The 144,179-nt window shown below is 41.8% G+C and overlaps 2 protein-coding genes across 6 annotated transcripts; one reads left to right on the forward strand and one right to left on the reverse strand.

The window, feature by feature from the left end:
- Positions 1-15,422: 15,422 nt before the first annotated feature.
- On the reverse strand, positions 15,423-56,612 carry gltpa (glycolipid transfer protein a). Its single transcript, XM_059987901.1, has 5 exons — positions 56,426-56,612; positions 29,620-29,678; positions 26,763-26,896; positions 21,547-21,697; positions 15,423-19,738 (listed from the first exon to the last, which is right to left on the reverse strand). Exons 1-5 carry the CDS (start codon positions 56,526-56,528, stop codon positions 19,556-19,558), a joined length of 630 nt encoding a protein of 209 aa, XP_059843884.1. The 5' UTR covers positions 56,529-56,612; the 3' UTR covers positions 15,423-19,555.
- Positions 56,613-63,900: 7,288 nt separating this feature from the next.
- Positions 63,901-103,145, forward strand: tchp (trichoplein, keratin filament binding). 5 transcript variants are annotated; one of them, XM_059987904.1, is made up of 13 exons: positions 63,901-64,034; positions 65,337-65,536; positions 66,819-67,029; positions 68,764-68,820; positions 70,969-71,037; positions 72,790-72,963; positions 89,318-89,430; positions 93,701-93,767; positions 95,266-95,438; positions 96,640-96,721; positions 98,172-98,357; positions 99,872-100,015; positions 100,374-103,145. In XM_059987904.1, exons 2-13 carry the CDS (start codon positions 65,346-65,348, stop codon positions 100,404-100,406), a joined length of 1,500 nt encoding a protein of 499 aa, XP_059843887.1. In that variant the 5' UTR covers positions 63,901-64,034; positions 65,337-65,345; the 3' UTR covers positions 100,407-103,145. The 5 variants fall into 5 exon arrangements, with proteins under 5 accessions (XP_059843887.1, XP_059843890.1, XP_059843888.1 ...); XM_059987907.1 differs by having other exon boundaries at positions 63,910-64,034; positions 65,372-65,536; XM_059987905.1 differs by having other exon boundaries at positions 63,919-64,180.
- Positions 103,146-144,179: the final 41,034 nt, after the last annotated feature.

The following is a 144,179-nucleotide window of genomic DNA, read 5'->3' on the forward strand; positions in this document are numbered from 1 at the left end:
TCCAGGAATGAAAGGGTTACTGTGTGAGGAACATCTGGCAGCTCTTGGGCTGTATTCCCTGAAGTTCAGGAGAATGAGGGAGTATCTCATAGAAACATTCCAAATGTTAAAAGGCCTGAACAGATTAGATATGGCGAAGTTATTTCCCATGGTAGGGGAGTCTAGGACATGAGGGCATGACTTCAGGATTGAAGGACATCCATTTAGAACATAGATGCAGAGAAATTACTTTAGTCAGAAGGTGGTAAATCTGTGGAATTTGTTGCTGTGGAGGCCAAGTCATTGGGTGCATTTTCGGTAGTGATAAATGGGTTCTTGATTAGACAGGGCATCAAAAGGTTTGAGGAGAAGGCAGGGGAATGGGGATGACTGGAAGAATTGGATCAGACCATGGTTGAATGGTGCAGCAGATTCGATGGGCTGAATGGCCTACTTCTGCTATTGTATCCTATGGTCTTACATTTCATCCCAAAGGACACCACCGCAACAGTGTAGCAATGATACTCCAGTGCAGATTTTATCCACAGATTTGTAGAATACAAGTTTAATCTATAACCTCTGACTCACAGAACGGCTGCTTTGGGATCAAATTGTTGTACATTAATTGAACCACAAGTGTAGAGTTCATAATGGGCTGGATTCTGGTTTCAGAATCAGAATCAGATGTATCATCACATATAAATGACAGAAAATCTGTTGATTTGCAGCGACAATCAACGTATAGCCAGAACAATAACATAATTTATTATGGTAAACCAGAAAAAGCAAAAAGAAGGAATAATGGGGGTGTTTTTTCCCTCCAAGAAAACTACAACCTTGTCGTGGTTTGGAGGCTAGCGTGACTCAATGCCCCGGAGAGCTATGCTGGCTAGAGTCAGGAATTTATGCTGTGGCTCTTGGTAAACTGGTCAAGGAGTAGAGGCCAGACTAAGAGTGGTCCACCAATCCTCCAGGTTCGGGCGTTCAGCTCAGGGCAAACAACCTTGACTGGTCAAACAGAACTGTTACAGAAACAGCAATAAAGAATCCTCTACATCGGTATTCTTGAGTCTCCACCCAGGACCTGCCTGACTGACAGAAGTGAAAACCGAGCCACTGACACGTTGAAGGAAGCCCTGAAGATCACCAGAGATGGAGGTCCTTCATCGCTGCCCCAAACACCAGCAGCGTAACGTCATGGGTTTATGGACCATTCACCTCAATCCTGTCCACAAATCATAATTTTATCTCCAAAGGATAATTCACGGTTCCGGCCAGCTGTATGATATAAGTGAAATTTGATAAATATCTGACAGATTACTTGCCATTCACCATCATTATGTGCTACGTTGTATGAAGTGGGCTATCATGGTCTTAACTAATGTTTCTACAGAATTGGTTTGCCACTGCCCTCTTCTGGGCAGTGTCTTTGCAAGACAGGTGACCCCGGACATTATCAATACTCTTCAGAGATTGTCTGCCTGATGTCAGTGGTTGCATAACCAGAACTTGTGATATGCACCAGCCGCTCATACAACCATCCACCAGCTGCTCCCATGGCTTCACATGACCCTGATCCAGGTGGGGTGGGTGCTAAGCAGGTGCTGCACCCTGCCCAAGGGGTGACCCAAGGAAGGAGGGCCTTCCTCCTTTGATAGACACGTATCTCCACCACATCACCCATTCTCGCACTTTAGCTTTGAAATTGCAGTTAAAATTACTTAGTCCATTCACTGAAAGAGACAAGAGACTGTAGGTGCTGGAATCTGGAGCTAAAAACAGACTAACTGTTGGAGAAACTCAGGGAGTCATGCAGTACTTGAGGAGGGAAGAACATAGCATCAGAATATAAGACATAAGGGCAGGAGGAGGCCATCTGGCCCATCGAGCCTGTTCCGCCATTCAATAAGATCATGGCTGATCTGACCATGGACTCATCTCCACCTACCTGCCTTTTCCCAATACCCTTAATTCCCCTACCTTGCAAAAATCTATCCGACCTTGTCTTAAATATATTTACTGAGATAGCCTCCACTGCTTCATTGGGCAGAGAATTCCACAGATACTCCAGTCTTTGGGAAAAGCAGGTTCTTCTTATTTCCATCCTAAGTTTACTCCCTCCAAATCTAGAGGCTATGTCCTCTGGTTCTAGTCTCATCTACCAGTGGAAACAATTTTCCTTCCTCTATCTTATCTATCCCTTTCATAATTTTATATGCTCGTATACAATTTCCTCTCATTCTTCAGATTTCCATTGAGTACAGTTCCAGGTTATCCAATCTCTCCTTATAGTCTAACCCCTCATCTCTGGAATCAACCTGGTGAACCTCATCTGCACCACCTCCAAAGCCAGTATATCCTTCCTCAATAAGGAGACCCGATCTGCAGACAGTACTCCAGGTGCGGCCTCACCAGTGCCCTGTACAGTCGCAGCAGAACCTCCCTGCTCTTAAATTCAATCCCTCTAGCAATGAAGGCTAACATTCCATTTGCCTTCTTGATAGCCTGCTGCACCTGCAGACCAACCTTTTGTGATTCATGCACAAGCTCTCCCAAGTCCCTCTGCACAGCAGCATGCTGCAGTCTCTTACCATTTGAATAATAATCTGCTATTCCATTTTTCCTTCCAAAGTGGATGACCTCACATTTACCAACATTGTACTCCATCTGCCAGACCCTTGCCCACTCACTTAACCTATCTATATCTCTCTGCAGACTCTCCGTATCCTCCATACAATCTGCTTTTCCATTCAATTTGTTATCATCGGCAAACTTAGATACACTACACTGAGTCCCCTCTTCCAGATCACTAATGTATATTGTGAACAGTTGCAGGCCCAGCACCAACCCCTGTAGCACACCACTCACCACTATTTGCCAACCAGAGTAACACCCATGTATTCCAACTCTCTGCTTTCTATTGGTTAACCAATCCTTTATCCCTGCTCATGTATCACCCCCAACTCTATGCATCCTCATCCTATGAATAAGTCTTTTCTGTGGCACCTTATCAAATGCCTTCTGGAAATCCACGTAAATAACGCCCATCTATTCCCCTCTATCCACTGCACTTGTTACATCCTCAAAGAACTCCAGTAAGTTTGTCAAAAAGGACCGGCCTTTGTGAATCCATGCAAAAGATCAGCCTGACGGATCCATTTCTTACCAGATGCCTCACTATTTCTTCTTTTATGATAGCTCCAAGCATTTTCCCAACTACAGATGTTAAACTAACTGACCTATAGTTACCTGCCTTTTGCCTATATCCTTTATTGAACAGTGACATAACATTGACCTTCTTCCAGTCTGCCAGAACCTGCCCAGAGTCCAGCGAATTTTGGTAAATTACCACCAAAACCTCTACTACAACCTCTGTCATTTCTTTCAGTACTCTGGGATGCATTCCATCAGGACCGGGGGACTTGTCTATCTTCAGGCCCACAGGTTTGCTCAGCACTACCTCTTTAGTGATAGCTATTGTATCGAGGTCCTTACCTCCCATCACATCCATAACATCTCTGTTTGGCATGCTAGATGTGTCCTCCACTGTGAAGACCAACACAAAATAGTCAGTCAGCCTCAGCCATTTCATCATTTCCCCTTCTCGTCCTCCAAGGGACCTACATTCACTTTATATAATTATAAAAACTTTTACTATCAATTGTTATATTTTGTGTTAGTTTATTTTAGTCTTCCTTTTCTTCATTGCTCTTTGTTGCCTTTTCCCAATCTTCCAGTTTCCCACTACTCTTGGCGACTTTGTACAAGAGATTTTAGTTTCATGGCTTACTTTATTTCTTTGGTTATCAATGGCTGACTCCCCCACCCTTACTGTCCTTGCTTTTAACTGGAATATACTTTTGTTGAGCACTGTGAAAAATCTCTTTGAAAGTCTTTCACTGTTCCTCAACCGTCTCACCAGACTGCCTGTTATCGCAGTCTACCCTATCCAAATCCTCCCACATTGATTTGTAGTCTCCATTGTTTAGGCATAATACACTAGTTTTAGATTGAACTATTACACCTTCCATTTGTATGAGAAACTCAGTCATACTGTGATCACTCTTTCCAAGAGGATCCCTAACTGCAAGGTCACTAATTTTAGCCGTCTCATTGCACAAGACCAGATCTCAGATAGTAAGTTCCCTTGTTCGTTCAGTAACATGCTGTTCAAGAAAGCCATTATTGATGCATTCTATGAAGTCCTCCTCAAGACCTCCTTGACCAACTTGATTCACCCAATCTACATGCAAGCTAATGCCCCCCATGTTCCATTCTTACTTGCCTCAGATATTTCTCTGTTTATTGCCTGTGCCACTGTAATATTATTATTAGGTGGCTGATAGACAACTCCCACCAGTGATTTTTCCCCCTTACTATTCCTAATCTTTACCCAGATCGATTCCACATTCTGCTCCACAGATCTTATATCATCTCTCACTATTGTCCTGATCTCATCTTTAATTAAGAGTGCTACTCCACCTCCCTTACCTTCCTCGCTATCCTTCTGTGTTATCCAATATCCTTGGATATTTAATTCCCAATCCTCTCCACCCTGCAATCATGTTTCTATAATGGCCACTAAATCATACCCCTTTATACTGATTTGTGCCACAAGTTCACTGACATTGTTTTGAGTACTACGGGCATTCATATAAAGTGCCCTTACACTCATTGTACTTTTAAAATCTAGTAATCTTTGTCTCTTTTGCACTTGACTTCTCTGCATTCCACCCTTACTTTTCTCTATTTTAACTTCTGCTTTTTCTTTAACCACACTTTTCTCTTTTACTTTGTCCATACTTCTCCATCCAATCTGTTGAAGCCCCCCCCCCCCACTATTTAGTTTAAAGCCCAATCCACAGCCCTACTGATGTGATTTGTCAGTGGACAATTGAAGCAGGTTTCCTCACATCCAAAAGACGTGTGAGTCAGGAGGTTAAGAGGCCACTGTAAGTCAATTTATTTATTGAGATACAATGCGAAACAGGCCCTTCTGGCCCTTCACCCACACCCACCCAGCAATCCCCCGAATTTACCCCCAGCCAAATCACGGGACAACTTACAACACCCAATTTACCTACCAACTCTGGACTGTGGGAGGAAACTGGAGCACCCAGAGGAAACTCACACGGTCACGGGGAGAACGTACGAAGAGTGGCAGGAATTGAACCCAGGTTGCTGGTACTGTACAGTGTTGTGCTAACCATGACATTACCATTTCGATCCATATGGACTGTACTCATTCTCATTCTTCTTGTGTGAAGGTGAGTAGCTGAATTTGGTGTAAAATGATGGAGAGAATAAAAAGGAAATTGAATTAGTGCTGGATAGTCAATGGGTATTTACTCGGCCCGGTTTTTAGAATCTACATCAATTCAAAATGTAGTCAAGCGTCTCATAAAAAATGGACACTGCACTTAAACATGAAAACAATGAGTCTTATTTATTATCACTGTCTTACATGATGTGAAATTTGGTTTTTTTTTTGCAGCTGCAGTGCAGTACAAAGACATTAAATTATATTGTTTGTTTATTATGCATCGTGTCATATGACGTGGGTGATCATAGTCTTTCCATGGCCATCATTGTTCTTGGCAAATTTTTCTACAGAAGCCATTTGCCATTGCCTTCTTCTGGACAGTGTCTTTACAAGATGGGTGACCCTGCCCATTATCAATATTCTTCAGAGATTGTCGGGTGTCAGTGGTCGCATAACCAGGACTTGTGATATGCGCCAGCTGCTCCTACGACCATCCACCACCTACTCCCATGGCTTCACATGACCCTGATTCTGGGGTGGAGGGGGTGGGGGATGTTAAGCAGGTTCTACACCCTGCCCAAGGGGTGACCTGCAGGCTAGTGGAGAAAAAGAGCACCTTACACCTCCTTTGGTAGAGATTAACTGTATCTCCCTACTGCTCAAAAGAATTACTACAACTTCTAAAATATATGAATAGAACAAAAAAGGATCTTTGAAGTAGAGTTCGTGTACCATTCAGGAATCTGATAGCAGAGGGGGAGCTGTTCCTGAATTGCTGAATGTGGAGCTCCTTATCTCCTCTCAATGTTAGGAATATCCTGGATGGTGAGACTCCTTAAAGGCAGATGCTGCATTCTTGAGGCAGCACCTTCTGAAGATGCCTGCCCGTGATGGAGCTGGCCATGTCTGCAACACCCCCATAGTAGGGTTCCCAACCTTGTTTTATGTCTGGACCCCTGAAATTAACCGAGGGGTTTGTGTCCCCAAGGTAGGAACTCCTGCTCTGAAGCCTCTTGCAATCTTGTGCATTGAAGCCTCCATATCAGGCCATCACATTTATAGAAATTTGCAAGGGTTTTTGGTGACATACGAAATCTCCTCCAACTTCTAACAAAGTAGAGGCACTGGCGTGCACTCTTCACGATTGCATCAATGTGTTGGGTTGCGAACAGATCCTCCGAGATGCCGAAACCTAGGAATTTAGAGCTGCTGACGTTTTCCACCACCTCCCCTCACTGAGGACTGGTGTATGTTCTCCTGACTTCCTCTTTCTTAAATCCCCCATCATTGCCTTAGAACACACACAAAATGCTGGAGGAATTCAGCAGGCCAGGCAGCATCTATGGAAATAGTGCAGTTGACATTTCAGCCAAGACCATTCAGCAGGACTGGAGAAAAAAGCTGAGGAGTAGATTTGAAAGGTGGGGGGAGGGGAGCAGCTCTGATCAACCTCTCCTCCCCCCACCTTTAAATCTACACCTCAGCCTTTTCTCTCCTGTCCTGCCAAAAGGTCTCGGTCCAAAATGTCGACCGTACTCTTTTCCGACAGATGCTGCCTGGACTGCTGAGTTCCTCCAGTATTTTGTGTGTGTTACTTGGATTTCCAACATCTGCAGACTTTCGAGTGTTTCTGATCATTTCCTTGGTGTGGCTGATGTTGAGTGAGAGGCTATCACATCAGAACTCAATGAGCCGATCTATCTTACCTCCTCGTTACAATCTGAGTTGTGTGGAGAGAGTAAAGGAGTGGGCTAAACACACATCCCTGATTGTTGGTTGTGAGTGAGGAATCTGTTCTGACTATATCACAGCTCCTTGTGATACAAAAGGGAATTGAAAATAAACATTTGCAGCAGTCTGACTTTGGCAATGCAACTCCTTCTCCAGCATTTGCCTGGAATATTAATCCAAAAATAAAATAATCTCAGACACTAGAAATATGAAAACAAAACAGGAAGTGCTGGAAATAGTCAGGTCAGGGTTAACACTTAGGGTTAATGATGTGAAAATCAGCACCTCTTTCTCTCCACCTCCCTTAAGATAACCATTTAAAGCCTTTCTCTGACTCTCTGACCATCATCACGCAGCCTGGCGTCAGTTTTGTTTGTTAATGGTCTTGACCTTAACTGCCAGTATCAATCGGCTGAATTACTAACTTGAATATAGTTGAAATAAACCAGAATATACATTAGTCTATAATTATTTCATGTTTTCAAAAGAGGGTTACAGAAAATAGCACGGTTTAGCACAGAGGATAAGTAGAGGTACTGAAAACAGGAAATTAAATGAGCTGTGAGTGAGAAATTCCACGTGCCAATCCTGTTCCTGCCAATTAAGTGGCTGAAATGAAGAGTTTAAATATTTACTCAATAAATGAACACGCTGATGAAATTTTAAGTGACTGATACAGTTGATCCATTATGGTGCACGTTAAGCTGCTTTGCTGAGGTTTTAGACCAATAGCGTGCATTGTGCAATTCATATAGAGGTTTCTCAGAATGAGAGCAAGTGTTCCCTTTGGAGCCTGTAGTGTTTTAAGCCATAAGACATGGGAGCAGAATTAGGCCACTTGGCCCATTGAGTCTGCTCTGCCATTTCATCGTGTCTGATCCATTTCCCCCTCAGCCCCCATCTCCTGCCTTCTCCCCATATCCCTTCATGCCCTGACTAATCAAGAATATACCCAACAACTTGGACACTTCAGCCACCTGTGGCAACTGATTGCACAGATTCACCACTCTCTCTGGCTAAAGAAACTCCTCATCTGTTCTGAGTGCACATCCCTCTTTTCTGAGGCTCTGTCCTCTGGTCTTAGACATCCCACCATAGGAAACATCCTCTCTACTTTCATTCTATCGAGGTTTTGGCTAGGATATCCAACACACTTGCCCTTTCTTTAACAGCAGAAAACTGGCCACTAAACCAGCACTGTGTAGAATGTTGTAGCACCTGTTACGTACCCCGTAACTGGGTCACTTACCAGCAAAGATAGAGAGGTCCGTTGAAGTCTGATGGTACTATTTTTAACAGTATTTATTGATAAAAATACACCAAAATAATATCAATGTAACATACAGATAATATACGTCCTCAATACTAAATCTAGAAGCGCGGGTATAATAATAATCAATAAGAAATAGCTCTATCATTGTCTAGGGCATAATGTATTGTCCGATGGAAATATAGAAGTCACTTTAGTTCATTCAAGCTGCAGCTTTTTGGTTGGAGAGAAAGACGGGTTAAAACTTGCCCATTCCTTTTATGATGTCAATCCTTCGGGAGTCGTTGGGAGTTGGTTTTCCCCGTTGTTAGCTAAAAACCGTTCTTCCGTGGTAAAGGCCACCGATTCCGGGGCAAATGGAAATAGACGCATGTGGCCTTCCCACCGGTTTTTTCTATTATGGGATCACTAGCGTTTCTTCCGGTGCGTCTGAGGGGCTGTTCCCACAGACCCTCTTTTATCCTGACTCACAGGGTCTCAGATGTCAATCAGGTTGAGATGATGCAATCCCTCCACCAACCCCCCCCCCCCCCCCCCAGTTCATTGCCTGGGGGCTTCGATGCATTGTACAGGATTCAATACACAATTCCGTCTCCAAGAGACAATAGCTGTTATCAATGGTTCCGCCTTTCGGAGGCCAGGACACATTCCAAGCTCTTTGTGGATTCTGCATGTCTTTCTCTCATTTCCTGGGTCTCCTGGACTGACTCAATAGTGATCTTGCAATTCTCACAAAGGAGGGGGCTACCCCGTACCCTTCAGCCCCTCAGAGCTGTGCACATTCGTAACACACCAAAATATCAAATGGGTGCAGCTAGATATGGCAGTGAATACCCCTAGTGAGCTTCAAATCTTTCAACAGGACATGGGACCTGGGTAGTGAAATAATTGAATATAAAACAGAATTGTAGGTACCAGAAGTGTTTCTCCTCTTCCAGATGCTATTTGACCTGCTGAGTACTTCCAGCATTTCTATTTTTATTCCTATACAAAGTTCAAAGTGAATTTTATTATCAAAGTACATATATGTCACCCTATACAATTCTGAGGTTCGTTTTCTTGTGGGCATACTCAGCAAATCTATAGGATAACAGAATTGATTAAAAACCAGCCAACTAGGGTGTTTAACCAGAGTGTAATAGACACCAAACTATTCAAATACAAAAAGAAGAAATAATAATAATAATAAATAAGCAATGAATATCAAGAACATGAGATGAAGAGTCTTTGGAAGTTGAGTCCATTGGTTGTGGGAACATTTCACTGATGGACAAGTGAGGTTGAAACTATTTTTTTGTAATTGCACTTGTGTGCTGGGCCCAGCACAGGTCCTCTGAAATATTAACACCTAGGAATTTAAAGTTGCTGACCCTCTACACGTCTGACCTTCCAATGCAGATTGGCTCATCTCCTGAAGCCTATAATCAAGCTCCTTGGTCAAAACAGGTCAATCAATTAAAAAATAAAGGTTAGCTTTATTGTTACATGCACATTGAAACATATTGTTTGCATTAAAGACTACCATAGTCCCAGGGTATGCTGGGAGCAGCCAACAAATGTCCCCATGCTTCTGGCGCTAGCATGTTATGCCCACAACCTATTAACCCGAATCTGTAGGCCTTTGGAAAGTCGTAGGAAATTGAAGCACCAGGAAGAAAAGCTGCACAGTCATGGAGGGAACATACAAACTCCTTTCAGACAGCAGTGGGAATTTAACCCCCATCATGATCATTTGCACTGCAAACCGTTACACTAACCACTACACTACAGTGCCAGTCATTCTACACAAGAATTAAATATTGGTAGCCCAAATTAAAATTCATGAACTTAAATGACACCAAATCATAAATGAAGAAATCAGGTCCCAATCCAGAACAGTAGAAGGTACAGGAGCCTCAGGACTCACATCACCAGGTTTAGGAACAGTTACTAGCCCTCAACCATCAGGCTCCTGAACAAAGGGGATAATTTCACTTGCTTCATTAAAATGTTCCCACAACCAATGGACTCACTTTCAAGGACTCTTTGTCTCGTGTTCTCGATATTTATTGTTTATTTAATTAATTATTATTTCTTCTTTTTGCATTTGCATAATTTATTGCCTTCTGCATTCTGGTTGAATGTCCTAGTTTGATGGTGTTTCATTGATTCTGTTATAGTTAATATTCCAAAGATTTAAGTACATCCACTAGAAAATTAATCTCAGGGTTGTATATGGTGACACGTATACTTCAATAATAAGATTTACTTTGAACTTTAGAAGGTTTCACATTAACTGTTAAAGATGACAAGCATGGCCTTATAGCAAAGCATCCCTCAGTTACCTGCAAATCAGATTTTCTCTACCCGAGGACTGTAGATGCTGGGTCACTGGAGATACAATATTTAAAGAGGATGTAGGCAAAATGTTGAATTGTCTGGCAGAGTGTTTATTCAAGTTATTTGTTTAATGATGAGCCGATTAAGTCTGGATCACATTTTATAATGGGGCACATTTTAGGAGCCAGGTAGACTACTGTGTCTATTGTGTTCTCTCCCCTCCCACTTGCAGTATGATAGTTATATTGCCATTCCTTAAATGAGGTGGTGAAGGGGAGGGGGAGGAATAAGGGTTTGATTCTTGGGTTGGAAAAGTCACTATTTAATTGGTTATAAATTTGGAACATTTATTAAATGATTTCAAGACAGAATCTAGCCTTAATATTGACATGTGCTCAATAATGTAGCACGGTGGATAGCAGGATAGTTACATCTCCACCAAAGGAGGTGTAGGGTGCTTCTTCCCTCCACTAGCCTGCAGGTCACCCTTGGGCAAGGTGTAGTACCTGCTTAGCCTCCCTCTGCCCTCCCCCCCACCGCTCCCCAACTGATCAGTGTCATGTGAAGCCATCTGAGCAGGAGGTGGGTGCACATCGTAAGTCCTGGTTATGTGACCACTGAGGCCAGGTAGACAACGTCTGAAGAATAATGATAATGGCTGGGGTCACCTGTCTTGTAAAGACACTGCCCAGAAGGCAGCAATGGCAAATCACTTCTGTAGAAAAACTTGCCAAGAACAAGCATGGGATCATGGGAAAGATCATGATCGTCCACATCATACAACACAGCACGTAATGAACGAACAAGTGGTTAGCACAATACTTTATTGTGGAGTCAGTTCTGCCACAGTCTGTAAGGAGTTTGCATGTTATCCCCATGACATTGTGGGTTTCCTCCTGCATTCCAAAGACACTTGGGTTTGGGTTAGCAAGTTGTGTGTATGCTATATTGGCACTAGAAGCATGGTAGCACTTATGGGCTGTCCCAGCTCATCCTCAGACTGTGTTGAATCATTGATGCAGAACAATGCATTTCACTGTGTTTCAATGCACATGTGAGAAATAAAACTAATCTCTTTAAGTGAAGTTGAGAGTAGAACTTCTCCTTCTCCCTCCCATATTGACCTCATCTAATTATCCAGTATAGCACAGATGTATAGAGAAATGTTGAGCCTCTCAGATGCTCTTTGTATCTGATCAATGTCCTCAACATCCAGTTACATTTTCATTCGCCATATCACACTGAAATTTTCAAAACCTTTGTTTTAACCTTACCTACTACATGGAATCAGTAATACGGCACAAACAGGCCATTCAGCCCAACTGGCCCATGCTGTGCACAGCATCCTCCCTGCTAGTCCCAATTACTACATACCTCCAACCCCCTATCCAAATGGATGTTAAATGTTGCATTTAAACCCAATACGACCAGATCTGTGGCAGTGCATTACAAGTGCTCACCTCCCTCCATGTGCAGTTAACTCAGTTCCCTTTTAAATCTTTCCCAATTTAATTTGTATCTGTGCCCTTTAGCTTTGGACTCCCCAAGCCAGTGGAAAGCACAATGACCATCTTATCTATTCCTCTCATGAACTTGTAAACTTCTTTGAGGCCGCCTCTCATTCTCCTACACTCCAAGAAATAAAGATCCATAGAACCAACTTTTCCCTACAACCAAGGCCTTCTGGTTCGGGCAACTTCCTCTCACTCTCACCGGATGAGGTCTTTCCTGTAGCAGAGTGTCCAAAACTACACAAGTCCAAGTGCAGTCTCAGCAGTGACATTCTGTAAATAACTGCAAATATAATATCCCACCCTAAGCTCAGTGCTTGCTGAACACCTTCACAACCAGCTACTTGAGCAGCCACTTTCAGCAAACTTTGCACTTGTACTCCCTCTCAAGTCCTCCACTTGTCAATGCCCTGCTGTTCACTGGATAGGTCCTACCCAACTTGAATGTCTCTTTGCAATTCATTACAACCTTGTTCACCATCAGCAAGAATCCCTAACTTTAGTAATGGCAAACTTGCTAATTGTTCCATGCACGTTCACATCTAAGACTTTTATATAAATGATTCATTTAACATGGGGCGCCATGGTAGCCTAGCAGTTGGTAAAATGCTACCACAGCTTGGTGTGTTGGAGTTAGGAGTTCAAGCCTGGCATCGTCTGTAAGGAGTTTGTACATTCTCCCCATGGACTGTGTGGCTTTTCTCCGGGTGCTTCGGTTTCTTCCCCCAGTCCAAAGATGTACTGTTAATAGGTTATTTGGTCATTGTAAAGTGTCCTGTGATTGAGCTGGGGTTAAATTGGGGTCGCTGGACGGTGTGGTTCGAAGGGCTGATTCCACACTCTATCTCAATAAATAAAATGATGAGCAACAGTCCCAACACTGACCTGAGGTACCCCACTATTTGCAGGCCACAAGTCCGAGAATTGACCTTCAAACATTACCCGCTGCGTAATCGAGCCAGTTCTGAATACATCTTTAAATACAATGTTTGAACCCCTCAGTTTTAATTTCAGGCTGTTCAATGAGTAACGAAAGCAAATGCATTTTTGGTATCTGGTGCCCTCTACTGCCCAAATATGGTTAGAAAAATACACCCCACCACAAAAATAAGTGGTGTTTTGATCTCTTTTGCACTGTTGGTCTGAAATCTTAATTTTGCATTTTAAAAATTACTAGTGTAAAAAATGTGCAATGGATAATATAAACAATTAGTTTGACAGCATCTTCTGGTCTTAAGTTTTAATCCGGGATAAACCTGCTTGTTGCATTCAATACACTTCCCTGCAGCAAAAGGGAAGATGATTGCGATGGTTGAAGGATTTCCCTATGGTTATGGCCTAGGCCCAACCATCACACATTTAAATGGGGTTGCTTCCTCAATAACCTTTCTTCAATCACAAGGTCAGGCCAGATGTTCACTGATGAGTGCACAGATAATTAAGCAGTCAGCTTCGAAATGCAGCCAGACCTGGACTATGGCAAGTAGCAATGTCAAGGTGGAAGGTAATGACAATATCCAAAAGAGAAAAGCCACCTGTCCTCCCTTGACATTCAATGGCACTGCCATTACTGAATACCCCACTATCAAAGTCATGGCAGTTGATGACTACTGAGAAATTGAAATAGCCATAGACACTATGTTGCTATTCACCATAAAATTATAGAGCATGCAAGCTGGCAAATGGACTTAGATGGGATTCTTGTTTAGTATGGACCAGGGGTTCCTAACATGGGGCCCACGGACCTCTGGGTTAATAGCAGGGATCCATGGCATAAAAAAGGTTTGGAACCCCTGGTCCAGACCAACGAATCTGCTTCCATGACTATGATCATTGAACCATTGATCATGGTTGAGGAAACTAATTACAAGTAGCAATTGCCTCCTCGCATGGAACATTCAAGTTACATTCCCATCCCTGGTGGAAAAGTATCTGAAACTTGGATTCCAGCTAAATACTAGACTGGAATCTGAAGGTGCTTGTGGAGGAAGCACTTTCTTCAGATCATATAGCTGGGAAACATACCAGGGTACAATAGTTCCACGTGACTTGAGGACAGGCCATATTGAATCTGTCCTAGGCAATGAACAGGGTCAGATAATACACCTCCAGATGAGTGAGCAGTGCAAGAACTCTCTAACCTTTACCATAGCTTTGAACAGAAATAGGAGAGGACAGTATGGAAAGTATTTAATAGGGGGAGGGGGATAATTATGATGCTTTTAGACAGGAACTGGAGCTCAAAAATTGGGAACAGTTGTCAGGGAAACATGGAGTTCGTTAAGGGAGCACTTGCATGGAGTTCTGGATGGGTTTGTCCCACTGAGGCAGGGGAAGAATGTGAGGATGCAGGAATAAGATGTGGACTATCTAGTCAAGAGGAAAAAAGCATATTTAAGGTTTTGGAAGCAAGGCTCATATAGGTCTCTAGAGAGTTATGAGGTTGCCAGGAAGAAACTTAAGAATGGGATTGAGAGCTAGAAGGCTATGAAAAGGTCTTGGGTGAGTAGGGTTTCTACACATAGGTGAAGAGGATAACAAGAGAAGGCAGGACTGACTAGAAATAGGAGAGGAAACATGTACCTGAAGTTGGAGCAAGTACGGGAGGTTCTTAATGAATACTTTTACTTCAGTATTCACCACTGGTGGGACTATGACAGTTCTTCGGGGTTTACTCCCAAAGCATTCCTCATGAGTAGGTACAACCACAAAGCAGCAGAGGTTTGAGATCAGAGTTTTCCTTCTTCTAGATGAGCTGCAACCACAGCTGACAAGCCCCAACTGCCTGGAATTGGCCTCCTCACCAGCCCCCCCCCCCCCCAAAAAAAAATGTAATTTCTTGACAGAATGGTTTTATTTTGAAAATCAAAACGGAAGGGTAGGTAGGGTCACAGGAAGACAAATGTGAAAGGAAGATAAAAGCACTATGGCAAGCAAGCTTTCCCACTCAAGTCCAGCATGATGTTGTCTATTGGTGACCTCTCAGGTGGCTGCAAAGGGTGTTCCAGGATCCACATATTCTTGTACAGTGTGGGCAAGAGTTAATGGTGGTTCTGTCTATGAAGTAAAACTTACTTCAGACATCCTCTTGTACTTTCCTCCAAATCACCTGAAAATTGTGGCCTCTCGTATTAGCCATTACCATCCTGGGGAAGAGTCTCTGGCTGTCAACTTGATCCGTGCCCCAACATCTTGTACATCTCCTGTTAACAACAGGCTGAGTGCTTGCACATATTGTACCCACTCCACACCGCATGTCTGCACATAACAAACTTGGACTTGAAAAGTCTACAGTGTTAAAAATTATAAAACAATTAAATCATGACACAATACACAACATTATGACAAAATAGTTTCAAAGTTTTATTATAGTTAAAATACTTGTACCAATCTGACTGGAGATAATTTTTAAAACAGAAACTTTACATTTAAAGATTCAGCTGAGGAAGTCACCTCATTAGCATTCCTTCAAAAAGATAATTACAATCCAGGTTAAAACAAAGGCAACTCAAACCGTAAACGTACAGTAAACACAGATCTGGTTCTCAAACCTGTCTGCACATAGGACAGTAATAAATAAAATGGAATGAATGAGTTGCTTGCAACATTAGCAGGACTTTCCTTCCCAGGCTGCTGGGAAAGAAGAGAGTTGCAAGCCCTGACAAGCTGGTTCTGCTGGCAAAGATCTGACAAGTGACTAATGAGAAGAGGATTAGATTAGACTGTACTTCCCTTCATTGACTGGCAGTTATTACAGACAAAACGTTAGTCCCCTTGGGCATGCTACTGAAGGTAAAAATTTGGACAAAATTAGGAAATATTAGAAACACCTGGCCAGGAATGGAGAAAGTGAAAAGTACATAATTCAACAGCTGGATCCTGATGTGGAGACTGACAACTTTGCTGTAAGCTCTCCAAAACAAGAAGGATTCTGCATTCAAGAAGACCAATTTATAAATGTCTACAAGAGAGAACAAAAATGTACTCAATCTTGTTCATAAAGGCAACTTAAATGAGTTCAAAGAAATTAATTTAAAGAAAAACTTTATAATAAAGAGGTTCCCAACCTGGGGTCCACAAATCCCTTGCTTAATGGTATTGGTCCATGGCATAAAATAGGTTGGGAACCTCTCTGCATAATGGAAGTCAAATAACGTGAGAGTCACAAGCAAAGATGTATTTCAAATACAGCAGTCATCTTATTGCTACAGTATTCTAGCTTCTCAATAGTAGTTACTTTAGTAAGACAACAGGTATAGTACATATAGTAAATGGAATCTATGGGAATTTTACAAAAAAATAGAGGAAGAAGGGTTGGTAACTTATCTGGGTGGCATGAAGAATTCCAAGTTCAAGCAGTTTATAACAATGATCCAAATCCTTCAAGTGACATGAGAGGCTCTGAAATAATTTGCTGTCTTTGTTTGTAAAAAAGAGACGTGGATCTCCAGAAAAAGAATTTTGTCTGGAACTGCTCAGTGCTGACACCAAACATCCATGCCCCAATTATCAATAGGTCTGCATTTTTCATGCACAATAATATTTCAGTATGACTGCTGCACATTTACCAGGATATAAAATAAGATCATTTACAGAACCTGGAGAATATCTGGTTTAAAGACATTCCAAATATAACATTACAATGCAGTCATTCAAAAAGCATTTCAGAAGTCCCATGAATTTTGGGAAAGCTCCCTTCAACCAAAAAATTCTATGGAGTTTTTTCTCAGATAAGACTTTGCATAGGACAAGATTGTATCGGAAGGCACATGTGGAATAAGCGGGTTGAGAGAACATCAGAGAAAAAGGTTTCTAGATTGAAAGGAAAGCTAAAGATCTTTTAAAAGATTTGAAGAAAATGTTGTACAAGTACAGCAGCTTCATCAATTTCCAAAATGAGAGAATGGAGACAAAGTCCAAATGCTCTCTTCCTTCCCAACCCGAGCTGACCCCTCAGTTAAAGGTAAGGCTCTATGGCATTAAAGAGGTTAGGAATCCCCGTTTGAGGACAAAAACACCCAGAACTTCAAGTTTTCATCATCCCAAATTGCAATGAAAGCTTAATCAAGTTTGATCCAAGAGACTATCTGTAGCATGACAAAGTTCTAAAGAATGAACCATCTAAAATAGCAACTCTCCCATCAGACGTTTTTCTACCCGTCATGCTCCAAAGAAGTATTGCCAGCCTGTCAGACCTTATAGGTGTTACTCCATAGAATCTAACATCATTTATGATCATTAGATTTCCACGGGCTGCTGAAAAGTCATGGCAGATGACAATAGTGGAGTGGCCATTCTAAAAATCCCAATGACATGACATCCCCAGCTTAATGGCATCCTGGTCAGTTTAGGCCTCTTTATTTTATGTAAGAAAAATAGTCAAAATATTGCACTTTTCAGGTTAATGGTATTAGCCAATATTTACTTACAGTGTAACTACCAACGCTGCCTCACTGTTCAACTTCATCAGTCCTCAGGACTTGTTTCCAAAATGCAGCAGGCTTGTTTAGATTTTAACTGATGAACTTAAAATAGAACTTTCTGGCTGCAATGAGCAAAGGTATGTTTGGAGAAAAAAGGATGCAGAATTTCATGAAAAGAACACCTCTCTAACTGTTAAGCACAGGAGTGGATTGATCATGCTTTGGGCTTGTGTTGCAGCCAGCGGCACGGGAACATTTACTGGTAGAGGGAAGAATTAATTCAATTAAATACCAGCAAATTCTGGAAGCAAACATCACACCGTCTGTAAGAAAGCTGAGAGGATGGGTTCTACAACAGGATAATGATCCTAAACACACCTCAAAATCCACAATGGACTAGCTCAAGAGGCACAAGCTGAAGGTTTTGCCATGGCCCTCACAGTCCCGTCCTAAATATCATCGAGAATCTATGGATGGACCTCAAAAGAGCAGTGCATGCAAGATGGCCCAAGAATCTCACAGAACTAGAAGCCTTTTGCAAGGAAAAATGGGCAAAAATCCTCCAAACAAGAATTGAAAGACTCTTAGCTGGCTACAGAAAGCGTTTACAAGCTCTGATACTTGCCAAAGGGGGTATTACTAAGTACTGACCATGCAGGGTGCCCAAACTTTTGCTTCCAGTCCTTTTCCTTTGTTATTTTGAAACTATAAAAGATGAGAATAAATAAGTACTCTTACTTAAAATATTGAAGAAATGTGTCATCTTTAACTTTATGCCTTTTGGAAATCAGGTCATCTTTTACTCGCTTAACTAGTCACAGTAACAGACATTTTGACCAGGGGTGCCCAAATTTCTGCATGCCACTGTATATTCTGTATTTTTCTGATACTGTACAGCAATGAGATCTCTTCCAATTTTGTGTTCAATCTTTTTTGTCATCTTCAAGAACCATTTAAAATTTACAATCAGCGGCAGCTTTTAGGTGAGTGTACTGATCGGAATTGTGCTTTGTGAAACTGCTTCAACATATGACAGTAAACTTAGGCAGGAACTTCTCAAAGTAGGATTAGAAAAAGACTGCAAAGAAATCCCTCAAACTCAAATTCCTACCAGATCCATTTCAACAAGGCAAAGAAATGCTTTGCATTTCAATACTTCGCAAGCTTTAAACTGCCTCTTTTTAAACAGCCCTATTCTGTCCCAAATTAGTTAACATTTGTTGGACAATTTGATAAGATTACAGCAGGATGAATCCCCATGACTCTAATGAGGAAAAGCAAGTGAGCATTACTGAGCTATGCCATCCTTTCAGCAACCTGTGTATCGTGCATGGGCTCACGTGAAAGGCCTCAGAGGCAGTCAAAATTGGGCGCTTTCAACCCAAACATCAGCATGATTACAGGCTTATTGAAATGGGATTGGGGGAGGGGTGGATGGAGGGGCGGAAAGAGAAAAATCAATGATTCACATTAATTCAGTGCAAAACTTAACCTCAAAATTGTCAGTTTATCTAGAATCAACTTTAGCATACACAGATCATTCATTATGTTTCAAAATAGATCAAGGATGTAGATTCAATTACTTTATACAGCAGAAATTATTTACCTAAAACTTTACAAAGACTGCATTATCTACTTAATGAAAAGATTAACACGCCTACACATTTACTTCAATGTTTTATAAATGATCAAAGGATGTGCTGTGGTAAAGTGTCGTAAAGGGGTAACCATTGAAAACCCCCACTTTGCTTGTATTAACTAGTAAAATAAATTTAGAAAATATACACAGCATTATTCTGTCAAATAGATCAAAAGGACAAATGGGATAAAACTGTTGTGTTGATTTAATTCACCGCTATTGTAGCACTACTGAAAAGGTGAACGTAGCAACTTGCACATGGATCAACTCCACGTGATCAGTGTCATCTCCACACTGATTACTGCAGGTTAACGATCACCACTCTGCAAACAGCAACTTAAATCACACTGATTACAGGGTATACCCTTGAGAGAAAGAGTAAAAATGGGAAAAAAAGAGTAAAGATTGTCAGTGCAAGTCTTAAACTTGGTAATCCAGCTCTGCATTCATCTTTGTGTACATCTCATAGATAGCATCAACAGTCACTGTAAAGTTGACCAAAAACTGTCTTATTTTTTCTAGGCATTCTTCTTCTTTAACCTCTCTGCCCTTTGACAGCGCTTTTAGAAAGTCTGATTTATACGGAGCAGCGTAAACTGCGACCTGGAAAACAAAGGTGAAGGTTAAGTTATTGCAGTCATGGATCACTTTACCCCATCACATACATATCACAGTACCAACCTGGATGACAGGTAGTCCTGAGAGTGCTGAGGGTTAAAGGTGAAGGAGGAGTCATCTATAGTGTTAGATTAACAGTCAAAGTTTCAAGCAGAGACCCTTTCCTTCATAAAGGGTCTAAGCCTGAAACGACAAATGCTTATTCTCCTCCACAGACCTTGCCTGACTTGAGTTCCACAAGAGTTGCTCAAGATTTCCAGCATCTGCAGAATCTTATGTTTCTAATGCTAGATTACGCTTTAAAAATACACACAGTGGTCACTTTATTAGGTTAATGCAATACCTAGTCAGCCAAACATGTGGCAGCAACAGTGCATAAAAGCATGCAAACATGATCAAGAGGTTCAGTTGGTGTTTGGACCAAATATCAGAATGGAGAAAAAATGTGATCCAAGTGACTTTGACTGTGGAATGATTGTTGGTGCCACACAGGGTGGTTTGAGTATCTCAGAAACTGCTGATTTCTTGTGATTTTCATGCACAACATTCTCAGGAGTCTAGAGAGTGGTGCAAAAACAAAAACCATACAATGACAAACATGAGAAACTCTGCAGATACTGTAAATCCAGGACAATACATACAAAATGTTGGAGGAACTCAGCAGGTCAGGCAGCATCTATGGAAATGAATAAACAGTCGATGTTTTGGGCCAAGACCCTTCTTCATTCTAAATAGGAATTCAAAAATCCGAGGTGCAAAGGAACTTGGACGTCCTCCTGCATGCTGAGTAAGTGGTGAGGAATGCAAATGCAATGTTAACATGCATTTTAAAAGGACTAGAAATCAAGATGTAATGCTGAGATTATAAGCCAGTGATCAGACTGCACTTGCAGTAATGTGAGCAGTTTGGGCTCCTTATCTAAGAAGTGTCAGCTTTGGAGAGAATCCAGGGTGGGTTACGTACGAGGAGTTCTGGGCCTGTACTCATTGGAGTTTAGAAGAATGAAGGGGAAAAAAAAACACTGAAACCTACTGAATATTGAAAGGCCGAGACAGAGTGGATGTGGAGAGGATGCTTTCTATAGTGGGTGAGTCTAGGATCAGAAATCACAACCTCAGAATAGAGGAATGTCAGTATGAACGGAGATGAGGAGGAATTTCTTTAGCTAGAGAGTGGAAAATCTGTGGAATTCATTGCCACAGCTGACTGTGGAAGCCAAGCCAATGAGTATATTTAAAGTGGAGGTTGATAGGTTCTTGGTTAGTCAGGGTGTCAAAGGTTATGGAGAGAAAGCAGGAGAATGGTTGTTCGCTGACCCTGGACAAGGTGACATCATCAGTGCACAATTGGCTGTCGTTTCTGCTGAGTGCTCACATTTATATTGTTTCAACCTGCTCTGATTGGTTGGCTGTTGCGTTGGCCACTAGCCTCAGCTGGGTCCCAGCCAACGGATGGCTGTGACCTCCTCTGGCCCGTATTCCTGGTTATCGGTCGTTGTGAGCTTTGGTTTATCAGGTGTCTGTCAGCCCCAATCCTGCAGAACCAGGGATATGGGCCAATGGAGACCAGAAGGCAAACAACCTTGCAGACAAGCTGAGCTACCAGTCTTCTCGTTTCATTTCATTTCATTTCCATTTATTTTAATTACAAAAGGACACAAAGGTAGTCAAGACTGACACTGAAATCAAACAGGAGTCATTTCCACAGGAAAATCTGCCCAAATACAACCAGGACAATGGAGCCAAACACATCAAGATCGAGGGAATGTAATATACTATAAATAAATACTCACAGAAAAAACCTTCTGTACAATCCAGCCATGGTACTTCTTTAAAGCCAGCTCATATGCCTTTGTTGCATTGACTCGAAGGAGATTTGGATGTGCATCATCACGCTCCCCATCTGCAATACTCTGCAGCATTACCTGTATGAATTTCAAACCCCTGCAAACGTAAGAACAAACCTCTCAAATACAAAGGCTGAAAATTCTAATATGGTAAATCTAGAAGTCGCTGATTCTGTCTATTTAAACATCACACCAACACCAATTAGTTTTAATCAATTCATTCTCAAAACACTGTCAGAGTTATCAGCACTAACTGCTCTTCCCAATTCAGCAGTAGCACACTACTTCAAAGTGCAAAGTAAATACAGTGCCTATAAAACGTGTTCACCCCCCCCCCTTAGAAGTTTTCATGTTTTATTGTTTTACAACATTGAATTACAGTGGATTTAATTTGGCTGTTTTTGACTCTGATCAATTGAAAAAAATTATTTTGTGCCAAAGTGACAACAGATCTCTACAAAGAAATCTAAATTAATTACAAATATAAAACACAAAATAACTGATTGCATAAGTATTCAATCCCTTCAAGCCAGAATTTAGTAGATGCAACTTTGGCAGCAATTACAGCCTTGAGTCTGTGTGGATAGGTCTCCATCAGCTGAATTTGTCTTGCTGGAAAACAAATCTTCTCCCAAGTTGCAGTTCTTTTGCAGGCTGCATCAGTTTTATCTCCCACCTTCACAAGTCTTCCAGGGCCTGCTGCAGTGAAGCATCCCCACAGCGTGATGCAGCCACCACCTTGCTACATGGTAGGGATGATGTGCAGTGTTTGGTTCATGCCAAACACAGCTTTTAGTCTGATGGCCAAAAAGCTAAATTTTTGTTTCATCAGACTACAGTACCTTCTTCCAGCTGACTTCAGAGACTCCCACATGCCTTCTGGTAAACTCTAGCCGAGATTTCATGCGCGAGTTCCCCAACAGTGGCTATCTCTTTGCCTCTCTGGTGAAGCACCCGGCCAACAGCTGTTGTATGCACAGTCTCTCCCTCTCAGCAGCTGAAGCTTGTAACTCCTCCAGAGCTGCCATAGGAAGAATAGGGAAAAAAAGTGGCAGATGGAATAGTGTTGGGAAATATATGATAACGCATTTTGGTAAAAGGAACAATAGTGCAGACTATTATCTAAATGGGGAGAAGGTTCAAATATCAGAAGTGCACTTGTGAGTCCCTCTGCAAGACTTCCAGAGGATTAATTTACAGGTTCAGTCTGCGGTAAAGAAGGCAAATGCAATGTTGGCATTTATTTCAAGGGGAATAGAATATAAAAGCAAGGAGATAATGCTGAGACTTTATAAGACACTAGTCAGGCCTTACTTACAACAGTTTTGGGCCCCATGTCTCAGAAAGGATGTGTTTTTATTGGAAAGAGGAAGTTCACGAGGATGATTCTGGAAATGAAGGGGATGGTTAGCATATGAGGAATGTCTGGCAGCTTTGGGCCTGTACACTGGAATTTAGAAGAATGCGGGGGGGTGGGGAATCTCATTGAAACCTACCAAAAGTTGAAAGGACTGGATAGGGTGGATGTGGAGAGGATGTTTCCTATGGTGGGGGTATCCAGAACTAGAGGGCACAGCCTCAAATTTGAGGGGCAACCCTTTAGCACAGAGGTAAGGAGTAATTTTTTTTAGCCTGAAAGCAGTGAATTTGTGGAATGTTCTGCCACAGACTGTGATGGAGGCCAAGTCTGTGGGTACATTTAAGGTGGAAGTTGATAGATTCCTGATTGGTCAAGGCATCAAAGGATATGGTGAGAGGGCAGGTGTATGGGATTCAGTGGGATCTGGAATGGTCTCGATGAGCTAATTCTGCTCCTATGTCTTATGGTCTCTTGTTGACCTCTCTCACTAATCCCCTTTTTGCACAGTCACTCAGTGTTTGAGGATGGCCTGCTCTAGGCAGATTTACAGCCGTGCCATATTCTTTCCATTTCTTGATGATTGACTTCACTGTACTCCAATGATATTCAGTGATTTGGAAATTTTCTTGTATCCATCTCCTGACTTGTGCTTTTCAATGACCTTTACGCAGAGCTACTTGGAGTGTTCTTTTGTCTTCATGGTGTAGTTTTTCCAGGATACATCACCAGCCCTTGGACCTTCCAGATCCAGGTGTATTTTACTCCATCAATTGAAACACCTTGACTGCACACAGGTGATCTCCATTTAACTAATTACATGACTTCTAAAACCAATTGGCTGCATCAGTGATGATTTGGTGTGTCACATTAAAGGGGTGAATACTTCTGCGATCAATTTGTAGAGATCTGTTTTCACCTTGACACAAGAGTCTTTTTCTGTTGATTAATGTCAAAAAAGCCAAATTAAATCCACCATGATTCAATGTTGTAAAACAATAAAACATGAAAACTTTCGGGGGCGGGGGCGAATGCTTTTTATAGGCATTGTATATGTCACCATATACTGCCCTGAGACTCATTCTCTTGCAGGCATTCACAGTTAAACAAAAAAATACAATAAAATCAAATACGCACAAAGACTGACAAGCAACCAATGTTCAAATATAATAATTCTGAGAACGAGCTACCCAAAATCCACAAACCCGACTGTCAGGGTAGGACCATTGTCTCTGCCTGCTCCTGCCCCACTGAACTCATGTCCTCATACTTCAACTCCATTCTATCCCCCTGGATTCAAGTCCCTTCCCACCTACATCTGTAACCAATTTCTGCCCTGCCCTCAAATTCACAGCCAATTTCTGAAACCTCTCTCGATCAGTTTCCATCTCTGGAGACAAACTGTCAACAAACTTCTTTTATAAACCTACCAATTGCTACAGCTATCTTGGCTATTCTCTTCCCACTCTGTCCCCTGTAAATATGGTATTCCTTTTCCTCAGTGCCTTCAGCTTCACTCTACCCGTTCCCAGGATGCAGCTTTTCTTTCATTCCTTCAAAGAACGGGATTTCCTTCCTCCACCATTGATACTGCCCGGACCCACCTCTCCTCCATTTTCTGGACATCTTAACAGGGATCGAGTTTCTCCTGTCCTCATCTACCACCACGAGCCTCCGCATCCAATGCATCATCCTCTGCAAAGTCTGGCATCTTTAACTAGATCCTACCACCAAACACATTGTTATCTCCCTACCACTCTCTGCTTTCCACAAGGATTACTCCCTCCATAATCCCCTTTTCCATTTGTCCTTCTCCACTAATCTCCTTCCTGGCACATGCCCCAGCAAATGACCAAAATGCTACTCCTGCCCTTTTGCCCCCTTCCTCACCTCAATTCAGGGCTACAAACAGTCCTTCCTAGTGAGGCAACACTTCACCTGCAAGTCTGTTGGGATTGTCTACTGAATTGGGTGCTCCTCATGCAGCCTCCCCTACATTCGTGAAATCAATCCAAAGTAAATCGCTTTGTCAAGCATCTCAGCCCCAACCACCAAGAGCGGAATTTCCCCGTAGCCAAATATTTTAATTCCTATCCCCATTCCCTTATGTCGATCTATTGTCTCTGCTTTTGCCACAATAAGGTCACTCAGAATAGAGGAGCAACACCTCATAGTCCAAACACAGGAAAATCTGTAGATGCAGGAAATTCAGAGCAACACACACAAAATGCTGGAGGAACTCAGCAGGCCAGGCAGCATCTATGGAAAAGAGCAAACAGTTGATGTTTCGGGCTGAGACCCTTCATCAGAATTGGAAAGAAGGATGAAAAGTAAGAGTAAGAAGGTGACTTACTCTAACTTCTCATCTTTCTTTCCAGTTGTGAAGGGTCTCTCTGCCTGAAATGCTGATTATCTATTTCATTTCATTGGATGCTGACTGACCTGCTAAGTTCCTCCAGCAGTTTGTGTGTGTTGCTCTGAATTTCCAGCAGAATCTTGTCTATAATGTGCACAGACGGAATTTGGTACCCACTGACAAAGTGAAAACCAGTTCCACTAATTCCAATTTCTGCAGTTACCATCAGGAAAACTAGATATTGCTAGAGGCAAGAGATAGCTTGTAATAAGGTATCCAGGTTAAAATGGGGCTTCTTTTAAGTGTTAAGAGATAAAACTGAAATGTTAAATTTGTGGTTGCATTTTGAATGGCTGCCCAATAGTTCAATGTCAAACAAGATTTCCATTCCCAAGGGTTGTCAATGCCTGGCAGAAGAGTGGGTGCTTTCCAGAATACACTCAGACCCCGCATAACACTAACCCCACATAGCACAGATTCCTTGCAATGCCGTTATCTAACTCTTTACTGAAATTTCTTTAAATGACAAAAATTCATTCTAATCAACACTTAAAACTTCTCAAGAATGGCCGCCTTTACAGTAAACATTCAATCAGCCAATGAGAGAGCCTTACATATGCTCTGAGCCGCTCACATCTTTAGTTCACACTCTGCCTCCCTTGCATGTGTAAATGTTCTTCCTCCCTCTGAAATTTATTCAATTTTTATTTACCCAAACAGCCTGCTACTTCCAGTGAGAGTAGTACATCTCAGACGTTTTAGAAAAACATCAGCATGGATGTGAAGCTGCAAATGACACGGCGTGGGGAAGCTGGTGAGCATCAGGATGATGTTTATGCCTCTTTGAAATTGGCGACATTGATGATCAGAATGACCCTGACTGGCGGTGAAGCAATAAAGCAAAGAGAGGTGTTCTCCACACAATTTCCTGACACAGAGAACTGCCTCATGATAGGAAACTTAAAAGGCAGTCAGTCAAATCTCGATGCCGACTTGAAGCCAAAGTTAGAGGACCCACAGCCTGGTCCTTCCTCTAAAATTTAACCAACACCCACTGCCTTCCACCGCTGCTGCTCCACTGATGTGCAGATTAGGCCCATTTGTGTGTTTGTTACTCCAGGATTTACAGTGCATACATAAAATATGATATCTCGGGTTTGATTTTTTTAAAATTAGGCACACATTTCCATTTAGGCAATGTTATAATGACCTTGCATAGCGCTGATTTACATAGCACTCCCCCTCCGAGGAGCACATCTGCAGCGATACGTTGAGTGCAGAGTGTAATGCTTTCCACAGTCAGACACCAATTAATGGCACCTCAGATGATGCTGCCAAAGTCTTTGTACTCCAAATCACCCCGGTTGAGAATTTTAAAAAAGGGGAGTATAGTACAGATTACAGTAGGAACACGAGGTTACAGTTTAGAATGTAAAAGAGAAACTATACCTTTTTAGCCACATTAGTGCCAGCGTAGCTCCAACCTTTGGCCAGCTTGAGCCATACAGCTCCTTCTCGCCTTCAAGAATCATTTGTAATGTCTTGAATTTTATGGGATTTGACTCAAACACAGTCTTAATTTTCTATTTAAAACAAAAAAATGACAAACCATAATGAATCTTCAGCAAGATCAAAGGTCAAATTCTTTAAGCAAACACTGTTGGCCAGGTGACACCATGTTGATGTAGTAAACATACACTAAGGGCCACTGTTATTACAATCCAAAACACATACTCAAATCCATACCCATTTTCATGAGTGCCTGGATGATAATTTCTAAGACAGGAGTTCCGAACCTGGGGTCCATGGACCCAATGGTTAATGGCAAGGCCCCATGGCATAAAATAGATTGGGAAGTCCAGACCCAAGAGGATATATTGGACATGCCAAACAAATGAAAAATCTACCTCCTTTTCATGTGTATGGAATCTCCTATATAACTCATAGGTACAAGTATAGTCAGTACACACAGACAAAAGTATCAGCTACCTTGCACACGGCATAGTTCACAGAGAGCAGTAAGATAGAAGAAGTTGATCAGTTTCTGATCATGGTTGATCATCAATTGTTTGCCAGAAAAGAACAAAGTTTAAAATAAATTCATGTGATGAGGCCTTGGAAAATCATACATGAAAGATCTGCTATTACTGTATCACCTTTGTTGCTATACCAAATCACCAGTCTAATAGATGACCCGCTCAATCCCTGAAATGACACATACACCTACAGCCTTTCAGAATAAGGTTTAATATCACCAACATATGTTGTGAAATTTGGTGTTTTGTGGACTGGTGGGTGTGTGCGCCTTTTGAATCAGTAGTGGAAGCAGATTTTGAGTTTGTGTATACAAGATGATCCTTGTGTTCAGAATGGTTCCTTTGCTTTTCTGATGTGCATATTGGTTCACTCCTGACGTTATACATAACTCTTTAAAAAATCATCTTTCAGATAATGAGGCTGTGTATGTGTGCCTGCATATCATCTAGGTTTTCCAGGCTACAATCGGTTTATGATATGGAACAAGGAAAGAGGAAATAATCAAATTAGTCAGCAATTTACTGAGGAAGAGAGGACTTAACAGGAGGCCAACTTGTTACAGTTTAAGGTAGCAAACTGTTTGCAGAGTAACCAGCAGGGTGGACAAAGGAGAGGCACTGGATGTCATTTACTTGGATTTTCAGAAGGCATCTGATAAGGTGCCTCTCATGAGGCTGCTTAACAAGATAAAATCCTATTGTGTTACAGGAAAGATACAGGCATGGCTGACAGGCAGGAGGCAACAAGTGGGGCCACCAGTGACGTTCATCAGGACCACTACCTTTCACGCTGCTTGCCAATGATTTAGATAGTAGAACTGATGGCTTTGTGGCAAAGTTTGCATATGATATGAAGATAGGTGGAGGGGTAGGTGATGCTGAGGAAGCAATGCGATTGCAGCAGGACTTAAACAAATTGGAAGGATGGGCAAAAAAGTGGCAAATGGAATGCAGTGTTGTGAAAGGCATGATAAGGTAAAAGGAACAATAGTGTGGACTATCATCTAAATGGGGAGAAAATTCAAACAGAGGTGCAGAGGGACTTTGGAGTCCTCGTGCAAAGACTCCCAGAAGGTTAATTTCCAGGTTGAGTCTGTGGTAAAGGCAGCAAACATAATGGTGGCATTTACTTCAAGGGGATTAGAATATAAAAACAAGGAGATAATGCTGAAGCTTTATAAGACACTAGTCAGGCTGCACTTGGAGTATTGTCAGCAGTTCTGGGGCCCATACCTCAGAAAGGATGTGTTGTCATTGGAGAGAGCCCAGAGAGATTCACAAGGATGATTCTGGGAATGAAGGGGGTAATAGACGAAGAGCGCCAGCAGATTTGGGCCTGTACTCACTGGAGTTTAGAAGAATGCATGAGGATCTTATTGGAACCTACCAAATGTTGAAAGGACTAGATAAGGTGGATGTGGAGAGGATGTTTCCTGTGGTGGGGACATCCAGAACTAGAGGATGCAGCCTCAACAATAAGGGGTGACCTTTAGAACAGAAGGAAGGAAGGAGTTTTTTGTTGTTTTTTTTTATTAGGCAAAGAGTGGTGTATCTCCGGAATGCTCTGCCACAGACTATGGTGGAGGCCAAGACCGTGGATATTCCTGATAGGTCAGGGCATCCATCAAAGGATATGGTGAGAGGGCAGGTGTATGGGGTTGAGTGTGAACTGGGATCAGCCATGATGGATTGGCAGAGTGGACTGAATGGCCTTTACCTGTACAAAACAAAATGATCTCCCTCATTTGATGACTACAACATTTCGAAGCACAAACTGAACTTTTCCTCGAAGCAAATTTCTTTCACAACTAGAATCTCTCACTCCATGGGGTTAAATGCATCCAAGATACTGTTCTAATCCTATTATTAACTTACTCCCAATAAATGCAGTTTCTTGAAAGCGCCACTCTTGACAGGCCAGACTTCAATGATAAAAGCCATCATTTCACTGACATGATGATGATGATGATATCGACTCAGGCCTGCGAGGCCAGCGTCCGGCAGTTTCATGCCTTACAAGGTGCGGAATGAAAGAATGCGTGGTGCGCCACTCCTCAAGCTTACTGACAAGTCATTTCTTACACAGGAAGTTCAGCAAATATGAAGATCACATCAGAACAGTGTGTGAACCAACAGCAATGATTACTGAATAATGACTGGTAAATTCCCATGGGTGGCAGCCATTATGTGCAACAACCTCAGCAAATATCACAATCCACCAGAAGAATAAAACAAAAGCATTACATAATCAGAAGATTGCCACAACTTACATTGATGTTGCCCATTATATCTGCTTTGATTGGTGAAAACACTGTGGCGCCAAGGCAATCTAAAAACAAATTTTAAACAGGAAACTGATTATCAAACACTAAATTCTAAATCAGGCAATTCTGCTTCTCGATCAAATCTGACAAAGATTATGAATTGCAAACCCCTGACTGCAAATGCTAGCAGTCTAAATGCTAATATTTAGAACAGAAGAGAAAATAAAGATTTGAAAATAACTACTTCTTGGTTCCTTGGACACTCTGTGTCTGCTTTTTAAGTACACCTGCACTTTTGCTTGGCAATGCAAATATCCAATCAGCCAATCATGCGGCAGCAACTCAGTGCATAGAAGCATAGATTTAGCATTATTACAGATCAGAACACTTGGGAGCACAGCTTACAAAAGCACAGGTTTACGAGAGTGAAGTTGAGGATGCAAGTTGGAAAATGCACGGTCATGCACTTTGGTAGTAGAAATAATTGTGCGGACTATTTTCTCAACGGGGAGAAAATCCAAAAATCTGCAATGCAAAAAGTGACTTGGGACTCCTTGTGCAGAACACCCTGAGGTTAACTTGCAGGCTGAGTCAGTGGTGAGGAAGGCAAATGCCATGTTAGCATTCATTTCAAGAGGTCCAGAATACAAGAGCAAGGATATGATGCTGAGGCTTTATAAGGCACTGGTGAGACCTCACCTTGAGTATTGTGAACAGATTTGTGCCCCTCATCTTAAAACAGATGTGCTGGCATTGGACAGGGTCCAGAGGAGGTTCACAAGGATGACTTCAGGAATGAAAGGGTTATCATATGAGGAACGTTTGAAGGCTCTGGGTCTGCACTCGCTAGAATTCAAAAAAGAATGAGGGGGGATCTCATAGAAACCTTTCAAATGTTGAAAGGCCTGACAGAATAGTTGTGGAAAGGACGTTTCCCATGGTGGGAGAGTCTAAGACAAGAGGGCACAGCCTCAGGATAGAGGGGTACCCTTTCAAAACATAGTTGCAGAGAAATTTCTTTAGCCAAAGGGTGGTGAATTTGTGGAATCTGTTGCCACATGCAACTGTGGAGGCCAGGTTGTTGGGTGCATTCAAGGCAGAGATTGATATTTTCTTGATTGGACGTGGCATCAAAGGTCATGGGGAGCAGGTCAGAAATGGGGGTTAAGGTGGAGGAAATAAAAAGGATCAGCCATGATTGAATAGCAGAGCAGACTTGATGGGCCAGATGGCCTAATTCTGCTCCTATGTCTTATGGTTATTGAAACAATTTATTGCAGATCAATTTTTGCAGAAATTTACCTAGTTCTTAGATCAAAATATATTGAGAGATCAAATGGTTAGTTACTAATTGCATCAATAAAAATTAAACACCAAAAATGGAATAGAAATTTCAGCACACATAGAAATCATCAATAATAGAAACTAATTATATCTAACTCAAGTTGCTATGCTTGAATTACTGGAACTGAATAATTCATTTTCTGGAGATTGTACAAAGTTTTAATGAACTGTACATGAGGCAACATTAATAAAGTGTACAGAGCTTGACTTGGATTTGGATATTCATGTCCATATAGTTTTCCAAGACCAAAATTAGGAAGCTCAAACAAAAGCAAAAAGTGCAGGAAACAGCAGCTCAAGCAGAATCTACGGATTGAAAAACTAAAATTAGCAGATTGTACAGCATTGGAATTGGTGGAAGAGGGGAAAGAAGCTATCCATAAACAGACTAAGCCACAGTTGTCATGGGGATAGGTTATAGTGGTCACCAGATCAAACAGAGAAATAGGGCAATAAGCCCTGGATAACAGACCACAGATGCTGGAACCTGGAGCAAACTAAACTTCCGAAGGAACTCAGTGGTCAAGCAGCTTCTGCGGGGGAAAGAAGTTGTCACCGGACTAACGCATCAGATCCAGATGCAGGTTCTTGACCTGACACCCCAACAATTCCTCTCCCAATGCCCAACAGACAAAGCTTGCTTTGGAAGGATAGATTAGAGAGCTCCGCTAGGGAGGCCATTTGGGTGGAATTGAGGAATGGGAAAGGTGTAGTAACACTGATAGGAGTGTATTATAGGCCACCTAATGGGGCGCGTGAGTTGGAAGAGCAAATGTGTAAGGAGATAGCAGATATTTGTAGTAAACTTAAGGTGGTGATTGTGGGAGATTTTAATTTTCCACACGTAGACTGGGAAGCTCATTCTGTAAAAGGGCTGGATGGTTTAGAGTTTGTGAAATGTGTGCAGGATAGTTTTTTGCAACAATACATAGAAGTACCGACTAGAGATGGGGCAGTGTTGGATCTCCTGTTAGGGAATGCGATAGGTCAGCTGACAGATGTATGTGTTGGGGAGCACTTCGGGTCCAGTGATCACAATAGCATTAGCTTCAATATAATTATGGAGAAGGACAGGATTGATTGGAGAACTTTGAGGGGATGCGAAGGGATTTAGAGAGAGTGGATTGGGTCAAGTTGTTTTATGGGAAGGATGTAATAGAGAAATGGAGGTCATTTAAGGGTGAAATTATGAGGGTACAGAATCTTTATGTTCCTGTTAGGGTGAAAGGAAAGGTTAAAGGTTTGAGAGCACCATGGCTTTCAAGGGATATTAGAAATTTGGTTCAGAAAAAGAGGGATGTCTACAATAGATATAGGCAGCATGGAGTAAAGGAATTGCTCGAGGAATATAAAGAATGTAAAAGGAATCTTAAGAAAGAGATTAGAAAAGCTAAAAGAAGATACGAGGTTGGTTTGGCAAATAAGGTGAAAGTAAATCCGAAAGGTTTCTACAGCTATATTAAAAGCAAGAGGATAGTGAGGGATAAAATTGGCCCCTTAGAGAATCAGAGTGGTCAGCTATGTGTGGAACCGAAGGAGATGGGAGAGATTTTGAATGATTTCTTCTCTTCAGTATTCACTGAGAAGGATATTGAATTGTCTAAGGTGTGGGAAACAAGTAAGGAAGTTATGGAACCTATGACAATTAAAGAGGTGGAGGTACTGGCGCTTTTAAGAAATTTAAAAGTGGATAAATCTCCGGGTCCTGACAGGATATTCCCCAGGACCTTGAGGGAAGTTTGTGTAGAAATAGCAGGAGCTCTGACGGAGATCTTTAATATGTCATTAGAAACGGGGATTGTGCTGGAGGATTGGCGTATTGCTCATGTGGTTCCATTGTTTAAAAAGGGTTCTAGAAGGAAGCCTAGCAATTATAGACCTGTCAATTTGACATCAGTGGTGGGTAAATTAATGGAAAGTATTCTTAGAGATAGTTATCTGGATAGACGGGATCTGATTAGAAGTAGCCAGCATGGATTTGTGCGTGGAAGGTCATGTTTGACAAACCTTATTGAATTTTTTGAAGAAGTTACGAGGAACGTTGACGAGGGTAAGGCAGTGGATGTAGTCTATATGGACTTCAGCAAAGCCTTTGACAAAGTTCCACATGGAAGGTTAGTTAAGAAGGTTCAGTTGTTAGGTATTAATGCTGGAGTAATAAAATGGATTCAACAGTGGCTAGATGGGAGATGCCAGAGAGTAGTGGTGGATAATTGTTTATCGGGATGGAGGCCAGTGACTAGCGGGGTGCCTCAGGGATCTGTTTTGGGCCCAATGTTTTTTGTAATATACATAAATGATCTGGATGATGGGGTGGTAAATTGGATTAGTAAGTATGCCGATGATACTAAGGTAGGAGGTGTTGTGGATAATGAGGTGGATTTTCAAAGCTTGCAGGGAGATTTATGCCGGTTAGAAGAATGGGCTGAACGTTGGCAGATGGAGTTTAATGCTGAGAAGTGTGAGGTTCTACATTTTGGCAGGAATAATCCAAATAGAACATACAGAGTAAATGGTAGGGCATTGAGGAATGCAGAGGAACAGAGAGATCTAGGAATAACTGTGCATTGTTCCCTGAAAGTGGAGTCTCATGTAGATAGGGTGGTGAAGAGGGCTTTTGGAACGCTGGCCTTTATAAATCAAAGCATTGAGTACAGAAGTTGGGATGTAATGCTAAAGTTGTACAAGGCATTGGTAAGGCCAAATTTGGAATATTGTGTGCAGTTCTGGTCACCGAATTATAGGAAAGATATCAATAAATTAGAGTGCAGAGACGATTTACTAGGATGTTACCTGGGTTTCAGCAATTAAGTTACAGAGAAAGGTTGAACAAGTTAGGTCTCTATTCATTGGAGCGTAGAAGGTTGAGGGGGGATTTGATCGAGGTATTTAAAATTTTGAGAGGGATAGATAGAGTTGACGTGAACAGGCTGTTTCCATTGAGAGTAGGGGAGATTCAAACTAGAGGACATGATTTGAGAGTTAGGGGGCAGAAGTTTAAGGGAAACACGAGGGGGTATTTCTTTACTCAGAGAGTGATAGCTGTGTGGAATGAGCTTCCTGTAGAAGTAGTAGAGGCCAGTTCAGTTGTGTCATTTAAGGTAAAATTGGATAGGTATATGGACAGGAAAGGAGTGGAGGGTTATGGGCTGAGTGCGGGTAGGTGGGACTAGGTGAGATTAAGGGTTCGACATGGACTAGGAGGGCCAAGATGGCCTGTTTCCGTGCTGTGATTGTTATATGGTTATATAATGTGCTGCAAGATGGGGAGGTGTTGGACAATCAGATCAGACGATGCTAAATGAATTATCTACAGCACAAACGGCCAAATAAAACAAATAGACAAATAAAACAGTTAAACCGAAAATAAAAAGTGCAGATGTTGGAAATCCAATGTTACATAAAGTTGAAAAGTTTGACACAGTCTGAAATGTTTTAATGTTCTCAGACTAGGTGCTACTATGAAGAATGATGACACTTCAGACTTCCACATCAGCATATAAAGTTAAACAAGGACACGTTTATTTTTTCCTATCCATTTAATCATTTCACGAATCTTCAATGAAACATTTCCCTGCCACAATTGGTGAGCTCTAATGCACAAGGCATTCAGACTCCAGCAGCATTTATCATCATCTGCAAACACGCAACTGCCTTGACAATCATCATTATGTACATGTCGTACGATACAGGTGATCATGGTCCTTCCATGACCATAATTGGTCTTGGCAAATTTTTCAACATAAGTGGTCTGCCATTGCCTTCTTCTGGGCAGTATCTTTACAAGGTGGCTGACCCCAGCTATTATCAATACTCTTCAGAGATTGTCTGCCTGGTGTCAGTGGTCACATAGCCAGGATTTGTGATCTGCACCAGCTGCTCATACAACCATCCACCACCTGCTCCATGGCTTCACATGACCCTGATCGGGGGTTAAGCAGGTGCTACAACTTGCCCAAGGGTGACCTGCAGGCTAGCGCAGAGAAGGAATGCTTTACAACCCCTTTGGTAGGGACACATCTCCATCTTGTCACCCAAAACCTTGACAATACATTGAAGATACAGCCTTCATCCCTCATCTACCCAACTCCACTATAGAAATTGCTCCTCAATGTCTATCCTTGCATGAACTGCAAAGTTCATCCAGATAAACAGAAAGCTGGAGATAATGACAGTTTCCAATCACCAATTCTCTAACACCATCAACACTTGCAACCAACTTCCTGGCAAGCATTTCAGACTGAACTTGCACTCTCTTCCTACTTGTATTCTAACCAATCAGATATTCATTCAAACTACAACAGTTACATCTACACAAGTTTCAATCTTGGCATCATACTCAACTCAGAAACTGACAAAGATATTTCTGTAAACACAAGGTTCAGCAGACACTGGAAAACCAGTGGGGGAAAAAATAACAAAATGTTGGAGGAACTTCCCATTACAAGATATTTGAAAAGGATTTTTATGTTAAAACCACAATTACCCACCTCCATCTCTAATACTAGCATGATTTATCTCTAAAAGGAACAGAAGGCTAAAAGGCCTCTGTAGCCTACATTGATATTCTCCTTCTCTGACTTGAATCTATTTGAAGTTCCAAAGACTCTAGAATGTACCAGGTTCTCAAACAGTTGCCCTTTCATTTTAAGAACATAACCTCTAGCCCTGGACTCTCCCTTCAGAAGTATTTATTTTGCCCAACCCTTTGAAGAACCTCAATTTCATTTTCCTAAAGCGCCACATATTCAATCTTCCCTGAAGACAATCCCTCCACAACAGAGAGCGACCTTGGGAAACCTCCCTGATTTGTTTATAGTATACCATTTTACGTGCCAACCACTTAGAAATAAAAACATACTATTCCATTAGCCATCCAACTACCTGTTGCAGTTCTACATGAAATACAGATAGCTAAAGATTAGCTTTATTTGTCACCTGTCCCTGCACCATTTGTGTTGTGTTAAACACTGTGCCGCTCCAAACAACATCCATTGCACTCCAGTTTTCTGAAATTTGTTATTAAAAATTTCTTAGCCTTAACCCCCACCCTGCGCACAACATCCTTTACGCATACTATAGCCTATCTGCCAACTTTTCATTCATTGACTCAACCAGTCAAAATTTTAACTCTGCCTTCCTCATACTGTTGCATCATTCACAGATCTGGCTATAATCTATAAATCTATCTTTGTTATAATAAGCAGCAAACAAGAAACAGCCTACCCAACACCTTTCAGATCATTGTCAGGGATTGCAGTCAGGTTTGTCTGCCCAATTATCATCAACCTATCAGCTGCAGCACCGGGGAACAACCACGGGACCATCACCACCCCTCCCGCCTCATTCCATGCCGAGACCGCATTTCAGGAAGTCTGATCACCTGGCTGTCCTCCCCCTACCTTCACGAGTTTTATCACCAACCTCCCAAAGTAATTCATCACAGTACTATTGGTTGATAGTCATTGAGGCACATTACCACATTCTTCTTAGGCACCTGTATAATTGAAGCCTGCTTGAAGCAGGTAGACATCTCGTTCTGCTGAAGTGAGAGGTTAAAGATATCAGTGAATACTCCAGCCAGTTGTTCAGCACAGGCTAGATACCCCACCCGGGCCAGATACTTTCTGTGGGTTCACCCTACTGAAGAAGGCTCTTGTGTCGGCCTCAGTCATTGGTGGCAGTGGGAGTTCATGAAGATGCTCTTATAGTTTGATGGTCAAAGCGAGCATAAAAGGCATTGAGGTCATCTGGGAGCAAAGCCTTGCTGTCTCATGCTTTGCTTGGTTTCACTTTGTAGGAGGTGAAAACATTCAAGCCAGGCCACACCTGTCGAGCATCCTTCAGCAATTCAAGTTTAGTCTAGAATTGCCACTTCGCATGCAAGATATCTTTCTAGAGATCGTATCTGAACCTCCTGTATTTTACATGGTCGCCAGAATGTCTCTTATCTGGCTCTCAACAGACTGTGGGTCTCATGGTTCATCCAGGGCTTCTGGCAGGGGAAGGCTGAATGATTTTGTGGAGACACACTCATCTACGACTGTTTTTATAAAGTCCGTGTCAACTCTGGTAGATGAGTTCAGATCCTCTGATGAGTCCTTGAACTTGAGCCAGTCCATCGACTCCGAGCAATCCTCTGAACATGTTTTTGTTGCCCTCATTTCTGGAGCCTTGCTCTTTAGCCTCAGCCTGTATACAGGTAGGAGATGGCCAGATTTCCCAAAATACAGTCCAGGCACGGAACAGTTGGCATTCCTAATCATAGTATAGCAGTAGTTGAGTGTGTTAATATGCTGATAATAAGCCTGATTGAAATCCCCAAAAAAAGATGTCAGTGTAGGCTGCTTCTTGTTTGCTGATGTACTCAGTACCTGCTTAACGTCAGCCTTTAGCGATATGTAAACTGCCGTCAGGATCACGAGAGAGAACTTGCTTGGGAAGTGGAATGGTCAGCACTTAATCATTAGGCGTTCCAGGTTAGGGGAGCAAGGTATTATCAGCCCGCTGTGTCCAAGCACCATGAGGAGCTTATAATGAATCAGAGTCCCAACTTGTGCCTTCTCCAAATCAGTAGTCCGGTCCAAGAAGCTTCCGATCTTACCAACGTATCTGGCATGTACAGAATGAGCTGTGCCCCTATAAACACAGACCTCATTTCCCTCCAATACAGCAATCTTGCCCCAAGGTCCTCAGTCTTGTTCTCCACCGTCTGTACATTTACTAACAAGGTGCTGGGTAGAGCAACTTTCACACTGCGGTGTTTTAGCCTGGCTTGGAATCGTCCCTCCTCCCTCTTTCGATGTGGCGATATACCTTTGCCCACTACATGCTTGAGAGTTAAGCCCATCCAGTCCTTCAGAAGATTGTGAAAACACTAATTCATTAAGACAGTTCAAAAGTATGTTACTTAAAAGAAAATTACAGGCTGCAGGTTGCAGTGAGAGTAGATCAGAAGTATATTTATTAAGCTGCCCACAATACGTCACTGTTTTACCAGCGCCATCTTAAATCTTTCTACAAAGACCACAGAAATTCACTACCATGCAACATTCACATCAAAGCAGTAGCTCAAGTGCACACTTTTGTAACTTCTGCTTTAACGGGCACCATGGTAGTATTTCACAATTACAGCGTAGGGTATAGAGTTCAATTCTGACACCCTATAAGGAGTTTGTACATCCAGCCTGTGAAAGCGTGGGTTTTCCCCTGAGGTTCTGGTTTCCTCCCACAGTCCAAACACATACCGGTTATTAAGTTAATTGGTCATTGTAAATTTTCCTGTGACTAGGCTGGCATTCAATAGGTGGTTACTGGACCGTGGTTATCATTTTGCTCCATGAGCCTGTTCTGTGTCACTAATTTAAATAAATAAATATCCAGGCAGCTTAAAGGGCAGAAGCTAAGGAGCAATATAACAGAGCTATCAATCAGCAATTTACAGATATTAAATTAATTTATCATTTAATAATCACAGTAGGGGGAGAATAATTCTTTGCCAGGTATTATTAGTACTATAACTTGCTTGTTGTTTTAAATTTAAGAGCTACAAAGGCATCAATTTCAAAAATCTGGCAACTGCATTCGTCCTCAGGTCAAGTAATCCCAATATAGGTCATGGCTGAAGTATGTCAAATGGCTTTAAAGCAGGGATTCCCAAACTTTTTGTGCCATGGACCACTTACCATTATCCAAGGGGTCTGCAGACCCAGGTTGGGAACTCCTTCTTTAAAGCAATTTTTAAAGAGCTGGGCATGAGATTTATAAATATTTTTTTCTTGTTGGGAAGCAAAAATAATAAAAGCTTAGGCAGGCAAAAACAAACAGCTGAAGAGGACAGTGAACACATTACTGACAGCAGCACGGTGACTAACACCACCACAATTAAAACTGCAATTTTGGATTATATAATGAGTTTTTGCAGTTATCAATAGAGATCTATTTTGCTGGGGAGAACAGAAAATTGGGAATTATTAGCATAATCACAGGCAGGAAACCACAAAAAAAAAAGAGGATGATAGAAAAAGCTAGCCTTACATTGCAGAGAAGATGAGAGGAATGGCTAAGACACGGGAAACACGTGCCAAAGCAAGCCAGGGCTGATACGAGGATGAACTGTAGATGTCTTCCAGTCGAATTGGAAATTTTAAAAATGTAAAGGGAGAATAAAACTACAAAATGCAGGGCCACAGGGCATATCTTGCAGGTCAAGCTATGCAAACAGAGGAAGAAAAATTGACAATATCTCAAATAAGTGGCATGCTGCATAAATACAAAGAAAGCAAGCTACTCAAAGTTGCAAAATAACTAGTCCCAAGACCTGCAACATAGCCAGATAGAAGACCAGTGTCATACCACATACTCTTGCTGAGCAAAAAGTCAAAACCAAATTGGTAAAAATAGAAGATGGATGGAGTATTAAAGTGGTAGGCAACAGGAATATCAACTCCCATCCCAGTTATTACATCTCAACCATCAGACACTTGAACCTAAGGGAATAACTTCACTTGCCCCATCACTGAACTGTTCCCACAACCTATGGCCTCACTTTCAAGGACTCTATCTCATGTAGTTAACATTTATTGCTTCTTTTCAGTTGTATTTGCAGTTTGTCTTTGCATATTGGTTGTTTGTTTGTCCTGTTGGGTGTGGTCTTTCATTGATTCTATTGTTTTTCTTGGATTCACAGTGCATGTCCTCAAGGAAATGAATCTCAGGGTTTTATACGTTGACATACATGTCCTTTGATAATAAATACTTTGAATCTTTTCCCTACCCACCATCCTGATACCCAAGCAGCAATTAGTTTGCATTTCTTGCAATCCCACATACAGTACTCGACTAGCTGATCATAGCAATGGAGTTTCCATGGGTATTTCACCCACCCCACACCCACAACAGCTGAGAAAGAGGAGACAAAAAAAATAGGACAGGGACTCCCAAAACTCATTACCACATCAAAACTGTTGGAGAGATTTGGTCATTGAGAACAGGATAAAGCTCTGGCACCAAATCCTCACAGATGACAAAATGCTTGACCCCCATGACTAGCATATCGAATGGCTTCCTGAATGCCAGTTCAGGATCTGGTGCCCATTGCACCAGAGCATCATTTCCTGAAGAGGTCCAAATGGATTGAAAAAAAAGTCCAGCCAAGTTTATTGTCATTTAACTATATTCAGGTATACCATCAAACCAAACGATGTTTCTCTGGATCAGGGTTTAAAGCACAGTAGCACACGTAACATGTACAAACACACAATAACCAAGAAAAATAATTAAATCTACAAATGAATTACACATAGATAAACAAAGTGCATAAATTAGATATTGTAAGGTACAGCACAGATTAACCAGTGACAGTTCAAATGTGATGTGGCAGTGAGTTCAGAAGCCTAATGGCCTGGGGAAAGAAACTGTTTCCTTTCCTAACCATTCTTGTCTTGTCTTTATGCATCAAAGACTCCTCTCTAATGGTAGAAAGTCAAAGATTATGCTGGATGAATGGGTAATCAACCACCCAGTTGCTGATAAAAAGACTCATTTCCCACATGCAAGATGTTCAAACATGGGGCTAACCTGAAAAATCGCAATAAAGAGCATCCTTCCAATACAGGCAGTCCCCGGGTTACATACAAGTTCCATTCCTGAGTCAGTCTTTGAGTCGGATTTGTACGTAAGTCGGAACAAGTACATCAGGTATTATTTAGCGTCAGTAAGTCAACATTTGTTTTAGTATATAGTATATATTTTATCTTCCTATGCATATAAAACACTTAAGAAACGTATGTATTCCAATAATTAAACCACTGCATTGTTTAGTAATAATTGCAGCTTTCATCGGGGCAGGGCCTTTCACATGCTCCATTATTCTCACTTTATCCGTTTTCCTTTAAAATTGTTCCGATCGTTGACCAACTGTAGCCTAACTCTTTTCCAATGACCGATGGCGTTTCACCTCTTTCCAAATGCTTTATTGTTTCCACTTTATTTTCAATCGCGATCGCTTCCCATCAATGGAACAGAAGCACTGCGGGCGGTGGGACTCAAGGTCCGCTGGGTCCTAAGGACCACCGCACTGAATTCCCCAGGTCCTAAAGCACTGAGACAGGTTAAATGGGACAAGTGGGGGCTGTGCTGGGTTTGGGTATTTGATCCTCCACAATATTCCGCATGGGAATTTAAACTGGAGGTGGCAGTGTTTTTTTTTAAAAACGAGGTCGAGTTGTGAGCTCGAAATCAACCTGGCATGGATGGTACAGGCGTCACTGGATTGACATCAACCCAGCATGGGAGCCGTCTGTCACTAAATCGAACTCGGGAACCTCCTTTGGATCTCACTGTGCCACCAGCCGACCGGAACGGGGGAGGGCGGGGTCAGGGTGAATCTTACTAAGAAAAATTTAAGCCAAATACAAAGTTAAACACCCAACAATGTCAACGGCAACAACTTAAAATGGCGGACGGCATTCTTCTTCCTCGGTTCGTAAATACGAGTTCTCCACAAGTCGAACGTTTGTAACTTGGGGGTTACCTGTACGTAACTCGGGGGTTACCTGTACAACACAAAATAGTCCGGGCGCAGCCCTGCGACCCCCCACAAATAACAGAGCACATAACCTCTCTCCTTTTGCACTCAATTTTCCTAATACAGTAAAACTGACAATGTGCTCTTCTGACCATTTGGAAATCGCAATAAATCAAAAACTGCTGCAAGTACACAAATCACTCAGCATCTTTGGAGAGAAAGGGGAAATTTTTTTTTTAACAATGCTAAGTTACAATTAGGAAAAGTTAGAGAACAAGCATGTTTTAAGTTGGAGGGGGAGTTCAGTAGAGTGAATGTAATCTTTTATCTTTTATCTCCACAAATGGCAATATTCCTGTCTTAGAAATTGTGAAGGAAAAGGTGGAAATAGAAGTGGATGAGAACAGAAAAAACAGTATATATGTTTGGACGCTGCATTCGCAAGCAATCTGGAAAAAAAAAGCAAAGATAAAGATTAGATTTAACATTGAAATATACGGTGAAATGCATCATTTGCGTCAAAGCAAATCAGATCAGCGAGTATTTTGCTGGCCTGCAAGTGTCACCATGCTTCCAGAGTCAACATAGCACACCTACAAGTCACAAACCCTTACCCATACATACAACTTCAGAATGTTGGGGGAACTGGAGCACCCAGAGGAAACCCATGCAGACACAAATCAGAATCAGGTGTAATATCACAGGGATATGCTGTGAAATTTGTTGTTTTCCAGCAGCAGAACAGTTAAAAACTATGAATTACAATAAGAAATAAATATCAGACATTTAAATATAATGCAAAAAAAGAGAGGTAGTGTACATGGATTGATTGTCCATTCAGGAATCTGACGGCGGGGGAAGAAGCTAAAACATTGAATGTGTCTTAAGGCTCCTGTACTTCCTCCTTGATGGTAGCAAGGAGAAGACTGCATGTCTTGGCTGATTTGGTGGGGGGAGTCCTTAATGATGGAAGCCAGCTTTTTGAGGCATCGCCTTGTGAAGCTGTCCTCAATGCTGGGGAGGCTAGTGCCCATGTTGGAGCTGTCTGAGTTTACTACTTCATGCAGCTTTTTCCAGTCCTGAACCACTCCATATAGACAGTGATGCAACCAGCTACAATGCTCTCCACACTAATCTATAGAAACTTGCTATTGTCTTTGGTGACATACAATTCTCTTCAAACTTCTAGTGAAATATAGCCGCTGTCGTGTCTGTTTTGTAATTGCATTAATATGTTAGACCCAGACAGATACGTTGACACGTAGGAACATGAAACTGCTCACCCTTCCCACTGCTGATCCCTCGATGAGCACTGGTGTGTGTTTGCTCAACTTCCCCTCCCCGAAGTCTACAATCAATTCCTTGGTCTCATTGGTGTTGAGTGCAAGGTTGTTGCTGAAACACAACCCAACCAGCTGATCTATCTCTCTCCTGTATGCCTTGTCATCACCAGCTGTAATTCTGCCAACAATTAGTCACATCATTGGCAAATTTATAGATGGCATTTGAGCTGTGCCTAGCCACGTAGTCGTGAAGTGTAGAGACAGTAGAGCAGTGGGCTAAGCACCCATCCTTGAGGTATGTTTGAGGGGATTTTTTCCTATCCACACTGTGTGGTCTCTGCATGAGGAAGTCAAGGATCCAGTTGCACAGGACCAGGTTCTGGTGCTTGTTGGTTTTACTGCGTGTATGATGGTGTTGAAAGCTGAGCAGTAACCAGCGGACTGACAGTAAGTATTGACGTTGTCCAGGTGACCCCAGACCAAGTGGAGACCCAGTGAGTTTGCATCCACCGTAACTCTATTACAGCAAAAGGCAAATTGCAGTGGTTTAGGTCCTTACAAAGGCAGGAGTTGATTCTGGCCATGACCAACCTCTTAAAGCACTTCATCACAGCAGATGCGAGAGCAACTGGGAGATGCTCATCAGGCAGCCCACGCTGCTCTTCTTGGGCATGGAAGTGGATTGCCGTCCTTTTGAAGCAGGTGGGAACTACCAACTGCAGCAGTGAGAGATTGGAGATGTCCTTGAACACTCCCACCAACCAGTTGGTACTGGTTTTCAATGCCCTACCAGGTACACTATTAGAGCTGGATGCCATGTGAGGGTTCACCCCTTTGAGAGATGTTCTGATATCAGCCTCCAAGACCGAGATCGGTGGATCACGAGATGCTGCGGGGATCTGGACAGGTGTAGTTTTATTCTCCCTTTCAAAGTGTGCATAAAAGGCATTGAACTCATCTGGGAGTGAATCATCACAGCCATTCATGATGTTAGGTTTCACCTTGAAGTAACGGCCTGAAAATCCTGCCCAAGCTGACATACAAATTCATTATTGACAGCAATCACTGGCACCATAAAGCAATTGCACAACTAACCACAACACTACCAGAAATGCTGGAAATAACTGGATAACTGGCAGCATTGATGGAAAGAGAACAAAAATAAGCTCATGTTGCAGAGCAACGATCTGTGTTCAGCCAGACAAACTAGAAAGACTAGTGAAAACTGGTGAAATCAAAGTTAAAACCCTGAGGACATTAAGAAACTATCAAATATTGTCTGAAAACTTACAATCACTTTGTTCAGACAATACAAGAAACAAGGCAGGACAGAATGGGATTGGGTCACCTTGATGCATTGAACAAAGTGATTGCAAAATCTGTGTTTGGCTTCTCCAATGTGGACTACACTCAGCATAGAACGCAATGCACAACCTATCTATAATCTCTCTGCCGACTTGACAACCAAGTGGGCGAGGCTCTGGCAGATAGAAAACAATGCTGGCCATTGCACATTCATTCACTTTGGAAAGAAAAACCAAAGAAATCAGGTTATTTAAATGGTGGAAGATTGTAGCATGCTGTTGGGCAGATGGATTTGGGGCTTGCATAGAAATTGCAAAAGAAAGGTTGCAGAAGGTGTCAAGGTGGCCTTCATTGCTAGGAAGATTGAATTTAAGAGCAGGGAGGTTATGCTGCAACTGTACAAGGTATTAATGGGGATGCACGTGCAGTACTGTCTCCTTATTTGAGAGGAGATACTGGCTTTGGAGGCAGAGCAGAGGAGGTTCACTCACCAGGTTTATTCCAGAGATGAGAGAGTTAGCCTATGAGGAGAGATCGTGGACTATATTCACTGGAATTCGGAAGGATCTTATAGAAACAAAATCATGTAAGGGGAAAATAAGATGGAGGCAGAAAGTGATAAGTGAGACTAGAACTAGGGAGACACAGCCTCAAGATTTGGGAGTAGATTTAGAACAGATGAGGAGAAATTGCTTTTCCCAGAACACAGCAAACTTATGGAATTCTCTGCCCATGGAGGTACATCATTGAATATATTTCAGACAAAAGATTTTTGCATTGTAAAAGAATTAAAGGTTGAGGAAAGGAGGAGCTGATCTGTGTTCTTTACTAAGCTTAACAGGCCAAATGGCCAACTTATGGTCATATTCCTTATGTACATAATTTAGCACCAGGAAAACAATCAACTGTCTCACCATCCAAGAATAACAAGTCTGCCAAATGTGAACAATTAGCTCAATTGTCTAACTTGTGATACTACAGTTCCTGAAAAAATGATCGCTGTACTGATCAGACTTTCATTTGGCACCTAATCTACAGCCAAACCAACTAGAATATTACCTTAATGTGCTAGTGTGACAAACCACAGGCTGCAGCACTAATACTTCCAAAGTTACCTTTCTGGCACCTTAAAGATTTGAGACTCAATGCACACCAAGTAACAGTTCCCCATTTCCTCTACCCCAATTCTGTTTCTTTAAATATATTTCTAAGCCTCAAGAATATTTATCATTTGATATGACCATTTAAAAATTGCATCGACTCAATGAGACTGATTAATAAATAAAACATCAATTTTTATTTGTTGGTATGGCTCAACATGAAGGACACACATAAAGGCTTTCAACCAGCTCCTGTTTCACCATCCCAACTACTCTTAAAATTAAAAAAATGTTGATCAGTGCAATTTTAAATGTTCTGCCAGCATAATTATGGAAAATTACACTCCTTCCTCTACATGCTGACAAAGAGAAATTCCTGAAGAATGGAGTTTAAAACAAAATGCACACTAACCAGTGTAGTTAATAATGTAGCCCTTATTTAGATCAACAAAAGGGCTATTCTCTTTTTTAAAGTATAGTGCTGCTGCTGACAGATATACAACAATAGTGCATTGTACGAAGTGAGGTCTCGCGTTTCTAGAAAGTCTATAGCATGTAACCCCAGCTGCTGAGCGGGATGGAAAGGTTCACCTGAATACTCTCTGGCATCTCTTACTGATACACGGGACAGAATAATTGATTGATGTGGAAAGTTTTATCCTTCATGCCATGATCAGCTAGCCAGCAGCTTCTGTTGGCTGACTCAACATTTTACTTGGGTGAATTCAAACCCTATTGCAATCGGATGGATAAGGGGAAAATCAATTTAGACAGCCCCCAATATCCAAACAGAACATGATTCCTATTCCAGCAAGGCGGTAAAATCTTAAATGATACGGATGTAAAATTTGTATTTCATGTTCTGGCCATCTTCCCTCTTTGAGCTGAGGCAGGGTCTCCCAAAGTATAATCAATTCTTCCAAAACCCTAACAGGTCATGCCCACTTCTTATTGCTACCATCAGGGAGGAGGTACCGGAGCCTGAAGACACACACACATGTACTCAGCGATTCAGGAACAGCTCCTTTCCCTCTGCCGTCCGAATTCTGAATGGACAATCAGCCCATGAACGCTACTTTTTCATTTCCAGTTTTCTTCTCTTGTTGCACCACTTACTTAATTTAACTTAAATATACACACACACATATTATATATACACACATACATATATTTACAGGTTTTATTATTCTGTTTTGCAATGTACTGTTAGCAAATTTCACGACATATGCAGGTGACGTTAAGCCTGATTCGGATTCTGATGATGCTTGGCCTGAATTTGAGTATTTTGTTATTTCTTGCTCCAGATTGCAGCATCTGCAATCTCTCGTGTCCCCTGTTTGCAATCTATGTGATGGACTTCCATGGAGAACCTGCCCTCCCAACCAGTCTGGAAGGACTAGTTTAGTACATACAAAGCACTTGTATATAGCATCTAACATCATCACCATATACCAGAATGGAGAATACTCTACGTTTAAATCAGACTGTGATTAGCAGATATTGAAGTTTCTCTTCTCCAAGTGCTGGGTTTCCACTTCACCACACCCTCCCAATTTGTCCACTTGTTCTTGTGCCTGACCCAATATCTGAGACTCGATTTACTTGGAACCTTTTATCACATACTGACTTCTACAGAAGTGATAAGCCCAATCCTGGCCCCAGTGTTGTTCATACAAATTGGGAGAGGCATCTTTCTTCAGAGTCAAATAGTATTGAGACCAGGAACCCAGGCAGGATCAGGTATCTAAGGCAAAAACAATGAAAACTGCCCCATGTAGCTCAAAACATTCACTAATGAACTCATCGTGGCTGGAGATGGAACCCACACACATTACAATAACACCTATCAGAGATACCTCCTGCCTCATCCCTTACTGGTGAATAACATCTTTCCCTCTGCAAGTCACGTTCTCCTAATGTATGAATAGAAAACAGGCCTCAAAGTAGCAGTTTTATTTATTAATATAGCTCAGAGTAGCCCCTCGACAAAACTGAATAAACCTAACCTAATCACAGGATAACTTACAATGACCAATTCAGTCCTGAAGGAGGGTCAAGGCTTGGAACATTGACTGTTTATTCATCTCCACAGATGCTGCCTGATCAGCCGAGTTCCTCCAGCAGCTTGTGTGCTGCTTTGGATTTTCAGAATCTATAGACTCTCGTGTTAATAGCCAACTAACCTAGCCAGTACATCTTCGGACTGTGGGAGGAAACTGGAGAGCACCCAAGGGAAACATACATTCCACGGAGAGGATGTATAGCCAGTCCTTACAGAATGGTGCCAGAATTAGATTCTGAACTGCGGAACACCCGGAACTGTAAAATGCCACTACATTATGGTGGCATTCATTGGGTAGTAACATGTTACAAATTATTAAACAATATTACTGTAAAATTCTCTTCAATCAGATCATTCTTCCAGTTTAATTTACCTTGTTTAATTTCAGCTAGTGCATGATCTGCTAATGTACTGAGTTAATAAGGACATGTCAATAGGTGTACTAAAAAAGTACAGCTCTACATTTTAAAGCAAACTGCAATTAAAGCTTCTGATCTAGTCATTATTAAGCATCTCCTACACCTGACTACTCAAAGTAAATTTATTACCAAAGTACATACATAAATGTTACCATATATTTAATAAATACTCATTTTCCTACAGGCATTTACAGGAGAGAAGCTTAACAGAATTTTACAAAGAAACTATACACAGAGACTGAAACAACCAAAGACAAACTGCAAATAAAAACAAAACTGAGAATACGAGCTGTGAAGAGCCCTTGAAAGTGAGTCTGAAGGTCATAGAATCAGTTCAGAGTTGTGGTGAGTGAAGTTATCCACAGATTCAGGAGCCTGATAATTGTAGGATAAAATCTACTCCTGAACCTGGTGGTGTGGGACCCAAGCTTCTGAACCTCATGTCTGATGGTAGCAGTGAGCAGAGGGCATAGCTGAATGGTGAGGGTCTTTGACATTGTCACAGACAACATTCAGGGGACACCAGGAGCTATCCATTAGATAATGCCCAAGCACATTACTCCTCCAGGAGGACCACAACCTTGTCATGATTTGGAGATTTGCCTGTCTCAATGACCTGGAGAGCTACGCTGGCTAGTTTTTGCTCATGGTTTGGTCACCCATATTGAACAGGTCAAAGTGTGGAGGCCAGACTAAGAGTGGTCCTCCAGTCCTCCACGCTCAGGGGTTCAGCTTAGGGCTAACAACCGTGACCGGGAAAAAAATTGTTATGGAAACAACATACATAATTCCTGAGTCTCCACCCGGTACTTGCATGACTGACAGTAGTGAAACAAAGGAAGCTACTGACATGAAGGAAGCCCTGAACACCAGCAGTTTAACATGCAGTACGTACACTACTGTTTACAATTACTGCTAGAAGGCAAACACACAGAAGTAAAGCTGGACCTGAGCTTAAGTTCTTAGTTTGTTTTTGCAAGCCAGAGCCAAGCACACCTTTACATGTATTGGTCTAAAAATACATGAATGTTAGAAGATTGTTTTTAAATCAATATGTCGTGCAAAATACATGTCAGTAGCGGCTGCATACAATCTTCCCAACACTGATTGTCCTCTGGAGCAGGATTTGAGCTCACCACTACCTAAATCAGAAGTGAACCTGTTGCCAACTGATCCACAGTCAGATGAAGAGATAAATCAGGAAACAATAAAGTCATACTAAGCTCAACCTTCGAAACCTCATGGAGTGGGGGAAGAAACATGACAATGCAAAATATTCCATTGACAGAGGCATATATTTAGACTGTGAGCACAATTATGAATACCATGTGAGCATAAGAAAAATCAAAAGTTCAAAGGACACATTATGTATGGTTAACTGAACATGCAAGATTGCACTGAAATCATTCATCGTTACTGATTATGCAAACAGTTTGAAATTGTATACAAAGATCTTTTCATTTCTCTGCAATCCTGCCATTTACTAATTTTCCCTTGTACTACCCTGATAAACACATTTTGAAATTATCTGTACAGACAGCATGCAAAACTAAGTTTTCTCACTGTAGCGCTGCGTATACAATCATAAAATCAGAAATGAAATCTTTGTGGAGATACCGATTATCATATGATACACAATCCAAGAACTACAATCTCTTTCTTTAAAGCAGTGTTTTGCAGCCTTATAATACTAATTAATAATAAGCAAGGGGATCACAGACCTTAGGTTGGGACCCCCTGGATTAAGGAGATGAGGAATTTCTGAACCAAAGGCCTGTTCCTGTGTTCCATTATAGGCATCAAAGGTGCAAAATTCCATCCATGCCAGGGCAGTGAAAACACCTCCCTGACCAAGTAACTCTTGTAAAATGCACATGTGAATATCAATTGGAAAAGGCTTTTTTTTACATGCATTACAGCAGCAACAAACTGCTTCACAACTAATGCACACAATGCAGAGGAGCTGACATTGGTGAAATCAGATCAAAACGAATTGCCTTCTCAGTGCCCTGGCAGCAGTGGCCATTGGTAGACCCAAACAACTAGCAGCCCAATTCATCAAGACCACCCACACAGAGCTTAGTCCAAGACTTAACTAGCTTTTCCCAAATGGCTTGTGGGACACAATAACAATAACCCTACAAGATACTGCACCAATTTGCGAAGTCTATCCAAACAAGACCAAAAGAGAATTCAAGGCCTTTGTCATCTCAGTGGCACCATTCCACATGACATTTGTAGCTATTTTGTCTTAATCTCAAGACATCTACCGCATATCTAGGCTATTACCAATGCTGCAATTCCATTTAGCAAAAAAAAAAGACTTCTCCAGTAAATTCCAATATTGACCCAGGTTCAACACTAACATTAATACCAATCTGTCAATGTAGACAGACAGAACTCAGGCTCAAGTCCAACTTTCCCTGCTGGATACTGAAATTCTCTCAGGTATACATTTAGCTAATCTATGAAATATACAAGATAAATTTATAGGCCTTCCCCAGGCTACAAGCACCCAACTTACAGACAACCTGTGAATGTGAATGTGTTTGAGAAACAGGCAGGATGATTCATCGCTGCTGTAGGGCAGACATCTTCTACTAAGTGGGAAGAGGATAATTTCATGCATCTTCTCCACACCCATCCCTCCCCAATACGACAATGGGGGGCTGTGCTGAGTTGAGCATGGTCGGGGACATGAAGCAGACTGAGTCAGCTGACTGCCACTCCCCCCGCGCCTGCTCTCCACAGCCCTCCACTCCCCCCGCGCCTGCTCTCCGCAGCCCTCCACTCCCCCCGGGCCTGCTCTCCGCAGCCCTCCACTCGCCTGCGCCTGCGCCTGCTCTCCGCAGCCCTCCACTCCCCCCGCACCCGCTCTCCACAGCCCTCCACTCCCCCCACGCCCGCTCTCCACAGCCCTCCACTCCCCCCGCGCCTGTTTCTGTTCATCTCTGACTTACAGTTCTGCTTATGAAGAGTTATCATGAACTGTTTCCTTTCGTAATCTGTGTTGCAGAACTAAAATGTGGCATGAAATAAACAAAAGTTACCATTTAGTTCAGCATCTGTCTTTTCAAACTAGTTAGAAATATCTGCAAAGATGCTGGACAAATTTCATGATTAAGATTGTTTAATGTCATTTCTAGTTTACAAATGTAAAGGAGAACAAAATAATTCTTACTCCAGATCTGATGCAGTATATTTTTAAAAAGCTGTAAGATAAAAAACAAATTTAAAAACTCAATAAATATAAACACACAAGATAGCTTATATACATTGATTGTAGTGATAATAAGCTCAGGAGTGTCTGTACATAAGGTAACTGACAGGAAACAATAAAGTAATGTAGTTGGCATGTGAAGGGCTGGGTTAGTGGGTGGAAGTGTTGCTCCAGCCTTACTCCTTGGGAAAAGTAACTGTTTTTGAGTCTGGCGGCCCTGGCATGGATGCTATGTAGCCTCCTCCATGATGGGAGTGGGGCAAAGTTCATGAGCAGGGTGGGTGGGGTACTTCATGATGTTACTGGCCCTTACCCAGCACCTTTCTGCATATACTGCACACCCATGATGGCGGGTAGTCTGGTGCCAGCCTGGACTGGACTATCTTGACTACCACTGGATCCGGAGGATTTTTCTCCGACAGATATTAATAATGGTCTGGACCTTCCTGATGACAGTTTTTGTTGTCCTCCAAGTCTCTATCCCATACAGAAGAAATTACCTCTATCATCCAGGACCACCATTGGAACAGGAAATATAAAAACCATGTGTGAAAGTGGAAAGGGCAGTGCAAGTGGCGACTGAAATGAAGGACAACGCTGAGCCTACTGAGCGTCAGGATTGGAACAGGGATCAGTTTATTATTGTCGCATAAACTGAGACACAGTGAGAAGTTTGTCTTGCACACTTTTCATAATGATCAAATCATTATGCAGCACAACACAAAACACAATAATGCAGAATACTGTAAACAGTAAGGGCTACCTAGAAAGTGCAGTCCAGGCAAACAATAAGATGCAAATCATAAACACAAAATAATCTGTAAAAGCTGGAAATCCATAGTAACACACACTAAATGCTGGAGCAACTCAGCAGGTCAGGCAGCATCTACGAAAAGGAATAAACAGTTGACATTTTGGGCCAAGAGCAAAAAAGACTGGAAAGAAAGGGGGGAGAAGCCAAAATAAGGTGGTGGTGGGGGGGTGGGGGGGAAGAGAAGGGAAAGGAGTACAAGCTAGCAAGTGACAGGTTAAACCAGAAAAGGGGGAAGAGAGGTGGAGGGGAGAATGAGGCGAGAAGCCAGGACCCACCTTCCTATACTGGCTTTTCCCCCCTTTCTTTCCAGTCTTTTTTGCTCTTGGCCCAAAACGTCAACTATTTATTCCTTTTCGTAGATGCTGCCTGACCTGCTGACTTCCTACACCGTTTTGTGTGTGTTACCAAACAATAACCTCGTCATACCAGCAAACCATTTACTGGTTTTATTAAAGCAGGGTAAAAACTGTTCTTCAGCCTGGTGGTACGTGCCCAATAGAAGAGGGGAGAAGAGAGAATGTCCGGAACGGGTAGGTTCTTTGATTATGCTGGCTGCTTAACTAAGACATTGAGAAGGACAGACAGATATTACAAGCGATGTACTTTATTTCACTTTTCCCAATAGTTACAGTGCTCTACACTTGTCACTTCTAGCACTTCGCCCCATCTCTCCTGTTTTGATTCACCTTCTTTTGTTTACACCTCATAACAACAGCTGCGATTAACAATGCCTGAAAATCCGAGAGAGAGAAAACTCCTAAATGAACAGCTTTCTCTCACAGGTCTCATTAGGCAGTTGTCTGACTCCTTCCCTAACCGTCCATTGGGAATAAATGCTTTGTGCTTTGTGAATCAGCTGACATGCAATCTTTACTCAACGTACACAACTTCCCAGTGGGGAATCACACAAAATTAGCATGATCAGCAACCCTAAAATAGTGCTGGAGGCACCACCACTGTTTGCGAGCCCTCTGGTCCATACGGCTCCCGTTAACAAATTCACTAACGAGAATCACTGGGCTTTAACAGGCTTCTGAAAACTGAAGACTTCTGGAAACAGACAGCATTTTGACCATTTCTCACACTTCTTGCTGTTAACTAAAATATAACCAACACAGAAAGGGAGTTGGCAATGCAACAATGCAGACTTGTCAACTCCGCAGTCACTGGCTTGCAACGTACATTGAATAATTGATAGACAATAATTGTTGGGTTTGAGTGATGCCTGGTAGCAATTCAAATCAAATAACTCCAATGGGCTGGAAAGCCAAGAACGTTAAGCTCAAGCAGTTTACGAATCAGCAGGGTTACTGATCAACTTACTTTCCAGACACCCATTTCATGTTAAATATAAAACTGCAAGAGAACCTCTCCTCTCCAAGTTCCACCTTAAAATCATGAGGTGGTTTTTTTCTTTTAAAATCACAAAGTGTTAGCTAAAATCACCAAACCAATGGGCAGAATTCACTAACAGTGAACAGCTGCAGATTGAAGGACATGGAAAGATACCACAAACACAAGAAAGTCTGCTGATGCTGAGAAACCAATGTCAACACACACAAAATGCTGGAGGAACTCAGCAGGCCAGGCAGCATCTCTGGAAAAGAGTAAACAGTCAACGCTTCAAGCTGAGACCCTTCTGTTGGACTGATTTTCTTAACTGGTTTCAATAAGTACATTTAATGTCAGAGAAATCTATACATTAAACATCCTGAAATTCTTTCTTGCAAACATCCATGAAAACAAAGCAGTGCACCAAGAAATGAATGAGCTAAATGTTAGAATCCAAAAGTCCCCCTGAACTCACCCCCCCCCCACACACAAGGAGCAGCAAAAGCAACAATCCCGTCCTCCCCCATCAGCAAAAAAGCAACGGCACCTCCCACCAAGCACTCAAGCGAAAAGCATAACATCAATAAAGACAGGCTTGCAGTACCCCAAAGACTACTTGTTCACCCGGTATTCTACATACTGCAAGCTCTCTCCCTCCAAAATAAGGGAAAAAGAGGTGTCCTTGTTTCATAGCGAGAGGGGAGACATAACAAACAACTCGCTGACTCAAGCACCATTTTTGGTGGAACTAGAAGTCGAACTTTTTCTTCTTTCTCACAAAATCAATTCTCGTTGCAGCACAGACAGCGATTGTACGTGAACTATTCTTGCGCCCTCTACGCAGTTGCTTTTGTTTACTGTGGCAGCCCATTGTGTCCAACGATGACAAGAAACCTGTGCGCAAGGTTGAAAAGCTATTGCGCTACCAGAATCCTTTTAACTGCAGGAGGCCAAGATGGGCAGCACCTCCACCACAATAGAGCAACACCAACTCTTGATGGATAGGTCACATCATCTGGATACCTAACTCACATCTCCCCAAGTACACCCTTTACTCCCAGTTGAAGGAAGGTCAATGAGCCCCTGGTGGGCAAAGGAAACACTTCAAAGATAACATCAAAAATCAGCCTGAAAAAAAAACTCAACATTACATCTAAAAACTGGGAAGCAACTGTACTTGATAGATGCAACTGGAGGAAATATGTTCAAGGGGGAGCTGTGCGACACGAGATCGACCTCCACTGGGTCGCAGAGAAGCAGTAGCCTCAAAAGGAGTGAAAAGACAACCAAATGACCCAACAACCTTCTCTTCCACTTGCCCACACCACACCAGAATACGTGGATCCAAGATCAGCTTCTATAGTCACCCGAGGACCCATCTTAAGAGAATATCTTACCAAACTCAAGTGATTGCACAATAACTACTCTTTTAGAGATAAAGTGCAGTCGTGGAACATTGTAAGACAGAAATGACAGAATTTTCTTATTTAACAGAACCCATTGTTCCACTGAAGCCTGAATTGTTGAGGATACCAGTCGTCATCTGAAAACAAATGTTAATTTTAACTCTTGAACCAATGGGGATAACTTCATTCAACATGTAAACACTAAATGCTGACAGACTGAAGGAAAAAACACTAAAAGCAAGAAGGCATTTCAGAAGTGTTTAATGCAAAAGAAAATACTGGAAATTAGAATTAAAAACACAAAATACTAGGTGTACGTTGATTGTTTTTCCATGCAAGTACTGATGATAACCAGTCTCTGGTAACAACTGCTGTGCAACATTACTGTCCTGATAATAAACACACACTCAGTGGCCACTTTGTTACGTGCACTTGCTCATTGAAGCAAAAATCTCAGAGACTAGTCTCTAGGGTTTACAGAGAAAGGTGCGAGAAAAGAAAATCTGCTGAGCTACGGTTGCGTGGATGAAAACACCTTGATAATGAGAGGTCAGAGGTGAACAGCCAGACTGGTTGCAGCTGACAAAAGGTGACAGTAACTGAAGTAACCACTGCTTACAACAGTGGTGAGCAAAAGACCATGAACGTACACCCAATTCCCACTATATTAGGTGCAGGAGAAACCTAATAAAGTGGCCACTGAGTGTACATTATGTGATCATGGAAATTAGGATACCACTCAAGCATTTCGTCATTCCATGCCTGTCTTGCAAATCCATGTATTTTCACGTGTTAAATGCTCATTATTTATCATAACTGAGTACTCCCATTCCCAAGCCCCACCAATTTTCCCTATGACCTAATTGCCCCACATCCCCATAACTCCATCTTGATTTGGCCACTCACCTGTATTTTTCTCATACATTTATTTATTTGTTCAGATACAGTGCGGAATAGGCCCTCCTGGCTCTTTGAGCTTCACCACCCAGCAATCCCAATGGTTAGGTCTTTGGGAGGAAACTGGAGCAGGTTGTGCAAACACACGTGGTCAACAGGGAGAATGTGCAAACGCCATATAGGCAGTGGTGGGAATTGAACCCGAGTTCCCTGTACTGTAAAGGGTTGTGCTAACCACTACCCTACCGTGAGTCGTTGCCCACTTCAAAAAAAAAACGTCAGTGAGTTGCAATAAAGGCTTTCATCAACTTGGTTCATAAGCAAAAGTAAACTGTTAACTTGGACACTTCACTTCCCACCTAGTCCTGATGAAGGGTCTCGGCCCAAAATGTCAACTCTTTATTCCTCTTCATAGATGGTGTGCCTGACCTGCTGAGTTCCTCCAGTAGTGTGTGTGTGTGTGGTGTCACTTTCCATCTGTCTACCATTCTGCACTACTGAAGACGCGTTGGATTACAATTTATGTTATTTAGGGTCTGAACAAAGTGGTCCTAACAATTTATTCATAATGCATTTAATCATTGGCCACACTGCAACCAATGTCACCTGAGCAGCTTTCCACTGCCTAGCAACGGAACGCAGGACACATGCAGCTGACTTTCACACCGTTCTGAACTGTTGACTTTGCTCCTCAAAGTGGAAGTGAAACCGGGGCATCTTTACAATGAAAGGTCCTTCAAAGTAGTCACAACTGAGAATGCGTTGACAAAAATCCAAGACCTTAAGCAACTAGGTGAATGAATGTAGAAAGTGTCGCAATAAACATTAAAAAGATACTGTAACATGAACACGGGGAAGTTTACCGACGCTGGAAATCCAAAACACACACAAAATGATGGAGGAATTCAGCAGGTCAGGCAGCGTCCATGGAAATGGACAGTCAACGCTTCGGGCTGGCACAAGAATTTTAACATTACCCTGGTTGTGAGTTTGCTTCCACGTTCGGACCTGCCACACTGCAGTCAAACATCCCCCACTCACCCCAACAGCGCTCTCCAGGAGGGGTAAGTTCCCGCTTCCCGCAGCGACGACCACAACTCACCAAAGAAGGTCGGCAGGTAGGAGACACTGTCCAGGAAAGCGCGGGTGTCGATCTGCTTGTCCGCCGGCAGCTGTTTGAACTGGTGCTCCATTAAGAGCGCCATGACGGCGGACCTGGACCAAGTACAACCGCCACAGGCGTTTCCGGAGCTCAGCACTCGACTGGCGAACCGGATCGAACAGGGAACATCTATCCCTGACATGACGACAGACACTGTCCAATCGCAGCGAAGACGCATGACAAACCAACCAATCCACCTGCAATGATAATTCGTTGACAGTAAAATATATCCAATCAGAAACTACTCTGCGGAAGGATTAGCCAATCACCAACAGGGAAAATACCGCCCTTTTACCAGCTATTACCAATAGGATGTAGTTTAACAGATACATTCAATTTTACTTAGTTTTTTACTTAGCTTAGATTTCAATTTTACTTAGTATGAGAGCTTAAATAATGTTTTATGTACATAAAGAAATAAAATGGAATTTATATTAGGTTAAATGCTTAGTCGTCTCAGTGAAAGAATTCTAAGATTGTAGGATACCAAGTGCTAAATCCCAACAACACACACAAAATGCTGGTGGAACACAGCAGGCCAGGCAGCATCTATAGGGAGAAGCACTGTTGACGTTTTAGGCCGAGACCCTTCGTCAGGACTAACTGGAAGGAAAGATAGTAAGAGATTTGAAAGTAGTGGGGGGAGGGGGAAATGCGAAATGATAGGAGAAGACTGGAGGTGGTGGGATGAAGCTAAGAGCTGGAAAGGTGATTGGTGAAAGTGATACCGGGCTGGAGAAGGGAAAGGATCATGGGATGGGAGGCCTCCGGAGAAAGAAAGTGGGGGGGCAGCACCAGAGGGAGATGGATAACAGGCAGAGTGATGGGCAGAGAGAGAAAAAAAACAAACAACTAAATATGTCAGGGATGGAGTAAGAAGGGGAGGAGGAGCATTAACAGAAGTTAGAGAAGTCAATGTTAGTGCCATCAGGTTGGAGGCTACCCAGCTGGTATATAAGGTGTTGTTCCTCCAACCTGAGTCTGAATTCATTTTGACAGTAGAGGAGGCTGCTGTGGTATACTGTGTCCGGTGCTCCCGGTGTGACCTTTTATATATTGGTGAGACCCGACGCAGACTGGGAGACCGTTTCACTGAACACCTACGCTCGGTCCGCCAGAGAAAGCAGGATCTCCCAGTGACCACACATTTTAATTCCACGTCCCATTCCTATTCTGATATGTCTATCCGTGGCCTAACCACTACCCTACTGTGCGTCGTTGCCCACTTCAAAAAAACGTCAGTGAGTTGCAATAAAGGCTTTCATCAACTTGGTTCATAAGCAAAAGTAAGCTGTTAACTTGGACACTTCACTTCCCACCTAGTCCTGATGAAGGGTCTCGGCCCAAAATGTCAACTCTTTATTCCTCTCCATAGATGGTGTGCCTGACCTGCTGAGTTCCTCCAGTAGTGTGTGTGTGGTGTCACTTTCCAGAAAGCAACTATGCAGAATCAGATTTATTATCACTGGTTTACAACCCTCTGATTTACAGTGTCTATAAAAAGATTCACCCCCACCGAAGATTTAGTATCTTATTGTTTTATAACATTGAATCACAGAGAAATTAATTTTGATTTTTTGACACTAATCAAGAGAAAAAGAATATTTCATGTCAAAGTGAAATATCTCTACAAAGTGACCTAAATTAATCACAAATATAAAACACAAAGTAATTGATTACATAACTATTCATCCCCTTCAAGTCAGTACGGTATTTAGTAGATGCACCTTTTGGCAGTAATTACAGCTTTGAGTCTGTGGTGGTTGGCCTCTATCAGCTTTGCATATCTGGACACTGCAATTTTTCCCCGCGCTTCTTTACTAGACTGCACAATCTCTATCAGATTTCATGGGGATGGTGAGTGAACAGCCCTCTTCAAGTTCAGCCACAAATTCTCAATTGGAGTGAGGACTGAAGCTTGACTCGGCCACTCCAGGACATTACTTTTGTTGTTTTTAAGCCATTCCTGTGTAACTTTAGCTTTATGCTTGGGGTCACTGTCTTGCTGGAAAACAAATCTTCTCCCAAGTCACAGTTCTCTTGCAGACTGCATCAGGTTTTCCTCCAAGATTTCCATGATATTTTCTGCATTCATTTTATCCTCTACCTTCACAAGCCTTCCAGGGCCTGCTGCAGTGAAGCATCCCCACAGCATGATGCAGCCACCACCATGCTTCATGGTAGGGGTGGTCGGTTTTCAATGATGTGCAGTTAACACTTAGTCTGATGGCCTAAAAATTTAATTTTAGTTTCATTAGACTATAGAACCTTCCAGCTAACTTCAGAATCTCCCACGTGCCTTCTAGTAAATGCTAGCAGAGATTTCATGTGAGTTTTTTTTCAACAGTGGGTTTCTCTCCGTCACTCTCCCATAAAGCTGCAACTGGTGAAGCACAATTGTATGCACATCTTCCTATCCCAACCACTGAAGCTTTTAACTCCTCCAGAGTTGTCATGGGTCTCTTGGTTACCTCTCTCACTAATCCCCTTCTTGCACAGTCACTCAGTTTTTGAGGATGGCCTGCTGTAGACAGATTTACAGCCGTGCCATATTCTTTCCATTTCTTGATGATTGATTTAATTGTACTCCAATGGATATTCAGTGATTTGGAAATTTTCTTGTACCCATCTCCTGACTTGTGCTTTTCAGTAACCTTTTTGCGGAGTTGCTTGGAGTGTTCTTTTGTCTTCATGGTGTAGTTTTTCCAGGATATTGACTCACCAGCAGTTAGATACAGGTATATTTTTACTACAATCACTTGAAGCACCTTGACTGCACACGGATCTCTAAAACTAAATCTCCTTTTAACTAATTATGTGACTTCTAAAACAAATTTACTGCACCAATGATGATCTGGTGTGTCATATAAAAGGGGTGAACACTTATCAATTGTATTGCGCTTTATATTTGTAATTAATTTAGATCACTTTGTGGAGATCTATTTTTACTTTGACATGAAAGAGTCTTTTTCTGCTGGTCAGTGCCAAAAAAAACCAAATTAAATCCACTGTGATTTAATGTTTTAAAACAATAAAACATGAAAACTTCCAGACGACTAAATACTTTTCTTAGGCACTGTAACCCTAGCCTAATGACAGGACAATTTACAATGAGCAATTAGCCTACGAACCAGTAAATCTTTGGACAATCAGAGTGATGCACCATCAATAACTCTTGGAGACAGGAGGCGAATGATAGGCTTTTATTAGCAGCAAGAGACCACCACACAACATCCTGGAGACTGAGGGAGGAGCAGTGCCTCCAATCGCCTTTATACAGGGGTCTGTGGGAGGAGCCACAGGAGCAGTCAGCAGAGGGGCATGTCCAGACAGGTATATGTAGTCCATCACATGGAAAAAACCTGAGCACCCGGAGGAAACCCACACAGTCATGGGGCAGATGCGCAAGCTCCTAACAGGCAGTGTTGGGAATTGAACCCAGTTGCTGGTACTATAAACCATGGTGCTAATCACATTGCTACCATGCTGCCATTCATAAACTATGTAAAAAGTAAGTAGTGTCAAAACAAAAGAATAACAAACTAGTGTTCATGGGTTTATGGAACATTCAGAGATCTGATAGCAGAGGGAAGCAGCGATTCCTAAAGCATTGATATAGTTCTTCAGGCTCCTGTACCTCATCCTCGATGGTTGCAATGAGAAGAGGGCTTGTCCCAGATTGCACTGACCCTTGAAGATATTCTCAATGTAGGAAGATTTGTGTCTGTTTGGAACTGGCTTAGTTTTTGTTAATGCAAATTAGGTCTTTGGAATCTGACTGAGACGTTCATTTGAGATGATGATGAAGGTAGTTCAGCTGGCATTGTGTGCACATGCTTTCAAAAGAATGAAATTCTCTCTACACATCAAGGATCAACTTTATTTGCCATGTACATCTACATGCATTAGGAATTTGCTTTGCTCTTCAGAGTTACAAGCTTAGTCAGCTCCAGAGTAGCCTCCAGGACTTCAAGCAGCGATGCCTCAAAAAGGCAGCATCCCCGTCACCCAGGACATGCCTTGTTCCCATTGCCAGCATCAGGGAGGAGAAATAAACTCAATGATTCAGGAACAGCTTCTTCCCCTCTGCCATCCGATTCCTAAACGGACATTGAACCCATGAACACTACTTTTTTTATTTCTATTTTTGCACTACTTATTTAATATAACTAAAATATACACTTACTGTACTTCACAGTTTTTCTGTTATTGTATATTGCATTGTAGTGCAGCGACAAAGACATGAAATTTCACGGTATTTGCCGGTGATATTAAACCTGATTCTGATTCTGATTTTGGCACGACCTGCAGCAAGAAAACAATAACAGTCAATAATTATAAACGTATGACTCACACAGAATCTCTGAATTAGATCACAAATAAACATTTTTGTTCCAGCAAACTCAAATACAATAGTTAACTATTCAAAATTTCTTAATGGAGACATTAATTTATAATTTAAAAGCTAATTTTGCAAGGTGTCCCGTTTATTCACTCTAATTTGCATCACAGATCTGCCAATGTCCACAGCTCTCTTCTATTTTTATTCAATGAAAACCCTGTTATATCAATGTCCTCATCCTGAATATTTTATTTAATGTCAGCACAAACAATATCAAGTGAAGCAGGAAACAAAAAGAGTAACAAAAATGTATTATTTGATATGATTTTTAGTATTCTTCAGTATGCTTATTATTATTTTTCATTGTTTGTCCCTATCACTGGGTAGATGAAGAAAGAGTCCTAAGTTATCACCAATGAAGCATCCCCTTAATGTGTGACGATGCTGAATCCTAGTTTAACAGAATCATCAAATATTCAAGGACACAAATACTATATAATTGAAATCAGGACAAGCAATTATGTTTACTTACCCAGGGAGACCATCATTTGCTCATTAGAGTGAATATAAGTATGACTTAGCAAAGATCTTCTTTACATATGCTGTAATTAGCACATATTATTTACTTGCATTAAATATTTACATGCGTTCAATAATTTAAATGGGGCAAACACTGACAATGAATGCGGACAGAAAGGTACACTTTATCTCTGCGTAATACTGATCTGGAAAAATCTCATCAAGTTTGCAAAGTTCTGATGAACATTATGAAAGAATATATTAGTAACAATTGGAAGAAAAATTACGCTACACACAATGCAGACATTTTAGGGTGCTTTAAAGAGAATAAGGAGAAAAACAGATGAAGCAAATGCAACAGAGGATTTTGTAAAAGACAAAATAAAAGATTTATTAATATTTCAATAATATTAAGAATAACATATAGCTTTGACAAGACCCCTGCTGGTAGTAATCATTTTATCAAAGTGACAGTTAACAAAATCATTCACATTTTTCATAACAAACATCATGGTAGTTACTCCAGGTGGAACATGAAATCACTGCAATTTTTTTATCTGTCTCATTCTCTTATTTATTTACTCATTTGTAGAAGAAACTAATTTGCAGTTTTTATTTTTAATTTTACAGTCAGAAAACTTTTCATTTTTTAATTGGCTCAGTATTAGCATATTATACATGGATTATAATTGCTTTAATTGTGTAGCATCTGTATTGGTTTATCTTTAAGGAATTTCTATTAACTAAAAGTGATAGTTTTTTCGAAGCACTGTATTGAATCTCTTTAATCTCTGCTTTGCTTCTCAGCTCCTCACTTACTTTCAAACTCTCTGTATCTTTGTTAAACATTAAAATAAACATTCATGAAGAATCAAAGACTTTTGCTCCTTCCTGAACTCCTAAAAGAACAAAGGGATGGAAAATTACAGAGATCCGACAGTTTTTGAAACATTCAATAAACATTATATAAAATCTGAGTCAATTTTTGTTTATTTTTTTCATAGGACATTGATTAGCATTTAAGTGTTAACTAGTACATCATGCACCTGGAGTCACATAGAGGCCAAAGCAACTACAGACTGCAAATTTCCTTCCTTGACAATTCTCAAACCATTCTCAAAATCAGAGTTATTGATAATAGCCTCCGTGTTGTAAATATATTAAATTAGTTAAATTTAATTGCACCAATGACTATAGTAGGACTTGAACTTTGATCACAACGCTGTAGGAAGAGTACTGCAATAGAAAAAGCAGAAGAGATCATCAGGCTGTTGCCTGGGAAGGAGGGTTTTGTATGTAAGGAAAGGTTGGACATACTAGATATATTCTCACTGAAACATAGGAGGCTGAGTGTGGGGTGGGGGTGGAGAAACCCTGTAAAATTTTGAAGCGTTTGGACTGGATAGGCAGAATTTTTTTTTCCAGGTCGGAGGACCGTTAAACTAGAGGGTACAGTTTTATGGTGGTTGGGGGGTGCAGAGAAGGAGGGCCGAAGGTGAATGCTTTTCACACAGAAGTTGGTGAATACCAGGAATGAGCTGCTAGAGTAGCTGGTGGGTGCAGATACCATTACAATTTTAAGAAAGCATTTGCACAGGTACTTGGGTAGAAAAGGCACAGAGGGAGACAGGCCTAATGTGGCAATTGGGATTTGCTGAGAGAGGTATTGTGGTCAGCATGGACGATGTGGGTGAAAAGGCCTGTTCTTGTGCTGTACAAGTTCTATACGTCTATATCCATATCCAGACATATACTGGTATACCCGCTTTACAAAGGTAGAGTGTTCCTATGAAACCTTTCTTCAGCCAAAATGGCGTAAAGCAAAGAACCATTAACTTATATGGGAAAAATTTTCACAAAAGTGAAATCCTCTTTGTAATGTGAAAACAGGTTACTAATGTAGGTCTTTTGTAAAAGCGAAGTGACATAAAGCAAAAATTCATAAAGCGGGGGACACCTGTAATGTGCCTAACAAACAGGGATCTCAACACCTAATCAACACAGGTCACAAGCTTCTGGTCACAAAAGCAGCCATTCCCTTCGGTCTGCTATCACCAAGCCAGTTTCAGAGTAAGTTTACCAAATTATCCTGTATCCATGGGTTCCTTCTCACCTTTTGGGCCAGTTTCCCATGCGGGAACATGACAAATGCCTAGCTGCAGTTCATGTGGAGCACCTCAGCTCCACCAGCCATGCCACCACACTTAGCTCTTTGTAAAATTCAATCATGTCAGTCAGGTAGGACATGGTTACAGAATCAGGAAGTGGTCACTTAAAACCAACATGGGCATACTTTCCTTGCTTAATCTCTGGAATTCTCAGCAGATTGTTGGAGGCAGAATCACTGGTGGTATTGAACGAGGGAGTAGATTAATTTTTGAAATATCGGGGACTGTGGGCTATGTGGAGCTGGGATAGGAGAAGAACCGAGACCTAGGGCAGATTAGTCATAGTGGTACAGAGGAGCTGGCTGGCCAACTCCCAGTGTTCTTGTGTTTCGAAAGCGCGTTTCCCGAACGGGGAGGACTGACTATGGTCGCGGGCAGGCTCCGTACATCTTGCGGAAGTGGCTCTTGGTTGCTATGAGCTACGCGGCCAGCGAGCAAACGGTTGCATTTAATGGAGTTAGACGGCAACAAGTTAAACTAAAGGTCGTTTGTGTTTTGGAGGCCGTGTTCAGGACCCTGGGTATAGCATTTTACTTCTCCATTGAATCGGGATCCTGTTCCTGCAGGCATTGACGGGGCCTGAAGTACTGCCTGCCTGCCTGGGGTATTTATTGGTTATACCGGGGAATTAAATCAAAAGCCGTGCAGATAAAGTGTACAATGTAGGTATGATCATCGCGGTAATTCGGCGAGGGGATTGTGTGAGTTTTTCTGCCCTGTTGTCACGGTTCCAGTAGTCTAACTGCCGGAACGTGCCAACGTCTGCTCATTGTGATCATCCAAACTAATGGTCCAATTTGCTCTTCTAAGGGTTGAAGCCTGTAACTATATTTCAACGGGTTTGGGGAAAATAATGCCATTGCAAATTCACACAACAATTGCCCAGGAATGGTGGGGACAAATACAGCAGTTGTTAACCATTTCAACAGTTGCCTTTAAATGCAGCCAATACTAAAATAACGTCAGTAACACACACAAAACACTGGAGGAACCTAGCAGGCCGGGCTGCATCTATGGAAATGAATAAACAGTCGACATTCCGGGCCGAGACCCTTCATCAGGTCTTGAAACAGGCCTCGGCCCGAAGCGTCGACTGTTTATTCATTTCCATGGACGCTCCCTGGCCTGCTGAGTTCCTCCAGCGTTTTGTGTGTGTTGCTTTTGATCTGCAGATTTTCTTGTGTTTCAAACATACTGTGAGTCTGTCAAGGTTAGTGGATTGATAGATATTTTGGTCAGAATCTTTACCCAGTGTCGTTAGGTTGTGTAAAATGAGGTGTGAAATTACGACAAAGCTTTTCAGCTGTCGGATTGCATTGAAGATTTTGGAGGCCTGTATTTGTACACTGCCACTAATGCTAATAACGGGTTCTCAGACACTCATTTCATTTAGCATTTCAAGTAATTCTTACACAAAAACCAGAAATACAAGCGATTTTACAGATGCTGGAAGTCCAAAGCAACACACATAAAATGCTGGAGGAACTCGGGCAGCATCTAGGGAGAGGAGTAACGTTTCAGGCCTAGTCCCTTCATCAGAAAAAGCCAGAGCTATCCTGCATGTTGACTGTTCTGTCAGTACTGCTCGAAATGAGCTTTTGCAACCATAAGTATGGTTTTATGATCAATAACTCCCTGAGAATGTGTCTTAATGAAAACACATCAAATGATTTGGGTGTGGGTCTCGCTGCATGTGAAATCAAGAGACAATGTTTGCAGGGCAGATTAAGGGAACCAACCGGAGGAAATAGCTTTATGGATAACTTGGTGGTTAAGATATGCAGCATGTATATGTCACGTGAACTTTGGTGTGATCACATAGGTTACACGGATGGCTTTACCTACAATCCCATCCAGATGGAGCACCAGGAGTCGAGGGCTGGAACAGCAAATTGTTCGCCAGCGGGAGCAGGAAGAGCGCCTTCGCACGCAGTGGGAGCTGCATCACCGATACTTCAAAATGCACGATGTCCGGAGTAGTAAACAGGCGCAGTGGAGCTCAAGACAATCTTACCAGCAAAGGTAGAAACTACAAGTCAAGTGATTTACATTAAGGAGCTACCAATGAGACCCTAGAACTGTGCATCTCTTTGAATTGGGTGTACCAAAGGTGCTTATTTCAATTAGCCAGTGGGTTTGTATTGTTCTGAGCCTCCCCTGTGAAAGCACTGATTTTTAGTGGGGTATGATTCTCGTGGAGGTAGATGACTACATACCCAGAAATGAGAGGGCTATACTAACCTGGAGGTCTCGCAATCAAACTCAATCTTTTTCACACTTGGTGATGATAAATCTGGCTTCTTTAAATAAAGAATGTAATTGATTAGCTATCCTGGAAAGAAATTGAAGACAAGTGCATCCTTCTATGAGATAGTAACACAACTCCCTGACCGAAAGTCGGTGTGACTAGTGGTGTTCTGGGACCCCTGTTCTTTGTGATTTTTATAAAGGACTTGGATGAAGAAGTAGAAGGGTGGGTTAGAAAGTTTACAGATGACAGAAAGGTTGGTGGTGTTGTGGATAGTGTAGAAGGTTGTGTAGGTTGACAGGATACAGAGCTGGGCTGAGATGACGTTCAATCCGGAAAAGTGTGAAGTGATGCACTTTGGAAGATCAAAAATGAAGGGGAAGGTGAAATACAAGGTTAATGGCAGGATTCTTAGCAGTGTGGAGGAGCAGGGGGATCTCATGGTCTAAGTGCTTCAAAGTTGCCAGGCAAATTGATAGGGTGGTTAAGAGGCTGTATGGAGTGTTGGCCTTCATTAATTGGGGACGAGTTCAAGAGTCACAAGGTAATGTATCTGCTCTATAAAACTCTGCATTAGGGAATATTTCATATGAGGAAAGGTTAAGTGAGCTAGGGCTTTTTCTCTTTGCGGCAAAGAAGGATGGGAAGTGTATAAGATGACAAGAGGCATGGATAGAGTGGATAGCAGTGTCCTTTCCCCAGGGAGGGCAGCAATGACTAATACGAGATTAAAGGTGATTGGAGGATAGTCTAGGGGAGATGGTACGAGAGTTGGGTGTTTTTTTTTCACGGAAAGCGGTGGGAGCTTGGACTGCACTGCCAGGGGTGGTGATCGAGGCTGATACGATAGAGACATTTAAAAGATTGGCACATAAATGTAAGAAAATTGGAGTGTTATAGGTTGATTAGGATGCAAGGGTTAGATTGATCATGCATGTGTATAATGAGTTTAGAAAATCTGTGAAATAACATTTTGGGATTATATTTATTTCAAACAAATAACATGTCTGACTGTTACAAAGATACATCTAGGCATGTCATTTCTTTCCTTGGCAGTATGACAGCATACCACAGAAATCGTCAGCAGGAGGAAAAACTATGTAACCTAGAGCAAAGGCGGCGAAAGCTCCAGAGCTTACTGCAAGAAGAGCAGGATCTGCTTGAAGCAGAGCTCCGTGAGCTGAAGATGGATTCAGGTCGTCTCATACAGGAGGCAAAAAAGAAGACTGAGGAATTGAAATCAGCTCGTGAAGAACATCGAAGAAAGGTAGAAACTAGACTTTGCAATAAAAACTGGGGTGATGGGTCCCAAGTAGCCTTGGGTGGACTCAAGTCTGAGAAGTGGTGAATGATGAGAAGAGGAGAAGTGGTTAATGTTTCAGGTTAAGGACCCTTTATTACTGTTTTTCCTTCCACACATCTTGTCTGGCCTGTTGTTTCAGTATTTTCTACTTTTGTTTCAGACTTCTGGCTTCTGATTTGTTTTACTTCGAGGCTTTGGTCCATTAGGAACCATAGTACTGCTATCTGCAAGTAAGGCAAGGGTAGAATCAGCATTTTGGGGATTGCTCCAGAGGTGCGCTGTGCTGGAAAGTCTCTGTGTGTATATGCGTCATACACATACTTTGGGGCTTGCTGACATTCTCTGTCAAGATCCACATATCAGTGATTACACATGTGGTAGTCCCTCACTGCATCATGATTTGAGATGAGTTACAGGCTGCAATCTAATCAGTGCATTAAAGCAGAATAATGGATACTTGGGAGTGGGTTACAGTTTGTAATGTAATCAGTGCTTTTTAAGTCCACCCTATTGTATAGAATGCTGGATGTTGTGGGTGAGTTACAGGCTGAAATCTGATATAAAAGCTAAGAACCCCAATCTAAGAACCCCAGCAGAACACTAGTACTTCACATAGCAAGTTGAAAAAATTAGAACTACTCCAATGAGTTCTATAAGAGTAGTAGTAAATAAAATTTGTTATTATACAATGTAGCATGTGATAAATTCAATAAGGGGAAAGACCACACACATGAAACAAAGTTGGTGGAATAATTAACAGGCCTCTTTTCAATGAATTTCTTCCCAAATGAACGCAGTGATATGCTGGGGTACAGTTCTGTGAGTACCAAAAGAGCAAGAAACAACATCTCCCTTTTAACAAAAAATTGTCTGTCTTTGACCATATTTGCAAAATCATAAACTCCTAAGTTGAGTAAATGTATATTTTTAAAGCTTGTATTTTCTTTCATGAATGCTTAAAAATGGAGAAAATTGACAGTCAGTTTTTAAAGGGTCAGTGTGCCAGCATGATATTCATTCTTAAAGGCTTGATGTTAAAGTGTAGCCCAGAATTGTACACAGCCGATGTGCACAAATCCACAGATGTCATATGGTAGCAACTAAGCTGGTGAAGAAGCTGAACTTTCTCACTACACACGGTAGAGAGTAGTTAGCACAATGCTTTACTTTCTCCCTGTGACCACTGAGGTTTCCTCCAGGTGCCCCTGTTTCCTCCCACGGTTCAAAGATGTACCAGTTAGTTGGTTAATTGGTCATTTTAAAGTGTCCTGTGATTAGGCTAGGATTAAATCAGGGGATTGCTGGGCAGCACGGCTCAAAGGCTAGAAGGGCCTGTTCCACGCTGTATCTCATAAGATCCAGGCAAGGCCAGAGTGGTAAACTGGAGCTGCCCTACTTGTTAACTTGATTGAGATTACTTAAATGGTGCAGCTTGGGTTTAGAACTTAATGTCTTCTTGGTATGATAGCATTGGGTGGTGGGTTCACTTTTTAAACCTCCTTACACTTTCTTAAGTTAAGTCTTTTGTGTATGTTTTGGACCTACTAACTAGTTGAACCATTATTTAATTATGGTGCTTCTGACAATGAGAATGGAACATCTCATGAAGCAGCATTCTTGTTGATAATCGTTGAGATGCTAACCACTTCAGATTTTGTTATTAGCTAGGCCAAACTATTCCTGCACCTCTCTTCTCAGGTTGCTGAAGAGTTGTTATATGAGCACTGGAAGAAGAACAATACCGAACTCCAACAAGTGAGTAAAGAAACAATCTCAAATAAGGGGGAAACTGGATCTGAAAGGTCAATTTTTCATCATATGCATAAGTATGTGTGCACAGGTGCAATTAAAAGCATCACAGACACATAGCACTGTTTAAGCAGCATTCATAAGAAAGTAAACAGAAACAATTTGTGAGGCATTTGACCCTGATGTCACTTCATATCAGTCCCTGTTAGCCAGAAATCCCACCTCTCCCAGAAGTTCCGGGAGTCTCCTGCATATTGATAGCAGCTCTTTGATGCCCACAAATTGTATACAATATCCTGGAAATCTATTTTTTTGAGAGGAAGAGGAAGAGCGAGAGGGAGCATCCTGATTGGTCTCTCTTCGTGCTAAGTAGACCTGTCATTTTTCTCTGTGGGCGGACTTTACAGTCGACCTCAAAAATAATGAGAGTGTTGCTTGCCGCACTGTTATTTTTCTATTGCCCGTGGTGGGTTAAAATGTGAAAGACATGTTGAGGTGAGTTTAACAGGTGTCATTTGTTCATTCTCATAGCTAATGTTATTTAAACTAGCTGTCTAGCTGCTAAAGAGCTACTCTATTGATGTCCTACGTGATGAGGCCAAACTCCCTGTAGACTTGCTTAAAGTTGTAATAGAATAAAAAAAATGACTCCATGATAATATAAGTACATATTTTAATGTCACATTTTCTGCGCATACCCAACTTGGTTTACAGATTAGACAAACTCACTAAACAAAGTATTACATACACTCTTGGAGGTAGACCGGGAGTGGGGGGGATATGGGGTTGTGGGGGTGGGGGTGCTACCTCCCTGAAATGAGTTTTTGCAGGGTGGGATGTCTGCTAGTAGCCTTCGTGGACAGCAGTTTCAGCATAAACAAAGTTCATTGTGTCTGTGCTGGGAAAGATAGAATAGTTTTTTAATATAAATGGAAATTCCTTCTGTAGCATAAACTTGCTACACACAGCATACCCAGATGGTCCTCTTTCGTACTGACAGGAGAAAGGGCAAAAGCAGTTTACTGATGCCTTAAAACCAGTTGCTTCAGGCAGATGGGCCTTGTCAGCCATGGTTGGCAGCTCATCTAGGAGAAGGAAAACTCTGATCTCAAACCTCCGCTGTCTTGAGGCAGTACCCACTCATGGGAAAGACTTCAGGAGTCAAGCCTGAGGAAAAATCCAAAACTGGAGTTGCGTCCCTGAGGCAATTCTGCTGACTGGCAACTCATGCGACAGTGCTGGTGCCAAGCTGTATCGATCTCTGCCATTCCTTTGGATCCATCGTCTGCATGGAAAGGGGGAGCCTGCTGCATGGGAAACAGCTTGCTCTTCGAATTGTACTGCCTGGCTTGCTTATGACAGCTACGGTGTTTGATGCTGATCATTGGAGGACCTCCCTCTCTGTTGTCTGATCTATGATACTTTCAGATCTATTTCTACAATTAAAATTGGGTACTTCCATTACCATCTAGTCTGCTCCTGTTTATACTGAAGGGTCAGACATTTACTTTGGTACTATATTTTATGAAATACAAGTTTAGAACCCCACTGACACAGTCACCTACCATTTCTGCTTCTACACAGTGTAGAATAGGTGTGTCAGTTCTTTTTTGCAATGAATGGATGCTGGTTCGAGCAGCTTGCAATAACTGAATCCTCATAGTTGAGAGAGATGGTATTTGATCACTTAAGTATGTGTAATGCTAAATACAAGAGATTCTGCAGATGCTGGAACTCCAAAAGTAACATACACACAATGATAGAGGAACTCTGCAGGTCAGGCAGCATCTATGGAGAGGTGTGAATAATTGACATTTAGGGCTGAGACCATTCATCAGAACCCTTCCTGATGACATGTCTCGGCCTGAAACATCGATTCTTTATTCCTCTCTATTGATGCTGCCTGACCTGTTGAGTTGTTCCAGCAAGTAGTATGAGTAATGAGATGTCTTGGTGGAATGAAAGCCATCATTCATGATCTGTGTAGAATGCCTTTCTGTTAGAATAAGGTCCACAATTGCTAATCTTAAATTGCTTTTAAATTGTAATATGATTCTGATAGTAAGATTTCTCTTGGTTTGTACCCTCTTGGTCATAGGATAGGATAATAGAAATATTAACAATTAGTTAATTTTACATTATTTTTGAATACAGCTCCAGTCAGATTTGCACAAGGCACATGTTACAGACAGCTGGCATTCACAGGTCACAGAAAAACGACAGGTAAACAATATTTTCATGTTTGATATTATCCAATTCTGAACGAAACAACATTTAGGGTTTTGTGTTTGGTTTGTGGTGCGGTGGTGATAAATCATTCCCATTAGCAGTTTAAACATGCGTGTTTTAGGGGCAAGTGCCCATGCTGCCCAAGATTGTACCTTGTGTTAGCAATAGTATTACCTTGTAATATGAAGTAGATGTTTGTATCTTCTTCGCACAGTTCTTTAAACACACAAGAAAAGTCATGCCAATATTCGCTGAGAGCAGGCCAGACGTTAATGATTATATTAGTTTATTTAACCTGCAAGCAAATGTTGCAATGGTTATAATTACGTTTACTATGCTGTACTTTGAATTAGCATCAACATTTATATAATACAAATTAATTAAGTTGCTTCTATACCTTACTTTGTTTGACAGATAATAATTTAAAATAACCTGCTGCGTGCAAAATCATATCCAGTTTTATTAGATATGACATGTGAATCTTTCAAATGTTTTAAAATAAATTGTGCTGGTACTTGTTTCCCTCCTGTCCCTTTGGAAGATGTGGCTTATTCCAGTGTTAACTGGAATAATTATCCCTCCTTTTTTAAAAACTTAACAGAAAAGCAAAAGCTTGTTCAGCCTCAGTAAAATCTGATAATTACTGGATTTGAGTGGGACATTTGATATAATTGCCTTTTTCACACTTAACCCCACCCGCAATTGCTTGCATCTGTTTAAATTTTTTTCTCTCTGTCTTACTTATCTCTGGAAGTCCCTGGGAACAGGCAGGCAAGAGATTAATGGTCCTTTAGGCCAGGGGATTTTAACCAGAGGCCCATTGACCTCTTGGGGGGGGGGGGGTGGCGGGTGGTAGGGGCAGAGTCTGTGGATAGATTCCAGAGGGTCAGTGAACTTGGATGGGAAAATATTTACATCTTTATTTTTACTAACCTCCAAATGAAATTTAGTATTTCTTTCAATTATGAATGTAGGCAACAAACCACAGTAGTATTATCCGTACCTGTGACTTTGACACCAACAGATATTTTCATATCATCTTACAGTTGTTCCGAGTATCTCAAAATATTGTTTATGGCACACTCATTAGTACTTCAAACTTACAGTAGTAGATGTGCTGGTATATCAAATGTGATTACAGTCTTCCTTTCTTTAGGCGCTCATACAATGTAGTTGGCCAAATAAAAATGGCACCATAAACTTCACCAGGGTACCAAAGGGGTCCATAGCATTAAAAAAAGGAAGCAGTGACATTCATTTATTGAGTGAATGATTTTGTTAAGGTACTGAGGGATCTGCATTTTAAGCAAGCTGCTATCGATATGATATCAATCCCAAAATCCAATGCCTGTAGATATCCCATCTGCAATTGGTTTGAACCTGAAAAACTATGCAAGGACATCCAGTGTAAACTGGCTTATTATGTTATGATATTAACTTGGTAATATGACTTGGAACTAATAGTTAATTAAAACTGGTGTACCTTTTCAGGCAGGAAGACACCCCAACAATAATTAGGGACAAATGTGCTTCAAGCTTTTGGGAGAGCCAGTGATGTGTAGAAAATTGGTCATAAAGGTGGATTTTAATTTGGACCTTGAACGAGGTTTCTGTGTTGACAAATTTGTTTATCTGAATTTTGCAGAGGTGCTGGATCTTGTAATGATAAGCAGATTTTTTTGTGACTGGTGCCAAAACATAAATGCTGGCTGTGATAGTGTGTCTTGGTTTTGCATTCTTCTTTAGCAAGAAGAGGCAGAGTTAGAGGAGAAGAAAAGACTGGAGAACGAATATGAAATTGCTCGAAAGCAGGCCCTAGAGCGAATAAAGCAGGAAGAGGCGAGAAGAAGACAGGAAGACCTGAAGCAAGCAGAGATTCTGCAACAACAGATGGAAGAGCTGCGTTTACGGGAGGTTGAGGTAAGAATTGATTTGCTTTGGTCTTTTTTTTTTTTAAATTCATTTTTCAGGATTTATTGTGTTTGACAAGACCACCATTTGCTAAATGGCTTTGAGAATGTGCTGATGAGACACCTGCTTGAACTGCCATGTACTTCTGGTGAGGATACTCTAAAAGGTGTGGGTGGCGGAGTGGAGATATGTCTCTTACCAAGGGAGCACAGGTTGCTGTTGGGCAAGGTGTAGTGCCTGTTAGCCCCCCCCAGATCAGGGTCACATGAAGTGATAGGAGCCGGTGGCGGATAGTCGTATGAGCAGTTGGTGCATGTCACAACCACTGCGACCACTGAAGCCAGGCAGACAATCTTGATAATAGCCAAGGTCACCCATCTTATCAGAATCAGGTTTATTATCACTGGCATGTGACGTGAAATTTGTTAACTTATAGGCATCGGAGAGACCATAGATTTGCGCCTTGGAAAGTTTCCAGGGCACAGGCCTGGGCAGGGTTGTATGGGAGACTGGTGGTTGCCCAAGCTGCAAATCCCCCCTCTCCACACCACCGATGTTGTCCAAGGGAAGGGCAAGGGCCGATGCGGCTTGGCACCGGTGTCATCACAGACCAATGTGTGGTTAAGTGCCTTGCTCAAAGACACAACACGCTGCCTTAGCTGAGGCTTGAACTAGTGACCTTCAGATCACTAGACCAACACCTTAACCACTTGGCTACGTGCCAAGTGTTAACTTAGCAGCAGCAGTTCAATGTAATACATAATATAGAAGAGAAAAATAAATAAAATTTAAAAAATATAATAAAAAATAAATCAATCAATTATAGTATACGTAATTGTAATATGAAATACTGTATGTTTAAAAAAAGTGAGGTAGTGTACAAGGGTTCAATGTCCATTTAGGAAACAGATGGCAGAGGGGAAGAAGCTGTCCCTGAATCGCTGAGTTTGTGCCTCCTACCTGATGGGAACAGTGAGAAAAGGGCATGCCCAGGGTGCTGGAGGTCCTTAATAATGGACGCTGCCTTTCTGAGACACCACTCCCTGAAGATGTCCTAGGTACTTTGTAGGCTAGTACCCAAGATGGAGCTGACTAGATTTACACCCCTCTGCATCTTCTTTCGGTTCTGTGTAGTAGCCTCTCCATACCAGACGGTGATGCAGCCTGTCAGAATGCTCTCCACGGTACATCTACAGAAGTTTTTGAGTGTATTTGTTGGCATGCCAAATCTCTTCATACTTCTAATGAAGTATAGCTGCTGTCTTCCCTTCTTTATAACTACATTGATATGTTGGGACCAGGTTAGATCCTCAGAGATCTTGACACCCAGGAACTTGAACCTGCTCCCTCTCTCCACTTCTGATCCCTCTATGAGGATTGGTATGTGTTCCTTCATCTTACCCTTCCTGAAGTCCACAATCAGCTCTTTTGTCTTACTGACATTGAGTGCAAGGTTGTTGCTGCAATACCACTCTACTAGTTGGCATATCTCGCTCCTGTACGCCCTCTCTTCACCACCTGAGATTCTACCAACAATGGTTGTATCATCAGCAGTTTTATAGATGGTATTTGAGCTATGCTGAGCCACACAGTCATGTGTATATTAGAGAGCAGAGCAATGGGCTAAGAACACACCCCTGAGGTGCGCCATTGTTGATCGTCAGTGAGGAGGAGATGTTATCACTAATCCACACAGATTGTGGTCTTCTGGTTAGGAAGAAGAGGGTTCAATTGCAGAGGGAGGTACAGAGGCCCAGGTTCTGCAACTCCTCAATCAGGATTGTGGGAATGATGGGATTAAATGCTGAGCTATAGTCAATGAACAACATCCTGACATAGGTGTTTGTGTTGTCCAGGTGGTCTAAAGCCATGTGAAGAGCCATTGAGATTGCATCTGCCATTGACCTATTGCGGCCACAGGCAAACTGCAATGGGTCCAGGTCCTTGCTGAGGCAGAAGTTCAGTCTGGTCATGACCAACCTCTCAAAGTATTTCATCACTCGATGTGAGTGCTACCAGGCGATAGTCATTAAAGCAGCTCACATTATTCTTCTTGGGCACTGGTTTAATTGTTGCCTTTTTGAAGCAAATGGGAACTTGCGCCTGCAGCAGTGAGAGGTTGAAAATGTCCATGAATACTCCCGCTAGTTGGCACAGGTTTTCAGAGCCTTACCAACTCTATCAGGACCTTCCGCCTTGCGAGGGTTCACTCTCTTTAAAGACAGCCTAATATCGGCCTCTGAGACAGAGATTACAGGGTTATCAGGTGCAGCAGGGATCTTCACAGCTGTAGTTGTGTTCTCCCTTTCAAAGTAGGCATAGAAGCTATTGAGTTCATTTGGTAGTGAAGCATCGCTGCCACTTTTGCTGTTGGCTTTTGCTTTCCAGGGAGTAATGTCTTGCAGACCCTGTGTAAAGACACTGCCCTGGAGAAGGCAATAGCAAACCACTTCGGTAAAAAAATTTGCCAAGAACAATCATGATCGTGGAAAGACCATGATCGCCCATGTCATATGATATGGCAATTTACAAACGAACAAGCTCTACAATACTTTTGCCTAGGGAGTTTCAGGATTGTGAAGAAGCAGTGATATATTTCTAAGTCAAGGTGGCATGTGCTTTGGAGAGCAACTTGCTGATGGTGGTCCTTCCTTTGCACCTACTGTCCTTGTTTTTAGTAGTTGTGGTTTTGGTAAGAGCTGTATTTTATGCATCGTGGGCACATTGTGATGGTTATGGTATGTTGGCAATCAAGCTGATTACTTTCATCTGAATGGCATTGAGTTTCTTGAGTATCATTGGAGTTGTGAGTGGAGTGGATTACATCACACTCTTGCAGATGACAGAAAGGCTTTTGGGTCTCAGGAGGCTCTGAACTGGTCTTGTAGCCAGTTCAGTTGAGTTTCTAGCAGTTGTGACCCCATGTGTTGATGGTGTAGTTGACGGTAACGCCACTGAGTATCACAAATGGATGTACACTATAACTCACATAAAATGCTGGTGGAACTCAGCAGGCCAGGCAGTATCTATAAGGACAAGCACTGTCGACGTTTCGGGCCGAGACCCTTCGTCAGGACTAACTGAAAGGGAAGATAGTAAGAGATTTGAAAGTAGTGGGGGGAGGGGGAAATGCGAAATGATAGGAGAAGACCGGGGGAGGGGGAGGGGGGTGGTGGGATGAAGCTAAGAGCTGGAAAGGTGATTGGCGAAAGTGATACAGAGCTGGAGAAGGGAAAGGATCATGGGAAGGCAGGCCTCTGGAGAAAGAAGGGGGGGGGGCAGCACCAGAGGGAGATGGAGAACAGGCAAACAAATAAATATGTCAGGGATGGGGTAAGAAAGGGAGGAGGGGCATTATCGGAAGTTACAGAAGTCAATGTTCGTGCCATCAGGTTGGCGGCTACCCAGCCGGTAAATGAGGTGTTGTTCCTCCAACCTGAGTGTGGATTCATCTTGACAGTAGAGGAGGCCATGGATAGACATATCAGAATGGGAATGGGACATGGAATTAAAATGTGTGGCCACTGGGAGATCCTGCTTTCTCTGGCGGACAGAGCACAGGTGTCCCAGTCTGCGTCGAGTCTCACCAATATATAAAAGGCCACAACGGGAGCACCGGACGCAGTATACCACACCAGCCGACTCACAGGTGAAGTGTCACCTCACCTGGAAGGACTGTCTGGGGCCCTGAATGGTGGTGAGGGAGGAAGTGTAAGGGCAGGTGTAGCACTTGTTCCGTTTACAAGGATAAGTGCCAGGAGGGAGATCGGTGGGAAGGGATGAGGGGGACGAGTGGACAAGGGAGTCGCATAGGGAGCGATCCCTGTGGAAAGCAGAAGGTGGGGGAGGGAAAGATGTGCTTGGTAGTGGGATCCCATTGGAGGTGGCAGAAGTTACGGAGAATTATACGTTGGACTCGGAGGCTGGTGGGGTGGTAGGTGAGGACAAGGGGAACCCTATCCCGAGTGGGGTGGCGGGCAGATGGGATGAGGGTAGATGTGTGGGAAATGGGAGGGATGCGTTTGAGAGCAGAGTTGATGGTAGAAGAAGGGAAGCCCCTTTGTTTAAAAAAGGAAAATATTTCCTTCGTCCTGGAATGAAAAGTCTCATCCTGAGAGCAGATGCGGCGGAGACGGAGGAATTGTGAGAAGGGGATAGCATTTTTGCAGGAGGCAGGGTGGGAAGAGGAATAGTCCAGGTAGCTGTGAGAGTCTGTAGGCTTATAGTAGATATCAGCAGATAAGCCGTCTCCAGAGGTGGAGACAGAAAGATCAAGAAAGGGGAGGGAGGTATCAGAAATGGACCAGGTAAATTTGAGGGCAGGGTGAAAATTGGAGGCAAAGTTAATGAAGTCAACGAGCTCAGCATGCATGCAGGAGGCAGCGCCAATGCAGTCATCGATGTAGTGAAGGAAAAGAGTGGGACGGATATCTGTACAGACTTGGAACATGGACTGTTCCACAAAGCCAACAAAAAGGCAGGCATAACTGGGACGCATACAGGTGCCTATGGCTACACCCTTGGTGTGGAGGAACCAAAGGAGAAATTATTGAGAGTAAGAACTAATTCCGCTAGACGGAGGAGAGTGGTGGTAGAGGGGAATTGGTTAGGTCTGGAATCCAGAAAGAAGCGAAGAGCTTCGAGACCATCCAGGTCGGGGATGGAGGTATATAGGGACTGGACGTCCATGGTGAAAATAAGGCGGTAGGGGCCAGGGAACTTAAAATCATTGAAAAAATTCAAAGCGTGAGAAGTGTCACAAACATAGGTCGGAAAAGATTGAACAAGGGGGATAAGACCGTGTCAAGGTACGCAGAAATGAGTTCGGTGGGGCAGGAGCAAGCTGAGACAATGGATCGACCTGGACAGGCAGGTTTGTGGATCTTGGGTAAGAGATAAAAACGGGAAGTGCGGGGTGTGTGTACTATGAGGTTGGTGGCAGTGGATGGGAGATCCCCAGAGCTGATAAGGTTAGTGATGGTATAGGAGATGATGGCCTGGTGCTCCTTAGTGGGGTCATGATCAAGGGGTAAATAAGAGGAGGTATCAGAGAGTTGTCATTGTGCCTCGGCCAGGTAGAGGTCAGTACACCAGACAACAACAGCTCCCCCCTTATCAGCAGGTTTTATAGTGAGGTTGGAATTGATGCAGAGGGAACGGAGAGCAGAGCGCTCGGAAGGATTTGGGTTGGAGTTGGAACAGGGTGTTTGGAGTTTGAAGAGATTTGGTGTGTCACCAAAGGCATTCACAAATTTCCACAGATGTACCGTGAAGAGCATTCTAACTGGTTGCATCACCATTTGGTATGGGGGCAGTGGGGTGCTACTGCACAGGATTAAAGAAAGTTGTAGAGAGTTGTAAACTTAGTCAGCTGCAACATGGGTACTAGCCTCCACAGTATCCAGGGCATCTTCAAGGAGCGACGCGCCAAAAAGCCGATGTCCGTCATTAAGGATGTGCCTTGTTTTCATTGCTACCATCAGGAAGGAAGTACAAAATCCTGAAAGCACACTCTCAATGATTCAGGAGCAGCTTCTTCCCCTTTGCTATCTGACTTCTCAATGGACATTGAACCCATGAACCACCTCGTTGTTCAGTCGACTCTTCATGACCTCATGGACTCCTGCACACCATGCCTTTTTGTTGAAAACTGCCTCTCTAAGATCCCCCAAGGTTATAAGCAATGTCTGAGTAATATTATCTATCCATCATAGCCTCTGCCTTCCTCTCCTCCTTTTACTTCTGTTTTACCTAACATGATAGTCTTCTCCAAGGTATCCTGTCTTCTCATGATGTGGCCAAAACATTTGAGCTTTTGTCTCATTATCAATCCTCCTAGTAAGCAGTCTGGCTATATTCCTTCAAGTATTGACCTGTTGGATCTTCTTGCTGTCCAATGAACTCTTAACACTTTCCTCCAGCGTCCAAGTTCGAAGACATTGATACTTTAGTATTCAGCCTTACTAATAGTCCAGCTCTCACAAGCCATATATCACAACTGGAAATACCATGGACTTGACTATACAGATCTTTGTAGACAGAATGTTATGTCTCTGCTCTTCAGCATTTTATCTAAATTTGCCCTTCCCAGAAGTAAGCGCTGTTTAATTTTGTGGCTGCAGTTACCATCTTTAGACATCTTTGAACCGAGAAAGATAAGATCTTAAATATTCCTACACTTTCTGTGGATAACTGAAAACAGTTGGATCAACCTATTTCTCATGAAGAAATTGCCGAGGCTGTACATTCATTGCAGTCAGGAAAGACTCCAGGTTCTGATGGATTTTCTGGAGAATTTTATAAGGCTTTTTCTTCACTGCTTATACCTCATTTATGTTCAGTTTTTTTGGATTCTTTAAGATGGGTAGGTTGCCGCAGTCTTTTTATGAAGCTGCTATTTTGCTAATCGTTAAAAAGAAAAAGGACCCAACTGAATGTTCTTCATACAGACCAGTTTCCTTACTTAATGTTGATACTAAAATCCTGTCTAAAGTTCTGGCTCATAGGATTGAAAATATCTTACCATCTATCATTTCTGACGATCAGACTGGATTTATTAAAAATCAATATTCCCATTTTAATATTCGCTGGTTATTAAATGTTATCTATTCTCCTTCTAAGGAGATATCGGAATGTGTGATATCCTTAGACGCTGAGAAGGCTTTTGATTGGGTTGAATGGCACTATTTATTTAAAATTTTAGAAAAATTTAATTTTGGGCCCAATTTTACTCAGTGGATTAAATTACTTCATTTATCTCCTTCTGCTCGGGTTCTTACTAATTCTCAGAATTCTAAACCGTTTAAACTTCAACGTGGAACCAGACAAGGTCATCCTTTGAGTCCTTTGCTCTTTGACCTGGCTTTAGAACCCTTAGCTATTGCCTTTCAAGGATCTAGTTATATCACTGGTATTTTGCATAAAGTTTCACTTTATGTGGATGACTTATTGCTTTTTATTTCCAATGTTGAGACTTCATTACCTTCTGTACTTCCTCTACTCTCTCATTTTAGCCAGTTTTCTGGATATAAATTGAACTTACATAAGAGTGATCTTTTGCCTTTGAATAATTTGGTATCAACTAATACTAATCTTCCTTTTAAAATTGTAAGAAACCAATTTACTTATTTGAGTGTAACAATTACTAAGAATTATAAATACCTATTTAAAGAAAGTTTTCTTTATTAAGTTATGTAAAAAGAACATTATCAAATTGGTTGCCTCTTTCGTTATCATTGATTGGCCGAATTAATTCTATTAAAATGAATATCTTAACTAAATTCATATACCTCTTTCGGGCCTTATCCGTCTTTATTCCTAAATCCTTTTTTGATTCTCTTGACTCTATTTTATCCTCACATATGGAAAAATAAACATCCTTGACTGAATAAAGTTCATCTCCAGAAAGTTAAAAAGAATGGAGGTTTAGCTTTACCAAATTTTAGTGTTTATTATTGGGCAGTTAATATACAGAATCTTACATTTTGTTTATATTAAACATGAGGACTGTCCGGGGTGGGTTTCTTTAGGAGCTAACTCTTAATAAATTTTCTATCATCTCTCTTTTGGGATCTTCACTTCCTTTATCTTTAAGTAAAATAACTGAAAATGTGGCAGTTAAACATACCTTGAGGATCTGGATACAATTTAGAAAACACTGGTTTATTGAGATTTTCCCTTTCTAGTCTCATTTTTCTCAATTATTTTTTAAGCCCTCGATGACTGATGTAGTTTTTAAACAATGGGATAGATTGGGTATTAAATGTTTCCAGTATTTGTTTATTGGGGGAAGTCTTTCTTCATTTGAACAACTGTCAACTAAATATAGTTCACCAAAAACCCACTTTTTAATATATTTACAAATTAGAGACTTTCTGCTATCTCAATTATATACATTTCCTAAAAGTCCTGATAAGAACTTATTAGATGAAATTCTTAATTTGAAACCTTTTCATAATGGTTCAATATCCAATATTTATGATATGTTGATGGGAATGAGAAATGATTCTTCAGATAAAATCAAAAATCTTTGGGGGAAAAAGATTTACAGACTTCAATTTCTGAAGAAACTTGGAATGAAATTTTTAAACTGGTTAATACTTCATCGTTATGTGCCCATCATTTAAAGTGGTCCATAGGGCTTATATGACCAAGAATAAGCTATCTCATTTTTAAATGGATATATCTCCCTACTGTGATACATGTAACAATGGAGAAGCTTCATTCATTCATATGTTTTGGACACGTCCAAGTCTTGAAAAATATTGGAAGGAAGTATTCCAAACTTTTTCTGTACTTTTTAAAGTAAATTTTAAGCCTCATCCTTTGACCACCTTATTTGGTATTGTTGGAGGGAAAGATACGTTTTGAAGACATCTGACTTCCACATTCTGGCTTTTATCTCTCTTATGGTTAGGAGTGCGTTCTTGCTTAAGTGGAAGGATGTTGCTCTGCCTAATCACGCTCTGTGGTTACAGGATGTTATGGCGTGCTTAAATTTAGAAAAGATTTGTTGTTCAATTTCTGAATCTAACCAAGATTTTCAAAATTTGTGGGGACCATTTTTGAATTATTTTCAAAACCTTTGATTTCTTGTTAAAGTACAGATGCTGGTCAATGGCATATTTCACTATCTGATAAGTTTTTTTTTTCCTTTTTTTTCTTTACCAAACAACTTAGGCTTTGGTAGTGGGTTTAGATTTTTTTTCTATATAAAAAAATTATTCATATCTCGACATACAAATTAATCTAATCTACATGAATATAGGGTAAGGAGTTTGTTAATGTGATTCAAATATAATGTATTTGGTATTATATCTTTTGTTTTATAATGTGTATTTTTTTGAACTCTATTCTTCTATATAGAAATTAATAAAAATATTGAAAAAGAAAGACAGACAAAATCCATCACTGCCTCTACTTCCTTTCCATTGATTACCACAGAGTTAACAGGGCAGGTCAACATAATTTTGGTTTTCTTAACTACTTTTTTATTTCTATTTTTGCATTACTATTTTAACTATTTAATATATGTACTTAACTATAATTCAGTTTTTTTTTCTATTACCTATTGCATTGTACGGCTGCCACAAGGGCAATAAATTCACAAAATATGCCGGTGATATTAAACCTGATTCTGATTTCAATAGTTGGGAGTATTTTTCCCTTTTGTCTATTAACTTCGGTACTAGTGAGGCTACTTGATGGCACAATCTAAATGCTACCTTAATGTCTAAGGCAGTTATTCTGATCTTACCATTTGAACTCAACTGTTCAGTCCATACACAAATGAGAAAATTTGCAGATGCTGGAAATCCAAGCAACACCCACAAAATGCTGGAGGAACTCAGCAGGCCAGGCGGCATCTATGGAAAAAGAATACAGGTGATATTTTGGACCAGAACCCTTCATTAGGCCCAGTTCCGATGAAGGGTTTCGGCCTGAAGCATAGACGGTACTCTTTTACATAGATGCTGCCCGGTCTGATGAGTTCCTCCAGCATTTTGCAGGTGTTGCTGTTCAGTCCATATTGAGTTTTGATGAGATTCAGAGATAAGTGTATATTGGGCACCACTGAGCGGGTTAACGGCGACTGTGATAGCTCTGATAGGAGTATAGGGGTTTCCACTTGGTGATGTGGCAAGAACTGTTGGTTAAAATAGTAAGATATTGAGAGGTGTTAGTGCTCGGGGGGTACCTGAAGGTCCTTGAGCATAATTCCTGGAAGATAGTTTGCAGGTTTAGCAAGCAATTAAGGCAAATGGAATGTCGACCTTTATTCCCAGAAGGTTTGTGTACAGAAGAAGAGACTTCTTGTTCTTTTATCGAGCCCTGATGAGTCCGCAACAGGAACGCTGTGTTCCACTTGTCACGAATCCCGTGACAAGTTGAAAAGGAACAGCAAAATTGGAACACACCTGGAGTCTGGTTTACTATAAATTAAGACTATATTTATTACTACTATGAATTAATATCATTAAACATAGAAACATAGAAAATAGGTGCAGGAGTAGGCCCTTCGGCCCTTCGAGCCTGCACCGCCATTCAGTATGATCCTGGCTGATCATCCAACTCAGAACCCTGTACCTGCTTTCTCTCCATACCCCCTGATCCCTTTAGCCACAAGGGCCATATCTAACTTCCTCTTAAATATAGCCAATGAACTGGCCTCAACTGTTTCCTGTGGCAGAGAATTCCACAGATTCACCACTCTCTGTGTGAAGAAGTTTTTCCTCATCTCGGTCCTAAAAGGCTTCCCCTTTATCCTTAAACTGTGACCCCTCGTTCTGGACTTCCCCAACATCGGAAACAATCTTCCTGCATCTAGCCTGTCCCAATCCCTTTAGAATTTTATATGTTTCAGTAAGATCCCCCCTCAATCTTCTAAATTCCAGTGAGTATAAGTTTCTAGTCGATCCAGTCTTTCTTCATATGAAAGTCCTGCCATCCCAGGAATCAATCTGGTGAACCTTCTCTGTACTCCCTCTATGGCAAGAATGTCTTTGCTCAGATTAGGGGACCAAAACTGCACACAGTACTCTAGGTGCGGTCTCACCAAGGCCTTGCACAACTGCAGTAGAACTTCCCTGCTGTACTCATATCCTTTTGTATTATCCTTTTAAAACCGGATAATACGATACAGGTTATAAACTATTTTATATATCTCCATAAATGAGTGTGTGTGTGGATACAAAGATAATAGTCCCGGAGGTAGATATCAGTTTTACGGTGTCAGGTAAGTTAAGCAGTTCAGTTCATTTTGTGTTGCTTCGAGTTGAATTGATGGAGAGAGAGAGAGAGTTAATTGAGTTGATGTTTACGTTGGCAGATTTAGTTGTTCTTGCTTCCAAAGTCTTTAGAGTCACTTCGTGTGAACCCCACACAGACACAGATGGACAGAGCCCCTTCTAAGGAACGGTCTACTAACCCACGGCACAAGTTCACCACCAACAGACCCCCCCACAGGCAAGTTCTTACCCGCACTGGTAATCACAGGTCAAAATTAATCAGTCCGTGGCCTCCACTCTCGTGGTGATCTTGAACACCACCAGTGGTTTCTCAGGTAGCTTCTGCAATTCTCCCCTGCCATGTCTCGTCTGCTGTTATCAGACCAACAGCCTTAACTTTTTATAATCCGTTAGAAACTCCAGCTGTCTGTTAACTCAACTGCTCTGAACTGTTACCATGGTGAATTCCCAGCTCATGTCTCAGCTGGCGCTGTACTCTCTCTCTCAAGGTCATAATTAAAAATGTTATTAAAACCAAGACAGAGTCCTCTCTGTCTTTTAATTGCCTCCTTGTTCATTAGTATGCTGAATTTTCTAGCAGTTTCTCACCTGCGTGACACCTTCCCCCTTCTGGGAAAATTTTGATCTTTCAGCAAAATTTTGCTCACTCACTGATTCTACACACCAAGCACTACATTCTACTTCACAAAGTGTACATTTAGCATTTACACAGTTCATCAGCATTTTTTTTAACAGCAGGATAGGCAATCCGCAGTGACATTGTCCGTATCCCTTAACTGTCTTATCACGATATCAAACTGCTGTAAATACAGGCTCCAGTTTAATAAATGCCAATTTTGAACTTTAATTTTATCTAAAAACAGCAAAGGGTTGTGGTCAGTGTACACCACTAAAGGCTTTTGTGTGGCACTGACGTTAACCTCGAAATGTTGTAATGCAAAAATGATGGACAGCAACTCTTTTTCTATTGTTGAGTAATTTTTCTGGTGCACATTAAACTTTTTGGGAAAGTATGCCACTGGATGTTCAATACGATCATCTCCCCCCTGTAATAGCACCGCCCCTGCAGCTTCATCGCTAACATCCGTCGCTAGCGAGAAAAGCTTAGTGAAGTCCAGTGCCTTTAGCACTGGATGGTGACACAAGTTACCCTTTAACCGTTCTAATGCCTTTTGGCAAAGCTCATCTCACACAAATCATTCACTCTTTCTCAACAGTTTTGTTAGTGGAAGGGCAATATCTGCAAAGTTCTTGCAAAATTTTCGATAATACCCCACCATACCTAAAAACCTTCTCAAGGCTCTCTTACCCGTTGGAATGGATACATCAGCAATAGCCTGAAATTTCCCTTTCACAGGAGCCAGTTGACCCTGGCCCACCACGTAACCAAGATATGTAACTCTGGTGTGACCAAACTCACTCTTGGCAAGGTTCACCATCGGATTAGCTTTAGAGAGCCGGTCAAACAATTTCTCTACTGTTACAATGTGTTCCTCCTACATGTCGTTCCATACTACTAAATCGTCAATATATGCCCCAGTATTCTTCAAGCCTTGAATCACAGAGTTTATCATACGTTGGAATGTCCCAGGGGTATTTTTCATCCCAAAAGGCATCACATTATACTTGTACAACCCCAAGGGGGTGACGAATGCCGATATCTCTCGCGCCCTATCGGTTAAGGGAACACACCAGTACCCTTTTAGCAGGTCAATTTTTGTTAGGTACTTAGCCTTCCCCACCCTATCGATGCAGTCATCTATTCTGGGAACAGGGTGAGCACCTGTTTTGGTTATTGCATTGACCCTTCTATAATCTGTACAAAATCTCATTGCCCCATCGGGCTTGGGAACTATCACGCACGGGGAAGCCCATGCAGAGGTGGATGGCCTGAGAATACCATTGGCCAACATATATTTGAATTCCTGTTCCACTACTTTACTATGTTCTAAATTCATGCTGTAGGGGTGCTGCTTCACTGGATCAGCCTGTCCCACAATTACATCATGTGTAGCTATACTACACTGTATCTGGGAATAGATCGGAATGTTTGCCAATTAGCTCCTTTATCTGTTGTTGTTGCTTCAGTTCCAGGTGGTTAATTTTACTGTCTATTTTCTCCAAAACACCAGCATTCTGGAGTCAAGCTGAAACCAAACACTTCATTACACTCCCCCGTTATCTCTGAGCTAGTCTTTGCATCTGGGTCTTGTTTGGTCATGACCCCAAATGATATGGATTTAGAGTCAAAATAAGGTTTGATTCGGTTCACATGCAGTAATTGAGTGGCCTTCCTTTTACCAGGTGTCCTGATAACATGGTTCAGCTCATCAATTTTCCTCATTATTTCGTAAGGTCCACTAAATTGAGCCTGGAGAGGATTATTCTCCAAGGAAAACAAAACCAAAACCTTAACTCCAACCTCATAGCTTCGCTTCCTCGCCTCTCTGTCATACCAGCGCTTCATATCAGCCTGGGAGTCGTGGAGATTTTGTTTCGCAAGGTTACAAGCCCTGCTCAGCCTGTCTTGAAACTCATAATATAATATTATATAATATAATACCTCAATTCAGACTTCCTTCTGAAACCATTGCTCTCTCAGTAAGGTTGAGGGTTCTTGAGGCCTATGACCGAACACGAGCTCAAACAGACTGAACCCCAATGATTCCTGGATCGAATCACATTGCAAATAGGAGTAAAGGTATACACTCATCCCAATGTTTTTCTTTTTCCATACAGCACGTTTTAATCATGGTTTTCAGGGTAGAGTGAGACCTCTCTATTGCTCCCTGGGACTGGGGATGGTATGCCGTGGTCAAAATTTGTTTCGCTCCCAGTTCCAAAACTATCTGTTGAAATACACCCAATGTAAAATTACTGCCCTGATCCGATTGTATCTCCTTGGGCAGACCCACTAACGTGAGGAACTTAATAAGTGCTTTCACCACTGTTTTAGCCTTTAGGTTCCTGAGGGGTATTGCTTCTGGGAACCTAGAGGCAGCACACATAATGGTTAAGAAGTATTGGTGGCCACCTGCAGTCTTTGGCAGTGGGCCAACACAATCCACAATGACTCCGGAGAAAGGTTCACCAAAAGCTGGTATGGGGCGAAGTGGCGCCTTTGGGATAGTCTGATTCGGTTTCCCTACCACTTGACATGTGTGACAGGTTTTACAAAAAACCGCCACATCCTTTCTTATACCCGGCCAATGAAATTCTTTCATAATCTTGTGCCCTGTCTTTTTAACTCCAAGATGTCCCCCTAAAGGCATTGTATGAGCCATCTTTAAAATTTCTGTACGGTAATCCTTCGGAACCACCACTTGGTGCACCACGGCCCAATCCTCATCAGCAGGTACTGTTGATGGTCTCCATTTCCTCATTAATACCCCATCCTTCAGATAGTAACCCATTGACTCCCTCTGAATTTCATCCTCAGAAAGAGCTGTCTCTTTTAAAACTGCAGTCTCAGGATCCCTATCCTGTTCTTCCATAAGCTTCTGCCTGGACAATGACAAACCCCTCTTATCCTCCTCACTACCTGAGTCCTGATCGAACACGGACGATAGAAAAGTTTCATATAAGTCAGTAGGATCCGTACCCCTGTCTTTGCTATCATGGGCACCTGACCCCTCCCGTCCAGATGGCTTCACTTCTGTAGCCTTCATTGTCATGCTTCTTGTGACCACGCATGTGGGATAAAGTTCACTGTCTGCGCTTGTCTCACTAACAGCAGGCCGGCTTGTTAGCTGTAACCCTGAGTATACATCTTTTCCTACCAGGTCATTTCCCAACAAGACGTCCACGTTAGCCATCGGTAATTTAGGTTGTATCCCTATCTCAACTGGTCCAGACAAGTAAGTCACATTTCAAAATTATTTTGTGCAAAGGCACGACCTCTGTTTCCTTGCCAATACCTTCCAGAATATTCACTTGGTCCGTTTTTGTCTGGTCACCAAATTCTAAGACGTCACTTAATATCAGTGACTGAAAGGCTCCAGTATCGCGCCAGATTCTCACCGGAACGAGGGGTGACCCCTCCTTCACAGACACAAAACCCTTGATAATAAACCACTCAATCCCTTCCTGAACTCGGCTGGACCCCACCTTCTTTCATGTGGTCTCAGCCACCGGCGCACATGTGTCAGGGGTTTTCCCCTTCTCCTTTCCCATTTCTTTCTTCCGAATAAGACCGTTAAATGCCACATGGCCAGGCTTTCTGCAATAATAACAGGTAAAACTGGAAAACTTATCTTTGGTCAGTTTCTTTGGTGTGTGTGTGGATACACAGATAGTAGTCCCGGAGGTAGATATCAGTCTTATGGTGTCAGGTAAGTTTAAGCAGTTCAGTTCACTTTGTGTTGCGTCAAGTTGAATTGATAGAGAGAGAGAGTTAATTGAGTTGATGTTTAAGTTGGCAGCTTTAGTTGTTCTTGCTTCCAAAGTCTTTAGAGTCACTTTGTGTGAACCCCACACAGACACAGATGGACAGAGACATAGACCTTCTAAGGAACGGTCTACTAACCCACGGCACAAGTTCACCACCAGCAGACCCCCACAGGCAAGCTCTTATCCACACTGGTAATCATGGGTCGAAATTAATCGGTCCGTGGCTTCCACCCTCGTTCGTGCTGGTTTTAAACTCCACCAGTGGTTTCTTGGGTAGCTTCCGCAATTCTCCCGTGTCATGTCTCCTCTGCCCTTATCAAACCAACAGCCTCAACTTTTTATAATCCATTCAAATTTCCAGCCGTCGGTTAACTCAACCACTCAGCTGTTACCATGGTGACTTCCCAGCTCGTGTCTCAGCTGGCACCATACTCTCTTTTAATTGCCTCCTTGTTCATTAGACTGCTGAATTTTCTAGCAGTTTCTCACCTGCATGATACACTCTATTCTAAGTTCAGTCATTATGTGCTGCCTCATATGATGTGGGCGATCATGGTCTTTTCATGACCATGTTGTTCTTGGCAAGTTTTTCTACAGAAGTTGTTTGCCATTGCCACCTTCTAGACAGTGTCCTTATAGATCAATATTCTTCAGAGATTGTCCACCTGATGTCAGTGGTTGCATTACTAGGACTTGTGATATGCAGCAGCTTCTCATGTGACCATCCACCACCTGCTCCCATGGCTTCATGTAACCCTGATCAGGGGGCTAAGCAGGCGCTACACCTTGCCCAAGCATGACCTGCAGGCTAATGGAGTAAAGGAGTGCCTTACAACTCCTTTGGTAGAGATGTATCTCCAACCCACCATCAATATAATTGCATAGAGGGACTGCTGTGAAGGTTTACCAGATTAATTCTGAGGATGACCATTTTGTCATTTGAGGAGAAATCAAATAAACAGGGAGAGAAGTGATCTTACTGAAATGTACAGGGTAACTGAATTGATGTTCATCCCTAGTAGGATTATCTGGGTCATGTTTAAGGAATTAACTCCAACTTCATGAGTTAACCTCGGCATCTCAAGTGTAGTAGAGCTTTCAGTGAGTTGAAACCTTTGTTTGAAAAGGTCATTGTTTCAATATACAGTATTTACCTTTTTTGCGGGTGTCCTCACTGGGTATTTGCACAGTTCTGCTTTAATATAGGGTCCTTTCGTTATCTATAGGCAAAGAAACTCAAGCTGGAACAGGAGAGATTATTGAAACAGCAATGGGAGTTGGAGGAGCTGGAGGAGCAAAGGAAACAATTAGAACAACGGCGAAAGAAATCTGAGTTGGGGTAAGTAGTAAACAAAGCTTGTAGTCCTCTTTAATTTAATTTGCTGCAAAGAGAAAAGCCCTAGCTCGCTTAACCTTTCCTCATAAGATGATTTGAGTTGCACTGTCTCATAAGTTTCAATATGGATTATAGAAGTTTATAAAACTGAGAGGCATAGATAGAATCAACAGCCAGATCCTTTTCCCCAGGGGAGAAATGTTGAATATTTGAGTGCAGAGCTTAAAGGTAAAAGGAGGAATGTTAAGGGGATGTGCGAGGCAAGTTTTTTTTTATATAGAGTTGAGATGCTAGTGCTGCAGGTGATAATGGAAGCAGATACGAAAGTGGCTTTCAAGAGGCTTTTAGATAGGCACATGATAGATTGGAGGGATATGCATCATGTGCAAAGGATTAGCTAAATTTCGCATCGTGCTCAAGCACTGACCTTTAGACTGAAGAGCCTTTTCCAATTTTATGTTATGTAGGTTCACACAAAAGAATATAATGAAGCCTAAATGGCCAAGAAATAATGCATGAGGATGGTAGGGAGAATTTATTTGGAAAATATTGTCTAGTCTTCAGTAAGCAGTTAAACTGAAATGAGGCAATTCCAATGCTGCAACTATTACTTAACACATAGTGACTTCTCTGCTCTCCACACCCCCATCCAATAATATTTAGTTAATCATCAACACGGGTAAGTCTGCAGATGCTGGAAATCCAAAGCAACACACACAAAATGCTGGAGGAACTCAGCAGGTCAGGCAGCATCTATGGAAGTGAATAAACAATTGATGTTTCAGGCTGAGACCCTTCATTGGAACTGGAAAGGAAGAAGGAAGATGCCAGAATAAAAAAGTGAGGTGAGGGGAAGGTGGATAGCTAGAATATGATAGGTGAAGGCAATACGTACAACATGCTGGAGGAACTCATCAAGTTGGGCAGCATCTGCGGAAACAAGCCCGAAACGTTGACTGCTCATTTCCACGGATGCTGCCCAACCTGCTGAGTTCCTCCAGCATGTTGTACATGTTGCTTTGACCATAACATCTGCAGTGTACTTTTTGTTTACTATATGATAGGTGAAACCAGGTGAGTGGGAAAGATAAAGGGCTGGAGAGGAAGGATTCTGACAGGAGAGTAGAGTGGATCAGGGGAGAAAGGGAAGGAGGAGAGGTCCAAGGGGGAGGTGGTGGGCAGGTGAGAAGAGCTAAGAGGCGAGAGTGAGGAATAAAGGAAGAGGGAAGGGGGAGGGAAAATGTTTTTTATCAGAAGGAGAAATTGATGTTCATGCCATCAGATTGGAGGCTACCCAGACGGAATATAAGGTGTTGCTCCTCCACCCTGAGGGTTATCTCTTCTTGGCACAAGAAAAGGCCATGGACCGGCTTGTCGGAACGGGAATGGAAAGTGAAGTAAAATGTTTGGCCTCTGAGAAATTCAGCCTTCTCCCATTGTCTATTAGCAATCTCAAATCAGCAATTAATGTTCTAATTTTATGCAATGTTTACTTTTTAAATCTTTCATCATACTTAAAAGTTTCTTCAGTGTTCCAATGCACCATTATGATATTATTGTGTATTTTTCTATATTATGCCGTTGCAGCGTGATTGTTCGAATTTTAACAGATGTTTCATGAAATAACAAAATGACCATTGTAAAATAAAAATAACCATGCTTGAATGGTAACAGGTAGCTATTCTCGTAACAGTAACTATTTACATAAGGAAGATGCTGTAATGTTACTATGCTTTTGAAACTAAAAGCATCCAGTCCCACTTATATATTTTAATCCAAAGCTTTGCCACCATATGGTTTCTTTTCTTGTCATATTCCTGCATTCATGTCCCTCTTTAACCCCCCCCCCCCCCCCCGCACACATCTTTTCCCAAGTGTAACTTTCTGCAGAATTTTCAGTATATTTTCAAGTTGGGTTGATGTGTAACTTCACGTTGTGGTGCTACTATGTGCTTGCTATCCCTGGCCTCCTTTGTGCTGGGGATTGTTATTGTAGCAGGCTACTTTTGATAAACACTGCCCAAGTGTTGGAGGGAGTGAATGCTTAGTTTATCAATGAGTTGCCGGTTAAGTGGATGCTTTGTTTTGGATGGTCTTGATGGAGTTGCACTCATTTAACCAAGTGGAGAATTTTGCATCACATTTGTGATGAGCTTTGTAAATGGCAGTAAGAATTTAGAAGTTGGGAATTGACACCTAACTTTTGATCTCCTCTCGTACTAAAGAATTGACCTGGCTGAACAGGTTGCGTTTTTCTCAGTGGTGGCCTTGGGGTGTTAATGATCTGAGATAATAACACTGTATAGAGATGTTTGGACCCTCACTAGTTGGGTATTGTCATTGCCTGTTATTTGTGCAACACTTGATTACCTGCAGATTATTGAATTGCCTGAATGTTTTCTGATTCTCACCGAACATGTTTGTGGGCTGCTTCATTAACTTTAATGCTGTGGCATCAAGTAATGGAAAAAATGTTGAAGTTGTTTGAGCCTAGTACATTGTCCTGAGGAATTGCTGTAGTGAGTTCCATTCGATCTCCAGTAATCACAAAGGTATGACTTTAGTCAGTAGAGGTCAGTTTCGGTATCTAAGTGTGAAATTGCATCGACTTCACTTGTATTATATTGCACATGAAGAGTCCTGCTTGCATACAGAATTAAAATCCTACCTGACCTGATGTGACACATGATCAGCCCCTGCTGGGCTTGGGTCAGCTAGCCAGACGATGGAGAGAAGGACTTTTTCTCTGTCTCAGGATTCCTCTCTTCTGTAGCTTTGTGTAGGTTGCTGTAAGAGTTCTGCCCTTGGCTTCCTATTTTGCTGTCTGGCTTTCTCCCAGCCTCAGTACCTTTTAACATTGTCATATTTGACTTGACATGAATCTGATGCCTATTGTGGTCCAACCACACTTACTTTGACGTGAAGGCCTTCTGAGTGAAAATATTTCTCCTCATCTTTGTCCTAAACCGCCTACTCTTATTCCAAACGGTACACCCAGTTTCTGACTTGTACATTACAGAAAATATTCTCTCCTCATCTAAACTGTCAAGCATTTTAAGAATTGTGTCTGATTTGATGAGATCTCCAATTGATTTTCAAAGCTGTTGAGAATACAATATCTCATTGAATCTCTCCTCAGATGGGAAACCCTCCATCCCTGGATTCATTCTTCGTTCACTGTGCTCCCTCTATGTCCCTGGGTATAGAGACCTGTTACGAGCTGTATCGTTTTAGAAACAAATCAGCAGCAAGAGATTTCGCACTGAGTCTGGTTTTAATGTTAAAGCCACTATCTTTATTAGCATCTACTTATAATATAGTAACTTAATCAAAATAAACAAAAGTTAACATTGTTAGTGTATATATGTGTGTAAATATAGCTCCCAAACTATCGATCATGGGGGAACAAAGCTTAGAGTCTTGAGATGGTAAAGTGAGAAATTTCAGTCATCTGTGTAATAAATGATGGGAGAGAGATATTTGTAATCCATGTTGTAATGGAGAGAGAAGATAAGTACTAAGTATTCCACAGGTTCCACGTCCGGTAAACAAAGTAATAGTTGTTGAAGATCTTATTGGTCGGGTCGTTCCAAATCCCATGTATGAATTATCACCAAAAACAACCTGTCACAGGAATATAGTCTTTGAGTGGTTACCGCACAACATACCCAGGCAAGGGTTGCACAAGTAGTCCCACAGGATATTCCAAAATCCACTCCTATGGATTATACAAAGTGACAGGCACTTGTCCCTTATGCACTGCGTGCCGATGATCAACCCACCCCTGTGGCCATTGGAGAGTTCCAAGCCTCAGATGCGACAAACTGAAGCTCCCGACTTCCCCTGTCTCTCCCCCTCCCCACCCCATCCCCCCTCTCTCTGCCCTCTCTCCACCCTTCCCCCTCCCCCACCCCATCCCCCCTCTCTCTCCACCCCCTCTCTTTCTGTGATTAAGTCCACAGTCAGCAGTGTCAGCCTGTGATAGTCCCACCTCACTCAGGTGCTTTTAAAGAAACCGCCTCAGTAAATGATCGCAGGCTGAAATACACCTTTCCAGGTGTGGTCTCACCAGGGCTTGCACAATCCTGATTAGACTTCCTTATTCCTGTAGTCAACCCCACTGTGACGCACCTCTGACTGTCTATCTTGCCAGTGGGAGAGGGCATATCCAGGGATTGCATTGAAGCAGTTTTCCCCATTTTTTTTAGATTTAGTCAATAACTATCCACAGAAACTACTTCCACATGTTAACTGGCTGTGTTCATCTTTGCAGCCGGATACTGAATCGACAATACAAGACCCAGATGAGGAGGCGTGCTCAGCAAATTCAGGAAGAATTGGTAATGCCTCTTGTGTTGAGTTGTTTAAAGAGTTTGAATGTTTAATTTAAGAATCTTGTATGAATAGTGGGAATAGTCTTGAATGGTGTCTTCTATTGCTAATTAGTAAGCATGTCACTTGTTCAAAAGTTTGAGTGAAATTATTATTAATAGTTGAAAGTTGCAAAGCAAAGACCAAACTAAACCTTAGTTTACTTTTACAGTTTCAGGAAATGTAACTGCAAATTCAGGAAGAGCTTTTGAGTTATATGGAACTGTCTAGCTTAAAAATAGATTGTATTAAGGAGGAGCAATTGTTCATTTAGTAATCTAGCTGCAAAATACTTTGGTTAAACACTGAGAGTACTTAGTAACTGTTTTATTTTACTTCTTGAAATTCTAGTTATCATTTCTTTTTCCAGTTTCTTTGAATGTATCTTGAATGAGAGGGGCCATGAGGCGAATGCATCATCTCTCTGTAACTAGTCATACTGAGACAGTTAGGGTACTGTTCTTATCAGTGACAGTACATTGCCTTTATCCAAGGCAACTCAGTGATATGGCTAATATGGAGACTTTATGTAAGAATTTATAGGTGCAAAACTTCACTCCAGATGTGGAAGCATTGGAAAGGGTACAGAGGAGATTTACCAGGATGTTGCCTGGTTTAGAGAGTGTGGATTATGATCAGAGATTAAGGGAGCTAGGGCTTTACTCTTTGGAGAGAAGGAGGATGAGAGGAGACATGATAGAGGTGTACAAGATATGAAGAGGAATAGACAGAGTGGACAGTCAGCGCCTCTTCCCCAGGGCACCAGTGCTCAGTACAAGAGGACATGGCTTTAAGGTAAGGAGAGGTAAGTTCAAGGGGGATATTAGAGGAAAGTTTTTTTACTCAGAGTGATTGGTGTGTGGAATGCACTGCCTGAGTCAGTGGTGGAGGCAGATACACTGGTGAAGTTTAAGAGATGACTAGACAGGTATATGGAGGAATTTAAGGTGGGGGTTTATATGGGAGGCAGGGTTTGAGGGTCGGCACAACATTGTGAGCCGAAGGGCCTGTAATGTACTGTACTATTCTATGTTCTATATAAACTAATAGAGTTCATGTGCATTCCATCAATTATTGTCCATTTTTTTGTTCAGCAGAGTTAATTTTCATGCTTGTGGGTTACCTTTAGATCAACTGAAACAATGATTATTCAAGAATCAATTGTCATCCATGCCTGTTTTACAGACAGAAAAAATAGTTCAAACAGTCGACAGTCTAGCAAGGAAATACTACCTATCAAAATAATTTCAAAATGCTGTCTGTTGTTAATTTGATTGTTGGACTATAGGTGATAATGTATCATTGTATTGTTGGGTGTTTCTGTTATCATTGACAGAATATTACAAGTACTCTTGATGCAATCAAACTCGGTACCCTTTATGGATTTTTGTAACATTATTTGGATTCTTTGCTTGCATTTCTTGTTGTTGAATTGACTTTTTATTGTGTACCACTTTTAATTCATAGGAGATGGATCGCCAACTTCTTGCATCCCTCATTGAAAAAGAAGAGGTAGACCAAAAACTGCAGTCAGCGAGGAAAGAACGAGCTATAGCTGATGCAGCTTGGATGAAAAAAGTCATTGAGGAGCAGCTCCAGTTGGAAAGGGAGCGGGAGGCAGAATTGGACACCATCTTTAGGTCAGTCCCTGATTACTTATTATGCTCCTGTTATTTAGTCATCAAAGAATTCTATTGCAGAGAGACAGAAGCATTCATTATGTTGTGCTTCCCTAAATCTAGGAGCACAGATGTTATTTGTGACCATATCATTGGAACAACTTGAGCAGGTATGGCGGACCTTCTGCAAGTCTGCTTAAGATTAGAGTTCTTCAATTTTTTGCTTGCAAGTTGATCACTGGTGCTCAATTCCAAATTGGCATTTTTATTTAATTAATCATTTTATGGTTGATGTACCAATTGCTGTTGTTTCTGTGGGATTTTATAGAAAATAATGAGAAAATGTTGAGTCTTTCTTGACATTGCAGTCTTATTGAATAGTATTCCTCCAAATCAAACTCTTCAATTTTGTGAAATGAGTATTTTCCCATGGAAGAAATAAAGGCCTTGTTTTGATGACTGAATGAGCTGATCATGTTTCTGCTTGTTGTCCATCATGTCTTTAACTTGTGTATCTATATATTGAAGAAGGGAGATTACTTGCAAAGTCCATGTGAGCGGAGGGACTAAATGTTCCCCTGTTTTATTCTGTTACTATTAGTTTGTTAAAAATGTAAGTAATGGTTTACTTACTTGACTTTATTTCTTATTAGTTAATTTCCAGATTAAGTATTTTAACAAAATGTATTAGATTTTTTAAATTTAATTAGCCCATTGAACTGTTTTTTTCTAGTTTCGCTAATCAGACTTAAATGGTCAAAAGGCCTTTGACACAGTGAGCTTTCAGGAGAAGCTACTAGGGTATTTGGGGTCAAAATCGGGATACACTACACAAGGTGTAGTCATTGTTTTGCAGGAGGGCTTATGGATGTCAGGGCATGATTAATGTGGTGGGCTTTCTGGATAGTGAGTTTGGGCAATGGCTTTAATTCGGTGTGATCTGACCCAGTATTATTGAGAAAATAACTTTTACCAGCTTTCATGGACTACAATTAATTTAATTCTATCTTGATTTGAGAGTACTAAACAAGTCAAATGGAATGCACAGCTATATTTGTGTTGATGAATTAGAGTTAGGGTTAAATGTTCAAATTTATTTTTTTGAATGCAACTATTCATGGCCATCCATGTATTGTAGTCTATGAATGTAATAGCAAACTGAAATATAGGATGCACCGTGAGCTTTTTAATCTGAGGGAAAAAAACAATCCTTTCATTACAGGGAGGAGGCCCAACGTATGTGGGAAAAACGAGAGGAGGAGTGGGAGAGGGAAAGACAAGCAAGAATGCGTTTAATGCAAGAGGTAAGAAAGTAATTTTCTACCGTTATTTTTCTAGAGATTAATTATTTTTAAATTGTTAAGTATGTAGATATTGTATCTTAAAATGTATTTAGTCAGCTTCCCAATGTTCCATCTACAAAGAATGTTCTAAGACTTGCCCACTTTTTCATAAACATTGACCTCTACAAAATTAATATTTTATGCTGAGTGGCTTTTCGTTGATACTTTGAGACAGAGCAATGTATGTCAATGTACACCCTTAATTTACCATTACTGTTCTCAGTAATACCATCTCTAACAGGTGAAGTGAGAAGGCAGGTATTGTCCAAAAGACATCCCTCCCGGAACTATGCTTGAAATGGGCTGGAAGGACGTCTCTCATGCTTATGAACTAGAATCATACATGACATGCTAGCAATACAGAAAACTGGTAATATTCTGATTTCAAAAAATGGTGATCATCACCTAAGATTACTGTTGGGGCAGGGATTCTTCACTGAGTTTCTTATCAAAGTACAGTTTTGTGTTAGCATATTGCTCTTTTCTTTAAAAAAATGTGGGGGTCACACTGTTAGTCACTAATTCTGTTGAGTTATTTTGTCCCTTAAAAGCTGATTGATAAACATTCATGAACTGGTGTAAGTGGCTGGTAATAGTGTAAAGCCACTCCATCAGCAATCTGTAGAGTTTATTTCAAAGATCTTCTAATGAGATAAATTTTCTTTAAAGAATAAAAGACCGAGTTTTTACTCAGCTTACTTAAAGCTACACAGGATGCAAAAATAAGATCTTCACCACAATAAATAAACTGAATTCTCTATCAATCACAACCCTAATGCAACATTTTCCTGCTCTTGTGACTTTCATACAAAAGGAGGACGTCAAAAATTGCTTTGGACTTCGTAGGGAACAAAAGACTTGAAAGTAATTCAGAGCTGCATTCTGAAATACAAAAATAGTACTGTTAAGCATTTCTGGTGCTCATGTGAATTTATGGTCAAATAAATGGCAGGGTGGAGATACTGTATGTCTTTACCAAAGGAGGTGTAAGGCACTCCTTGCCTCCACTAGCCTGCAGGTCACCTTTGGGCGATATGTACTACCTGCATGGTGCGCCCCCCCCCCCCCCACCAGAATCAGGGTCATGTGAAGCCATGGGAGCAGGTGGCGAATGGTAGTATGAGCAGCTGGTGGTTATGTGACAACTGACACCAGACAGACAATCTTTGAAAGGTATTGATAAAGGCCGGGGTCACCCATCTTGTAAAGACATTGCCCAAAAGAAGGCAATGGCAAGCCACTTCAGTAGTAAAATTTATCAAGTTGTGGAAAAATCATGATTGTCATTTGACAACGCACATAATGAATGAATGAAACAAAAATGAATCCTCTGATTGTTAAGCACAGTTTATATTAAATTGCTTTTGGCAGTGGTACAAGCAGTATTTAAAGTGACCTCCTCCTTTGTCAGGTACTTATAGGTCGTCAGCAGCAAGTCCTGGAGAGAATCGAGCTGAATCGACGCGCTCAGGAAGAATCTGTGCAGCTTCGGGAGAAACTTATTCAAGAACTCGAGGAAGTAAAGGAAATGACAAAGCGTAAGAAAGAGGAAGAGGAGGAAGTAAAAACAGCCCGCAAACAGGAGCTAGAAGCTCAGGTTTGTTCCAAAGAACAAACAAAGAACAAAGAACAAGAGGCCTGAATCACTTCATTACTTGTCCTTCTTTACACTGTAGCAATGTACATTCATTAATTTACCATTCCCAAACATCAGATAACCAAGAGTTCTCCAGACAGCTTGTTCATGTGGTCACTGATGTTAACTGATTTCCTTTCAGGATCAACAATGCAAAGTTGGGTTCTGAGTTAAATGGAGAAAAGCACTGCTCCAGTTGTGGCAAGGCTTTAGAAAAAAGCACAGCTCCAGTTGTATCAAGGTTTTAGAGAAAAGCACTGCTCTAGTTGTGGCAAGGTTTAGGTTCATTCTAATTCTTTCCCAATACTGGCTTGTGAAAAAAGCATTCTCCTTGGCAGGAGAAAGAAAAAAAGATGGAATGGAAAGTATTGCAAGTAATACAGTAAGCATGGGAAAATTTGCACTTCATGTAGGAATTGTAGGATGCTGCAGACTATGTGTGAAGGAACTGGAACTGGAGTTGAGTATACTTGGGCTCACCTGGAATGCTGAGATCTTCGTAGACAAGAGTTTTAGACAAGAACAATTAGGGAATAGTGAACACAACTCCTATGACAGTTAATAATTAGGATAAGTATGGACCTTGCAAGAGAGTATTAATTGGACCAGGGCAAATTATGAGAGTATAAGGCAGGAACTAAGGAAGAGTTATTAGAAGAAGGTGTGTTTAGACCAGTCCATAGCTGACGTGGAGAGAGTTTAAAATCCAGCTGCACAGAGTATAGGACAGGTATGTTCCAGTAAGGATGGCAAGGGAAGGGAACTTTGGTTGTTGAGAGAGGTGGTGAAATTAGTGAAGAAGAAAAATGAAGCGTATGCTAAAATTAACAGGCCACTTGATTATAAAAAAGCCAGAAAGAAACTCGAGAAGAGAACTAGGAAAGCCAAGAGAGGCCATGAAAAATCCTTAGCAAGTAGGATTAAAGAGAATTCCAAAGCATTCCACACATGCACTCATGGCCACTTTATTAGGTACAGCTGTGCACCTGCTTGTTAAAGCAAATATCTGATCAGTCAATCATGAGACAGCAACTCAAAAGTATGTAGACATGATCAAGAGGTGCAGTGGTTCAGACCAAACATCGTAATGGAGAAGAAGTTTGATCTGAGTGACCATGAAGTGGTTGTTGCTGCCAGGTAGGCTGGTTTTGAGTATCTCTGAAACTGCTGATCTCCTGGGATTTTCACACACAACAGTCTCTAGAGTTTACAGAGAATGGTGTGAAAAGCAAAAAACATCCAGTGAGTGGCATAACCATGTTGGCATTGAGTTACTGCCACATGATTGGCTGATTCGATATTTGTATTAATGAACAGGTGTACCTAATAAAATGGCCATGAGTGCATGTGTGGAATTATACCATGCAGTGTGGTGGCAAAGATAAAACAAGTATCAACTTACTGATAAATAAAAGCAGTATACTAGTTAATACTCTGATGAATGCAGATATTCCTGACTTTTCTCCCGAATGCAGGTTGAAGAACGAAGGAGGAAGGAGTTGGAAGAGTTGCAACGACAACAGGAAGAGGAGAATGAGGAAAGGTTCGCAGAGAGGGAGAATGAAGAGTTGCTTCAACGTGAAGCTGAGCTGATGAGACGGCAAGGATATGAGCCCAAGGTAAATGATAGGTGGCATGAGTAGCATGGGGGAGGGAAAGATCAAAACCTTGCATCCCAAACCTGAGACCTTGACTACTTACACCCCCTGCCTCCAGGTATGCTGCTCTGCTCGCTGAGTTCCTTTAGCAGACTGCAGGTGCTGTCATCTGAAGCAACAATTCCTTGTGTCTGAATTGAAAGTGGGTGTCTGGAATGTCTGGTATACAATGTAAAATTTCCTCTATAGTACAGAAAGTAATATGTAGTATATTTGCTGTACTATACAATATAGCTTGGTTCTGGATCTCTCAAATATTTTGTCTTCAGTATAGATACTCTAATATGTATTTTTTTTGTTTCTGATTCTTATTTACTAGACTTGGCACCGGCCACGAATAGCCTGGACGTAATTTAAAAACTGGGAGGTGCAAATGTGGCTGTAAAGTGTGACTCTTCCCTTGGAATGGATTCACTGCATGGAGCAAATGCTCTCACTGACAGAGTCTTCAACTCCCTTTCAGTCCTGCACTTACTGAAGAAGAAACATCAACCTGTGGAAATATGAAATTTAGGCTGAATTTCATATGAAGCCAACAAACTGATATAAATCTGTAAGGAAGACACCTTCTCTATAAATTGATCACCTGTGATTAGTACATAGTCCTCCACAGGTCCCAACCAGTTTTCATTGCTTGAAAGATTATACCGTCACTCAGATGAGTGTTCGTGAATGGCTGGTGCACAGAATCCATATTGCACATATATGGATCAAAAAGTAATCCTGAAGCCACATCTACATTTAGTGGAGCTCCACAGCCATGGATTCTGTGGCAGTTCAGACTGCCACAGAATTGCTTCTGTTCCCGTAATCATCCTTTTTAGGATTAGGGACTACTTGCATTTACTCACATTCTTTTGTAATTGGGTTAACTAATGTGGCCAATGATGAAACTACAGAATCTACCAGAGAAAGAGCAGAAGGTTTCTGATGGGTTGGGTAGTCTGTGAGTGTTGGATCTCCTTCACCATTTATGCAGGGGCTTTTTACTCTTCCCAACTATTGCTTCTCCACTTTAAACAGACTGGGTCAGTGATTCCCAAGGAATGTCGGGGTTGTTTCTCAAGGAGGCTTTGAGCACATCCTCCTCCTGCCTTGTGATCTCTTTCTGTGACAGAGTTTGGAATAGTGTTTGTTTCAGGAATTCTGTGTCAGACATGTTAGTGACCTGTTCAACACCATGGCATATAATACAAATGTTAAAGAAACATCTATTCATCTACAAGCCTTTAATAATAGATGAGCAATAAATTTAATTTAATGTATTCTAAAGCAGGGAGATGTACCAGTTCCTGATTTCAGTGCTTTGTTGTAGTAAGAGAAGGAGAAAGTTTTAATATGTCAGGCCCCACTCAAGAGTTGGGAAAAAAGAACCTAAAATTCTCACTCCTTCCCCCCCCCCCCCCAACCCCCGAGGGTGGAGGAGCAAAACCTTATTCCATCCAGGTGGCATGAATATCAATTTCTCTTTCAATTAAAAAAACAATTTCCCTTCCCTTCCCCTCTTCTATTCCCCATTGGTGCCCCTCCTCCTTTCCTTTCTCCTATGGTCCATTCTCCTCTCCTATCAGATTCCATCCTCACCAGCCCTTTACCTTTCCCACCCGTCTGGTTTCACCTTATAGCTATCCTCCTTCCCCTCCCCAGACTTTTTTATTTTGGCTACTGTCCAGTCCTGAAAGATGGTTTCAGCCCAAAATGTTGACTGTCCATTCATCTCCATGGATGCTGCCTGACATGCTGAGTTCTTCCAGCATTTTGTGTGTGTTGCTTTGGATTTCCAGCATCTACTGAATTTGTTGTATTTTAAGTTCTCACTTGTAAGTTTTAAGGCATACTTCAGGAATGGACCGAAAAGCACCATATATGGAACTATGTGTGAGTGGAAGTGAGATAACGGAAAATTACTGTGCAAGAGAATCTAATAATTGGTATGTAGCCAGCTTAGTATAGACAAATGTGATATTTATAATGGACTCAGACTTTTCTGTTGGTATTACTGTATGTGTTTCCTGTATTTGTAAGACCAGTTAATTTCTTCGCAGTAGTGGAGCATTTAACGGAAGATTCAGCCCCACCACATTCAGATTTATTTTCAATGGAGTTCAATGTACGTGGAGACTGGTAGGAATGATATTCATGTGAAGTGCATTCTGATCCAACTTCTTCAATATGTTAAAGATGTGCTGGCTGATGGTAAGAAACTGGGAAATCATCCCTTCACACCATATTCGCATTTTCCCTTACAATGTTTGCAGGCCAAGTACAGGAAAGTGAAATATACAACCGGGTAAGTGTAGTAGCAGTTACCCCCTTGCACTCTGGCAGTGAGCTACAGAGACCAGGAGAGGATCAGAAATAGAAGTTATGTTTACCATTCAGTTTTTAAATTTTAATTTTGTACAGCAGCAAGTTAGCTCAAATTACTCAACTTGTCTTAGTTATTTTTGTAGATCGTGTCAATAAGGCATGTCTGCTTGGACCATGTGATTGAAATCAATGCTAAACTATAGATGGAGTCCAATGCAGACTAGGAAGGGATTAAGGTGAGAAAAAATAAAAATCTTTATAAAATACTGAGTGATTTGGGCTTTGAAATCTTAGTTCTTTGTTAATACCAATGCAGTCTTGCATTATCTGGGCTGTCCTAAATTTCTAGCTGTCCAGGTGGAACTGATTGAGCTAATGTTAAGTGTGAAAGCTGTCACTATCTAATTAGCAGCAACTTCTATTCACAGATGCTCACTTACACCAAACTGTGTTTATTTAACTTTCAGGCCATTAAAGCTTCTAATGATACTTCTAGCATAACTGTCCAACTGGTTAATTGCCAGTTCCCTTGATTTCCTAGTGACTCTCATAATTAGCCCAGGTATTCAGTAAGTGTCTGTACTTATTTCACACTGAAATTGATGTCTGCAACATAACATTTGCTATGTTAATAAACAAAATCTAGGCTTTTTACTAATCCTGTGTACAGTTTATGACACTATTTCAGAAGCAGTAATCATGAAACAACTGTCATCTGGGGCATAATGTTTTTATTCAATTGTTTATTATATAAATAAAGTGCCTCGTGCATCAGATAATGAAATAATGCTTGTTGTCTACTTACTTACCTGTTAAATATTTCACATCCCCTCTCTATCCCTCCCCACTTCATGCTGGCTATGAAGAAGTTAATTCTTGATTGTGTTCCTGGGCACCTTAGCATGCTGTTTGTCACCAGCTGATCTTGAACCTGATTGGTGTAGCATCTGCTTAGCACCCTCCCCCCACCCCACCAACCAGGGTCACGTGAACCCATGGGAGCAGGTGGTGGATATCACAAGTCCTGGTTATGCAACTGCTGACAATCTCTGAAGAGTATTGATCATGACTGGGGTCACCCGGCTTGTAAAGACACTGCCCAGAAGAAGGCAATGGCAAACCACTTCTGTAGAAAAATTTGCCAAGAACAATCATGGTCATGGAGACCACATCATACAACACAGCTCATAATGATGATGTTGATGAATTTTGGCCGGTCAGGATCTCTGATAATGCAACACATAAACACCTATGGCAGTGAATATAGGACTGTATTTCAGAAGATGTTGCAAGTTTACTTTCCCATTCATTTAGATCACAGCAGAGCTAAATGTTTATTCTGTTTACCAATTTTAAAATATTTCCCAGAATGAATAATGAAAAAGTCTCCTGTCGGCGTTCCGGTGACGTCATCGTCGAGAATGGCAGCTTAAGTCACTAGCTCCTCCGGAAAAATGCGTATTGAGCCCCGTTAACTCATCAAATATAATATTTTTCAGAAAATATTTGAACAGAAAAGAGGGGCAAGAATGGGGAAAAGAAATGGAAATAAAAAAAGTGACACTGCAGAGCCTGCGTCCAAGAGGAGTGCAGCGAGCAGCTCTCTGACCCGACTGCGTGCTAGCGAGGCGGCTGCAGGGCCTCGTTCAGACGAAGTGGCGAATATCTCTGAAATCCTGAAAGAAATAGTGGAGGTCCAGAAAGATATAAAGCAGCAGCTCCATGATATTAAGGCAGAGCTCGCCAGCATCGATCAAAAAATAGCGGTGGCAGAAACTCGAATTGAGAAGGTGGAAGATCGCGTTCAAAATGTGGAACGGATAATGAGCAAGACAATAAAAATATTACATCACCAAGAAGGTAAACTGCTTGACCCGGAGGGAAGATCACGGTGGAAAAATATCAGAATCTACAACATTCCCGAAGGAGCGGTGAGCTTGCCTATGACGGAGTTTCTCAGAAAGCTACTGCAGGACGCGCTGGATCTTCCCCCGGCTATGAAGCTGGAAGTCGAAAGAGCCCACTGTGTGCTAGTCCCAAAACCTACCCAGGATAGAAAGCCACGCTCAATAATAATTCCTTCGGTACAGCACCAAGGTGGAGATTCTACGAAGGGCCTGGGGTAAGAAGAGAATGTTTTTAGAGGATAAATTAATATATTTCGATCAAGATTACCCCCCACCATGGTCCTCCAGAAACGCAAAGAATACTCCTAAGTAAACCGTACTAAAGCAAAATAAGATTAGATTTCAAACTCCATACCCTGCTAAAATTCGAGTTTTTTATGACAACGGGACGCAGTTGTACCAGACAGTGGAAGCGGCGACTACAGACATGAAGGCCATGGGGTTGCCCGTCAGCATGACCAAAATGAAGGAAAGCCTGACTCAGGAATTATCCCGCTCTGCTTGGGAAATAATGCAAGAACCGAGAAGGCAGGAGACAGGAGGAGGCCGAGAGAAATACATCAGGAAGAGACAGTCCTCACCCCTTTCAGAAGAGCCATAAGGTTTGGCTAACTTTAAAAATGTTGAGAAGCTAAATGGAAGCAAAAGTACACAGTGATATACCTATCTCGAGAAATACTTATTATAATGTGGATTTTATATTACTTAGTTGTTATTCTTCATTCGCTCACTTACTCCTTTTTCCCCACCGAAATGAGAATATATATATATATGTGTGTGTGCATATATAGGTGTATGTGTGTAATGTGTGTGTGTATGTATATGTATGCGTGTGTGTGTGTGTGTGTGTGTGTATATATAGGAGGAGTACACGGAAATCTTTTCTGTATAATGGATTTGTTCACTGACTTTAATGAATACTGCAATGGGGGCCCTCAGGCTTCAACTCACAAGTAGGACGGGTTATCCCCCACAGCTAGACATTTCCTCATTTCCTCTAGCTCAATGCAGGGTCATCTACTGTAGACCTCAGCCTTGGAATCACACGTTCGTTGCCATTTTTGTTGTTATTTGCGTTTCTTGGTTCTTATTTGTTCAGGGAGTAGATCGATTAAGTTTTATTCTGATTTCATTGATACATTGACAGATAAATAGAGATGGCTAAGGACAAGGTAAAATTAATTTCTTTTAATGTAAATGGGCTATTAAATCCAATCAAATGTAAGAGAATTTTGTCCAAAATGAAAAAAGAACAAGCTCATATATTATATTTACAGGAAACTCATTTAAGTGATAATGAGCATAAAAAACTAAAGCGAATGGGCTTCACTAATCTGTTTTTCTCCTCATATAAATCAGGACATAGGAAAGGAATTGCTATTCTTATCTCAAGTAGGCTAAATTTTGAAAAAGTATTTGAAATGGGAGATAAAGGCAGATATCTTCTGGTAAGGGGGAAATACAGATGGCAATTTAGTTACTCTGTTGAATATATATGCACCCCCGGCAAGTGATATTGGTTTCTTTCAGAAAATTACTGATATTATGGTAAAGGAAACAGAAGGTCTCCTGATATGTGGGGGAGACTTAAATTTACAATTACAACCAAACTCAGACTCTTCCAATAGAAAAACCTATGAAACAAAATCTTTACATAAGAAAGTCAATACACTTTTTAAGGATGTTGGTTTAATTGCTATATGGAGGGACCTTTTCCCTGACAGAAGGGATTACACTCATTATTCTGCTCCACATTCTATATATACAAGAATAGACTATTTCATAACATTTGGAAAAGACAAAGACAAAATAAACACCTGTGGAATTGGGACAATAGATGAAAGTGACCATGTACCTATATAATTATCTGTAGATTTTGACCTACAACCAAAGAATACTATTTGGAAACTAAATTCAAGTCTACTCAATGATCCATACTTTAAGGAACAAATTAAAAAAGAAATTGGTCTCTACTTAGAATTTAATGATAATGGAGAGGTTTCACCTCCCATTTTATGGGATACTCTGAAGGCGGTTTTAAGAGGGAAAATTATGGCAATATCTTCATATAAGAAAAAATAAGGAATAAAACATTAGAGGAATTACAAAATAGGCTGAAGGAATTAGAGAAAAAACACAAATTGAATCTGGCACAGGATACATTAGGGGAAATTAAAAGAATTAGGAATGAAATAAATAATTTGGCTATGCAAGAAATCAGGAAAAACTTAATATTTCTGAAACAAAGACATTATGAAAGTGGATTAAAATCTATGAAAATACTAGTGTGGAAACTGGAAAAAAAAAGAAAGCAGAAAATACAATTCATAGAATTAGGGACCCAAGAACAAAAATAATAAAAAAAATAAGCTAAGTGAAATTCAAGAAGCTTTTGAAGTGTTTTACAAAACTCTATATTCCAAAGTTCCAGGGGGAAGCATAACCCAAATTGACACCTTCTTGAATTCTCTAGAGTTACCACTTTAAGTTAAGAACAAAATAGAATGATGACTGCTGACATAACTGAAGTTGAATTAAAAGCTGCAATTAGTAGGCTTAAATTAAGCAAGTCACCAGGATCAGATGGGTATATGGCAGAGTGGTACAAAGAATTTAAAAATGAGTTAATTCCTGCTTTACTGCCCACACTGAACTGGGCTCTAAAAAAAGGCACAAATGCCATCCAGTTGGAAGGAAGCGATAATCTCAGCTATACCAAAAGAAGGCAAGGATAAAATGGAATGCGGGTCATTTAGACCAATACCTGTTCTTCATGTAGGTTATAGGTTATTTACCTCCATCATGGCCAAAGGATTAGAGGAGTTTCTACCCATACTGATAAGTAACAATCAGACAGGCTTTATACGACAATGCCAGGCTCAAGATAATATATGAAGGACACTTCACAGTATGGATCATATACAAAAAAATAAAATCGAAGCAATAGTGATAAGCGTGGACGCTGAAAAAGCATTTGATTCTGTTAATTGGAATTTTCTTTACAGAGTTTTACATAGATTTGGTTTCCAAGACACAATTATTAAAACTATACAATATGACAATCCATCTGCTAGGATTAAAATCAATGGATATTTATCAAATAGTCTTACCCTAGAAAGGGGCATGAGACAGGGTTGTGCATGGTCACCATTTCTCTTCGCGTTATATCTGGAACCATTAGCTCAATACATCAGACAAAATGAAGATATCAGGGGAATTACTATTAAAAGGACAGAGCATAAATTGGCTTGTTATGCAGATGACATTTTGATCTATCTAGGGCAACCAACATACTCTTTACCTAAATTGATGCAATCCTTTGAACAATATGGTCAATTATCAGGATACAAGATCAACATAGATAAAACCCAATTACTTTCATATTACTATAGCCCACCAAGAGAAATTGAAAGTCAATACCCCTGGGCATGGCACCCAGAGTCTTTCAAATATTTGGGCATCATTATGCCAAAAGATATGGCAAAATTATCAGAATGTAATTATCAGCCTTTATATAAAAAAATTAAGGAAGATGTGCAAGATGGAACCTGATTCATTTTTTTCAGTCTCAGTTCAAGGATTGAGTCTATTACAATGAATATATTGCCCAGACTGTTATGTCTCTTTCAGACCCGACCAATAGAGATTAATCAAAATCAATTCAATGAATGGAACAAGATGCTATCAAGATATATTTGGCAGAGTAAAAGGCCTAGAGTTCGTCTCAAAACTTAGCAATTAGCAAAGGAAAAGGGGGGGTGGGGCCTGCCTTCTCTTAGAGATTATTATTTTGCGGCACAGTTGTGAGCTGTGATATGTTGGTGTATCCCATCATACGATGCTCAATGGAAAAACATTGAGGAGCGGGTACTTCCCATCCCCATACAAGCAATTTTGGCTGATAACAACCTGCAAAGGTACATAAATACTATTGATAACCCATAGGTGAAATTGACTCTTAAAATATGGAAAATTACTATAAAAGAATATAATTTAGAGGGAGCTATTGCAATTCTTAAATGGTGTGCATATGACTCGGATTTTACACCAAATAAATTGGATGCTAGATTTAAGGACTGGACAGCTAAAGGAATAACAGTTCTTTGCAACATAATGAAAGAAAGAACACTGTTCAGTTTTGAAATGCTTAAAGAGAAACATTTATTAGAAAAACAAGATTTTTATCGGTATTTACAGATGTGACAATATGTTAATAAGATGTTTAAAAACGTAACCAAGGCAAATACATGCTTGATAGAGCTCTTTAGAAAAGCATATAATTCAGATAATGGTAGTATAATCATTTCAAGCATGTATAAGGGGTTGTCAAATCCTAAAACACATTCGACTTCATACATTAAAACAAAATGGGAGAAGGAAGGAGGGATAATTATATCTGAGGAAGAATGGACAACAATATGGAGATATCAATGGAAGTGTACCAGTTCACAGAAATGTAGGGAGTTTGGATGGAAAAACTTGATAAGATATTTTATTACACCCTCTCAGAAATCCCATTATGATAGTAACCTCCCTGTTTGCTGGAGAAATTGTGGAAATCAAAATGCAAATTATTATCATAATTTTTTGGGACTGCCCTGGTAACAAAAACTATTGGAGGGGGACACACAATGCCCTACAAGATATCTTTAAATGTGAAATACCCTTAGAGAGTAAGACCATATATTTTGGATATATACCTCAAGAATGGTTGAAAAGAGATAAATATTTAATGAATATACTGTTGGTGGCTGATAAAAAGACTCTTACTAGGAAATGGTTATCACAGGAGAGCCCAACTTTAAATACATGGATAGAAATTACAATGGACATTTACAAAATGGAGAAAATAACAGCATCTGTTAACCATAAGCTGGAACAACTTGATTCATACTGGGGAAAATGGTTTAACTACATAATGCCTCATAGGCCTGATTTTCTCACAAATCAATGAATCTGTTGTAAAAAAGATCACTCCCTACTTGTACATAGTTCTTTCCTTTTGCTTGTTTTTTCTTTCCACTCTTTTCTATAAGTGTATACCTCAGATAAATACTTTGTGGAGATTTGTGATATATATGATTATATGATATATATGTACAATGTCTGAAATACATCTTATGGAAATGTTTGTTTAATGATGAACTTCAATAAAAAAATAAATTACAAAAAAAAAGAAAAGTCTCCAGTCTCAATTTTAAAATTAATTAACCTTATTTTTACTTTCTCTAAGAGAGTTCTGGGCTCCCACTATTCTTTAGAATATAAATGCATTTGATCACAAATGCATTTGATTTCATTCCAATTCTAACTATGTGACCATACTGCCTTGTTCCAGGTTACTTTATTAGAGGATATTATTTATTTGTATCAGAGACTGTTTGAGACACACGCCATGAAGAGCATTTGTTTAGCAGTGGGAGCTCATCCCCACTACCACCCTTCAGCTATGACTACCCTTGGACCAGCTCCTGGCCATCACATGTGGCATAGTTCATATGCCCAGCGGAGCTGTTTTCACTGACAGGAGGAGGGGCAACGGTGGGCCACTGGCGTCTTAAAACCAGCTGCTCTGGGCAGATGGGGCTCATTAACCATGGTAGCTCATCTAGGAGAGGGAAAACTCCAATTTCAAACCTCTGCTGCCTTGCGGCCATACCCGCTCAGGGGAAAGGCTTTGGGAGTAAACCCCAAGGAAAAATCCGGAGTCGGAGTTCCGAAGGCGGCTGACTGCTGCTGGCACCAAACTCTATCGACTTTCGTCATTCCTTTAGACCTGTCATCAGCATGGAGAGGGGGGTTCCCACTGCATGGGCAACAGACCGATCTCCATATCAACTCGGCCCTGGATTGCACCCTGAAGAAACCACTCCCAGCGACTACCAGAGATGCAGTACCCATGGTCAACCACGATCAACAGAGGCCACACATTTATTTGCATCTGAAGCATTAAGCTTCAGTCTACACCTACCACACTGGTTAAGTTGCAGTGTTGCAGCTCCAATGACCAGGGTTCATTCCTGACATTCGGTGCTCCCTGTGTGGAGCTTTTCCACATTCTCCCTGGGTTTGCTTCTGTTTCTTGCTATCTTCCCATATGTGTGGATTGGTGGTTAATTAGCCACTGTAAATTGGGTCTTTGATGAGAATAAGCAACACACACAAAATGCTGGAGAAACTCAGCAGGCCAGGCAGAATCTATGAGAAAATGTACAGTCGATGTTTTGGGCCAAGACCCTGGGATTAGTGTACAATGGTATAATGCCTGCTTGAAGACTGCCATACTCATTGGGCTTAAGGGCCTGTTCTTGACCTACAAAAATGGCAATTTAGTATATTACTTCTCTAATCCTACTCTCTATAGCCTCTTTTCAGTCCCCTTCCTCACACCATGTCCTTCTCTCCAAGCCAAACTGTGATAAATTTCTTTCAATTCCAAAAAACAAAGAACTGAATAACAAAGAATAATTCTAACTCTATTTTTGGATCTTCATTTTTTTTTATAACTTGTGTATCAATTCTCAACTCCATGCAGCACCCATTATATCTTTCAGGAGGTCACCAGGTGTTGACTGCTCATCAGTGCTAAACTTGGTTCAGCCTGGTTGTGACTGTGAACTCTACCTTCCAAAATGGGGAGATCAGTTGGTAGATAAAGTGCATAAATAAGTTATAAATATGAGAAGCTCTGAAAATCCCAATCAACACACAACACACCAAATGCTGCAGGAACTCAGCAGGTCAGGCAGCATCTATGGAAAGGAACAAGCAGTCAACATTTTGGGCGGAGACCCTTCTTCAGGACTAGTTTGTAATTCAATGGTCCTCTGTTCCAATAACAAGAAAACCTGATAATTCTCTCCCCTAGATCTAGATTTCTACTTAGGTTCACAAACTGCCATCAGTTGTCACATTTCCATTTTCTGTCTTCCAGGTATCTGCTTCCATTAATCTAGGTTATGTTGTGAAATTCTGCCCAAGAGAGCAGCTGAGCTCAGCTACCAACAGAGACAAAGTTTCCAACATTATATGTTAGTAGAAGAGTTTAAATAGCTTTTACCTCATTATAAATTTATACCAAACAATGTGATGTGACCCCTGATCATTTCAAATGTTAAACCTAAGTTCAGGATATCCAGAGCGTAATAACAGACGACTGCACAGCGATTAAGAATTAGTAAAGTATGCATCTCAAAGATAGGACAGCAGAGTGCATGGTATAGTAAAGCTCATATAATCTGACACCTTTACAACTTCTATAGTGTCAAATGAGCAGGTTTTCCAGACTGTTGAATGTTAATTGTATCATTGCTCAGATACACTTTTATTTCACGTTTACTTGTTACACAGTGGTGTAATAATAAATGTCCTGGTGAATCTAGCATATTTAAGAGAAGCAGGAATTATACCAACATGCAAAACACCTGCACTCTAAACCACAGCACCTGTTTCAAGCCACAAGTCTAACCGTACACCCTGCCTGCATTGTCATTCCTTTTGAACTGACAAATAAAGCAGATACCATATCAGATGCTTAATTACTGACATTTTATTGCACTTCAGTTTCTTGTATAGTGATATTAGTTGTACCAATAGTCAGGATTTTACCCCAAGGTGACATATAGGCTGTGTTTCTAACCAATAGATACGCCACAGTCCCAATCCTTGTTATGACTATGCCATCACTCTAACCCTCTTCTCAATTTTTCTTACTTCAATATATTATGTCACCTTTAACAGGAGCATATGCAGAACTAATGGGAAGTTGGTTAAACGTTATTGCCTTAATTCAGGAACCAAAGTCACCTTCAGCCTTTGTCATTCTGCTGCATTATACGTTCAACACTAACATACATATGCACTTGAAGGGTAGGCTCCTACCACGGGGAGGCACCGTAGCTTAGTCGCTAGTGCATTGCTTAATAGTGTTAGTGATAATTGATCATGGTTCAATTCCTGCCACCGCCTGCAAGGAGTTTGTAACTGTGTGAAGTTCCGTGGGGTGCTCCTGTTCCTCCCACATTCCAAAGACATATGGTTAGCGTTAGTGTGGCAATCTGCAAACCTCCATAGACACAAGAGGTACTGCAGATGCAGCAAATCTAGAGCAATACACACAAAGTGCTGGAGGAGCTCAACTGGTCAGGCAGCATCTGTGGATGGGAATAAACAGTTGATGATTTGGACCGAACATCTGTAGACCTCCAGACTTCCTGATAAGTAATGATCTTTAATGATCACTAAATTCTGGAATGGTTCTAGAAGATTGGAAAATTGCAAATGCCACTCCACTCTTTAAGAACAGAGAGAAGCAGAAGAAAGGAAATTATAGGCCAGTTAGTTTAACCTTAGTGGTTGGGAAGATGTTGGATTCAATTGTTAAGTATGTGGCTTTGGGGTTCTTGGAGGCACGTGATGAAGTAGACTAGTCAGCATGGTTTCCTCAAGGGGAAATCTTTCTTGACACATCTGTTGGAATTCTTTGAAGTAGTAACAAGCAGGATAGACAAAAGAGAGTCTGTTGATGTGTACTTGGATTTTCAGAAGGACTTTGACAAGCTGCCACACATGAGGCGATTTAAGCTACAAGTCCATGGTATTACAGGAAAGATTCCAGCATGGATAAGGCTAATCGGTAGGAGGCAAAGAGTGGAAATAAAGGAACCTTTTCAGGTTGGCTGCCTGTGTTCCACATGGGTCTGCGTTGGGACTGATACTTTTTATGTCATATGTCAGTGATTTGGATGATGGAATTGATATCTTAGTTGCAAACTTTAGAGACAATACGCTGATAGGTGGAGGGGTAAGTAGCTTTGAGGAAATATAGAGGCTGCAGAAGGATTTAGACAGATTAGAAAAATCGGTAAAGAAGCAGCAGATGGAATTCAGTAAGTGTATGGTCATGCACTTTGATAGAAGAAATAAGAGTTGACTATTTTCTAAATACAGAAAACTGAGGTGCAAAGGGACTTGGGAGTCCTCGTGCAGGATTCTCTAAAGGTTCATTTGCAGGTTAAGTTTGTGGTGAGGAAGGCAAATGCAATGTTAGCATTCATTTCAAGAGGACTAGAATATAAAAACCAGAACATAATATTGAGAGTTTATAAAGCACTGGTGAAAACTCACTTGGAGTGTTATGAGCTGTTTTGGGCCCCATGACTTAGAAAGGATGTTCTGAAATTGGAGAGGGTTCAAAGGACGTTCACGAAAATTATTCCAGGATTAAATGTCTTGTCATATGCAGAGAGTTTGATGGCTTTGGGCCAGTATTCACTGGAATTCAGAAGAATGTGGGGTGACCTAATCATGGTGAAAGGCCTTGATAGACTGGATATGGAGAAGATGCTTCCTATGGTGTATGTGTCTAAAATCAGAGGATACAGCCTCAGAATACAGGGGCATCCTTTTAAACTGGAAATGAGAAAGAATTTCTTTAGCCAGAGAGTAGTGAATCTGTAGAATTCTTTGCCACAGGCAGCAGTGGAGGCCAAGTCTTTAGGTACCTTTAAGGCAGAGGTTAATAGATTCTTGATTAGTCAGGGCATGAAGGGATACGGTGGTGGGGGGGGGGGAGGGTGGTGGCAGGATATTAGAGTTGAGAGGAAAAATGGATCAGCCGTGATTAAATGGCGGAGCAGGTTCAATGGGCCAAATGGTCTAATTCTGCTCCTATACCTTATGGTCTTATAAATACAGCTGCACAAAGTGCACCAAGCACTAGCTCCTTAGAAATTGTTAGGGAACTGGAGTTTCAGTTCAATGATCTTTGGCTCAAACTGGAGATTGAGACAGTTTGAAACTTGTGCTATTTTTGAATAATAATAATAATAAAAAGCTTTGAAAAGAAAGAAGATTGAGACGGTAATAGATAGGAGCTACAGGAAGGTAGTCACCCCTAAATTGCAGGAGGCAGATACCTGAGTGACTGTCAGGAGAGGGAAAAGGAATAGTCAGCCAGTGCAGAGTGCTCCTGTGGCCATTTCCCTCAATAATAAGCACACCACGTTGGATACCATTAGGGAGACGACCTACCAGGAACCAGGTCTCTGGAACTGAATCTGGCTCTGTGTCTGAGGAGGGAAGAGATGGAGAGAAGGGAAGTACAGTAGTGACAGGGGATTCCATAATTAGAAGAGCAGAAAGCAGACTCTGTGGAACTGAAAGAGACACCTGGTTATTATATTGCCTCCCAGGTGCCAGTGTCAGGAATATCTCTGATCTGGTCCATGGTATTCTATGGGGGAGAGTGGACAGCCATAAGAAAAGAGGGCATATAATATAGAAAGAATTAGTGGGAAGCTAGAGGACTGGGAAGCTTTTAAAAACCAACAGGGCAACTAAAAAAGCCATAAAAGAAAAGATGAAATTTGAAGGTCAGCTAGCCAATAATATAAAAGAGGATACCAAAATTCTCTTCATATGTATAAAAAGTAAAAGATAGACAAGAGTAGATATCGGACCACTGGAAAATGATGCTGGAGAGGTAGTAATCTGGGACAAAGAAATGGCAGACGAACTTAATAAGTACTTTGCATCAGTCAAATGCCAACAGAATGCCAGAAATAAGAGTGTGTCAGGAGCAGATGTGAGTGGTGTTGTTGTTGTTGTTGTTGCTGTTGCTGTTACTGAGAAACTAAAAGTAGTTAAGTCAGCTGGACCAGATGGACTACACCCCAGAGTTCTTAAAGAGGTAGCTGAAGAGATTGTGGAAGCATTACTAATGATCTTTCAAGATTCACTAGATTCTGGAATGGTTCCTGAGGATTGGAAAATTGCAAATGTCAATCCACTCTTTGAGAAAGGAGGAAGGCAATAGAAAGGAAATTATAGGCCAGTTAGCCTGACTTCAGTGGTTGGAAAGATGTTGGAGCCGATAATTAAGGATGAGATCTCAGGGTACTTGGTAGCACATGATAAAATAGGCCAAAGTCAGTATGGTTTCCCAAAGGTGAGATCTTACTTGACAAATCTGTTGCAGTTTTTTAAGGAAACATCAGGCAGGATAGACAAAGGAGAATTAGTGGATGTTGTTTATTTGGAGAGGTGTAAAGGAGCTTGGGATTCCTTGTGCAGGATTCCTTAAAGGTTAACTTATAGGTTGAGTCAGTGGTAAGGATGCAAAGTCAGCATTCATTTTGAGAGGATTAGAATACAAAATATAATGTTGAGGCTTTATACGGCATTGTTCAGTAGTACTGTGAGCAGTTTTGGATCCCTTAGCTAAGAAAAGATGGGCTGGCATTGGAAGGGGTCCAGTCGACATTCATGAGAATAATCCCAGGAATGAAGGAAGGAGGGTTTGATGGTTCTGGGCCTGTTCTCACTGGAGTTTAGGAGAATGGGGTGTAATTCATTGAAACCTATTAAATATTGAAAGGCCTAGGCAGAGTGGATACAGAGGATATTTTCTATTGTGCATGAGTCTACAATACACAGAGCCTCAGAAATGAGGGATTTCTATTTAGAACAGAGAGGAGGAAATTTTTCTTTGGCCAAAGGTTAGTGAATCTGTGGAATACATTGCCACAGATAGCTGTGCAGGCCAAGTCATTTGGTGTAGTTATGGTGGAGGCTGATGGGTTCTTGATTAGTCAGAGTTACAGGGAGAAGGCAGGAGAATGGGTTGAGAGGGATAATAAATCAGCCTGTAGTTGGAGCAGACTTACTAGGCTGAATGCCTTAATTCTGCTTTTATGTCTTATGTTGACACCAGTAGCATGACTACATTTGCAAGCTGCCCAGTACAATCATCACTGATCTGATTTGACGCAGACCTCACATTTCACTCAATATTTCTTGGCCATCTCAATGGCCATCGGAGAAAAAAAATGCTTGATGATAGAGAGTTGATAGCTGATGTATGAATAGTCAGTGATGATCTCTACACACCCTACTGTACATTTGGAGTCATAAATAAACTACCTACAACAGACTTTCCAAATAGACATTCTGAGTTCTTGACCTGGGAAGAGAATGTTTCAGGAATGTCTGAAGGCTTCCTTGAAAATATTGTGAATATTGGCCTTCCTTGCTAGAGGGATTAAATTAAAAGCAAGAAGGTTATGCTGCAAATGTACAGGGTAATTGTGAGGCCACAACTGGAGTACCGCATGCAGTTCTTACTTGAGGAAGGAAGGAGGTGGTGCAGAGGAGGTTAACCAGGTTGATTCTGTAGATGAAGGTGAGGAGAGATTGAGTCAGCTGGTTAGTATACTTGCTGGAATTCAGAGTGACAGGGTATCTCACAGAAGTATTAATAAACAGATAAGATAGACACAGGAAAGTTGTTTCCACTGGTAAGTGAGACTAGAATTTGTGAACATAGTCTCAAGAAATGGGGGAATTGTTTTAGGATGGAGATGCTCTAGGAAACTGCTAGTAAATCTGTTAAATTCTCTGCCCAGGGAAGTAGAACCCACCTCATTCAATATATTTAAGACACAGTTAGATTCTTAGCAAGGGAGTTACGAGGTAGCAGGTACAGTAAGTGGATCTGAGTCCACATCATGATCTTATTGAATGGTGGAGCAGGCTCGACAGGCCCAATGACCGACTCCTACTTCTCTTTCTAACGTTTCTTATTTTGACTCATGGGAATCCACAGCCTAAATCAAAATGGAGAAACAAAACCTTTGAAGGCTTTGAAAATATTGACTCACTTTTTCAGAAGCATTAAAAGCCCAGTAGAAAGGACATATTGTACCACCTTTCATACTATTCACATATGGGTCCTATCAAGCTCTTCCTGTACTGTGAATCCCATACAGCTGACTGAATCCTCAACTCTCCGTCAGTTCTGTGCTCTGGTACTAGGTTCTGATGAACCTGAAACATTAACCCTTACTTCACCATTAACAGGTGCTGCCTGGCCCATGAGGCATTTCCAGCATCTCAGGTTTTGTTTCAGATTTTCAGCACCCACAATGTTTCACATTGGTAATGTTGTTTCGTAATAGATATACATTGCAAAGAGGATACCCATTCCCTGAAATCAGATACTTCATGAAAGAATTACGATGTAAGTGGTGAGGTCAGGAGTTAATTTGACCTCCAAAGGCGCAATGGAAGGTTATCTGTTCAAACGTAAGCATGCTAGAATGCAGAACTGATAACAGTGCTGTGCGATTTGGTGACAGTCTTGGCTTACTCCTTTCACTCTTGTGTTTTGCCACCCAGGCAGGCTGCAATTTCAAGAAAAATCCTTAGATGTAAATCTGGCATCAATGTAACAATAAAACAGAAATAGGCTTTAAATAGAACAATGGGATTCACTCTGCAGTTTAGGAGGGAGAAGCTAAAATCAGGTGGATCAGTATTACAACTGACTGGGAAAGCAGTTTCAGGATCATTGGTGTCACAGTCTCTGAGGATCAATCGAGGGCCCAACATATTGATGGAATTACAAAGAAGGCATGACAGTGGCTATAATTCATTCGGAGTTTGAGGAGAATTGGTACGTCACCAAAGATGTTAACAGATTACTACAGATGTACCGTGGAGAGCATTCTAACTGGCTGCATCACCGTCCAGTATGGAGGGGTGGGGGAGGAGCTGGAACTACACAGGTTCAGAAAAAGCTGCAGGAAGTTGTAAACTCAGCCTGCTCCATCATGGGCACTAGCCTCCCCAACACTGAGGACACCTTCAAAACGCATTGCCTCAAAAAGGCAGTATCCATCATTCAGGACCCCCATCAGCCAAGACATTCCCTCTTCTTATTGCTACTGTAGCATCTGTGCCCCCAATTTACCCCCCCCCCCGTTCTCCTAGGGTGAACCGTCATCACCCTGCCAACAGTGCAATACTTCAGTGTAAATACGCTGTAATACCCCCCCAGTACACACTTGCAACACAAATATCAGACAATACACCAAAGGTGAGTAAATAATTGCAACTTTATAGTTATTTCTTTGTGATGGGTTAGTAAAAACAGATAACCTAAAGGCGCCAAGTCAGTAAGTTTATCAGTTTGTGCACATAATATTTTGATATGTTGGAGCTCGCGCCTCTGGTTCCATCCACAACGCGCCGCCCTGGAGCCGCGGTCCACTCCTCACACGTCCATCCTCCTCACTTGCCTCCCGAAAAAGACTACGAACTCCTGCTCAGCTCACACATACAAGATAGCATAACAATTCTCCATTGGTTAGTTCCCCCTTTATCTGCAGTTATAACCCAAACATTCCAGCTATAGAAACCCATTACAGCATTAAGTAACATCATAGAGAAGCCATTTCATTAAAAAAATACAGAGAAGCCACTTTGTTAGCCTGAACAATTAACAGCACAGTTACAGGTACTGAGAGCCCTACACTACCATAAAGGAGGAGATATATGAAGACAGACCACTCAATGTTTCAGGAACAGCTTCTTTCCCTCCACCATCAGAATTCTTCTTTTTAGATAAATGGATGTTGTTTACTTGGAATTTCAGAAGGCCTTTGACAAGGTGCTGCACACGAGGCTGTTATCAAGATAAGAGCCCATGGTATTACAGGAAAGATACTAGCATGGTTAGAAGTTTGGCTGACCGGCAGGGCGTAAAGAGTAAGAATAAGGGGAGCCCTTTCTGGTTAGCTGCCAGTGACTAGTGGTGTTCCGCAAGGGTCAATGTTAGACCACTGCTTTTCACATTCTATGTCAGTGATTGGATGACAGAATTGAAGACTTTGTGGCTAAGTTTGTTAATGATACGAAGATAGGTGGAGGGGCAGGTAGTATTGAGGAAGTGAGCAGTCTGCAGAAGGACTTGGATAGATTAGGAGAATGGACAAAGAGTAGACCATTATCAGGGATAAGGCAAATACTTATTTGAAAGTGTAATCAAGGACATAATGCAATTGATCACCATAGACAGTAAGGATGCAAGTGTTCCAGAGAGACTGCAGAAGTAGACCATTCGGCTTTTCGAGCCTTCACCACCATTCTGAGATCATGGCTGATCATCTACTATCAATATCCGGTTCCTGCCTTGTTCCCATATCCCTTGATTCCCCTATCCATAAGATACCTATCTAGCTCCTTCTTGAAAGCATCCAGAGAATTGGCCTCTACTTCCTTCTGAGACAGTGCATTCCACACCCCCACAACTCTCTGGGAGAAGAAGTTCTTCCTTAACTCTGTCTGTGGTGAACTATGTGCCTGTCTGGACACGCCCCCTGCTGACTGCTCCTGTGGCTCCTCCCACAGGCCCCTGTATAAAGGCGATCTGAGGCCTGACGCTCGGCCTCAGTCTCCAGGACATAGTATGATGGACACTCACTCCTGGTTCCTTCTTCCAGTCAATAAAAGCCGATATCTCGCCTTACGTCTCAGTGTGAGTTATTGATGGTGCATCAATTTTATTGACTGGAAGTTTTAAAACATGGAAACCGTTTTGCGTCTGGACCGGTTGGATTTGGACCCTCAAGACCCTGACGCAGCTCTCGCTTTTGAACACTGGCTTGCATGCTTCCAATCGTACTTGGAGGAGGTTCGTGCAACTGAACCCGCCGTTATGCACAGAATTCTACTCTCGAGGGTCACCCCCAAAGTTTACGCCATTATCCAGGACCTGCCGACCTACGATGGGGCACTGGACGCCCTCAAAAGACAGTACCTGCGGCCAGTGAACACCGTCTACGCAAGACATCGTTTAGCTACCCGGCGACAGCGGCCTGGCGAATCGTGCGCTGAGTTTCTCCGAGCACTACAGACATTCATCCGAGCTTGTGACTGCAAGACGCTCACGGCAGAACAGCATGCGGAGCTGCTAGTGCGAGACGCCTTTGTGACGGGACTGAGGTCAGTGTACATGCGCCAGCGACTGCTGGAAAATGCCGACCTTACCTTAAGCTCGGCGATGGAGACGGCCAACGCTCTAGAAGCTGCTTTGCATAATGCTGACGCTGTCCAGTCGCGCAATTCCCCGCCGGTTCCGTGGACACCTCAGACCCCGCCACCGCCGGCTCCCGGGAGCGAATTCGCCAACACCACTGCCAGTCGCGATTCCACGAGCTCCCCGACCCTGACCACGGCGGTGGCCCGTCAGAAGCCCATGTGTTATTTCTGCAGCCATAAAAAACACCCTCGACAACGCTGTCCAGCGCGAGAAGCGACCTGCTCCAGCTGCGGAAAGCGGGGCCACTTCGCCAAGGTCTGTAAGTCTCAACCTCGAGCGGAGTGCAGCGCTGTGGGTGAAACGTGGGGGCCGCCATCTTGCATGCCTGGATGTGGGCGGCCATCTTTGTCGGCGTCAGCACGCCCCGCCCCTCGACCCTCGGATGCTGACCGGGTTCCCGGATGTGAGCGGCCATCTTTGTCGGCGTCAGCACGCCCCGCCCCTCGACCCTCGGATGCTGACCGGGTTCCTGGATGTGGGCGGCCATCTTTGTCGGCGTCAGCACGCCCCGCCCCTCGACCCTCGGATGCTGACCGGGTTCCCGGATGTGAGCGGCCATCTTTGTTGACGTCAGCATGCCCCGCCCTCGGCCCTCCGATGCTGACCGGGCACCAAGACGGCGATTCAACTCTGGCCACTGTGACTCTCGACCAAAGCGCCCCACACCAGCTTGCAAGGTCCATGATGGACATCCGGGTGGAGGGGCACAGGACTAGATGCCTGTTTGACACGGGCAGCACTGGGAGTTTTATTCACCCGACACAGTGCAATGCTGCGGACTTGCAAAGCGGCCGGTAAGTCGGAGGTTCCATTTGGCTTCTGGGTCGCAGTCCACAGACATCCGGGCGGGTTGTGTAGCAACATTGGTGGTGCAAGGCACAGAATATCGGAACTTTGAGCTCCTGGTCATGCCTAATCTGTGCGCACCTGTGCTATTGGGGCTGGACTTCCAGAGCCATCTCGAAAGTGTGACTATGGTGTATGACGGGCCCCTCCCACCACTCACTGTCAGGAATCCTCAGTTTGGTGGGACTTCTTCACATACCCCGCTACTGCCCACACACACACACGGGCCCACACGTCCCATCCAGAACCATGCCGACAGCTGCGCTACCGACACCACTTGCAGCCTCTCCACTCTCAAGGTCCCTCCCCCACCGCTGTTCGCCAACCTGACCCCTGACTGTAAGCCTGTGGCAACTAAAAGCAGGCGGTACAGCGCGGGGGACAGGGCCTTCATTCAGTCGGAGGTGCAGCGGCTGCTCAGGGAGGGGATCATTGAGCCAAGCTCAAGTCCTTGGAGGGCCCAGGTGGTTGTTGTTCGGACTGGGCAGAAAAATAGGATGGTGGTGGACTATAGTCAAACCATCAATAGGTTCACGCAGCTTGACGCGTACCCCCTACCCTGCATCGCGGATATGGTCAACCAGATTGCTCAGAACAAGGTGTACTCGACAATAGATCTGAAATCCGCTTATCACCAGCTCCCCATCTGCCCAGAGGACCGCCCCTACACCGCCTTCGAGGCAGGCGGCAGGCTCTATCACTTCTTGCGCGTCCCTTTCAGTGTCACAAATGGTGTCTCTGTCTTCCAGAGGGAAATGGACCGGATGGTGGACCAGTACCAACTGCAGGCCACATTTCCCTATCTGGATAACATCACCATCTGTGGTCACGACAGGCCAGATCACGACGCCAACCTCCAACGATTTCTCCAAGTGGCCGCAGCTCTGAACCTTACTTATAACAGGGACAAGTGTGTGTTTGGAACCACCCGCCTTGCTATACTTGGGGATGTCGTGGAAAACGGGGTTATTGGCCCTGATTGGCGCCCCGTGTTAGAACTCCCTCTTCCCACCACTCTCAAGGCCCTCAGACGGTGCCTGGGTTTTTTTTCCTATTACGCCCAATGGGTCCCCCATTACGCAGACAAGGCTCGCCCCCTGGTCAAGTCTACCTCGTTTCCCCTCTCTGCTGAGGCCCGCGCGGCCTTCAGCTGCATTAGAGAGGACATTGCCAAAGCTACAATGCATGCGGTGGACGAGACTGCTCCCTTCCAAGTGGAGTGTGACGCCTCCAATTTTGCTCTGGCTGCTACCTCAATCAGGAAGGCAGACCAGTAGCATTCTTTTCTCGCACCCTCCAAGGCTCCGAAATTCGGCACTCCGCGGTGGAGAAAGAAGCCCAGGCCATAGTGGAGGCTGTTAGGCACTGGAGGCACTATCTTGCTGGCAAAAGGTTCACCTTGCTGACCGACCAGCGCTCGGTTGCGTTCCTGTTCAGCAACCAACAGCGGGGCAAAATCAAAAATGTTAAGATTTTGCGGTGGAGAATAGAACTCTCCACCTACACCTATGATATACTGTACCGGCCTGGCAGACTCAATGAGCCCCCTGATGCCCTATCCCGGGGAACATGTGCTAGCACACAGCTCGACCAGCTGTACACCCTTCATGCACAACTTTGCCATCCGGGGGTCACCCGATTTTACCATTTTGTGAAAGCTCGGAACCTGCCATACTCCCTGGAGGACATCAGGACGATGACCAGGGACTGCCAAATTTGCGCTGAGTGCAAACCGCACTTCTACCGTACTGACACGGCACAACTTGTCAAGGCCACCCGCCCTTTTGAACGACTGAGTGTTGACTTTAAGGCCCCCCTTCCTGTGCAATCACCAATGTCGTCGGCATCCATGCGATCACAGCCGGTGCTACGTAGATCGCAGCGACAGATTCGACCACCTGATAGACTTGACTTGTAAGAAACTTCGACACATGGGGACTCTTTCAAACAAAGGGGGGGGGGGTGAATGTGGTGAACTATGTGCCTTTCTGGACACGCCCCCTGCTGAATGCTCCTGTGGCTCCTCCCACAGGCCCCTGTATAAAGGCGATCTGAGGCCTGACGCTCGGCTTCAGTCTCCAGGACATAGTATGATGGACACTCACTCCTGGTTCCTTCTTCCAGTCAATAAAAGCCGATATCTCACCTTACGTCTCAGTGTGAGTTATTGATGGTGCATCACTGTCCTAAATGACCTACCTATTATTCTTAAACCATGTCCTCTGGTACTGGACTCTCCCAGCATCTGGAACATATTTCCTGCCTCTATCTTGTCCAATCCCTTAATAATCTTATATGTTGCAATCAGATCCCCTCTCAATCTCCTTAATTCCAGCGTGTACAAGCCCAGTCTCTCTAATCTCTCTGCGTAAGACAGTCCGGACATCCCAGGAATTAACCTTGTGAATCTACGCTGCACTTCCTCTACAGCCAGGATGTCCTTCCTTAACCCTGGAGACCAAAACTGTACACAATACTCCAGGTGTGGTCTCACCAGGGCCCTGTACAAATGCAAAAGGATTTCCTTGCTCTTGTACTCAATTCCCTTTGTAATAAAGGCCAACATTCCATTAGCCTTCTTCACTGCCTGCTGCACTTGCTCATTCACCTTCAGTGACTGATGAACATGGACTCCTAGATCTCTTTGTATTTCTCCCTTACCTAACTCAACACCGTTCAGATAATAATCTGCCTTCCTGTTCTTACTCCCAAAAATAACCTCACACTTATTCACATTAAACGTCATCTGCCAAGTATCTGCCCACTCACTCAGCCTATCCAAGTCACCCTGAATTCTCCTAACATCCTCATCACATGTCACACTGCCACCCAGCTTAGTATCATCAGCAAACTTGCTGATGTTATTCTCAATGCCTTCAGCTAAATCGTTGATGTAAATGGTAAACAGTTGTGGTCCCAATACCGAGCCCCGTGGCACCCCACTGGTCACCACCTGCCATTCCGAGAAACACCCATTCACCGCTACCCTTTGCTTTCTATCTGCCAACCAGTTTTCTATCCATGTCAATATCTTCCCCTCAATGCCATGAGCTCTGATTTTACCCACCAATCTCCTATGTGGGACCTTGTCAAATGCCTTCTGAAAATCGAGGTACACTACATCTACTGGCTCTCCCTTGTCTAACTTCCTGGTTACATCCTCGAAAAACTCTAATAGATTAGTCAAGCATGATTTGCCCTTGGTAAATCCATGCTGGCTCAGCCCAATCCTATCACTGCTATCTAGATATGCCACTATTTCATCTTTAATAATGGACTCTAGCATCTTCCCCACTACTGATGTTAGGCTGATAGGACGATAATTCTCTGTTTTCTCCCTCCCTCCTTTCTTAAAAAGTGGGATAACATTAGCCATTCTCCAATCCTCAGGAACTGATCCTGAATCTAAGGAACATTGGAAAATGATTACCAATGCATCCGCAATTTCCAGGGCCACCTCCTTTAGTACTCTAATATGCAGACCATCTGGACCTGGGGATTTGTCAGCCTTCAGTCCCATCAGTCTTCTCATCACTGTTTCCTTCCTAATGTCAACCTGTTTCATTTCCTCTGTTACCCTATGTCCTTGGCCCATCCATACATCTGGGAGATTGCTTGTGCCTTCCCTAGTGAAGACAGATCTAAAGTACTTATTAAATTCTCTGCCATTTCTCTGTTTCCCATAATAATTTCACCCAATTCATTCTTCAAGGGCCCAACATTGTTCTTAACTATCTACCTAAAAAAGCTTTTGCTATCCTCCTTTATATTCCTGGCTAGCTTGCATTCGTACCTCATTTTTTCTGCCCGTATTGCCTTTTTAGTTAAGTTCTGTTGTTTCTGAAAAATTTCCCAATCATCTGTCTTCCCACTCACCTTAGCTCTGTCATACTTTTTTTTAAATGCTATGCAATCTCTGACTTCCTTTGTCAACCACTGTGGCCCCTTTCCCCCCTTTGAATCCTTCCTTCTCCGGGGGATAAACTGATTTTGCACCTTGTGCATTATTCCCAAGAATACCTGTCATTGCTGTTCCAATGTCTTTTCTGCTAGGATATCCATCCATTTAACTTTGGCCAGCTCCTCCCTCATGGCTCCATAGTCTCCTTTGTTCAACCGCAACACTGACACCTCCGATCTGCCCTTATCCTTCTCAAATTGCAGATAAAAACATCATATTATGGTCACTACCTCCTAATGGCTCCTTTATTTCAAGATCGCTTATCAAATCCTGTTCATTACACAGGATTTGATAAACTGATAATACACATAGATTAGATAATCTATGTTTCTTTTCCTTGGAGTGAGAGTCGACTTGATTGGACTATATATTAAATTAAAAGAGGCAAAGATAGAGAAGGCAGAATCTTTTTCCTGTGCTTGGGGAATCAAAACAGGAGGGCACAGACTTAAGGTGAGAGGAAAGAGTTTTAAAGGGGATTTGAGGAGAAAGAATTTTTTTTTACATGGAGAGGGGATGATATGATGAGTGCATTTAAGAGACATTTAGACAGACACTTAAATAGGCAAGGCTTTGAAATATACTGACCTAATGCAGGCCACTGTGACCAGTGTAGATGGGCCAAAGGCCTGGTTTCTGTAATATTCAGAAACTCTATGACAGCTGGAATGATTTGTTGCAGTTGAGTTTGTAATTAGGCTGATGTGTAGGGAGCAGCTTTTCTAAGCAGTGATTAATGCTGGCAACTTTCTTGGAGCACTCTTCCAGAATTAGAACAAAAACTCCCACAGAGTACTAAGGGTAATAGACACACCTGTCAGTGTGTAGAGGGGATTGTACACATCTGCAAACTGAAGTAGTCCAGAGGAGAAATACCAGGGGATCAAGCAGGCAAATTAACAAAATATGTTATATATTCTCCCTGAACAGGGAAGTTAGGTGGCGACAGGGAAAGTGCTGAGACACAAATTGATGACTGAGCAAGTGGCAGAATGTGGGAGAGACGGGCAGGAGCAACAGCATGCTTCAAATTGCACCTGTATAACAAATGAATTAAAGGGCAGGTTGGCTCAGGCGAGGCTACGCAGCTGTTGAGGGGAGGTCGGTCAGTAAATTGGTTTTATCTCATGTAATTGCACTGGACATAATCCATCATGCAATGAAGTATCCTGGAATAGCTGGCAATCCTATTTATACAAAACGTGAAAATCTGGCAGGGAGTGATGGGGATAGTCACAGAGTTCAGGATGAAGGAGAAGCAAGAGCAGTTCTATGAGAACTATGGAATGGTATGTGCTGGGATAACAGAAATTACATCAAATAAAGGAGACAATAATGAGAAGTTTGGAAACCTTAGTAACCTTATACAAAAATCATGGAAATGTGGCTAGGAGAAATTTAAACAGTATATCGGTTACATAAATAGAAACATAGAATAGAATAGAATAGCATAGAGACTACGTTCCAGGCCTCACCAGTGCTTTATAAAGCCAGAGCATCACATCCCTGCTCTTGTATTCTAGACCACTTGAAATGAATGCTAACATTGCATTTGCCTTCCCCATCACCGACTCAACCTGCAAGTCAACCTTTAGGTTGTCCTGTACAAGTCCCTTTGCATCTCAGATTTTTGGCTTTTCTCCCCATTTAGAAAATAGCCCACACATTTATTTCTGCTACCAAAGTGCTTGACCATGCATTTTCCTACTTTGTATTTCATTTGCCACATTGCTGCCCATTCTAATAATCTGTCTAAGCCCTTCTGCAGCCTACCTGTTTCCTCAACACTACCTGTTCCTCCACCAATTTTTATATCATCTGCAAACTTGGCAACAAAGACTTATTCCATCCATCTGAATTGTTGATAGACAGCATAAAAGAAGCGGTCCCAACACTGACCCCTGCGGAACACCACTTGACTGCAAGGGTCTATTTACTCCATACTGATATAGACAATATAATAATATAATAATATCAAGCTTTACAGATATATTTTAATATATTGTTTATTTTATTAAGGCCAGCATTAGCTACTTATCATGTAATTTCTGACTGAACTGTTGTGAGATGAACATACAATTTTTGCATATGTTGTTCCAATATTTAACCTCAATAATAAAGCTGGAAAGGCTACATTTTCCGATGGGCTGCTTGGCAGAGGTTATATTATAGATAACAGGATTCGTTTGTGTCAGATATCTATATCCAGCAAGGTGCTCGACTAGTACTGGAGGATATCTATATCCAACAGGGTGATCGTCTAATACTAGAGGTTATCTATATCTGGCAAGGTGATCGACTAATACAAGAGCATATCTATATGGGCCAAGGAGATCGACTAGTACTAGAGGATATCTATATCCACTAGGGTGATCGACTAGTACTAGCAGATAACTATATCCAGCAGGGTGATCGACTAGTGCTAGAGGATATCTATATCCAGCAGATTGATCGAATAGTACTAGATGATATCTATATGCGGCAGGGTGATTGACTAGTACCAGAGGATATCTATATCCAGCAAGGTGATCGACTAGTACTGGAGGATATCTACATCCAGCAGGCTGATCGACTAGTAATGGAGGATATCTATATCAACTAGGGCAGGGGTCAGCAACCTTTACCACTGAAAGAGCCACTTGGACCCGTTTCCCACAGAAAAGAAAACACTGGGAGCCGCAAAACCCGTTTGACATTTAAAATGAAATAACACTGCATACAACGTTTTGTTTTGCCTTTATGCTATGTATAAACAAACTATAATGTGTTGCATTTATGAAATTGATGAACTCCTGCAGAGAAAACGAAATTACATTTCTGCATGCAACAAAAACATTTTGACCTCCGAAAAAAAGACGTTGGGTTGAAGGTTACTTTTAAGTAAAATACTCAAGGTCTATTTGAGTCCTTCTTGTATTTATGAAAAACGCCAAACTTAAATTTGCCGCCAGCAGCAAACCAAAAATAACGTCAGCCAGCTGTCAACCTGAAAAATAAAAGGACTATTTCACTGAACAATGAAAACATATGAATATACGCAAAATAATAGGCAATTAAAATATTTATCATCCTTGTTCAGGTTGACTCACACCTGACAATGCAGTCGTATTCAGTAGGGATGGATCGATGCTTAGGGGAGTGACCGGGAAGGATAATGTGTTTTTTTCCTCTCTGAACTCACAGAAGCGTTTCCCAAACGATGTTTGCATTGCGATGATTGCAGAATGTAAATACTCCGAATTTATCATGTCGTGACCTTGTTTGAACTCTCTCAAATTGGGGAAGTGAGACAATGTGCCTTTCTGTAAATCTCTGGCAAGCAACGTCAACTTGCGCTCGAATGCCAAAACATCCTCCAACATGTGCAGGGCTGTACGTCCTTACCCCTGAAGAGCTGTGTTCAGCGTGTTCAGGTGCGCTGTCATGTCTACCATGAAGTGTAGCTTTTCCAGCCACTCTGGCTGTTCCAGCTCAGGAAAGGTGAGCCCTTTGCTGCCCAGGAAAGTTTTCACTTTTTCCAGACACGCGACAAAGCGTTTCAGCACCTCCCCTCTGGACAGCCAGTGATAAAAACACGTTGTAGCAGTGTGCTACACGCAGTCAGTAAACTGCAGTCAAAGATAGCTTTATTCGAACTAAACAGCCTTGCTTTTAAGCCTCCCTCAACCCGCCCCCCATGGGCGCGGATGCTGCAAAAGACACGTACTCACAAACCCCCGTAGGCTATCTCCCTTAGCCTGAACGCTGGCTAATTGTGAGCCGGTTCGGATGTGTCAGGAAATGGGTCGCCACAACGTCTTATTTAGATTGTACAAGATCACCATAATCTTCAAATTTAGATTTACATTTCAAAAACTAACAAACCAACATAAAATACATTTTAATTAAATACTGACCATGTAGCGGTGTGCTACACGCAGCGCTAAAATTATGACACGGAGTCGGTAACTGCAGTCGAAGGAAAAAACTTTATTCGAAATCTTCAGCCTCACTTTTAAGCCTCCCTCAACCTGCCCCCATGGCGCAGAGGCTCCAAAGCTCTGTGCTCGCAAACCCCCGTAGGCTATCTAATTGTGAGTCGGTTCGGATGTGCCAGGAAAAGGGTCGCCACAACCAATTATTTCTTAAAGCAACAGGGAGCCGCAGCACAGACGTAAAAGAGCCACATGTGGCTCCGGAGCCGCGGGTTGCCGACCCCCGAACTAGGGTGATCGACTAGTAGTAGAGGTTATCTCTATCCAGCAGGGTGATCGACTAGTAGTAGAGGTTATCTCTATCCAGCAGGGTGATCGACAAGCACTACAGGATATCTATATCCGGCAAGGTGATCGACTAGTACTAGAGGATATCTATGTACAGTAAGGACATCGACTAGTAATGAAGGATATCTATACCCAGCAGGGTGATCGACTAGTACTGGAGTATATCTATATCCAGCAAGGTGATTGACTAGTACTAGACAATATCTATGTCCAGCAGGGTGATCAACTAGTACAACATGATATCTATATCCAGCAGGGTGATCGACCAGCACTACAGGATATCTATAACCAGCAGGGTGATCGACTAGTAGTAGAGGTTATCTATATCCAGCAAGGTGATCGACTAGTACTGGAGGATAACTACATGCAGCAGGGTGATCGAATAGTACTAGAGGATATCTATATACAGCAAAGTGACCGACTAGTACTAGAGGATATCTATATCCAGCAAGGTGCTCGACTAGTAGTACAGGTTATCTATATCCAGCAAGGTGATCGACTAGTACTGGAGGATATCTATATCCGGCAGGGTGATCAACTACTAGTACAACAGGATATCTATACCCCGCAGGTTGATCTACTAGTACTGGAGGATATCTATACCCCGCAGGTTGATCTACTAGTACTAGAGGATATCTATATCCGGCAAGGTGATCGACTAGTACTGGAGGATATCTATATCCAGCAAGGTGATCGACTAGTACTAGAGGATATCTATATCCGGCAAGGTGATCGACTAGTACTGGAGGATATCTATATCCAGCAAGGTGATCGACTAGTACTAGAGGATATCTATATCCAGCAAGGTGATCAACTAGTATTAGACGATATCTATATCCGGCAAGCTGATCGACTAGTACTAGAGGATATCTATATGCAGCAGATTGATCGAATAGTACTAGAGGATATCTATATCCAGCAGGGTGATCGACTAGTACAACAGGATATCTTTACCCAGCATGGTGATCGACTAGTACTAGAGGGTATCTATATCCAGCAAGGTGATCGACTAGTACAAGAGAATATCTATATCCAGCAGATTGATCGAATAGTACTAGAGGATATCTATATCCAGCAGGGTGATCGACTAGTACAACAGGATATCTTTACCCGGCAGGGTGATCTACTAGGACTAGAGGGTATCTATATCAAGGTTATAGACTAGTATTAGACAATATCTATATCCGGCAAGGTGATCGACTAGTACCGGAGGATATCTATATGCAGCAGTGTGATCGACTAGTATTAGACAATATCTATATCCGGCAAGCTGATCGACTAGTACTAGAGGATATCTATATACAGCAGATTGATCGAATAGTACTACAGGATATCTATAACCAGCAGGGTGATCGACTAGTAGTAGAGGTTATCTATATCCAGCAAGGTGATCGACTAGTACTGGAGGATAACTACATGCAGCAGGGTGATCGAATAGTACTAGAGGATATCTATATCCAGCAAGGTGCTCGACTAGTAGTACAGGTTATCTATATCCAGCAAGGTGATCGACTAGTACTGGAGGATATCTATATCCGGCAGGGTGATCAACTACTAGTACAACAGGATATCTATACCCCGCAGGTTGATCTACTAGTACTAGAGGATATCTATATCCGGCAAGGTGATCGACTAGTACTGGAGGATATCTATATCCAGCAAGGTGATCGACTAGTACTAGAGGATATCTATATCCGGCAAGGTGATCGACTAGTACTGGAGGATATCTATATCCAGCAAGGTGATCGACTAGTACTAGAGGATATCTATATCCAGCAAGGTGATCAACTAGTATTAGACGATATCTATATCCGGCAAGCTGATCGACTAGTACTAGAGGATATCTATATGCAGCAGATTGATCGAATAGTACTAGAGGATATCTATATCCAGCAGGGTGATCGACTAGTACAACAGGATATCTTTACCCAGCATGGTGATCGACTAGTACTAGAGGGTATCTATATCCAGCAAGGTGATCGACTAGTACAAGAGGATATCTATATACAGCAGATTGATCGAATAGTACTAGAGGATATCTATATCCAGCAGGGTGATCGACTAGTACAACAGGATATCTTTACCCGGCAGGGTGATCTACTAGGACTAGAGGGTATCTATATCAAGGTTATAGACTAGTATTAGACAATATCTATATCCGGCAAGGTGATCGACTAGTACCGGAGGATATCTATATGCAGCAGTGTGATCGACTAGTATTAGACAATATCTATATCCGGCAAGGTGATCGACTAGTACCGGAGGATATCTATATGCAGCAGTGTGATCGACTAGTATTAGACAATATCTATATCCGGCAAGCTGATCGACTAGTACTAGAGGATATCTATATACAGCAGATTGATCGAATAGTAGTAGAGGTTATCTATATCCAGCAAGGTGATCAACTAGTACTAGAGGATATCTATATCCACTAGGGTGATCGACTAGTACTAGCAGATAACTATATCCAGCAGGTGATCGACTAGTAATGGAGGATATCTATATCCAGCAATATGCTCAACTATTACGGGGGTTATCAATATCCAACAGGGTGATTGACTAGAACTAGAGGATATATATATATCCAGCAAGGTGATCGACTAGTACTAGAGGATATCTATATCCAGCAAGGTGCTCAACTAGTACTAGACGATATCTATATCCAGCAAGGTGCTCAACTACTACTAGACGAAATCTATATCCAGCAAATTGATCGAATAGTACTAGATGATATCTATATCCAGCAGGGTGATCGACCAGCACTACAGGATATCTATAACCAGCAGGGTGATCGACTAGTAGTAGAGGTTATCTATATCCAGCAAGGTGATCGACTAGTACTGGAGGATATCTATATCCGGCAGGGTGATCAACTACTAGTACAACAGGATATCTATACCCCGCAGGTTGATCTACTAGTACTAGAGGATATCTATATCCGGCAAGGTGATCGACTAGTACTGGAGGATATCTATATCCAGCAAGGTGATCGACTAGTACTAGAGGATATCTATATCCGGCAAGGTGATCGACTAGTACTGGAGGATATCTATATCCAGCAAGGTGATCGACTAGTACTAGAGGATATCTATATCCAGCAAGGTGATCAACTAGTATTAGACGATATCTATATCCGGCAAGCTGATCGACTAGTACTAGAGGATATCTATATGCAGCAGATTGATCGAATAGTACTAGAGGATATCTATATCCAGCAGGGTGATCGACTAGTACTAGAGGGTATCTATATCCAGCAAGGTGATCGACTAGTACAAGAGAATATCTATATCCAGCAGATTGATCGAATAGTACTAGAGGATATCTATATCCAGCAGGGTGATCGACTAGTACAACAGGATATCTTTACCCGGCAGGGTGATCTACTAGGACTAGAGGGTATCTATATCAAGGTTATAGACTAGTATTAGACAATATCTATATCCGGCAAGGTGATCGACTAGTACCGGAGGATATCTATATGCAGCAGTGTGATCGACTAGTATTAGACAATATCTATATCCGGCAAGCTGATCGACTAGTACTAGAGGATATCTATATACAGCAGATTGATCGAATAGTACTACAGGATATCTATAACCAGCAGGGTGATCGACTAGTAGTAGAGGTTATCTATATCCAGCAAGGTGATCGACTAGTACTGGAGGATAACTACATGCAGCAGGGTGATCGAATAGTACTAGAGGATATCTATATACAGCAAAGTGACCGACTAGTACTAGAGGATATCTATATCCAGCAAGGTGCTCGACTAGTAGTACAGGTTATCTATATCCAGCAAGGTGATCGACTAGTACTGGAGGATATCTATATCCAGCAGGGTGATCAACTACTAGTACAACAGGATATCTATACCCCGCAGGTTGATCTACTAGTACTAGAGGATATCTATATCCGGCAAGCTGATCGACTAGTACTAGAGGATATCTATATACAGCAGATTGATCGAATAGTACTACAGGATATCTATATCCGGCAGTGTGATGGACTAGTACTGGACGATATCTATGTCCAGCAGGGTGATCGACTACTAGTACAACAGGATATCTATACCCCGCAAGGTTGATCGACTAGGACTAGAGGGTATCTATATGCAGCAGGGTGATCGAATAGTACTAGAGGATATCTATATCCAGCAAGGTGATCAACTAGTACTAGAGGATATCTATATCCAGCAAGGTGATCGACTAGTAGTAGAGGTTATCTATATCCAGCAAGGTGATCTACTAGTACCTGAGGATATCTATATCCAGCAAGGTGATTGACTAGTACTAGACGATATCTATATCCAGCAGGGTGATCGACTAGTACTAGAGGATATCTATATACAGTAAGGACATCGACTAGTAATGGAGGATATCTATATCCAGCAGGGTGATCGACTAGTACAGGAGTATATCTATATGCAGCATGGTGATTGAATAGTACTGGAGAATATCTATATACGGCAAAGTGATAGACTAGTACTAGAGGATATCTATATCCAGCAAGGTGCTCGACTAGTTGTAGAGGTTATCTATATCCAGCAAGATGCTCGACTAGTTGTAGAGGTTATCTATATCCAGCAAGGTGCTCGACTAGTACTAGAGGATATCTATATCTGGCCAGGTGATCGACTAGGACTAGCCGATATCTACATCTGGCAAGATGGTCGACTAGTACTGGAGGATATCTATATGCAGCAGGGTGATCGAATAGTACTAGAGGATATCTATATCCAGCAAGATGCTCGACTAGTAGTAGAGGTTATCTATATCCAGCAAGGAGATCGACTACTACTAGACAGTATCTATATCTGGCAAGGCGATCGACTAGTACTAGACGATATCTATGTCCAGCAGGGTGATCGACTATGTACAACAGGGTATCTTTACCCGGCAGGGTGATCTACTAGGACTAGAGGGTATCTATATCAAGGTTATAGACTAGTATTAGACAATATCTATATCCGGCAAGGTGATCGACTAGTAGTAGAGGTTATCTATATCAAGCAAGGTGATCAACTAGTACTGGAGGATATCTATATGCAGCAGGGTGATCGACTAGTACTGGAATATATCTATACCCATTAGGGTGATCGACTAGTAGTAGAGGTTATCTATATCCAGCAAGTTGCTCGACTAGTACTGGAGGATATCTATATCCAGCAAGGTGATTGACTACTACTGGAGGATATCTACATCCAGCAGGCTGATCGACTAGTAATGGAGGATATCTATATCCAGCAGGTGATCAACTAGTAATGCAGCATATCTATATACAGCAATGTGCTCAACTAGTACGGGGGTTATCAATATCCAACAGGGTGATTGACTAGTACTAGCCGATATCTATGTCCAGCAAGGTGATAGACTAGTATTGGAGGATATCTATGTCCAGCAAGGTGCTCGACTAGTACTAGACGATATCTAGGTCCAGCAGGGTGATCGACTATGTACAACAGGATATCTTTACCCGGCAGGGTGATCTACTAGGACTAGAGGGTATCTATATCAACGTTATAAACTAGTATTAGACAATATCTATATCCGGCAAGATGGTCGACTAGTACTGGAGGATATCTATACCCAGCAAGGTGATTGACTAGTACTGGAGGATATCTATACCCAGCAAGGTGATTGACTAGTACAAGAGGATATCTATATCCAGCAAGGTGCTCGACTAGAACTAGAGGATATCTATACCCAGCAAGGTGCTCGACTAGTACTGGAGGATATCTATATCCAGCAGGCTGATCGACTAGTAATGGAGGATATCTATATCAACTAGGGTGATCGACTAGTAGTAGAGGTTATCTCTATCCAGCAGGGTTATCGACTAGTACTGGAGGATATCTATATCCAGCAGGTGATCGACTAGTAATAGAGGTTATCTATATCCAGCCGGGTGATCGATTAGTACTAGAGGACATCTATATACAGTAAGGACATCGACTAGTAATGGAGGATATCTATATCCAGCAGGGTGATCGACTAGTACTAGAGAATATCTATATCTGGCAAGGTGATCGACTAGTACTGAAGGATATCTATATCCAGCAGGGTGATCGAATAGTACCAGAGGATATCTATATACGGCAAAGTGATAGACTAGTACTGGAGGATATCTATATCAAGCAAGGTGATCAACTAGTACTGGAGGATATCTATATGCAGCAGGGTGATCGACTAGTACTGGAATATATCTATACCCATTAGGGTGATCGACTAGTAGTAGAGGTTATCTATATCCAGCAAGGTGCTCGACTAGTACTGTAGGATATCTATATCCAGCAAGTTGCTCGACTAGTAGTAGAGGCTATCTGTATCCAGCAAGGTGATCGACTAGTACTAGAGGATATCTACATCCAGCAAGTTGCTCGACTAGTAGTAGAGGTTATCTATATCCAGCAAGGTGATTGACTACTACTGGTGGATATCTATATCCAGCAGGCTGATCGACTAGTAATGGAGGATATCAATATCAATTCGGGTGATCGACTAGTAGTAGAGGTTATCTCTATCCAGCAGGGTTATCAACTAGTACTGGAGGATATCTATATCCAGCCGGGTGATCGACTAGTACTAGAGGACATCTGTATACAGTAAGGACATTGACTAGTAATGGAGGATATCTATACCCAGCAGGGTGATCGACTAGTACTGGAGTATATCTATATCTAGCAAGGTGATCTACTAGTACTAGTCGATATCTATATCCAGCAGGGTGATCGACTAGGACTAGAGGGTATCTATTTCAGTCAAGGTGATCGACTAGTACTAGAGAATATCTATATCTGGCAAGGTGATCGATTAGTACTAGACGATATCTATATTCGGCAAGAGATCGACTAGTACTGGAGAATATCTATATGCAGCAGGGTGATCGAATAGTACTAGAGGATATCTATATACGGCAAAGTGATAGACTAGTACTAGAGGATATCTATAACCAGCAAGGAGATCGACTAGTACTAGAGGATAGCTATATCCAGCAGGGTGATCGACTAGTACTAGAGGATATCTATAACTGGCAAGGCGATTGACTTATACAGGAGGATATCAATATCCAGCAAGGCGATCGACTAGTACTGGAGGATATCAATATCTAGCAAGGCGATCAATTAGTACTAGAGGATATCTATATCCAGCAAAGCGATCGACTTGTAATTGAGGATATCTATATCTAGCAAGGTGATCGACTAGTACTGGAGGATATCTATATCCAGTAGTGTGATCGACTAGTACAAGAGGATATCTATATCCACTAGGGTGTTCCACTAGTAGTAGAGGATATCTATATCCAGCAAGGTGCTCGATTAATACTAGAGGATATCTATATACAGCAGGGTGATCGACTAGTACTAGAGGATATCTATATCCCGCAAGGTGATCGACTAGTACTAGAGGATATCTATATCCGGTAAGGTGATTGACTAGTACCGGAGGATATCTATATTCTGCAATGTTGTCGACTAGTACTAGAGGATATCTATATCCAGCAGGGTGATTGATTAGTACTAGAGGATATCTATATACAGTAAGGACATCGCCTAGTACTAGAGAATATCTATATCCAGCAGGGTGAAAGACTAGAACTAGAGGATATCTATATCCGGCAAGGTGATCGACTAGTACAAGAGGATATCTATATGCAGCAGGGTGATCGTCTAGTACCGGAATATATCTATACCCATTAGGGTGATCGACTAGCAGTAGAGGTTATCTATATCCAGCAAGGTGCTCGACTAGTACTGGAGGATATCTATATCCAGCAAGGTGATTGACTACTACTGGAGGATATCTACATCCAGCAGGCTGATCGACTAGTAATGGAGGATATCTATATCAACTAGGGTGATCGACTAGTAGTAGAGGTTATATCTATCCAGCAGGGTTATCGACTAGTACTTGAGGATATCTATATACGGCAAAGTGATCGACTTGTACAAGAGGTTATCTATATCCAACAAGGTGATCGACTAGTACTAGACAGTATCTATATCCGGCAAGGTGATTGACTAGTACTAGACGATATCTATGTCCAGCAGGGTGATCGACTATGTACAACAGGATATCTTTACCTGGCAGGGTGATCTACTAGGACTAGAGGGTATCTATATCAAGGTTATAGACTAGTATAAGACGATATCTACATCCGGCAAGGTGATCGACTAGTACAGGATGATATCTATATCCAGCAAGGTGCTCGACTAGTAGTAGAGGTTATCTCTATCCAGCAGGGTTATCGACTAGAACTGGAGGATATCTATATCCAGCAAGGTGATCGACTAGTACTGGAGGATATCTATATCCAACAGGGTGATCGACTAATACAAGAGCATATCTATATGGGCCAAGGTGATCGACTGGTACTGGAGGTTATCTATATCTGGCAAGGTGATCGACTAATACAAGAGCATATCTATATGGGCCAAGGTGATCGACTGATACTGGAGTATATCTGTATCCAGCAAGGTGCTAAACTAGTACTAGACTATATCTATGTCCAGCAGGGTGATCGACTATGTACAACAGGATATCTTTACCTGGCAGGGTGATCTACTAGGACTAGAGGGTATCTATATCAAGGTTATAGACTAGTATAAGACGATATCTACATCCGGCAAGGTGATCGACTAGTAATGGAGGATATCTATATCCAGCAGGGTGATCGACTAGTACAGGATGATATCTATATCCAGCAAGGTGCTCGACTAGTAGTAGAGGTTATCTCTATCCAGCAGGGTTATCGACTAGAACTGGAGGATATCTATATCCAGCAAGGTGATCGACTAGTACTGGAGGATATCTATGTCCAACAGGGTGATTGACTAATACTAGAGGTTATCTATATCTGGCAAGGTGATCGACTAGTACTGGAGGATATCTATGTCCAACAGGGTGATTGACTAATACTAGAGGTTATCTATATCTGGCAAGGTGATCGACTAATACAAGAGCATATCTGTATGGGCCAAGGTGATCGACTAGTAGTAGAGGTTATCCATATCCAGCAAGGTGCTCGACTAGTACTGGAGGATATCTATATCCAGCAAGTACCAGAGGATGTCTATATCCAGCAGGGTGATCAACTAGTACTAGAGGATATCTATAACCGGCAATCTGATTGACTCGTACTAGAGGATATCTATAACCAGCAATGAGATCGACTAGTACTAGAGGATAGCTATATCCAGCAGGGTGATCGACTAGTACTAGAGGATATCTATAACCGGCAATGCGATTGACTTATACAGGAGGATATCTATATCCAGCAAGGCGATCGACTAGTACTGGAGGATATCAATATCTAGCAAGGTGATCAATTAGCACTAGAGGATATCTATATCCAGCAAAGCGATCGACTTGTAATTGAAGATATCTATATCTAGCAAGGTGATCGACTAGTACTGGAAGATATCTATATCCAGCAAAGCGATCGACTTGTAATTGAAGATATCTATATCTAGCAAGGTGATCGACTAGTACTAGAGGATATCTATATACAGCAAGGTGATTGACTAGTACTAGAGGATATCTATATCCACTAGGGTGATCGACTAGTACTAGCAGATAACTATATCCAGCAGGGTGATCGACTAGTATTAGATGATATCTATATCCGGCAGGGTGATCGACTAATACTGGAGGATAACTACATGCAGCAGGGTGATCGAATAGTACTAGAGGATATCTGTATCCGGCAAGGTGATCGACTAGTAGTAGAGGTTATCTATATCCAGCAAGGTGATCTACTAGTACCGGAGGATATCTATATCCAGCAAGGTGATTGACTCGTACAAGAGGATATCTATATGCAGCAAGGTGATCGACTACTACTAGACAATATCTATATCCGGCAAGGTGATTGACTAGTACTAGACGATATCTATGTCCAGCAGGGTGATCGACTAGTACAACAGGATATCTTTACCAGGCAGGGTGATCTACTAGGACTAGAGGGTATCTATATCAAGGTTATAGACTAGTATTAGACAATATCTATATCCGGCAAGGTGATCGACTAGTACTAGAGGATATCTATATCCAGCAAGGTGATCGAATAGTACTAGAGGATATCTATATCCAGCAGGATGATCGACTAGTACAACAGGATATCTATACCCCGCAGGTTGATCCACTAGGACTAGAGGGTATCTATATGCAGCAGGGTAATCGACTAGTACTAGAGGATATCTATATCCATTAGGGTGATCGACTAGTAGTAGAGGTTATCTATATCCAGCAAGATGCTCGAATAGTACTGGAGGATATCTATATCCGGCAAGGTGATTGACTAGTACTAGACGATATCTATGTCCAGCAGGGTGATCGACTATGTACAACAGGGTATCTTTACCCGGCAGGGTGATCTACTAGGACTAGAGGGTATCTATATCAACGTTATAGACTAGTATTAGACAATATCTATATCTGGCAAGGTGATCGACTAGTACTGGAGGATATCTATATGCAGCAGGGTGATTGACTAGTACTGGAGGATATCTATATCCAGCAGGCTGATCGACTAGTAATGGAGGATATCTATATACAGCAAGGTGATTGACTACTACTGGAGGATATCTCTATCCAGCAGGGTGATCGACTAGTACTAGAGGTTATCTATATCCAGCCGGGTGATCGATTAGTACTAGAGGACATCTATATACAGTCAGGACATTGACTAGTAATGGAGGATATCTATATCCAGCAGGGTGATCGACTAGTACTGGAGTATATCTATATCCAGCAAGGTGATCGACTAGTACTGGAGGATATCTATATCCAGCAAGGTGATCGACTAGTACTGGAGGATATCTATGTCCAACAGGGTGATTGACTAATACTAGAGGTTATCTATATCTGGCAAGGTGATCGACTAGTACTGGAGGATATCTATGTCCAACAGGGTGATTGACTAATACTAGAGGTTATCTATATCTGGCAAGGTGATCGACTAATACAAGAGCATATCTGTATGGGCCAAGGTGATCGACTAGTAGTAGAGGTTATCCATATCCAGCAAGGTGCTCGACTAGTACTGGAGGATATCTATATCCAGCAAGTACCAGAGGATGTCTATATCCAGCAGGGTGATCAACTAGTACTAGAGGATATCTATAACCGGCAATCTGATTGACTCGTACTAGAGGATATCTATAACCAGCAATGAGATCGACTAGTACTAGAGGATAGCTATATCCAGCAGGGTGATCGACTAGTACTAGAGGATATCTATAACCGGCAATGCGATTGACTTATACAGGAGGATATCTATATCCAGCAAGGCGATCGACTAGTACTGGAGGATATCAATATCTAGCAAGGTGATCAATTAGTACTAGAGGATATCTATATCCAGCAAAGCGATCGACTTGTAATTGAAGATATCTATATCTAGCAAGGTGATCGACTAGTACTGGAAGATATCTATATCCAGCAAAGCGATCGACTTGTAATTGAAGATATCTATATCTAGCAAGGTGATCGACTAGTACTAGAGGATATCTATATACAGCAAGGTGATTGACTAGTACTAGAGGATATCTATATCCACTAGGGTGATCGACTAGTACTAGCAGATAACTATATCCAGCAGGGTGATCGACTAGTATTAGATGATATCTATATCCGGCAGGGTGATCGACTAGTACTGGAGGATAACTACATGCAGCAGGGTGATCGAATAGTACTAGAGGATATCTGTATCCGGCAAGGTGATCGACTAGTAGTAGAGGTTATCTATATCCAGCAAGGTGATCTACTAGTACCGGAGGATATCTATATCCAGCAAGGTGATTGACTCGTACAAGAGGATATCTATATGCAGCAAGGTGATCGACTACTACTAGACAATATCTATATCCGGCAAGGTGATCGACTAGTACTGGAGGATATCTATGTCCAACAGGGTGATTGACTAATACTAGAGGTTATCTATATCTGGCAAGGTGATCGACTAATACAAGAGCATATCTGTATGGGCCAAGGTGATCGACTAGTAGTAGAGGTTATCCATATCCAGCAAGGTGCTCGACTAGTACTGGAGGATATCTATATCCAGCAAGTACCAGAGGATGTCTATATCCAGCAGGGTGATCAACTAGTACTAGAGGATATCTATAACCGGCAATCTGATTGACTCGTACTAGAGGATATCTATAACCAGCAATGAGATCGACTAGTACTAGAGGATAGCTATATCCAGCAGGGTGATCGACTAGTACTAGAGGATATCTATAACCGGCAATGCGATTGACTTATACAGGAGGATATCTATATCCAGCAAGGCGATCGACTAGTACTGGAGGATATCAATATCTAGCAAGGTGATCAATTAGCACTAGAGGATATCTATATCCAGCAAAGCGATCGACTTGTAATTGAAGATATCTATATCTAGCAAGGTGATCGACTAGTACTGGAAGATATCTATATCCAGCAAAGCGATCGACTTGTAATTGAAGATATCTATATCTAGCAAGGTGATCGACTAGTACTAGAGGATATCTATATACAGCAAGGTGATTGACTAGTACTAGAGGATATCTATATCCACTAGGGTGATCGACTAGTACTAGCAGATAACTATATCCAGCAGGGTGATCGACTAGTATTAGATGATATCTATATGCAGCAGGGTGATCGAATAGTACTAGAGGATATCTGTATCCGGCAAGGTGATCGACTAGTAGTAGAGGTTATCTATATCCAGCAAGGTGATCTACTAGTACCGGAGGATATCTATATCCAGCAAGGTGATTGACTCGTACAAGAGGATATCTATATGCAGCAAGGTGATCGACTACTACTAGACAATATCTATATCCGGCAAGGTGATTGACTAGTACTAGACGATATCTATGTCCAGCAGGGTGATCGACTAGTACAACAGGATATCTTTACCAGGCAGGGTGATCTACTAGGACTAGAGGGTATCTATATCAAGGTTATAGACTAGTATTAGACAATATCTATATCCGGCAAGGTGATCGACTAGTACTAGAGGATATCTATATCCAGCAAGGTGATCGAATAGTACTAGAGGATATCTATATCCAGCAGGATGATCGACTAGTACAACAGGATATCTATACCCCGCAGGTTGATCCACTAGGACTAGAGGGTATCTATATGCAGCAGGGTAATCGACTAGTACTAGAGGATATCTATATCCATTAGGGTGATCGACTAGTAGTAGAGGTTATCTATATCCAGCAAGATGCTCGAATAGTACTGGAGGATATCTATATCCGGCAAGGTGATTGACTAGTACTAGACGATATCTATGTCCAGCAGGGTGATCGACTATGTACAACAGGGTATCTTTACCCGGCAGGGTGATCTACTAGGACTAGAGGGTATCTATATCAAGGTTATAGACTAGTATTAGACAATATCTATATCCGGCAAGGTGATCGACTAGTAGTAGAGGTTATCTATATCAAGCAAGGTGATCAACTAGTACTGGAGGATATCTATATGCAGCAGGGTGATCGACTAGTACTGGAATATATCTATACCCATTAGGGTGATCGACTAGTAGTAGAGGTTATCTATATCCAGCAAGTTGCTCGACTAGTACTGGAGGATATCTATATCCAGCAAGGTGATTGACTACTACTGGAGGATATCTACATCCAGCAGGCTGATCGACTAGTAATGGAGGATATCTATATCAACTAGGGTGATCGACTAGTAGTAGAGGTTATCTCTATCCAGCAGGGTTATCGACTAGTACTGGAGGATATCTATATCCAGCAGGTGATCAACTAGTAATGCAGCATATCTATATACAGCAATGTGCTCAACTAGTACGGGGGTTATCAATATCCAACAGGGTGATTGACTAGTACTAGCCGATATCTATGTCCAGCAAGGTGATAGACTAGTATTGGAGGATATCTATGTCCAGCAAGGTGCTCGACTAGTACTAGACGATATCTAGGTTCAGCAGGGTGATCGACTATGTACAACAGGATATCTTTACCCGGCAGGGTGATCTACTAGGACTAGAGGGTATCTATATCAACGTTATAAACTAGTATTAGACAATATCTATATCCGGCAAGATGGTCGACTAGTACTGGAGGATATCTATACCCAGCAAGGTGATTGACTAGTACTGGAGGATATCTATACCCAGCAAGCTGATTGACTAGTACAAGAGGATATCTATATCCAGCAAGGTGCTCGACTAGAACTAGAGGATATCTATACCCAGCAAGGTGCTCGACTAGTACTGGAGGATATCTATATCCAGCAGGCTGATCGACTAGTAATGGAGGATATCTATATCAACTAGGGTGATCGACTAGTAGTAGAGGTTATCTCTATCCAGCAGGGTTATCGACTAGTACTGGAGGATATCTATATCCAGCAGGTGATCGACTAGTAATAGAGGTTATCTATATCCAGCCGGGTGATCGATTAGTACTAGAGGACATCTATATACAGTAAGGACATCGACTAGTAATGGAGGATATCTATATCCAGCAGGGTGATCGACTAGTACTAGAGAATATCTATATCTGGCAAGGTGATCGACTAGTACTGAAGGATATCTATATCCAGCAGGGTGATCGAATAGTACCAGAGGATATCTATATACGGCAAAGTGATAGACTAGTACTGGAGGATATCTATATCAAGCAAGGTGATCAACTAGTACTGGAGGATATCTATATGCAGCAGGGTGATCGACTAGTACTGGAATATATCTATACCCATTAGGGTGATCGACTAGTAGTAGAGGTTATCTATATCCAGCAAGGTGCTCGACTAGTACTGTAGGATATCTATATCCAGCAAGTTGCTCGACTAGTAGTAGAGGCTATCTGTATCCAGCAAGGTGATCGACTAGTACTAGAGGATATCTACATCCAGCAAGTTGCTCGACTAGTAGTAGAGGTTATCTATATCCAGCAAGGTGATTGACTACTTCTGGTGGATATCTA

Source organism: Hypanus sabinus, chromosome 13, assembly GCF_030144855.1.
Source record: "Hypanus sabinus isolate sHypSab1 chromosome 13, sHypSab1.hap1, whole genome shotgun sequence".
In the NCBI taxonomy this organism is placed as follows: Eukaryota; Metazoa; Chordata; class Chondrichthyes; order Myliobatiformes; family Dasyatidae; genus Hypanus; species Hypanus sabinus.

Excerpts from the sequence above, each read along its gene's own strand:
- tchp (XM_059987904.1), top strand. The coding sequence starts at position 65,346 with ATGGCTTTACCTACAATCCCATCCAGATGGAGCACCAGGAGTCGAGGG. Across the intron at positions 68,821-70,968 it reads ACAATACCGAACTCCAACAA|CTCCAGTCAGATTTGCACAA; the intron begins GTGAGTAAAGAA and ends TTTTGAATACAG. Across the intron at positions 98,358-99,871 it reads AACAGGAGCTAGAAGCTCAG|GTTGAAGAACGAAGGAGGAA; the intron begins GTTTGTTCCAAA and ends TCCCGAATGCAG.
- gltpa (XM_059987901.1), bottom strand. The coding sequence starts at position 56,528 with ATGGCGCTCTTAATGGAGCACCAGTTCAAACAGCTGCCGGCGGACAAG. Across the intron at positions 29,679-56,425 it reads CTACCTGCCGACCTTCTTTG|ATTGCCTTGGCGCCACAGTG; the intron begins GTGAGTTGTGGT and ends ATTTGTTTTTAG. Across the intron at positions 21,698-26,762 it reads GCACTAATGTGGCTAAAAAG|GGGTTTGAAATTCATACAGG; the intron begins GTATAGTTTCTC and ends TTACGTTTGCAG.